This window comes from Moschus berezovskii, chromosome 3, assembly GCF_049115385.1.
Source record: "Moschus berezovskii isolate FMDL1 chromosome 3, NW_MosBer_1.0, whole genome shotgun sequence".
Taxonomy (NCBI): Eukaryota; Metazoa; Chordata; class Mammalia; order Artiodactyla; family Moschidae; genus Moschus; species Moschus berezovskii.
Genome location: NC_142462.1, coordinates 64,065,191 through 64,174,442, shown reverse-complemented (window position 1 = coordinate 64,174,442; position 109,252 = coordinate 64,065,191). Strand labels below are relative to the sequence as shown.

General features: G+C 37.9%; 1 protein-coding gene and 1 pseudogene across 1 annotated transcript; both read right to left on the bottom strand.

Annotated features, from left to right (window-relative positions):
- Positions 1-10,463: 10,463 nt before the first annotated feature.
- SAMTOR (S-adenosylmethionine sensor upstream of mTORC1) lies at positions 10,464-91,943 on the bottom strand. The gene is made up of 5 exons (XM_055420845.2): positions 91,642-91,943; positions 73,157-73,298; positions 56,816-56,986; positions 22,097-22,211; positions 10,464-13,699 (listed from the first exon to the last, which is right to left on the bottom strand). The coding sequence occupies exons 1-5, from the start codon at positions 91,799-91,801 to the stop codon at positions 13,070-13,072; spliced, it is 1,218 nt and encodes a 405-aa protein (XP_055276820.1). The 5' UTR covers positions 91,802-91,943; the 3' UTR covers positions 10,464-13,069.
- On the bottom strand, positions 83,685-91,617 carry LOC148778341 (large ribosomal subunit protein uL30 pseudogene; annotated as a pseudogene).
- Positions 91,944-109,252: the final 17,309 nt, after the last annotated feature.

Sequence of the window (109,252 nt, the reverse complement as noted above, 5' to 3'; positions counted from 1 at the left end):
GGTCCTTCTGAGTGCAGGGTTGATTCTCTTTTGTATCTGAACTCGCTGAATAAACGTAAGGGGATAGTACTCAGAGGCAGAGCTTCACAACAGCTGTGGAGCTGATGATTTGCACTCTGGTTTCTCCTATTCATATGTGCGACCTCGGTTTCTCCATCTAAAATATATTGTGAATATTCAAGGAAACTTTTTTTTCCCCCTGGAATCATAAGGTCCTCTAAATGTATGAATTCCCCCCTCCCTCTCCAAGAAGCACTTCCTGTTTGCCAGTCTTCTGTCCCTACCATTATTTTCTACTGTTTATAGCCCTTGGCGGTGGGGCGGTTTAGTCCTTAAGTTCGTGTCCGACTCTTGCGACACCACGGACTGTAGCCTGCCAGGCTCCTCTGTTCACGGGCTTCTCCAGGGAATGGGTAGCTATTTAACTTTAATCAGCACACTCCAGGGTGGGTAATTAGCATTTGAAAGATTAATCAGAACTCTTCAAAGTTGGATGCATACGTGCCTACAATGCTGCTGCTGCTGCTAAGTCGCTTCAGTCGTGTCCGACTCTGTGGGACCCCACAGACGGCAGCCCACCGGGCTTCCCCGTCCCTGGGATTCTCCAGGCAAGAATACTGGAGTAGGTTGCCATTTCCTTCTCCAATGTGTGAAAGTGAAAAGTGAAAGTGAAGTCGCTCAGTCGTGTCCGACTCTTAGCAACCCCCATGGACTGCAGCCTACCAGGCTCCTCCATCCATGGGATTTTCCAGGCAAGAGTACTGGAGTGGGTTGTCATTACCTTCTCCGAGTGCCTACAATATCAGTAAGTAAATCTTCACTAGAGGTATGTTAATGAGGATAAAAGATTAGAATGTTTCATTGTGAAAATAACGTGGTCAGGATATGTGGCTGGTTAGACTACTGTACAGGCACTTCTGTCTTTGCATAAATGTGTTATGTCTGTTGAGTCTAGCGGAGGGACACCCATCAGAGTGGCTCCTTTGGAGTCTAGACTTCTGTTTTGTACTTTGTCACAAAATATTGTCTGTGTGCTGTTATTTTGTGTGCCTGCTTGTTGGTAAATATATGTGTAGTACTAACCAGTCCTTTCTTTTGGGCTCCAAAATCACTGCGGATGCTGATTGCAGCCATGAAATTAAAAGATGCTTATGTCTTGAAAGTTATGACCAAACTAGATAGTGTATTAAAAAGCAGAGACATTACTTTGCCAACAAAGGTCCGTCTAGTCAAGGCTATGGTTTTTCCAGTGGTCATGTATGGATGTGAGAGTTGGACTGTGAAGAAAGCTGATCGCCGAAGAATTGATGCTTTTGAACTATGGTGCTGGAGAAGACTCTTGAGAGCCTTCTGCAAGGAGGCTGTACTGCAAGGAGATCCAACCAGTCCATTCTAGGGAAGATCAATCCTGGGTGTTCATTGGAAGGGCTGATGATAAAGCTGAAACTGCAATACTTTGGCCACCTCATGTGATGAGTTGACTCACTGGAAAAGACTCTGATGCTGGGAGGGATTGGGGGCAGGAGGAGAAGGGGACGACAGAAAATGAGATGGCTGGATGGCATCGCTGACTTGATGGACATGAGTTTGAGTGAACTCCGGGAGTTGGTGATGGACAGGGAGGCCTGGTGTGCTGTGATTCATGGGGTCGCAAAGAGTCGGACACGACTTAGCGATGGAACTGAACTGATTCTGAGACTTGCTTTCATTGTAGGACACTATCTAGGGCCAAGGGAGGAGATGAGTACCTCTCACCCATCTTCAGTTGTTGAAATCTGCCAGCATTTACTAAAAGGACCCGACGATTGTGAAGGCCAAGTGCTGCTTATATTCATTCACCATATTTCTTGCATTTATCATTTCCTATCAACTTGCACTGCCACTATCTAAGCTGAGGTGTTGACCCTGAATTACTTTAGTGACTTCTATGCTGGTCACGTCTCTGTCAGCCTCACCACAGCCTAACCCACCACACGGGGCCCCTGACAGATATACTCTGCAGACACTCTGTGTCACTTCTTGGGTTAAAATCAATGAGTTATATAAACTAGAAAAGTCCAAACTTCCTAATCTGGCACCTGAGGCCCTGAGGGGTATGTTCTAAGCTCCAACCCCTTGCCTGTTGCCATTTATTTTGAAACTAGAAGTATTAGGGTCAGTTCTTGGACATCAGCCACGGGGATAGCCAAACACCTGAATATGAAACAGCCACCTGGGAACTATTTCAGTGACAGAATTCAAGCTGCAGTTATTGATGACAGTGTAGTGATCCTAACTGGGACATCCATTCTTCCAATACTTGCTTCTCTGCAGGCAAGATCTGTGTGCTCCACGCCAGGAATTTCACCAGAGGAGTTACTTCAGATTAAGAACACCTGTTGAAAATAGAATCATAATTTATTAAAAAAAAAAAAAAGAGGAGGGGGCAGCACTCATGGCAGAGGAAATGGATGATCTTACCATTTCAGTCCTGTGTATAAAGGAGGTCACAGATGGCTCCTACATTATTTCTAAGTTCTCTCTTATTTTTCTCCTACTTCTTTCAACTCTTCAATCCTGTTCTAGGGCTAAATCAACTCAAGTTTTCCATAAGCAATCTTCTTGGCCTGATTCCTTTTCATTTCTATGTAATACTTTGAGATTACAGTTATTTCACGTCAAACAGATAATCAGATCTTTACATAAACACAATGATGTAAATATTTTCATCACCATTTTACAGATAAAGTATCCAAGGTCCAGAGAAACTACACTGTCCCAGTGCAGGGACTTAAACCTTGGTCTTTGGGCTTGAAGTCCTAGGCTATCAACTCCAACTTTCTACCATTCCCCTCTACAGGAAACACAGTCTCATCGTGCTGTTCAGAGTAAGCAGGGAAAGGATTACAGTGTTTAGTCCTGGTACACTTACTATAATCATCTGGAAGATCTTTAGCCTACACACCCGTACAATCCAGATCAATTAGAGTCTCCTCTGCAGTGAGTCCCAGGTAGATTGTGTGCATTTTAAAAGACCTCCCTTTCACCTCCCCTGTGATTCTAACGTGAAGCAAGGGTTGAGAACCACTGAGTTATTAGTTCCGTTAGTGTAGTGATTCTCCAAGTGTTAGAAATGCACATTTTGTCTTTGAAAGATTTTTTTTTTTTTTGCTAATTTTCCTTTGACATTTAAAAAAAGTTATTTTTGGCTGTGCTGGGTCTTCATTGCTGCATGGGCTTTCTCTCTAATTTCAACAAGCAGGGGCTACTCTCTAGTTTTGGTGCGTGAGCTTCTCATTGCCCTGGCTTCTCTTGCTGCAGAGCACAGGCTATAGGGATTGCAGGCTTCAGTAGTTGTGGCGAATAGTCTTAGTTGCTCTGCGACATGTGGGATTTTCCTGGACCAGGGATCAAAACTTTGTCTCCTGCATTTGCAGATAAATTCTTTATCACTGAGCCACAAGGGAAGCCACTTCTTTGACATTTTGGAAATAATGCAGGGACGGGCATCACTTACATTTGGTATTTCCATGATGAGAGATACCCATATTTAGGTAAATTGCATCTAAACTGGTTATGAACAGTGTGCCACAATATCATGAACAGATTTCAATGATATGTACCACTAGATGCAACAGTGCCAGGATGTGCTATTCTTCGATTCTGAAATTTTTCTTTAAAGTTTTTCTTGCTTTATATTAATAATGAATTTCTTTTCTTCAGTTACATTGTCAGTCCTAAAGAGCACAGATATTTATTCCTTACAGTACCTAGTCTAGTGTAATAGTGTAGTAATGAAGCTTCAATGGATGAATCAAGCAAGGCTAAGGAGATGGCTTGACACTCTAACTCCTAGTCTGTAGCTCATTCCAGTTGGCACCATTCTCCAGGTCACTGGGGTACCTCCTACCTTTATTTCTACTTACACAAGCTTCAGGTCTTTTCCTCTCCATCAAAATATTATCTTCTTAACTTTCAAATTCCTGACTTCCTACTTTCCAAGTAACCTGCCTTCTGGTACTTTGATTTATACTCATATTTCAATGAAACGAAAAAACATCTAAGTTCCTTTTTACAGTCAAGCCATTAGACCCTCTGGCTCAAGTCTGTTTCCTAAGCATCTTTCTACTTATAGGCAGGCTCCAGGGATTTAGCCTGCTTACTTCTCTTCTTTCCAGCAATCATGAATTTTTACTTCTAGGCCTGCTTTGGGAAACATGTTATCTCCTAGATTCCTAGTGAAAAGGCCTGGGGTGATTTAAAAACTATAATTGTTTCTGAATTACTTCATCTTTCCTATATGTTTTAGCATGTCTGGGCAAACTCACATACAAACAGGGGATAGGAGTTTGAGGGAGAACTAAATAATGGCCATGGCCATGTTTGTATTCTTTTTCCTTGGAAGAAGAGAATGGGAATAGCTGAAGTGGCATTAGTTAACTGTAAGAAAGATTTGTAGGTCTAGGGTATAAATGTAAATAACTTAAATGGAGATCTATAATAGCCTCAAGTGGAATGTATCTCTGTGACAAGTCATTCTCCTCAATATCTGATTCTCCCCACGCCAGCTCAACGGTATATGGAAAAAATGTCATAAGGAGACTATACTGATTTACTTGGTTGTGACTGCCCCTTCAACAAGTTAGATATACATGCAATTCAAAGATGTATGTGTATTATCCTGGTTCTTTGTGAAGAGTTGTAAATAGGCCCACAGCCAAGAGACACTTTCAGGCATTGTTTTGTCTTTTGAGTAATGTTTCCTACTACTAGTATGGTTTACATGGGCATTCGAATCCAACAATAAAAACAAATTTATGTTTTACAGTCTTCTAATTATTAATGACAAATTAAAGAGATGGTTCTGCAAGTCATCTGTTATTGTTCAGTGGCTCAGTCATGTCTGACTCTTTGCGATCCCACGGACTGTAGCACGCCAGGCTTCCCTGTCCATCATCTCCCAGAGTTTGCTCGAACTTATGTCCATTGAGTCAGTGATGCCATCCAACCATCTCATCCTTTGTTGTCTCCTTCTCCTGCCTTCAATCTTTCTCAGCATCAGGGTCTTTCCAGCAAGTTGGCTCTTTGCATCAGGTGGCCAAAGTATTGGAGTTGCGCTTCAGCATCAGTACTTCCAATATTCAGGGTTGATTTCCTTTAGGATTGACTGGTTTGTTCTCCATGCAGTCCAAGGGACTTCTAAGAGTCTTCTCCAGCACCATAGTTTGAAGGCATCAGTTCTTCGGTGCTTAGCCTTTTTTATTGTCCATCTCTCACATTTGTACATAACTACTGGAAAAACCATACCTTTGACTATGGACCTTTGTAGGCCAAGTAACATCTCTGCTTTTTAATATGCCGTCTAGGTTTGTCATTGCTTTTCTTCCAAGGAGCAAGCATCTTTTAATTTCATGGCTTCAGTTACAATCTGCAGTGATTTTGGAGCCCAAGAAAATAAAGTGTCACTGTTTCCATTGTTATTTCATCTATTTGCCATGATCTTAGTTTTTTTGAGTGTTCGGTTTTAAGCCAGCTTTTTCAATCTTCTCTTTCACCTTTATCCAGCGGCTCTTAAGTTCCTCTTCACTTTCTGCTATAAGGGTGGTGTCATCTGCATATGAGGTTATTGATATTTCTCCCTGCAATCTTGATTCTAGCTTGTGCTTCATCCAGACTGGCATTTCACATGATGTACTCTGCATATAAGCTTATGGCCTAATTCTTCATATTTTCTTTTAACTTCAAAAACAGGTTTCATTTTTGGTACTGATGACAGGCCAATCTTTAAAAAATTGTTAAAATATAATGCTTCCCTGGTAGCTCAGATAGTAGAGTCTGCCTGCAATCCAGGAGACCCAGGTTCAATCCCTGGGTTGGGAAAATCTCCTGGAGAAGGGAATGGCAAAACACTCCAGTATTCTTGTCTGGACAATTCTATGGACAAAGGAGCCTGGTGGGCTAGACCCTAGGGTTATATATAGTCAGACACTACTGAGTGACTCACACACACATACACGATGGAAAACAGTTACCAATATATTCAATTATTAAAGACAATCAGTGACATTAATAATAAATGTTTTATATTATTGCAAAAAGTGGAATAGCTTTCTATTAATGAGCAAAGGTGTTATTAATTCACAGTTGAACACTACTTATATAGACTCAAAATTACTACTCAGTAGTGCCATGTGTAACAAAATTCTTATTTGAAAAATACATACTAAACTACCAAGCTCATTCTGAAACAAATCTGGGATGAAACACACATTTAAATCTGACTTTAAAATAAATTGGCTCCAATTGTTATGGTTTGAATTTCTCTAAGACAAAATAATTCAAGGAATTAGATCTGGTAGACAGAGTGCTTGAAGAACTATGGACTGAGGTTTGTGACATTGTACAGAAGGCAGGGATCAAGACCACCCCCCAAGAAAAAGAAATGCAAAAAGGCAAAATGGTTGTCTGAGGAGGCGTTACAAATAGCTGTGAAAAGAAGAGAAGTAAAAAGCAAAGAAGAAAAAGAAAGATAAGCATCTGAATGCAGAGTTCCAAAAAATAGCAAGGAGAGGTAAGAAAGCCTTCCTCAGCAATCAGTGCAAAGAAATAGAAGAATGTTTTTCACCTTTCAGTTCAGTTCAGTCGCTCAGTCATGTCCAACTCTCTGCGACCCCATGAATCACAGCACACCAGGCCTCCCTGTCTATCACCAACTCCCGGGGTTCACTCAAACTCATGTCCATCAAGTCGGTGATGCCATCCAGCCATCTCATTTTCTGTTGTCCCCTTCTCCTTCTGCCCCCAATCCCTCCCAGCATCAGAGTCTTTTCCATTGAGTCAACTCTTCCCATGAGGTGGACAAAGTATTGGAGTTTCAGCTATATCATCAGTCCTTCCATTGAACACCCAGGACTGATCTCCTTTACAATGGAATGGCTGGATCTCCTTGCAGTCCAAGGGACTCTCAAGAGTCTTCTCCAGCACCACAGTTCAAAAGCATCAATTGTTCGGTGATCAGCTTTCTTCACAGTCCAACTCTCACATCCATACATGACTACTGGAAAAACCATAGCCTTGACTAGACGGAACTTTGTTGGCAAAGTAATGTCTCTGCTTTTTAATATGTTATCTAGGTTGGTCATAATTTTCCTTCCAAGGAGTAAGCATCTTTTAATTTCATGGCTGCAATCAGCTATATGCTCAGTCATGTCCAACTCTCTGCGACCCATGGACTATAGCCACCAGGCTCCTTTGTCCATAGAATTCTCCAGGCAAGAATACTAGAATGAGTTGCCATTCCCCTCTCCAAGGGGTCTTCCCAACCCAGGGATCAAACCAGGTCTCCTGCATTGCAGGCAGAGTCTTTACCATCTGAGTCATTTGCTAATAATTTCCAAAACCAAGAAGGACCCAAATCTTAAGTCTATATTTCTCTTCAGTTCAGTTCAGTCACTCAGTCGTGTCCAACTCTTTGTGACCCCATGAACCACAGCACGCCAGACCTCCCTGTCCATCACCAACTCCCAGAGTTCACTCAAACTCATGTCCATCGAATCAGTGATGCCATCCAGCCATCTCATTCTCTGTCGTCCCCGTCTCCTCCTACCCCAAATCCCTCCTAGCATCAGACTCTTTTCCAGTGAGTCAACTCATCGCATGAGGTGGCCAAAGTATTGGAGTTTCAGCTTTAGCATCAGTCCTTCCAATGAACACCCAGGATTGATCTCCTTTAGAATGGACTGGTTGGATCTCCTTGCAGTCCAAGGGACTCTCAAGAGTCTTCTCCAACACCACAGTTCAAAAGCATCAATTCTTCGGCAATCAGCTTTCTTCACAGTCCAACTCTCACATCCATACATAACCACAGGAAAAACCAGAGCCTTGACTAGACGGACCTTGGTTGGCAAAGTAATGTCTCTGCTTTTTAATATGCTATCTAGGCTGGTCATAACTTTCCTTCCAAGGAGTAAGCATCTTTTAATTTCATGGCTGCAATCAGCATCCGCAGTGATTTTGGAGCCCCCAAAAAATAAAGTCTGACACTGTTTCCACTGTTTCCCCATCTATTTCCCATGAAGTGATGGGACCAGATGCCATGATCTTCATTTTCTGAATGTTGAGCTTCAAGCCAACCTTCTCACTCTCCTCTTTCACTTTCATCAAGAGGCCTTTGAATTCCTCTTCACTTTCTGCCATAAGGGTGGTGTCATCTGCATATCTGAGGTTATTGATATTTCTCCTGGCAATCTTGATTCCAGCTTGTGCTTCTTCCAGCCCAGTGTTCCTCATGATGTACTCTGCATAGAAGTTAAATAAGCAGGGTGACAATATACAACCTTGACGTACTCCTTTTCCTATTTGGAACCAGTCTGTTGTTCTGTGTCCAGTTCTAACTGTTGCTTCCTGACCTGCATACAGGTTTCTCAACAGGCAGGTCAGGTGGTCTGGTATTCCCATCTCTTTCAGAATTTTCCACAGTTACTTGGAGAAGGCAATGGCAAGCCACTCCAGTACTCTTGCCTAGAAAATCGCATGGACAGAGGAGCCTGGTAGGCTGCAGTCCATGGGGTCGCTACTGAGCGACTTCACTTTCACTTTTCACTTTCACACATTGGAGAAGGAAATGGCAACCCACACCAGTGTTCTTGCCTGGAGAATCCCAGGGACGGCAGAGCCTGGTCGGCTGCCATCTATGGGATCGCAGAGTCAGACATGACTGAAGCGACTTAACAGCAGCAGCAGTATGTAAACTCTTGAAGAAGAAAACCATTGCAGCCCTGTGCTCAGAAAGTGTGGGAAAATGGAGCAAAAGCTCAGTTCTATTTTTTTCTTGCCTTTTACAATCAGAATTTAGTTTGCACTCTTCAAGAAAGCTGATCGCTAAAGAATTGATGCTTTTGAACTGTGGTGTTGGAGAAGACTGTTGAGAGTCCCTTGTACCGCAAGGAGATCCAACCAGTCCATTCTAAGGGAGATTGATCCTGGGTGTTCATTGGAAGGACTGATGCTAAAGCTGAAACTGCAATACTTTGGCCACCTCATGCGACGTATTGACTCACTGGAAAAGACTCTGATGCTGGGAAAGGTTGGGGGAGGGAGGAGAAGGGGACGACCGAGAATGAGATGGCTGGATGGCATCACCGACTCAGTGGACATGAATTTGAGTGAACTCCAGGAGTTGGTGATAGACAGGGAGGCCTGGCGTGCTGTGATTCATGGGGTCGCGGAGAGTCAGACACGACTGAGCGACTGAACTGAGAGGGATGAACAATATATCCCTCTTATCTACAATATGTTTGTGATTTGCTAAAAAGTTTTCGTCTTCTTTTACAACTTTTTTTTAACCTATTCAATTTTTATGAAACAAATTAATGTAGTTAAGCAGGGGCAAAGTATAGGAGGAGGAGGTACGGAGAAGGCAATGGCAAGCCACTCCACTACTCTTGCCTAGAAAATCCCATGGATGGAGGAGCCTGGTAGGCTGCAGTCCGTGGGGTCGCTAAGGGTCGGACACGACTGAGCGACTTTACCTTCACTTTTCACTTTCACACATTGGAGAAGGAAATGGCAGCCCGCTCCAGTGTTCTTGCCTGGAGAATCCCAGGGACAGGGGAGCCTGGTGGGCTTCCGTCTATGGGGTCACACAGAGTCGGACACGACTGAAGTGACTTAGCAGCAGCAGGCAGTCATTCCTAGATACTGATATTAACTCCATGTAGAATGCTTGTCATCTTCATTAGATCATGTTCCATGAAAGCAGGGGGCTGTGAACATACCAAGCCATGCTGTTTCCCCAGCATATTGTACATGCTGCTGCTGCTGCGTCACTTCAGTCGTGTTCGACTCTGTGTGACCCCATAGACAGAAGCCCACCAGGCTCCCCCATCCCTGGAATTCTCGAGGCAAGAACACTGGAGTGGGTTGCCATTTCCTTCTCCAATGTGTGAAAGTGAAAAGTGAAAGTGAAGTCGCTCAGTCGTGTCCGACCCTTAGCGACCCCACGGACTGCAGCCTACCAGGCTCCTCCATCCATGGGATTTTCTAGGCAAGAGTACTGGAGTGGCTTGCCATTGCCTTCTCCGATATTGTACATGGTAGAATTTAAATGTTTCTTCCGTGAATAAAGAATTCCTTCACATTGTGAGAAACCCATCTGCTGCCCTAAAATAACTGATATACTTAGGTAATTCATCTTGGATGTAATTTTCAAGGAAAGTAGGATATGATATAGTTGACAAATAATGAACAAGAATTTAAGTTGGTTGTTGTCCTCGCTAGTTGGTAAATAGTATGACAATAGGGAGGTCACTTGAGCTCTCTGAATCTCAGTGAATGAATTTATGAAATTAAGGGACTGGACTAGATGAAACCAGCTAGAAAATTCTAAGTCATTTAAGTTTCAAATTGCTCCCTAATTCTGAAATCACTTAGTGAGATTAGGTCACGACCACAAAACTTTCAATTTGTAAATAATAGACAATGAATATTAGAAAATTTAAAATTTTTAATAAATGTGCTGTGTTCACAAAATGTGAAAAAATACAACAAACACAAACATACATTTTCAGGTAAGCCACCTCCCACCACTTGGCAACTACCATATAAACCACTTGATCTAGTCATAATCCTGAAGAAACCAAGCAAATGATCATTTGTTTTTGAAACATCAAATTGTTTGGAGAATACTGTTGTGAATGTGACAGGAGGCCCCTTAACTTTATATCCAAATGAAATCATTTTCAAGAGTACCCATACAGTATTAGAAGGCTCTATGGACTTCTCTTGTCATTATGTAAAGAATCTGGCTCCAAGCCACAGGAATGCTTACATTTTAACATTTATATGTTAAATTGGCTTTGATGGATATTAATACATATTAGTTTAAATTCTGCGCCAACCTAATTTTGAAGATGAATTTACAGTAACAAATGATATTTATATATCCAAACAAACTTATACTAAATCAGAGTATAGGTTTTTATAAAGAGATATTTCTTTAAAGTACTATTTAAAATACACCATGCACACTTTGGAGCATAAGCAGAATCAACGTCTGTAAACAATCAGAAGATTTTATAGCACCAACATTTTAGCTGTAACACAAAGGCTAAATCCAAGGTCAAATACTTATACCAGCCTCTCAAAAGTATGGTTTTCATTTACTTTCAAAGCACTTTTGTTTCGTATGTTGTTTTCTTTGCCCTTAAGATGGCATTTAGCCCAATCACAGAAATGACTCTATACTAAAGGGGGTACTACCAAGACACATTTCTATGTTACCCTGAACACAGTACTTTTTTTTTTTTCCTCCTCCTTTTGGGTGAGCTACAAGATTTGACCTGTAGTGCTTAACTGGAAAGAAAGTCCTAATTTTTCTTTATAATTAAGTAATCTTAGTTACTGAAAGTAAATGCAAAACTTCAAGTTACTTCTGGCACATTTGAGCAACCAATATTTATTGCATTTACTCAACTGACTTTTAGGTTAATTACAATCTTGTTGCTTTCATTAATTTAGAATTTGAAATTTAATTTGAAATATTGGGTACACACACTCAGCCATTTATATCTTACAGGGTAAATTTTGTATTTCTAAATAACATTTGACATTCAGAGTTAACTACAGCAATTCACAATAAGCACAACAACACTTTTACCAGAGTAAAGAAGTGCAGTTTATGAATTTAGGATCAACTATTGAAAATGCAGGTTTCCTTTAAAAATACACACACACAACATTAACCATGAAATCTGAAACTGTGATATTTCAGTGCAAAAACCTCAGTATGAGGTAATTTTAATGTAATAACCACTTGAAAAAAAAATCCACACAGTGGCACTCTTAAAAATGATAGTTTACATGACAATTGCTGGCTGACAAGACAATGTGGACTAAATGTTCTTAGCCATTTAAACATTTAAACTGATCTTGTCTTGTTGGACATATATTTCTCCTTAATCATTTGCTTCTGATTCAGAAACACAGAAAGGCATTTATCAATGTGGAAAGGGAAAATTCCCACAGCCAACTAATGTTTATATATTCAAAGACAAATTTCTGCTAGGGCTTTAGATAGAAACTAGAATACCGAAAGGTCAAAACCATTTTATGAGATTACCAGCAGAGGGTTAATTTAAAATTTTTCTTTATAGTTTCCAGACTTGTAGTGCAGCACCCCCTTAACGGAAAGGTGAGGACCCTATTAAGGTTGGTCTAGGTAGAACATAAGCTCTCTTACAAGTGCAAACCCTTTCACAAAGGTGTGTTAGGTCAGTATCGAGTATTATATTGTTCCTTGCTTAAATAGAAAATTTTGTAATGAAACCTAAATTTAAAAAAGTAAAAGTGAATTCTCACAGTTAAATATACTCACCACCAATGCCCAAATCAACAAGAAGGATATGGAAACTCTATTTTGGCAATGGTGTTTACTGTACTGTGCTAATCAAATTAGAATATGTACGTTGGGGGAAATAGATCCCCAATGTCTGATGTTGCCAAATGAGCAAGAAAGAAAAAGAATCATCATCAATTCCAAAAGGTCTAGGGAATGTTGAATCATCAGACAAAACTGAGCCAAAATGGCTTTCTATAACAGGTAACAATTTAGTTAGAAAAAAAGATTAAGATAAGTGCATCACAAAACTACTAAACCAATCTATCTCTGTCACATTTAACTTGTGAGTCATCAAAGTGCAATCTACAGCTTTCTACATACATGTTTTAGTTTCTCATTGCAATGGTTTAAAGTCAACACTGAGAAGATGAAAATAAAAATACATAGCAAATTATGCTTCATTTTTCACAATAGCACTAAAGAGAAAAAGGTACCTTTCTATAATATCTTAGTGCTAAATGCTAAGTAACAGTGGTTTCTGCTAGGACAGGAGTCACTCTGCATGAAACATTAAGCTTTCTCTATAAGAATAAATTTTAAAATCCAGAAGTAGAAAAAAATAGCAAACTCTGTAAACCTTTGCATTTCTTCTATGCAAACCAGGTTTTAAGTACTGAGTTCATGTTAGTATTTCTGATTAGTGTAAGCAATTACGTTTAGGAATCTGGATTGAAAGGGTCTTTTGCTTTTATATTAACTTAAAAGTAATATGGGGTCTTCTAGCTCATAGAAAGGAATAGAGCTGGCTTGACTTTCTCCAGAATCTGAGTCATATGGAGCATCAGGGAGCTCTGTGAAACCATATGCTAGTTGTTCATCTTCTATATCTGATCGAACGTAGCAGGAAGGGTTAGAATATTCCTCATCTTCTATACTGTTGAAATCTTGAGGAATATATAACATCCCTGGGTAGTTCCTACTAACCAAGTCACTTGTGGTTTTTAGGGAGGTTTTTCTAAATGCCATCAGATGCATATGTGAAAATTTTGAATACTTGAAACGTTTAAAGCCCAGGGACTCTATAGCAATCTTCCAGCTTTTCATCATCATAGCATGACGGTTCTGATGGGAGGAATCAGGTGTGATGATAAGCAATAAACCATTTAACACTAACAGTTCATGGGCTTTCTTGCAGCAAATCCATCGCTGGTAAGGTGATGGAAAATAAGAAAGAAGAAGAGAGAAAACAACCACATGGAAAAGTTCTCCAGGAAGAGAATCAATAGGGTTTTTCAGCTGTTTCAAAAAGGCATCTATAGCATCTTGTGCAAGCTGGAGTGGTTGCTGAAGCTGCAAGTTCAAGAAGTCACATTTATATACACTCTGCAAAAAGGAAAAAACAAGGCATACTGAGAATTTTAAGATTACTTCCATCGAACTACACAAATTTTAAACCAAACTATTTCACAGCATTTCTACATAATTCAAGCTTTATGTATGTACCTTTCACTTCTAAATTATTCCACTTACACAGACTTATTCAACCAAAACTTTTACTCAGAAATATCTCAGGGTAATTAAGCCTAGAGAATTTCTGCTGCTGCTGTTGCTGCTGCTAAGTCACTTCAGTCGTGTCCAACTCTGTGTGACCCCACTGACGGCAGCCCACCAGGCTCCCCCGTCCCTGGGATTCTCCAGGCAAGAACACTGGAGTGGGTTGCCATTTCCTTCTTCTAGTCATCATTTAAAAAAATATATTTCTGAGAAACAGTTAAAAATACTTTTAAAATATATATATTTTAAAATATTAAGGCTTTGTTTGAAATTTAACTTGGGTAAGAACTTACAGGGATGATTTATTTCTACACTTAGTCATACTTATATTCACTTAAACATTTATAGATACCTAAAACAGGCTAGTATAAAAATAACTTTAAACAAGAAATACTATGAAATGAAGATGAACCAAAGAAGTCAGAGGACAATGAAAGTGGATTTATAAATTCGTAAAAAAGCAAAATACCAAATCTTTTTAAAGACTGTAAAGCATCTTTTCAATCCTTAACTTGAACCATCTCAAAAGTAGTTTTAATAATATATCTATTGAAATAAACTACATAATAAATTTAATTAACTGAGTCAAGTGACCATGAGGTACACTACAAGTAAAGAAACAGCACTGCATCATTTGCTGAATATTAAAATTGTATGAAAATAATCCAGAATAAGAAAGCAGCTTTAAAATTAGATAAAAGTAGCTATCCTTATATAAAACAATAATTATCAAAGATATGAGCTAATACCTTAGTCCCTCATTAGTGTGTAGACAAGCTGGTCACATTAGCATCTGGACTATCAAGAAAAGCAATACATAAAGTTCTGTTATATGGAAAAGAATTGTTTCTTCTATTCCTTTTGGAGGGGAGACAGGGATAGCTTTATTGAAGTATAATTGACGTACAACCTAAAGTAATAAATGACACACACTTAAAGTGTACGTTTTTAATAAGTTTTAATATTCTTGCCTGGAGAATCCCATGGACGGAGAAGCCTGGTAGGCTACAGTCCACGGGGTCGCAAAGAGTCGGACACGACTGAGCGACTGAACGGAACGGAACGGAATGTTTATACACTTTTGAAACCATTACTGTAATTAAATTAAGAACAGATCCAACATTCCCTAAAGTTTTCTTGTGCCCCTTTCATAGCCTTTCCTTTTATCCTCCCTGTTCTTTCCCGTCACTAGGCAATCACTCATGTGATTTCTATCACTATAGATCAAGTGCGTATTTTCTAGAATTTAACATAAATGGAATAATATAGAATAATGTACTCTTATTTTGCCTGGCTTCCTTCATACAGCACAATTATTTTGAGATTCATTCTGGTTTTTTTTGCATGTATTGATAGTTTATTCCTTTTTAATAGCTGAGGTATGATACTATATAAAAGATATACCATGGTTTGTTTTTCCATATACCTTTCATAGATAACTTGGGTGTTTCTAATTTTTGGCAGTAACAACTAGAGCTGCTATGAGCATTCCTGTCTTTGAACAGACATGTTTTGTCTTTGAATGGACATGTTTCAATTGTCCTGGCAAATATCGAGCAAAGTGGTGGCTGGATCATATAGCATGTGCATGTTTAACTTTTAAAGAAACTCCAAAACTATTTTCAAAAGTGCTTACACTGAATTTTACATTTCTACCAGGAGTTTATGGGAGTTCCAGTTTCTCCACCTCCTCCTCAACACTTGGAATGGCCAGCCTTTTAAATTTTAATCATAGTCATAGGTGTGTAGTAGTATACTGAGGTTTCAATTTGGCTTTTCCTAATAAGTAGTGATGTTTACCTGGGTATCTTCTTTGGTGAAGTATCTGTTCAACTTTTTGCATGTTGAAAAACAACTGGGTTGTTAAAAACCTATTTTCTTATTGAATTTTGAGAGTTCTTTATTATAGATCCAAGTTCTTAATCAGATATATTGCTTGAAAATATTTCTCTCAGATTACGTCTTTTCATTCTCTTAATGATGTCTTTTTCTTTTTTTATTGTTGATTTACAATATTTTATTATTAATAGTTTCAGGTGTTTAGCATAGTGATTCAATATTTTTATAGATTATAACCCATTAAAAGTTATTACAAAATAATAGTTATATTCCAGAATGTTGTATAATATAGTCTTGTTGCTTATCAATTTTATATATAGTAGTTTATATTTCTTCATCATATACTCCTATCTTGCCCTTGTTCCCTTCCCTCTTCCCCACTGGTAACCACAAATGTGTTTTCTATATCTGTGAGTTTGTCTGTTTTACCGTATACATTCATTTATCTTTTAGATTCTATATATAAGTGATAACATAATATTTGTCTTTCTCTGTCTCACTGCTTCACTTAATCTGATAATATCTAGGTCCATCCATGTTGCTACAAATGGCATTATTTCATTCTTTGTTATGGCTAAGAAATATTCCCATTGTGCATATATACCACATCTTCTTTATCCATTCATCTTGATAATGGACACTTAGATTGCTTCCATATCTTTGCAATTGTAAATAATACTGTTATGAACATTGGGGTGGATGTATGTTTTCTAATTGGAGTTTTCTCCAAATACATGCCCAAGAGTGGGATTGCAGGATCATATGGTAACTCTAGTCTTAATTTTTTAAGGAACCTCCAACAGAGTAGGTGGGTTTCCTTTCATTCACACCCTCTCCAGCATGTATTTCTTGTAGATTTTTTAATAATGGCCATTCTGACTGGTGGGAGGTGATACCTCATTGTAGTTTTGATTTGCATTTCTCTAATAATTAGTGATACTGAGCATCTTTTCATGTGCCTGTTGGCCATCAGTATGTCTTCTTTGGAACAATGTCTATTTAAGTCTTCTGCTTATTTTCTGATTGGGTTTTAAAATATATATATAAAGTTGCATGAACTGTTTGTGTATTCTGGAAATTAATCCCTTAACAGTAGAATTGTTTCCAAACATTTTCTCCCAGTCAGTAGGTTCTCTTTTGTTTCATTTATGGTTTCCTTCGCTGTGCAGAAGCTTTTAAGCTTAATTAGCTCCCATTTGTTTACTTTTGTTTCTATTTCCATTATTCTAGGAGATGGATTAAAAAAATATTGTTGTGATTTATGTCACAGAATGTGCTGCCTATGTTTTTCTCTAGGAGTTTTATAATACCTGGTCTTATATTTAGGTCTTTAATCCATTTTAAGTAGATTTTGTATAGATTAACGTTAGAGATTTTTTAAACATTAAACCAGTCTTACACGTGTGGAATATGTCTAACTTTGCCATAATGTATTATCCTTTTTGAAATATTGTTGGGTTCAATATGCTAAAATTTTGTGGAGAACTTTTGTGTTTATGTTCATGATGGATATGACCTATAGGTTTTTGTTGTTCTGTAATGTCTCTGGTTTTGGTATTGGGGTAATGGCCTCATACAATACGTTGGGAAGTGAAGTCATTTGAGCCTGGAATCTTCTTTATGGGGAAGTTTTTAACTGCCAATTAAAATTTATTTAATACATTGTGAACTATTAAGGTTATCTATTTCTTCATGAGTAAGCTCCGGTAGTATATGTCTTCCAATGAATTTGTCCATTTAATTGTGGAATTTATTGGCATAATTTTTTTTTGCAGTATTTATTATCCTTTCTTTTAATATTAGTAAAATATGTAAGATGCCACATGTTTCTCTTTATTTCCTAATTGGTACACTTAGTGATTTAATCAATTTTATTGTTCTTCTCAAGTAGCATTTGCTTTCAATTTTTTCCCTACTATATTTCTGAAAGTTTTTTATTTCATTGATTTCTGCTATAATCTTATTATTTTCTTTCTTCTATTTTGGATTTAGTATGGGCTTTTTTGTTTTTTCTAGTTGAAAACTGATCTCATTGAGACCTTTCTTATTTTATAATAAAGGTGTTTAGTATTATATAATTTCCTTTAAGTACAGTATTACTTTATTTTTAAATTTATTTTTTGGCTGTACCACATGGCACGTGGGGTCAGTTCTCTGACCAGGGATTGAACCCACTCACCCTGGACTGGAATCATGGAGTCTTATCTGCTGGACTGCCAGGGGAGTCTAAGTACACTATGCATACCTATGTTTCTGATAGCTTATGTTTTTATTTATCTTCATTCCAAAATATCTAATTTTATTGGTGAGTTCTTCTTTCACTGATATTCTAATTATTCCATCAGTTATTGAGAGAAAGTTGATTAAATCTTCAACTATAATTTTATAAATGTCTGTAATTGCTATTTTATCAGATTTTGGCTTACATATTTTGAAGCTTTAATTAGATGCATAAATGTTGAACATTGTTTTGTACTCTTGATGAACTGATCTTTTTATCATGATGAAATAAGCATCTTTATTGCTAGTGATATATTTTACTCTAACATCTACTTTGTCTGATTTTAATAGTGCCATTCTAAGTATTTTGGCCATCCTACTTGTGTGTATATAATTGAAGTGAATTTCCTATAGGCAACATATATTTGAGTCCTGTTTTTTTATCCAGTCTGACAATTTCTACCTTTTAATTGGGTATTTAAACCATGTCTATTTAATGTGATTACTGGTAAACTTTAAGTTTAAAGGTATAATCTTGCTATTTATTTTCTATGTTTCCCGTCTGTTCATTGTTTCCTTTCTTCTCTATATGCCATCTTTTGGATTAAAGAAATTTCTTTATGATCCTATTTTATCTCCTTTGCTAATTTATTAGCTGTAACTCTTTATTTTACTAGTTGCTTTAGAATTTATAGTCTACATCTTTTACCTATCACAATATCTTACATCTTTTACCTTCACATAATATCTTACCACTTAGTATGTAGTATAAAAACCTATTACTATACATATAGTATATCTTCCTTTTTTCCCTCTTGTGCTATTGTTATCATACATTTTTATATAAACTCCATTTTACAGTTGACTCTTGAACAAACACCATGAGTTTTCACTGCACAGGTCCAATTGCTGCTGCTGCTGCATCACTTCAGTCGTGTCCGACTCTGTGTGACCCCACAGACAGAAGCCCACCAGGGTCCCCCGTCCCTGGGATTATCCAGGCAAGAATACTGGAGTGGCCTGCCATTGCCTTCTCCGACAGGTCCAATTAGACATGGGTTTATTTTTTAAGAAATATACAGCCAGTTCTCTGTATCTGTGGACATAGAACCCAGGGATATGAAGACTTGACTCTAAGGGCTTGAGCATCCAGATTTTGACATCTGTGGTGGTGGTGGCGTGTACCAGAACCATTCCCCTGGGATGCTCAAGGCCAGCTCTACTATTAGCTTTTATCAGATTTGGAAGAATTCTGACCATTATTTTATTTGTTTTATTCTCTTCTCCCCCTTTTTGAGGGAACTCCAATTGTGCTTATATTTGGCCACTTGAAATTGACTCACTGTTTGCTGATGCTCTTCCATTAAAAAAAAAAAAAGTCTGTTTAATTTTGGGTAGTTTCAATTGTTAGGTCCTCAGTTTAACTTCTGTAATATCTAATGTACTATTAATCCCATTTAGTACATGTTTCATATCATACACCATAGTATACATCTTCAGAAGTTATATTTGGCTATTTTTAATTATCTCTCATGGCTCTACTTTTTAAACATATAGAATATAGTTGTAACGTTCCCATCTTAATGTCATTGTTTCCTAATTTTAACATTTGTGGCAGTTCACAGTTGTTTCTGTTGGAAGACTGATCTCATTGTGGGTCCTACGTTCTTGCTTCTTTACTTGGCTGATTGCTTTTTTATTGGATGTCAGGTATGGTGAATTTTACTTTGCTGTGTACTGGATTACTCTGTACTGCTGTAAATATTCTAACTTTGTTCTGGGATGTATTAATATTAAATTATCTGGAGACAGTTTGACTTTTTTGGTTCTTGTTTCCAGATTTTTTTCGTGGGACTAGAGTAGTCTTCAGTCGAAGGTTAATTATTCTTCACTACCGAGGCAATTATCAATTATTCTCCACTACTAGGCTTTCCTTGTAGCTCAGTTGGTAAAGAATCTGCCTGCAATGCAGGAGACCTGGGTTCGATTCCTGGGTCAGGAAGACCCCCTGGAGAAGGAAATGGCAACCCACTCCAGTATTCTTGCCTGGAGAATCCCATGGACAGGGATTCCATGGGATCACAAGAGTCGGACACAACTTAGCAACTAAACCACCACCACCACTGAGGTAAGGCGGTTTTGTCTACTCTACCCAATGCACTGTGATTCTTGAGGTTTTCAGTGTGGCTAGTGGGAACAGGTACTACTTTCCAGCTTGTGTGAGTGCACCAGACAATATAACCCTTAGACCTTTGAAGTGGTACTCCCTCCAGGTTCACATAGTTTTCTCACAGAAATGTACTGGTAAGTACTCAGTTGAGTACTCAAGAAGGATTCTTTGCAGACCTCTGGAATTTTCTCTTTGTGCAGCTCTCACATCTTTGGTATTTTGTCCATGAACCCTAGCTGTCTTGATATCCCAGGCCTTTCACCTCTGCCTCCATAATTCAGAGTTATCAGCTGTGCTCTGCTTGGGATCCCCTGTTTGTGCCACATACTGGAAACTCTCTGAAGGCTATCTGCTGGTAAAACTGTATGCCTCATTTGTTTTTCCATCTCTTAGGGATCACTGTCCTTCATTACCTGATGTATAGTCTCTTATATATTATTCTGAATATTTTGTCAACATTTTAGTTGCTGCAGGCAGGAGGAAAGAGGATCAGACTTGTACCTGTCACTGCATCTTGCTTGGAAGTATAAGTTTCTTCCTTTTGTTTTAAAATTAGTTCTGGAACTATAAAAGTCTGATTCTACTACTAAACTTATGTTCTTCTGTCTTCCTTAATAGCTTTACAGTTCAAAATTTATAGCCCTACCTATAAACAATTTAATATTTTAAGAATAATATTTAAGCTTGAGGTTTAGATTAAATGGTCATCATGTCTTAGCAGTCACTGAAGGATATCTCTAATGTGTATCTCGAGGAAGGAAGGGGAGAGAATCCATGTGTAAATCCATCTGTACTTTAAACTACAGCTCTGGGACTTCCTCTGTGGTCCAGTGGCCAAGATTCTGTGCTCCCAATACAGGGGCCCCAGGGAACTAGATCTTGTGTGCCACAACTAAGACCTGGCATAGCCAAATAAATAAGTAAATATTTAAAAGAAAATAAGACTATAGCTTCTGATGGCATAGGAATTCTCTGCAAAGTATTTGTCTACCTTTAGAAAGTAGAGATGATAGTAAAGGTTTTTAGCATTTTCTTATTTGTCAATGTTAGTCATAAAGATGTCAAGCTCATTAAAATTAAAGAATGAATTTATTTAAAAGTTGATGCTTCAGGCAGGAATTTTTCAATTATAACAGCAAAAATTTCTTTAGCACTTACTATATAACAGGCCCTTTGCTAGGTGCTTTAAGTACTTTTTCTCAAGTAAACGTGACAATCTTATAGGTATGGTCCATTACAAATCTCACTGAACAGATGAGAGAACTGAGGCTCAGACAGTCAAAGTGAGGTTGAAAGTAATATTTCTTTCTCTTATTAGAGTACTTATTGAGTACTTAATAAGCCAGGCACTCTTCTAGATCCTGGGAGCATAACGGTGGGGATTAAAAAATCTCTGACCCTAGGAGTTTATACTGTTAACACATAATCTCTTCATAGCAATAAAAATTAGTAAAAAAAAATTTTTGTGCCTGGTGCCATATCAAAAGTTAAAACTGCAGAAGTTATGAATTTATGTCTCTGAGGGAAATAAATCTAATTTTAAAAGCAGAGGAAACATTCTTTGTAAAGTTAAAGTAGTTTTATCTACTAAGTACAAATTTGGCAGTCTCCAAGACCCTGCTCTTTACTATTCCATAATAGCTCTACATCACAGTACATTTCAGAAAAGAGATGCATTAAAAAATCAAAATAAAAAATAAAAAGCTGAAACATTACAACTATCTGGGAACTTTGCAACCTACTACAATTTGTTGACTCCAATGACAGATGATAAACAAGAAACAAAATGACAAATATGGTATTGGTCAAATTAATATTAAAGAAATGCTCAAATTTTCATAGACTGTACATTTAGTTTTGAATAGAAAGAATTTCTTATTAACTTGTACACAGGAAATATATTTGCTATTTCAGGAATGTAAAGATAGTGCTTTCCTTTGTATATATACATGTAAAACATTCAAGTCTCAGAACAAAACAAACAGAACTATGCATACCTCTACAGCAGGTACAATGTCTATGCCAACAGTAAGAAATTCTTCAAACTTCAGAAATGGGTTAAAGCAGCTGCCAACGTCAAGTAATCTGATCTTTCCTGAGGTTTGTAGCAACCTAAAAATAGATTATTTTCAGTATGCCTTTTATAATATGAAATAAAATATAAGAAAAATTCAAACGTTTGAGAATAAAAAAGATATATAGACTATTGATTTTTGGTCTCAGGATCCCTTTACATGTTTAAAAATTACTGAGGGCCTTGAAGAACTCTTTCATTTATCCAAGTTATATCTACCAATAATACCATGTTTGAAACTAAAACTCAGTGGTTTAAAAACATTAATTCATAATGAAAATCTAAATTAGAAAGGTAGTAAAAGTGAGTTATTGTTTTACATTTTTTCAAGTCTCTTTAATGTCTGGCTTAATAGAAGACGAATGGATTCTCTTTATCTGCTTTTCATTCAAGCTGTTGTAATATTACATGCCATGAAATTTCTAGAAAACTCAACCCTATATTCAAGAGAGACTGAAAGTAGAAAAGGCAAATGACATTTTAGTATTATTATGAAAATAATTTCCTCCCCAAAGAGACCCTGGAAGGCTCTCAGATTCCTAGATCGCATTTTGAAAACTATAGATGAAAGAATCCATTCACAAATTAATTCTCAGTTGCCAATATAATGATGTCAATGACTTAAGGACCAAAGAGAAAAGCTGTTATAGAATAGTATTTAAGTAATGAAAAAATTTTATTTTGTGCAGGAGCATGCCTCATTTACAAAAGTAGTAGGAAAGAAGAAGGTAACCAAACTATACATGATCATTAAAGTTAGTCAAATGCAGCTAATATGGATCTGGATGCAGCTAATATGGATCTGAAGAAGTGAAGTGAAGTTAAAGTCGCTCAGTCGTGTCCAGCTCTTTATGACCCCATGGGCAGTCCATGGAATTCTCTAGGCCAGAATACTGGAGTGGATAGCCTTTTGCTTTTCCAGGGGATCTTCCCAACCCAGGGATAGAACCCAGGTCTCCCACATTGCAAGGTGGATTCTTTACCAGCTGAGCCACAAGGCAAGCCCAATATGGATCTACATAGCAGCAAATAAGGATGAAAGAAAACAGTGGAGTTTTGTTCATCTGAAGCCCAGAGTTCTAGTTTTCAAATGGTAAAGTGATAATAAAAACCAACTTCAGACATATGCATTTTCACTGATATTTAGAATTTTTTTCTAAAAAAATTATGAGTAGATACTGGAAACATAAAGGAAAGAAATACAGTGAAATAACTGAGTAAATAAATGGAATTTTGGGTTCTTTAAAGTCTATAGGGCACAAAAAAATCTGCCCCGCTTCTGTTCCTTATATCTTGGCTAGTATACTGCCATAGGATCCATTAGAGAGGTGTTAAACTATACTAAGTTAAGCTCCTAGAAAAGGGACTGTAAGTCAAAATAATATAAAGATTTTTTTTTCATAAAGGAATGCAATAAATGTGAGTATGTTTTTAACCAAGAGCCTGATGTCCTAACATTTTATAGAAATGACCATAATCACCATCTGATCATAAATAAACTATATACAGGATCAGTCTGGTACAGGACACGGCAGGTTATAGTACTGTAAAAACAATATGAACAAATTAAAATATTTTTGTCAGTAAAATATTTTATTTAAAAACTCATCTAAAGAGGGGGTTATGAGGGTATAAAGAAATAAAAGAATTAGCACTCTTAGCAAAAAGAGCTGCTCCTTGGGCTCAAGAGGTAATTTTCTGTACTACAGCAAAATCAAGACGTCGATTACTGTGTAGTCCAAGTGACATGTATAACAATCATCTGTAAAGCTGAATTAAATTTAGTGATACTTGAAATATTACAATACCCTAGCTCCAAGGAAGAAGGCGACAAGCGAACTTCTGTGGTATCGGTTGCAAGCTGTCAAATGGAGCAAAAGACTGAGTAGATAGAAATCATAGAAATGCCTGGCATATAGTTGACATTTACTGCTGAATTAACAAATATGGATACTCAAATCATAACCAGTTAGACTAAATGAGAACCTGTAACAATCAGTTCAGTTCAGTTTAGTCGCTCAGTAGTGTCCGACTCCTTGCGACCCCATGAATCACAGCATGCCAGGCCTCCCTGTACATCACCAACTCCCGGAGTTCACTCAAACTCATGTCCATCGAGTCGGTGATGCCATCCAGCCATCTCATTCTCTGTCGTCCCCATCTCCTCCCACCCCCAATCCCTCCTAGCATCAGACTCTTTTCCAGTGAGTCAACTTGTCGCATGAGGTGGCCAAAGTATTGCAGTTTCAGCTTCAGCATCAGTCCTTCCAATGAACACCCAGGATTGATCTCCTTTAGAATGGACTGGTTGGACCTCCTTGCAGTCCAAGGGACTCTCAAGAGTCTTCTCCAGCACACAGTTCAAAAGCATCAATTCTTCGGCGATCAGCTTTCTTCACAGTCTAACTCTCACATCCATACATGACCACGGGAAAAACCATAGCCTTGACTAGACAGACCTTGGTTGGCAAAGTAATGTCTCTGTTTTTTATATGCTATCTCGGTTGGTCATAACTTTCCTTCCAAGGAGTAAACATCTTTTAATTTCATGGCTGCAATCAGCATCTGCAGTGATTTTGAAGCCTAAAAAAATAAAGTCTGACACTGTTTCCACTGTTTCCCCATCTATTTCCCATGAAGTGATGGGACCAGATGCCATGATCTTCGTTTTCTGAATGTTGAGCTTCAAGCCAACCTTTTCACTCTCCTCTTTCACTTTCATCAAGAGGTTTTTTAGTTCCTCTTCACCTTCTGCCATAAGGGTGGTGTCATCTGCATATGTGAGGTTATTGATATTTCTCCTGGCAATCTTGATTCCAGCCTGTGCTTCTTCCAGCCCAGCGTTCCTCATTATGAACTCTGCATATAAGTAATACTAAATACATCACTAGATTGCCATTCTAATCCTTACATGGGGCTGTGGTTAAGAACAGGAGTTCTGGAATCAGAGAGATACGTGAATCAAGTTTTAAGTCTCTCTGATTCCAGAACTCCTGTTCTTAACCATGGCACAATGATAGTCACACTTAAGAGTTGTTTCCAGGATTAAATGAGATAATGCATTTATAATGTTTGACCTAGTATGTGGTACATGGTAAATGCTCAAAAAAGTGGTAGATATTGTTCGCTATTAATATCCTGTTACATTATAAAATCCTATGTGGTTTGTCCACTAATGACCTTCCTAAACAGTAAAAACAGAATTTGCCTCACACTATTCTGATAAATCTAGTAAATTTGGTAGAAAAAAAATTTCTAGTAGTCTTTTAAAAGGTACTTCTTATAAACTTTCTACCTGAATAGAGTATCCTGAATGATTTAAGTTGATTCAACATTAAATATGAAAGTGAAAGTCACTCAGTTGTGTCCAACTCTTTGCAACCCCATGGACTATACAGTCCATGGAATTCTTGAGGCCAGAATATTGGAGTGGGTAGACTTTCCTTCTTCAGGGGATCTTCCCAACCAGGGATCAAATCCAGGTCTCATGCATTGCAGGCAGTTTCTTTACCAGCTGAGCCACCAGAGGGGTTTCCCTGGTGGCTCCCAGTAGTGGTCAGTGCCCCTGACACTGCGATAGGCCACGGTCAACCCATGTCTCTGCCAGAGACTCCTGGATACTCACAGGCAAGTCTGGATCAGTCTCTTGTGGGGTTACTGCTCCTTTCTCCTGGGTCCTGGTGCACACAAGGTTTTGTTCGTGCCCTCCAAGGGTCTCTGTTTCCCCAGTCCTGTGGAAGTTCTGTAATCAAATCCCACTGGCCTTCAAAGTCAAATTCCTTGGGGATTCTCAGTCTTTTTGCCAAATCCCCAGGTTGGGAAGTCTGTTGTGGAGCCTAGAACTTTCACAGCAATGCAAGAACTTCTTTGGTATAATTGTTCTTCAGTCTGTCTCTTGCCCACACAGCGGCTCTTCCCAGATAGAAGGTGCTAGTGGTAAAGGACCTGCCTGCCGATACAGGAGACGTGAGTTCAATACCTAGATTTGATCCCTGGATGGGGAAGATCCCCAGGAGAAGGAAATGGCAACCCAATCCAGAATTCTTGCCTGAAAAATTCCATGGACAAGAGTAGACTGGGGGGCTACAATCCATGGAGCTGCAAAGAGACACTTTTTAATATAATTTAATAAAATGGAATAACTTAATAACATTGTTGTTCAGTTGTTAAGTCATGTCTAACTCTTTGCAGTCCCATGGACTGCAGCATGCCAGGCTTCCCTGTCCTTCACTATCTCCTAGAATTTGCTCAAATTCATGTCCGTTGAGTTGGCGATGCTATATAACCATCTCATCCTTTACTGCCCTTTTCTCCTTTTGCTTTCAATCTTACCCACCATCAGTGTCTTTTCCAATGAGTTGTCTCTTCACATCAGGTGGCCCAAGTATTGGAGCTTCAGCTTCAGCATCAGTCCTTCCAGTGAATATTCAGGGTTGATTTCCTTTAGCACTGACTGGTTTGAACTCCATGCTGTCCAAGGGACTCTCAAGAGTCTTCTCCAACACCACAATTTGAAAGCATCAGTTCTTCAGTGCTCAGTCTTTTTTATGGTCCAACTCTCAAATCTGTACCTGACTACTGGAAAAAACCATAGCTTTGACTGTACAGATCTTTGTTGGCAAAGTGATGTCTTTGCTTTTTAATATGTTGTCTAGGTTTATCAAAGCTTTCCTTCCAAAGAGCAAGTGTCTTTTAATTTCATGGCTACAGTCATCTTTTGCAGTGATTTTGGAGCCGAAGGAAAAAAAAAAAGCTGTCACTGCTTCTATTTTTTCCTCTTCTATTTGCCATGCAGTAATGGGACCAGATGTCATGTTCTTAAGTTTTTTGAATGTTGAGTTTTAAGCCAGCTTTTTCACTCTCCTCTTTCACCCTATCTAGAGGCTCTTTAGTGGCTCTTCACTTCCTGCCATTAGCATGGTATCAACTGCATATCTGAGGTTGTTGCTCTCAGTAATACACTTAATCCATTTCAAATTTCTTTGGTTTAGCTCTGCAATTTTTTTTTACATCAAACATATATTTACAGTTTAAACACTAATCACACAGTGAACAGAACATCCAAATAAATACTACCCAGGTCAAGAAATAACACTCTGCATCCTAGAAACACAATCCTACCTGACAACATCCCCTACCCATTCTGTAAAGGCAGCCACTGTCCTGATTTTAGTGATAAACATTCCCTTGGTTTCTTTTTATAGTCTTCCCACCATGAATGTTTTCTGAGTAATACAGTTTCACACTACACATTTGCTTTTGTGACTTTCTTCTTTCACTTAATATAAATTTGTGAAGGTCATCTGTGTTTCTGTAATTTAATTCAGATTCATTGCTGTGTTGTAGTACCTTTTACACAACACATCCCATTGTGATTTTGATGAGAATGGCACTGATCTAAAGATCATTTGGGAAGAATTAACATCTTTACAATATCAAGTCTTCTAATGCATGGACATGCTATTATTCTCCATCTACTTAGGTTTCTTTCATTTTCTCCAAATAGCTTTAACAATTCCTCTTAAAGATCCCATGTATATTTTATTGGATTTATATTTCTTGTTGTTTGGAGAAGGAAATGGCAACCCACTCCAGTGTTCTTGCCTGGAGAATCCCAGGGACGGGGGAGCCTGGTGGGCTTCCGTCTGTGGGATCACACAGAGTCGGACACGACTGAAGTGACTTAGCAGCAGCAGCAGCAGCAGCATATTTCTTGTTAGCTCAAGAAATTTCTTGTTAGCATCATTTTTTGATGCTATTACTGCTTTCCCCCTATGGATAAACCTTATTTTTAAAAAATTTAATTTTTCATTGTTGGTTACAGAAATGCAACTCATTGTGTATAATGATTTGTATCCATCATCTTGACTAAGTTTCTGTTATCTCAACTGCTAATCTGTATATTATTTTGAGTATTCTAGTCTAGGTACATAGTCATATGAAACCTGTGAAAAACATTTCTTATTTCTTGTCTATCTATCCACCCATCCATCCATCTATTTTTTGCCTCACTGCTTTTCCCAGGACTTCTGTTGTTGTTCAGCTGCTAAGTCATGTCTGACTCTTTGCGACCCCATGGACTAGAGTACTCCAGGCTTCCCCATCCTTCACTATCTCCCAGAGTTTGCTCAAACTTCAGGCTTCTAATACAGTACTAAACAGGACTAATATAAGCAGTTACTATTTTGTTTTCAGTCTCAGGAGAGACATTAAGTGTAATGTTCCCCATTAATATATAATTCACTATTAAACACAATGACTGCTGCAGGTTTTATATAGAAACCTAGATAGCATATTAAAAAGCAGAGACATTACTTTGCCAACAAAGGGCTGTCTAGTCAAGGCTATGGTTTTTCCAGTGGTCATGTATGGATGTGAGAGCTGGACTATGAAGAAAGCTGATCACCGAAGAATGGATGCTTTTGAACTGTGGTGTTGGAGAAGACTCCTGAGAGTCTCTTGGACTGCAAGGAGATCCAACCAGTCCATTCTAAAGGAGATCAGTCCTGGATGTTCATTGGAAGGACTGATGCTAAAGCTGAAACTCCAATACTTTGGCCACCTCATGTGACGAGTTGACTCACTGGAAAAGACTCTGATGCTGGGAGGGATTGGGGGCAGGAGGAGAAGGGGACAACAGAGAATGAGATGGATGGATGGCATCACCGACTCGATGGACATGAGTTTTGGTGAACTCCAGGAGTTGGTGATGGACAGGGAGGCCTGGCGTGCTGTGATTCATGGGGTCGCAAAGAGTCGGACACGACTGAGCGACTGAACTGAACTGATAACGCTGAAGCAGCTCCTCTTATACTTTGCTAGTTCCTTTTGTAAAAAAAATTTTCACAGAAATCTATGTTGGATTTTATGGAATGCACTTTACTCAGCTACTGAGTTATGACTTTAATTTGTTTATGTGATACAGTACACTCAATTCTGTAGTGTTAAATCAAGCCTGCATTATTGGGAATAATCTGATTTGGTTTTGATAAATTATTCTTTTTATACATTAAAGGATTTGTTTTATATAGGTATACATAGCTGGTTCTATCTGTGGTGGTTCTGGTCTATAAAGTCATCACAATCACTGAACCATGCTCCTAAAGGAAACAGAAAATTAGGCCTCTGATTCCGTCTGTTCTGTTCCGTCGCTCAGTCGTGTCCGACTCTTTGCAACCCCGTGGACTGTAGCCTACCAGGCTTCTCCGTCCATGGGATTCTCCAGGCAAGAATACTGGAGTGGGTTACCGTTTCTTTCTCCAGGGGATCTTTCCGACCCAGGGATCGAACCCAGGTCTCCCGCATTGGAGGCAGACACTTTAACCTCTGAGCCACCAGGGAAGCCCAGGCCTCTGATTACAATACTTTAATTATCAGATCAACATATAACTTGGATTTATGTGTATTTCTATTTAAAAGTACCTTATTTAATATATATTACAATGCATGAACACTGAACTCACAACCAACACCATTATAACTCACACCTAAAGGAGGAATATCTAATATAGTACTTTCTCTGTAAGGCATAATACAGCCTTCTTGTTTTTAGATACACTTGATAGAACTTAAACATTATGCTTAGTGGTCATTTAAAAAGTAAAATCAATAAAAAGCGCAAAAAAATGTACTCTAAATAGACTGAAAAAGAGACATTTTTATACTTGAGAACTAAACAATAAGGAAGAGCTTGCCTTGCTCAACTTCGGCTAGGAAGGTGTATGTCAGATGACTTAAATTTTTCGCCACGCTGAGCATGTCCACAAATGAGACTGAAAATACCAAGGGTACTGATCTTGGAATTAAATTTTACTGATTAGGTGAATGTGCAGATATGGAATTTTTGAATAATGAAGATAAACAGTGTGTACCCACACATACACATATATATTTATATCTACATTCAAAAGTGAGACCAGACTATAATTTTCCACTCTTGTACTGTCCACAGAGTTTTCATGTCAAGGTTATGCTAGTCTCTTAAGGTGAGTGCAGGAGAATTCTTCTCATTCTATTTTTAAGAGTATGTGGAAGAACAGACTTCATTTTCCCTTTAATGCTTATTAGAACTTGCTGGTAAAGCCATTTAGGCCTAGAGTCTTATTTATGAAAAGATTTTTAACCACTAACTTAATTTCTTTAAATTATTAACATCCACAAAGTTATTCAGTATCCTTCTACTATCTTTTAAATGTCTTCAGCATATATTGCTATAGTCACCCTTTTTAATATTGAAACTGGTTATCTGTGACTTCTGTTTTTTGGGACGTACCTCACCCAGAGATTTCCAATTTTAATGGTCATTATAAAACTCCAGCTTTTATATTTGTTGACTTTTTCTACCTTCCTGCTGTTTACTTTTTTCACTTTTTTGGTGGGGAAAGAGCTTATTTGCTGAGTTATCTTTGACTTTTTCAACTCTTTAAAAATAATTTCATTTATTTATTCACTTTTGGCTGTGCTGGATCTTCACTGCTTTGCAGGTTTTTCTCTAGTTGCAGTGAACAAGGGCTCCTCTCTAGTTGTAGCGTGCAGGATTCTCACTGTGGTGGTTTCTCCTGCTGCAGAGTGTGGACTCTAGGTTGTGCGCGCGTGAGTAGTTGTAGCTCTTGGGGTATAGAGCACAGGCTCAATAGTTGTGGCTCATGAGTTTAGTTACTCTGTGGCATGTGGGATCTTCCCAGACCAGGGATCGGACCCGTGTCTCCTGCACTGGCAGGAGGATTCTTTACCACTGAGCCACCAGGGAAGCCCATCTTTAACTTCTTGAGATAGACTCTTAATTCATTTGTTTTCAATTTTTCTTTATACTATATGCATTTAAGCTATAAATTTTTCTTTAAGTAATGCTATAGCTATACCCAAAAGTTTTAATAAAAAGCATTTTTGTGACATTTTTTGACAAAAAATTCTTCACAAAAAATATTATTTAGTTGAAACTATTTTCTACTTTTTATTATAATTTTTCAGCTCATGGGTTTTTTGGGGAAGGTTATTTACTAATTTCTAAACCTTTAGGTACTTTCTAATTCCCATTTGGTACCAATTTCTTGCTTAATAGCACTGTCTTTATAATTCAACCCTTTGAGTCTTTGACATTTGCCTTCAACCCTTGACATTTGCCTTATAAATTTTTATAAATTAATAACATTTAAAATATTTACTATAATTTTTAAATAACATTTTTGGTAAATGTTACCTGTACAGTATAGTTGTAATGAATTATTTTGTAGTTTTGGGGTACACTATTCTACATATGGCTGTTAGGTTGTTAACCATGTTGTTCAAATATTCTACTGTGAATGCTTGCTCTCTGTTATTGAGAAGGTGTGTTAAAAATCTTAGATTTTTTTAAAGAAGCAGAAAAATATCTCTATAAATTGATAAAATAGCACCACCTTCATAGTGTTGTATAAAGATTAAATGAGTTAACTACACACTATACACGAGGACAAGGAGTAAAAAAGGAATAATTACCAAAAGTTTGGTACAGTTTAAAAAAAAAGGCTCTGGAGAGAGATAATCAATAGAACTCTATTTTTACTGGTGCTTTACTACCAAGTGACCTTAGAAATTTTACTTACCCATTTTGTGTCTGTTTCCTCATATGTAAAATGAAAGGCCATTCTAAAATTCTAGATCAGTTCTTGATAGAATATTACCCTCCTACTTATTTGAAATGTGTCTATATCAATATCCTGAAAATAATCAAATAAACAAAAACTAAGACTTAATTACTACCGAGTGAATTCTCCCGAGGTCTAAAATAGATTTCATGAAAATCTATTCTGTCACATTGTTAATGGACATCTAACAGCAGCAAAGCTCTAAGGGGCACTTATACAATTCTAATGAACCAAAGTCTTTCACTGGAGGTAGAATGGAAAGGGACCCTTGTCACTTAGGAACCTCTGCTTGAGACTCTCTACCAGTCGTTCTTAATTTTTTGGGTAATATACTTCTTTGAGTATCTGATGAAATTTATAGCCATTTCCCCCTAGAAAAAAATACATATATGATACACAAGTCACACTTTGTTATTATTCAGGGTGGTTCACAGACTCTGCTTGGATTATCTGAGTTTTCATGTATAGGTAGTGATGATGAAGACAAGGTTTTATAGAATCACTGTCTTGGTCTGGTATAGTTTAGTGGCAAGGAACAGAACACCACTTAAACTATCTTAAGTAAAAGGCAAATTTATCTTAAATATGAAAAGATACCTCACAGAATTCAACTTTAAGAAGCACAGTTGGTCTTCATGGGAACAGAAAAGGTATCAAGGAGATACTTTTCTGACTCCTCTTTCTTTCCAGAAAACTGCCTCAGTTGCCTACAAAAAATTTCTGGACACTGATGATTAAAATAGACATGGTTCTGTTAGGTAGTTAGAATAGGAAACAGGAATCCAGATGTGGTGGCTAAAAGACAATGAAGGGAAAAACCCGGGAAAATAGAACAAAGGAAGGTCTGACAACTGGAGTGAGGACCTCAGGTAGAACAAACAGCACTCCTGGCTAGACCAATTTACATAGGGCAGGCCCAGGGGGAGGAAAAAACATATAAAAAAAGGAGCCAAAGGGCCAGGGCTCCCTCCTTTCTTCTCTTCATGTCTTTGGGTTGGCATGCCCTCACGCCTCAAGGATGTATTTTCCTGCTATTTTCTGAATAAAATTGAGCTGTAACATGGAGCTGTAACACTGATCTGTCTAAGAGCTCTAACATGGTCTGTCCAAGACCTGAGCGCTGTAACACGGTCTGTCTGAGAGCTATTACATGCCGAGGGCTCTAACGTCCGTTGCTTCAAATTTTTGCTGAGATGAGACAGAACCAAGGAGAATATACTCGCCTGACAGTTCTATACCCCTGAACTATACTATTAAAGTATAACTATTTTTCATTTCAGTTTAGAGTACTTAGTATTTATATACACAGTCAGGATATGGGTTAGATTAGTAAATAGCATCTGTGAATGCCTCTCTGAGTTAATGTTTAGCATTCTTTGTTAGGATGTGCTCTTTAAATTCCCTTCCAAGACACCTATGACTCTCAGATAGCCTTTCTCAGGTTATACTTTTCATGCGTTCTCTCTCTTTCCATTGCAACCTAGGACTTATTACAGCTATAGCACTTTCTACTGAAACATCTCTCTGAAAATAAACATCAAACTCAACCACAATATACAATTTGCCACCATTAAGAACGTTGAAAAGAAATGTGATGTAGGCTCTGTAACTTCATTAAACAGTTGTAATCAATTTTGTGGTCTACGGCAGCACTGCTGGAACGTGTTAGTGTTCTCTGGGGAGTACTCTGAGGCATTTGAACACATTTTTCTAAATGTGCGCTAGGCTGTAAGAAAGCAAGCCTTTTTTAGACACACCAAATGTGATTCCAAAGAGACTGAGGAAAAACAAAGTCATTATGCCTTATGAGAAAAAAAACAGAAAGAAATGGCTGAATTTACTAATGTTGGTAAGGTAAATATTTAGAAGATATTAGTTTTTCTAACCAGGAAAATCTATAGAACAGATCAATAGTCAAATCAGTCAGGAAACAACTGGTTTTCTACAGGACAGCTAATTCAAATAGTTAGACTGGTTCCTAATTTCAATATATAGGAACCATCTTCATTTACATTCTGTAAAGTGATAAAACATACTGATTAAAAGACAAAGTTTGGTTAGAAAGTTTGTTATGATTTCTTTACATTTTCTCGCCTCTTTCAAATGTTCATTTACATTCCTCAGTAAATTTTCACTTTGCTTTAGATAGATTTATGCAGAGAACCTTAAAACTGTGTTATTTGGAAACATTTTAAAATTTAAGAATTCAGTCTTCAATTACAGTTTCTCAAAAGTGTTAAGTAAAAATCTTGCATATAAAAATGTATAGGCTATTCATATGATAACTTTCTATTTAAATTTCTTTCCTATGCTGATTTTTATTCAATACTGCCTTTGTTCTCTTTTCTAAACCAGTTATAGTAAAAGACTGTATTTCTTTACTCCTGTCTGTCTAGGCTGTTCAAATGATAACTTTCTATTTAAATTTCCTATGTTGGGTTTTACTTAATATTGCCTTTGTTCTCTTTTTCAGAACAGTTATAGTAAAAGATCATATTTCTTTACTCCCTCCCCCTCAATTCCCATCTTGTTGGTTAAGGAACTTAATAAGGAAATACTGGATTTTATTTCCTACAAAATTTTCTGTCTGGCATGCTGCCAGTGTCAACAACAGAATCTTGAACGCCTCAAGACATTTTAAGAGGGAGCTATAAACGCTAAGTAAAATGTTTTGCTTGTTACATAAGAAAACCTGGCAATATTTACCCAAGTAGACAGTTTAAAGCACGTTTTCAAAGTGCTCTCTTCAAAGCTATAGGTATTTTCCAGAGTCCATTCAAGGGCCAACAAAGGCAGACGTGGGAGATATTGGGTGGTGACAACTTCTATACCCTTTGCCTGTACCACAAAATGTTTCCTCTGAAGAAAATATTCTATGGCTAAAATGTTGAAATCAATAATCCAGGCCTTACTTATTACCCTACTGGTTTAATATAGGGGAATGGAAAATTAGATTTCCACATACTATCTTCTTCAGGAGAAAGAAAAGAAGAAAATGCACTATTGAGAGTTATTAGTATGTAAAACAGCACTGTCCCTCTGAACTCATGACAGTCATAAATGTGAGAAATTTTTTTACAATCCAACTTTTAGGGGTGATAGATAACAAATAAGTGGGTAAAATTTATTACTAGATACCTTGGATCACAGTAAAAATCATTTAGTTCCACCCATCTTCCTGTCTTAATTATTTCTTCAAGGAATAGCAGAAAAAACAGTTAGAACAGAAAGCTTATGATTCTGATTGATGGTGTGGTTTATTATCATTTATTAATATTTAGAGAATACCCAAACCCAGGATTGAACCTGGGTCTCCCATATTCCAGACAGATTCTTTACAATCTAAGCTACCAGGGAAGTGCAGCATTTAGCAACTTGTTCTTAGCATTTCATATAGTCTGTTTCATTTCTATATGTATCATAAATCCTTGAAATGATTCTTAAACATTACTGATTTTGATGGCAATATGTAAAACCAGACAATAGCTTCTCCACATTTTGGTAGTAAAGAACAAAAAAAAATATACTAGAAGGAGATAAAGTATGTGAGTAAAGGTTGTTTATAGGCTAAACAATCTGCAGTATGAAGTCAGGCTTTAATAAAGAAAAGTGTTAGCTCAGGGAGTTAATGATTTATATCTGAAGGGATACTTTTTCCAAAAGTGCATTTCACAAAATAGTCTTAGAAGATGCTTCTTTGTCGATAGGTCAAATGAAAATATAGTCTCTTTTTTGAAGAGCTACAGGCATGTAACCATATAATAGCTAATTAAAAAACTCAAATTTAATGTCCAAATTTATTTTGCTGACAAACCAATTTTTAAAATTATGTCTTACTCATTTTACAGAATTTTTTGGGAAAACAAAATTTTGAGAATGGAGATAAGGAATTCATGAAAAAGGCATGGACATCTAATTTTTAAGCAATACATGAAAAAAACTGAAGGGATAACCCAGAAAATCCATATACAGAGATCACAGCAGGCTTATGAAGAAGTAAGTGAAAAGATCTCAGCCATGGCTTCACATGAATGCCCGGACTGCTGCCCTTATTGACAACATTTTTTGTGTTGCCATCATGGTGATCACTGTCATCATATAACAATGCCACTATATCAGCAATGTAAAATTCTTATGAGTAGGTACTATTACTCTCATTTTACAGATAAGGGGAATGAGGCTTAGAGAAGTTAAATACATATTGAAGGTCATTTGCTAGTTAAGTGATTTCAGATGGAATTAAAATCTGACTGGTAGTCTAAGCTTTTAACAATTATGCTCACTATGTCTCCCACAGAAGGAAGTACCTGTGTGTATACAACTTAACAGTTGTCCATGCATAAAATAAACATACTATGGAAATATTTACTATAAATGTAGGTCTGCATTCTAAAAACAAGCTAATCATATGTATTAGTTTTCTATTATTATGTAATAAACTACCACAAAGTTAATTTAAAAATACAACCTAATTTTGTAGAAGTTCAGGCATACTTGGCTGGTATTCTGCTCTGGGTGTGTTAAAGCTGAAATCAAGGTTTCAGCAGAACTAGGCTCTTATTTAAGAGTTTTGTGAGGGGAAGAATCCACTTCTAGGCTTATTCAGGTTGTTGGCAGAAACCAGTTCCATGTGGATGCAGGACTGTTTTTTGCTGACTGCTCAGCTTCTAGAGGCTACCTGTACACCATGGCTCATGGCCCACCCCATTTTCAATGCCAACAATAGCACATTTATTCTTCTTATGCTTCAAATCCTCCTGAGACCCTCTGTCCCACTTCTCACCTCATGCGACGAGTTGACTCACTGGAAAAGACTCTGATGCTGGGAAAGGTTGCGGGCGGGAGGAGAAGGGGACCACCGAGAATGAGATGGCTGGGTGGCATCACCGACTCCGTGGACATGAGTTTGAGTGAACTCCGGGAGTTGGTGATGGACAGGGAGGCCTGGCGTGCTGTGATTCATGGGGTCGCGGAGAGTCAGACACGACTGAGCGACTGAACTGAACTGAACTGAAGGGTCACGTAATTAGATTAGACCCACCCAGATAATCTTCCTGTCTTGGTCAACTGATAATATTACCAGAAAAAGACTGAGATCGCTGGAGGGAGAGGGATTTTTGCCTCCTTCAGACTACTTTTAGACTCAAGGTGCAACATCTTGCAGATTTTAGACCTGCCAACCCCTACAATCACGTGAGTCAGTTCCTTAAAATACATCTGTCTGTCTCTCTATATACACTCCCACACAGTATATTAGTTCTATTCCTCTGGAGAACACTAATACACACTTCCCAACAGAATCCCATGTATCTGGTGATCAAGATTCCTATTTTCATGTAGGGCTACCTGAGAGATGAGAGGGAGTTTCAAAACACAAAGGAATACCAGTGGCATATCTCTACTAACTGTTCCCTAACAGCATACCACAACATACTGAGTTTCCTTGCTCCCAGGTAAGTCAGTTCAGTTCAGTTCCAGTCGCTCAGTCGTGTCCGACTCTTCGCGACCCCATGAATCACAGCATGCCAGGCCTCCCTGTCCATCACCAACTCCCGGAGTTCACTCAAACTCATGTCCACAGAGTCGGTGATGCTATCCAGCCATCTCATTCTCTGTCGTCCCCTTCTCCTCCCGCCCCCAACCTTTCCCAGCATCAGAGTCTTTTCCAGTGAATCAACTCGTCGCATGAGGTGGCCAAAGTATTGCAGTTCAATAGATAGACTGAATTATTGGTCTTAATCAAACTAAACCTCATGAAAGAGTAGCTTATCAAGATTCCTGGGAAAGAAACTTAAAGGTTTAAGATACTCTAAAAATGTGAATGCAAGGGAATCAGAAACAACACAACACAACAGATCTGACACTTCTATTTCTAGTAAAAACATTTTCAGCTAGATTGAAGCAAAAAAAAAAATTACTAAATCAGATCTGGCAAGAAATTAGAAAAACTCAAAATTATAAATAAAATTAATAGAAATGCAGGTTTATATTCACTCATGACCTTGTCCGAAGTGATTAACCTACATTTCAGCATTTTTTAACAACTCAAAATTTTATGACAGGGCATGATTCTTTAAAGGTGAGGGTCTAGTGCTTGAGTGAGAATATATTTTATATGTAATGGGAATCTTTTAAGAGTTACTATACTCTTACCTGTCTTCTTAAAAATGACTTAATACCTTTTCTTGACATGAGAGATATTTATCATGACTGTTCATCATTTTTATAGATATATAGGACTTTATTCCTACAAAATAAATTGCCTGTTTCTAGAATTGTTAGTTTTCCTCTAAGATGGTTGTCTTTTCTCTCAGTGTCACATTTTGTTATTATGTAACAGACTCTTCTGTTTTGTTCAGTTCAGTTCAGTCAGTTCAGTCGCTCAGTCTTGTCCGACTCTCCGCGACCCCATGAATTAAGGTTTCTAAATACATTATGCCTTGAAAAATTCTCCCCTTTATTTCCTCTTTTTCATTTTTCTGTATGAAGGCCTCCTTCCTTGGCAATTACTTGAACTGATCTCATCTTTGTTCAGAGTGGTTAAACTCAAGTGGGTTAAAACTAGATACATTGTCTTTTATTAACCAGGGTAAGAAGCCCAAGAGTAGATACAGATTTTAGATTACTGTTTTCTCAGGATCTAAAGTGTCACACACAACCCCTCCAACCACCTGAGCCCCCCTTTTTAAAGTCTTTGCTTAGTCCGCTTCTAACATTTTAATCCTTTGTTTTTCTCCTTGGGATCACCCATAATGCTGTATTTATCCTACTCTAGATACTTTGGGCCAACATCAAAGTACTCAATGGTACACAGAACTGAAAAGATATTGTAGGGATAAAAAGATTCTAACCTCATTTAAGTTTTCTTGGTTCTAAAGTCACACTTAATCATGAGATTGGCACTATCTGGGGTTTAAATTCATTTTATGGTCTCTTTTAAGAGAATTCATTCATTTACTGTGTTCGCAACTCACTCCAGTACTCTTGCCTGGAAAATCCCATGGACAGAGGAGACTGGTAGGCTGCAGTCCATGGGGTTGGAAAGAGTCAGACACAACTGAGTGACTTCACTTTTCACTTTCACTTTCTGTGAGTTGGGAAGATGCCCTGGAAAAAGAAATGGCAACCCACTCCAGTATTCTTGCCTGGGAAATCCTATGGAAAAAGCAGCCTGGCAGACCACAGTCCCTGGGGTTGCAAATAGTCGGATACGACTGAGCAACTAGCACTTTCTTTTCACTTTATGTGCAAGGTTAAGCTGAGCACCAAAGAATTGATACTTTTGCACTGTGGTGTTGGAGAAGACTCTTGAGAGTCCCTTGGACTACAGGGAGATCCAACCAGTCCATCCTAAAGGAGATCAGTCCTGGGTGTTCATTGGAAGGACTGATGCTAAAGCTGAAGCTCCAATACTTTGGCCACCTCATGCGAAGAGCTGACTCACTGGAAAAGACCCTTATGCTGGGAGGGACTGGGGGCAGGAGAAGAAGGGGACGACAGAGGATGAGATGGCTGGATGGCATCACTGACTCGATGCACATGAGTTTGAGTGAACTCCAGGAGTTGGTGATGGACAGGGAGGCCTGGCGTGCTGCGATTCATGGGGTCGCAAAGAGTCGGACAAGACTGAGCGACTGAACTGAACTGAACTGTGTTAAGACCCCGAGTTAAAGTAGAGAATAACAGAATTTGAACATTTGTCCTCCTGAAGTACTCACTAGTACATGGTTTGGAAAATTATAATGGTTAGGAAGATTATTATAATGACCCTTGGGCAAGTTACTAAAGTGATTAACTTAATTCTTTTATAATTCTCTAATCCTTTCTTAAAGTTCTCAACTATTATTAAAGCCTAAAGAAAACTTGGCTTTTAGACACAGACACAAGTTCTCTTCTGATTTTATGACAGAGAGTAGATTAATTTACTGTGAATTCTGTCAAATATACAGACTTTCTTGGGTTTTCAAAACTATTTCTACCTTTGGGAATATGTATTAAATCTAGAGTTAATGCATAAAAGTATCCAGATCCTGGGAAGAACAGGTTTTTCCTCTTAGCAGTCCTTAATGCAAATAAACATTGCCTAAAGGCTTAGACGCTAGTAAACTCATGCTCAAAATTCTCCAAGCCAGGCTTCAGCAATAAGTGAACCGTGAACTTCCAGATGTTCAAGCTCGTTTTAGAAAAGGCAGAGGAACCAGAGATCAAATTGCCAACATCCGCTGGATCATGGAAAAAGCAAGAGAGTTCCAGAAAAACATCTATTTCTGCTTTATTTACTATGCCAAAGCCTTTGACTGTGGATTGACTGTGGATCACAATAAACTGTGGAACATTCTGAAAGAGATGGGAATATCAGACCACCTGACCTACCTCTTGAGAAACTTATATGCAGGTCAGGAAGCAACAGTTAGAACTGGACATGGAACAACAGACTGGTTCCAAATAGGAAAATGAGTACGTCAAGGCTGTATGCAGAGTACATCATGAGGAACTCCGGGTTGGAAGAAGCACAAGCTGGAATCAAGATTGATGGGAGAAATATCAATAACCTCAGATATGCAGATGACACTACCCTTATGGCAGAAAGTGAAGAGGAACTAAAAAGCCTCTTGATTAAAGTGAAAGAGGAGAGTGAACAAGTTGGCTTGAAAACTAAGATCATGGCATCTGGTTCCATCACTTTATGGGAAACAGATGGGGAAACAGTGGAAACAGTGTCAGACTTTATTTTTTTGGGTTGCAAAATCACTGCGGATGCTGATTGCAGCCATGAAATTAAAAGATGCTTACTCCTTGGAAGGAAAATTATGACCAACCTAGATAGCATATTAAAAAGCAGAGACGTTATTTTGCCAACAAAGGTCCGTCTAGTCAAGGCTATGGTTTTTCCAGTGGTCATGTACGGATGTGAGCATTGGACTGTGAAGAAAGCTGATCGCCGAAGAATTGATGCCTTTGAACTGTGGTGCTGGAGAAGACTCTTGAGAGTCCCTTGGACTGCAAGGAGATCCAACCAGTCCACTCTAAAGGAGATCAGTCCTGGGTGTCCATTGGAAGGACTGCTGCTAAAGCTGAAACTCCAATACTTTGGCCACCTCATGCGAAGAGTTGACTCACTGGAAAAGACTCTGATGCTGGGAGGGATTGGGGGCAGGAGAAGGGGAAGACAGAGAATGAAATGGCTGGATGGCATCACCGACTTGATGGACATGAGTTTGAGTGAACTCCGGGAGTTGGTGATGGACAGGGAGGCCTGGCGTGCTGTGATTCATGGGGTCACAAAGAGTCGGACACGACTGAGCAACTGAACTGAACGGCTTAGAGATTGTGTGAGGCAGACAATATCATTCTGAAATACCTTATTACTCTACACTCATATTTATAGTTTAAAAGCTCTATGCTGTGACCTCTACTGCTACTGGTTTAGATTAAAGTTAACATAGGTAATGTTTCTTTGAAGGCTAAAAACCACTGCATTGGCAAACTGAGGTAGAAAAGAATCCAGCTGGCTAAGCTTCTTCAACAACCTACATATTTCAAAGAAGGCGTCCATTGGAGGTTCATATTACATCTGTGGTCATGTTCTTAAGGCCACATCTCCAGAAGTAAAGCAATTACTCTCATACTTTCTATATCATATTACTCAATTGTTTCCATATTTTTCTTTCACTTATTCAAATATATACTGAGTAATTACTGTATGCCCAGAGAAGGCAATGGCAAGCCACTCCAGTGCTATTGCCTAGAAAATCCCATGGATGGAGGAGCCTGGTGGGCTGCAGTCCGTGGGGTCGCTAGGGGTCGGGCACGACTGAGCGACTTCACTTTCACTTTTCACTTTCACACATTGGAGAAGGAAATGGCAACCCACTCCAGTGTTCTTGCCTGGAGAATCCCAGGGACGGGGGAGCCTGGTGGGCCTCCGTCTATGGGGTCACACAGAGTCGGGCACGACTGAAGTGACTTAGCAGTAGCAATTACTGTATGCCAGGTACATCATAGGTACTGATGATATAGTTATAAGGCAAAGTTACTGACCTTAAATTTACACAGCAGGAATATAATTTAGCTGACTGCTCTATGAATAAAATATCACAAATTATTTTCATATGCCTTTCTATAAGTAAAGCTGAACTGAGAATGGGAAATACACACAATATAATAAATATATAGCACTACATGAGGACTACACTTCAAAAAATATCATAAATAATGTATGATTTGGGAACTGAGGTTATCTGTTCACTCTTACATATACTGTTCTCAGTATGACTAATTTGACTATTATCAGTATAGTAAGAACAAGCATAGTAACAATATGTGATTAAATTTGGTGCAGGGAAAACATTCAGAACTCTGTGCAACACTGGGACTAATCTAAAGATTCCAGCTCTGTCTACGGCAGATCCATGGGTACGCAGTTTCCATGGGCCAAGTGAAGCAAGGAAATGGGTGAGAATCAGGGGAAAGCCATGCCCTCCAGTGACCAGCAGCCTGTAGCTACAATAGCTACTGCCTGGTGAAACAGAAGTGGTCAGGCAGGAGTGGGCTGAAACTCAAGAAGGAAGTTGCTTAATTGATTACAGGGCTTCAGCTCCTATTTTATCTCTTTTAAACAACAGCTTCCCCATAAGCTTCATGGTAGAAGGTTTAGAAAGTCAAAGACTAACCCTCTTCTTCACCATAAATCCTGTCTAGGCGTAAGTACTAGATCTCAGAAGAATTTTATATTTCCTTTGTTTCACTTAATTAACAGCAATCTTCCAATTTACCCATACTTTTGTTTCCCCCTCTTAAATATGCTTTCAAACAATATTACAGCTGTACTTTCTCAAAAGAATGAGGGTTAGCAAAGTAGTCAAACTGTTAAATAACACAAGATGAAGGTATTTCAAAACTGGAATTCATGTTTTCCCCTGCACATGCCATTATCAGTTATACTACTTATTGCACTACTGTCTTCATGAAAATAACTGAAAAATTAAAATAAACTGTGATAAGGAGCTTAGTTATCAGTCTTAGTACAATGGGGACAAAGATAAAATTCATTAAACCTGCTTAAAGCCATGAATTTTCAACTTCCCAGTTTCATACTTACAGGGCATGCAACAGAAAAGCTAAAATTAAACTGCGTACTCAATTTTATAATTATTAAAGAACATGTAAAACATACTGGAAATATATTATCACCAATGCTGATTAAAACGAGGTATAATTATATTATTTTTTAAGGGAATGGGAATGAAAGATCTCTTACAAATTTCCAGCTTTCTTATATGAATCCACTTGACTCTTTTGAAAAGGAATTACCTGCCCACAAAGAGTTTATGTGTCTAAGGTCCAATGCCATTGAGCACACTGAGAGTCTAAATGAAATTAAATTGGTCCCACCTCTTTTCCCTTGCTCCTGTGTATTATTTTGATGTACCAAAACTTTGAAAAAAAAAATTAACACTCCTTTTTGGATAAATCATAAAACAGGGTATACTGATTCTGAAAAGCACAATATCTGTTTTTCTTATACTCAGCAAAAAAGAACTGAATTTAAATTAAAATGCAAATAAGCCAACTACTTTGGTGACTTCAGTTCAGTTCAGTTGCTCAGTCGTGTCCGACTCCCCGCGACCCCATGAATCACAGTACGCCAGGCCTCCCTGTCCATCACCAACTCCTGGAGTTCATTCAAACTCATGTCCATCGAGTCGGTGATGCCATCCAGCCATCTCATTCTCTGTTGTCCCCTTCTCCTCCCGTCCCCAATCCCTCCCAGCATCAGAGTCTTTTCCAGTGAGTCAACTCTTCGCATGAGGTGGCCAAAGTATTGGAGTTTCAGCTTTAGCATCAGTCCTTCCAATGAACACCCAAGATTGATCTCCTTCAGAATGGACTGGTTGGATCTCCCTGCAGTCCAAGGGACTCTCAAGAGTCTTCTCCAACACCACAGTTCAAAAGCATCAATTCTTTGGCAATCAGCTTTCTTCACAGTCCAATTCTCACATCCATACATGACCACTGGAAAAACTATGGCCTTGACTAGACAGACCTTGGTTGGCAAAGTAATGTCTCTGCTTTTTAATATACTATCAAGGTTGGTCATAACTTTCCTTCCAAGGAGTAAGCATCTTTTAATTTCATGGCTGCAATCAGCATCTGCAGTGATTTTGGAGCCCCCAAAAATAAAGTCTGACACTGTTTCCACTGTTTCCCCATCTATTTCCCATGAAGTGATGGGACCAGATGCCATGATCTTTGTTTTCTGAATGTTGAGCTTCAAGCCAACCTTTTCACTCTCACTTTCCTCAAGAGGCTTTTTAGTTCCTCTTCACTTTCTGCCATAAGGGTGGTGTCATCTGCATATCTGAGCTTATTGATATTTCTCCCAGCAATCTTGATTCCAGCTTGTGCTTCTTCCAGCATATTTAAAAATAAGACATGAAAAACAATGGCTTTGCTCTGGGAATACCCTATACTTTCTAACTACCAAGTAAACAACCAAGAGTAATAAATACAGAAATATGAAGTTGAAGAAGTAAACTAAGCCACCTACTACATTTACCTCCCTTGGTATTATGCTGTTTTTTAAAATCTTACTTGTCCATGTATCTAACATAGAGTTAGAAATACAGTAGCATTTAGTAAATATTACTTTTTTGAATGACTGAAAATATATCTGGTTAAATGTTCTGGTTGCTGGGGTTACTTTTACTTCACCCTACTGGTCACTAGTTTTGCCTTTCAAATACAGACTTTCAGACTGTGTGTAACAAGATAAAAATTACAGTGCAAATTGAAGGTTAAACATTCCACCAGTTAAAATTTTTCTCAACCTACTTTCCCTCTTGATAACTGGCTGCTGCTGCTGCTGCTGCTAAGTCACTTCAGTCGTGTCCGACTCTGTGTGACCCCATAGATGGCAGCCCACCAGGCTCCCCCGTCCCTGGGATTCTCCAGGCAAGAGCACTGGAGTGGGATGCCATTTCCTTCTTCAATGTGTGAAAGTGAAAAGTGAAAGTGAAGTCACTCAGTCATGTCTGACTCGTAGCGACCCCATGGACTGCAGCCTACCAGGCTCCACCATCCATGGGATTTTCTAGGCAAGAGCACTGGAGTGGCTTGCCATTGCCTTGATGCTTCTAAATAAGACAATGAAGAATCCAACTATGTTCAATATACCTTATCATGAAATGTACTTTATCTGAAATCTCTGAAAATCACTACTATATGTTTAAGAGTTAAAATCTGCAGAGTACTATCCTTAACCATGACTTACCACAGCAATATTTTGACACTTTCATGTCAAAATGCTATGACAATGAGTTACACTTATCAAAATGCAAGTGATTTAAAAATGGCAAAGAAAACATAAGTACCATCACCCTCCAACACTCCATATAAAATTATTAAATTAAAAAAAATTAGTAAATGTTTTCTAAGAATCAATACCAAAAGAGCAAGTTATTCTAGTTAACTAGAAAAGACAGCATTAACTAATGAAAAATGGATTCTCTGAGTGTAATGAGTGATTTTAAAAATTTTGGACCAGAAAGACTTATCTACAAAAGGAGAGGGGTTAAGAACAAAGCTTTCAAGTAAAGCATTTCTTCTGGAGAAGTACTATAGAGGGGATTTTTATTAAGCAAGTGATTCTCCTGGAGATAAGAAGGGGGTGATGATTTAAAACTGCAGCAAAAACAACACAATTTACTCAACCCACTCAATTATATATATATATATATATATATATATATATATATATATATATATGCCCTCTGTTCCTTAACTTTAGCCAATTGCCAGCATCTCTCCATTCTCTAATTTAGTTAATGCTGTTGTATTAGCATTAAAAATAAATTCAGTTAAATTCTATTTAGGTGATTCAAGATAATAAAAAAAATTTATAGACTTAACAAATACAAAATAATACATGTGTTGTAGTCATTTGGGGAAACTCCTGAATTTCCCGAAAGACATTATCCTATCTTAACCTTTTCACTTGCTGCCATGGTTCTCTTAAGAGAAGAATATTTTCTCAATCTGTGTCCAATTAATGATTATCTTTAATTGGATAATCCATACTGAACTATTATGTTCATTATAGTTTCCTTTTCATTCCTATTATACATAAGCACTACCTAAAGTTCCATAACTGAGGTTTCTCTCTTTCTTTCTCTCCTTCTACTCTACCATTTTTCTCCAGACTGTTCAGGTGATATTCTGTATATCCAGATGATGTCATGTACTTCCAACAATCAAAATAATCCCAGATGCAGATTATATTTCTATATCTATTTTCTGATTTTTAACACTTTTTCTTAGCCTGAAACTCACATTTCCAATAATATGCAAGATAATAATAATAAATATATGCTGTTGAATTCATTTATTTAACTTAACAAGTATCTACTGAGGACCTTGTATGTGTTGGCACTATGCTGGGAGCTGAGTTGCAAGGGTTTACCTTGCAAGCTGAGTTACCCTCACAGGGTTTACAAAGTGGTCTAAGAGGAAAGATAAACCATAAACGGAATAAGAAAAATACAATGCATTGGAGCGCTGGTCTCAGAATCCCTTTCCACTCTTAAGAGTTACTGAAGATCTCAAAGAACTTTTGTTCATACAGGTTATATCAATTGATATTTACTGTATAAAAACAAGGTGAGAAAATTTTTTTTAATTTAAAAAACAGCAAAAATAAAAATCATCATAGGTTAACACACACATACTATTTTTGAAAAAAAGTTCTACTTTCGAAGTAAAAATGTTAGTGAGAAAAGTGACATTGTTTAACACTTTTTGTTGTTGCTGCAAATCTGACTAAATAGATAATAGCTAATCATGCCATGATGTTTTAGTTTGCCTTTTGTGTACTTCCCATTTCATCATATGACATAATAGAAAGATAATTACTCAAGAGTTAAGTTGAATACAATTTATAATTTTTATTGTCTCATCACCAACAATCTTAAATTGAAACTGGCCTTTTAAAAAAAATTGTGGGTTCATGATGAAGAATACAATGACTATTAATATAACTTGGTTTCACTGCCTTGATCATACTTCAGTTCAGTTCAGTTCAGTCACTCAGTCGTGTCCGACTCCTTGTGACCCCATGAATCACAGCATGCCAGGCCTCCCTGTCCATCACCAACTCCCGGAGTTCACTCAAACACATGTCCATGTCCATTGAGTCAGTGATGCCATCCAGCCATCTCATTCTCTGTCGTCCCCGTCTCCTCCCACCCCCAATCCCTCCCAGCATCAGACTCTTTTCCAGTGAGTCAACTCGTCGCATGATCGTACTTGCTGCTGCTGCTAAGTCACTTCAGTCGTGTCCGACTGTGTGTGACCCCATAGACGGAAGCCCACCAGGCTTCCCCATCCCTGGGATTCTCCAGGCAAGAACACTGGAGTGGGTTGCCATTTCCTTCTCCATGATCGTACTTAGATGCCAGCAATTTTATCTATCACTGCTTCTGAACTATCAGTACAAATAGCAACATAGTAAAAAAGGTAAATACTATTTTAATATTAACATGAAATACTTTGAACTCACAGACCTCCCTAAAAGGGCCTCAGAGACTCCTAGAGATCCATGGATCATACTTTGAGCTCTGCTGTTAGTTAGAGAAGTATGTAGTTTTGTTGATGATACTGAACCTAGGAGTAAAGAAAGTTCTTCCTCAGAGTGTTGAATGTTTAAGACTATGTAAGTCTGATGCTGGGAAGGATTGGGGGTGGGAGGAGTCGGGCACGACAGAGAATGAGATGGCTGGATGGCATCACCGACTCGATGGACATGAGTTTGAGTGTACTCCAGGAGTTGGTGATGGACAGGGAGGCCTGGCGTGCTGTGATTCATGGGGTCGCAGAGAGTCGGACATGACTGAGCAACTGAACTGAACTGAACTGAAGGATTAAAAGGAAATTATGCAGGTGAAGGGGTTAAATGCTGGCCTGTGAGAGGGATGTTCTAGGCAGAAGGAAAAACACCAGGCAAAAGCTATAATTTTATATGAATAAAAGGAAGATCAGTATTATTGAGTCATATAGTTAAAAAGAAAAGGTAATAAGGATATGAGGGATGCAAAGGTCAATAATGAAGGATTTTTTATGTTATGCTAAGGAACCTGCATTTTATCTCAGAGCAAAAGAAAATCCCTGAATGGTTAGGAGAGTTTGCCAAGTGAGCATCAGGTTTATGTTTCAGATAAAATTCTCAGGTTGAACTGTGGAGAATGAATTGCAGTAAAACTGGAAATAGGAGTCTATTATAATTGCCCTGGTGGAAGAAGAGGACACAGAGGGGTAGACAGACTGAAATGATGTTGATAACTTGGAAATGATAATAGGACTTGGTGATAAACTAGATGTGGGAAGTGAGAAAGGGAAGGAGTCAAGAATAAATCCTTAAGTTTCGAGCTTTGGCATACAGATGCATTTAATGAAAAAGGGAAAACTGGAAGAGGAATAAATTTGGGTTATTCAGTAGTAAAGGGGAAAATATTAGCTAGCTCATGATACAAAGGTATCTCACAGGCTTTGTCACAACAATAGGTAAATAACTCCATTGAAGTAACTCATTGATACAGAGAGCTGTTGTTAAACTGGACTGTGCTGTGCTTAGTCGCTCAGTCATGTACAACTCTTTGTGACCCCATGGATTGCAGCCCACCAGGCTCCTCTGTCCATGCTGATTCTCCAAGCAAGAATACCAGAGTGGTTTGCCCTGCCCTCCTCCAGGGGATTTTCCCCACCCAGGAATCGAACCAGAGTCTCCTGAATTGCAGGCAGAATCTTTACCAGCTGAGCTACTAGGGAAGCCTTGAGATAGCGAAGGAGTCAAGAAAAAAATCTTTAAGTTTCTAACTTAGGCATACAAACACATTTAATGAACCAGGAAATACTGGAAGAGGAACAAATTTGGGTGATTCAGTAGAAAAGGGGAGAATATTAGCTTGCTCATGATATAAAGGTATCTCACAGGCAAAAACACAACCAGAGAAGTTTAGCAGACACCTAGATATGTGAAGATCAGATCAGAGCTCTGAACTGGAAATACAGATTTGGTATTATCAGTATATACATGGTAATCAAAATCATTGAAGTAAATTAAGCTGCCAGGGGATGATATGAAAATGAAGAGTAGAGAACACAGGAATCACATTTAAAAGGGAAAAAAGGGGAAGTACTGCTATTAGGTTGGTGAAAAAGTAATTGTGCTTTTGGACTGTGAATTTTAGATCATTATAACTAGGCTCAAACACATCTTTATTAATCAAAATAGAAACAATTACAGTCAACTAATTTTTGCCAATGAGAAATAAGTTTATTCCTACAGCATAAAAATCTGTCCTCTGGGATTCAATGAACTCTTGGAAAGCATTCTGCTGGTTCTGGAAGCATGTTCCCTGCAAAAAGTTGTCGAGATGGTTGAAAAAGTGGTAGTCAGCTGACGAGAGGTCAGGTGAATATGGAGGATGAGGCAAAACTTCATAGCCTGATTTGTTCAACTTTTGAAGCACTGGTTGTTGTCAGGTGGTTGGGCATGGTCATGGAGAAGAATGGGGCCCTTTTTGTTGCCCAAGGTTGGCTGTAAGCTTTGCAGTTTTCGGTGCATCTCATTGATTTGCTGAACACACTTCTCAGATGTAATTGTTTCGCTGGGATTCAGAAAGATGTAGTGAGTCACATAGGCAGGAGACCACTACACAGTGACCCTGATTTTTTTTTTTTTTTGGTGCAAATTTAGCTTTGGGAAGGGATTTGGAGCTTCTTTTCGGTCTGAGGACTGAGCTGGTTGTTGCTGGTTGTATAAAAACCACTTTTCACTGCATGTCACAATCTGATCATTGTTGATGCACAGAATAAGAGAAGATGACACTTCAAAATGACAACTTTTTTGATTTGCAGTCAGCTCATGAGGCACCCACTTGTCAAGCTTTTTCACATTTCCAATTTGCTTCAAATGAGGAATGACTGTAGAAAGGTTGATGCTGAGTTCTTCGGCAACTTCTCATGTAGTTGTAAGATCAGCTTCGATGATCCTCTCAACTGGTTGTTGTCAATTTCCAATAGATGACCACTTCGCTTCTCATATTCAAGGCTGTCATCGCCTTTGCAAAACTTCTTGAACCTCCACTGCACTGTTTGTTTGTTAGCAGTTCCTGGGCCAAATGTGCTGTTGATGTTGCAAGTTGTCTCCACTGCTTTACAACCCATTGTGAACTCTAATAAGAAAATCACTGGAATTTGCTTTTTGTCTAACATCATTTCCCTAGTCTAAAATAAATATAAAATAAACAGCAAGTAATAAGTTATTAGCAAAAAAACATAGAGAAATGTGAATTAAAACGACATATAACATAACCACATTTATTTAAGAATGTATTCCAATATCACACAGTAAAGTTCAACAGTGCAAAACCACAATTACTTTTGCACCAATCTAATATTAAGAATGGACAAGAAATGGACTGATAAAAGGACATGTCCTTATATAGTACATGTATTAAGATGAAGACATTTTTAAAAAGATAAAGAGAAAAATGGAAGAAGTTGATTGTTAATAACCACTAAATTATCATTAAGAATTATAAAACAGGTAATAGAACATGCCTCTGCCACCCCATAAAATGAATAACATTCACTGATATTTTAGGATGAGTTTTACTACACTTTAGGTAACTCACTGCTGCTGCGACTGCTAAGTCACTTCAGTCGTGTCCGACTCTGTGCGACCCCTTAGACGGAAGCCCACCAGGCTCCCCCGTTCCTGGGATTCTCCAGACAAGAACACTGGAGTGGGTTGCCATTTCCTTCTCCAATGGGTGAAAGTGAAAAGTGAAATTGAAGTCACTCAGTCGTGTCTGACTCGTAGCGACCCCACGGACTGCAGCCTACCAGGCTCCTCCATCCATGGGATTTTCTAGGCAAGAGTACTGGAGTGGCTTGTCATTGCCTCTAGAAAATGGTAAATTGTTAGTTAAAACACCAAAGACCCTATTTTCTAAATTGCTTTTCTGTAATTCTACATAACTCTAACCAGCTTTATATTTTTATTAGATCAAATTAGATTCAATTCTAATTACTAAGATAATAAAGAAATTGTTTTAGATAGTAAATCTTTAATTTACTATCTATTGAGGGCATAACATACAGAACTATAATAAAAATCTTATAAACTGAGTTTAACAGAATTTGGGGGGAATGCTTTATATCTTACCAAGGAAGCACATTTAGTTTAAGAAGCCCTCCAAAAAGAATTTTTGGTCATCATTTTTATATATACAGTCATATCCATTTCATCTAAGTTATCAAATTTTGGGGCATAGTTATTTATAATATTCCTATATTATCCTTTTACTGTCCATGGTAGCAGTAGTGATTGCTTTCTTTCATTTCTAATATTAGTAATTTGTCTTTCTTTTCTTGGTTAGTTTGACCAGGGGTTTATCAGTTTTACTGCCCTTCAAAGAACCAGCTTTCAGTTCCACTGATTTTCTCTGGTTTCCCTGTTTTCAGATTTCATTAATTTCTGTTATAATTTTCATTATTTCTTTTCCTCTTACTTTAGATCTAATTTGGTCTTGTTTTCCTAGTTTCCTAAGGTAGAAGCTTATATTACTGATTTTACATCTTTCTTCTTTTCTAATATATGCATTCAATGTTAAAAATTTCCCTCTAAGCCTGCTTTCACTACAGCTCTTTAATTGTGATAAGATGCATTTTCATTTAGTCCAAAGTATCAATATTTAAAATTTTCTACTATGACTCTTTATTTGACACATATGCTAATTAGATAGTCTACAAACATTTTGGGCCTTTCTAGCTCTCATTGTTACTGATTTATAGTTTAATTCTACTGTGGTCTGAGAGAATACCTTCTGTAACTCAAATCTTTCTAAATTTTTTAAGGTGTGTTTTATAGCCCAGAATATGGTTTATTTGGTAAATGTTTTGAAAAAAAAAGTCAAACTTGTTAAAAGGCAGCAAAGTACTTATTTCACATAATTTACAAATATATAAGATGAAGGAGGGTTGGCACACGCTATCTTACTATTAGAAAGAAAGGCAGTAATTGGGGTTTGGGATAAAATTCAAAAAGTAACATCTAAATTCTGAGCTATAGATGCTATTTTAAAAGTGACTCTAGCAATAATAAATTTTTGGTCTTCATAAAATGTAAGTGAAAAAGACCAAAGGTATTTTTGCTATGTGAGAACTTATCTGAACCCAGAAATCAAAATGACTTTATTTTGGGATAAGACCAGGAAAAAGATAATCTTTGCTATCTATATTTGCAAGTAGCACAGTGATAAAGAATCCACCTACTAATGCAGGAGACACAAGGGATGCGGGTTCAATCCCTGGGTAGGGAAAATCCCTTGGAGGAGGAAATCCCAACCCATTCCAGTATTCTTGCCTGGAAAATTCCATGGACAGAGGAGCCTGGCTATAATCCATGAGGTCACAAAGAATCATACACGACTGAGCACATCTGCACTTGCTATGCAAAATCACAAGTCAAACAGATTCAGATAGCAGTAAACACATATCATCCTATAATAATATCTATAAATAGAGTAAACATCTGACCTTTGACTATTTCATCTACCTCTCTGAAAGTGTTATGTATAAGATAGCAGAGATTCTCTTTGGGAAAAATGAGTATTATTTTATACTGAGGATCACTTTATATTTAGAAGCATACAGTGGTAGATTATTTATGATAAAATATAATGCAGAATGATTGTTTCAACAGCATGGGAAGAGCAGTTTACATAAAAATTTTTATACTATATGGTCTCTATTGTGTAAGAAATGAGGCCTATTAAAAGAACTGGAAAGAAATACAACTAAATGTAACCAGAATTGAGTAATAATTTTTCCACATTTTCATACTGTTATTTAATTTGTAGTCAGAAAAATATACAATAATTACTTTAATACAACCTGAGAAGTACTGTAATAGAGCTATAAAAAGGGTTGTTATTGGTACCAGAGTATCAATTCTTTTGAGAAGTTCAAGTTAAATTCTGAAAAGGAAGATATTTCAAATATATCCTAATGTAATATAGCAATAATTGATCAGAAAAAGGATATACTGCACTTGCAACTGCCAGTGAGACCAAGCATATAGCACTAGGGAAATTTAAATAGTTCCATAATACTAGAATACAGGCTGCAGTAAGAGTAAGAGGAATAGGAAGAATAAGTATACTTGAATATACTGGGGCCAGATGCTGCATGAAATAGTTTCTAGAATGAAGAAAATCTAAACCTAGTCATCTTAGGCTACGATGTTTCAATGCTTAACTTCAGTATTAAACAATCAATAGTTAAACAATGACATTAATAGTTAAACAATGATATATAAACAACTATATTTCTTTTAAATACTTAAAACTACTCTTTTTCCTTTAAAATTAAACCAGAGACTGAAATTTGACTATAGCAAGGAAGAGGCTGGCAAATACACTCTTCAAGAAACAACTATAACAAAGAACATAATCATGAAAAACAACCATCTGAGGGCTCAAACATACACAAACATGTTGCTAAGTGTTAATTCATGAAAACTAGCTGAATCTCGGTTAACAACAGTGGGGATCTGTGGTGCCTTTGCCTGAAGCCACTCTCATTACCTTCACCCTTTGCTCAGTTGGTATGGAAATTCTTTGAGGATAGGGCTGGCTGTGAAAAAAAACTTCACTTCTGGAAGGGGTTAAAGGGATTTTGAGTAAAGAATGAAAAACACACAGAATTAAGTAACAAACTTGGTAAGGAACAATAGGGAATGTAAGCAGCTATCCTAGCTTCAGGTTGCAGTTTTGGTTGACCTGAACTGTAGACTGGAAGGCTGGTCAGAAATTTAGAAATTCCACAAAGATTCTGGAAATGAGAGACACAGAAGGGCTACAGAAACTCTTCACACAGCCTTGGCTGGTTGGGAGGCTAAATGAACATGTACAGGAAACCCATGAGGGTCTGATGGAAAGCAAAAGGTGAAGCAGACTTGAAAACTGCCTTAATTTTAAATGTACTCCCAAATCATAATTAGGTCCCATTTGTTTATTTTTGCTTTTATTTCCAATATTCTGGGAGGTGGGTCATGGAGGATCCTGCTGTGATTTATGTCGGAGAGTGTTTTGCCTACGTTCTCCTCTAGGAGTTTTATAGTTTCTGGTCTTACATTTAGCTCTCTAATCCATTTTGAGTTTATTTTGGTGTATGGTGTTAGGAAGTGTTCCAGATCAACACACATCCACTGGCAAAGGCTGGAGGCCTCACAGGTTAAGAGAGGTGTTTGAGCACAACTTCTGACTTATCATCGACCCCTAATCTGTCTAGACACAGTTGCAACCCTAGCAAAACAACCTAAAAAATTAAAAATAGTAATGTACAAACTACCAGGGAAACAGATCCCACAAACTAAGTGCAGGCAGACTACTAAAAAAACCATCACTACCCATCTTCCTTGAGGGAAAAATCCAAACAAGAGTTCCTTTAACAAATGATCAAAAATATATTGGACAGTTTTCAACAAAAAGTGATGAGACATGCAGGAAAAACAGGAAAGTGTAATCCAAATTCTAGAATAAAGGCAGTAAATAGAAAGATTCTGAGTGAGCCCAAATACTGTATTTAGCCAAGACCTCAAATCAGCTGTTATAGAAATGCTCAAAAAAATCAAAGAAACCATGTTTAAAGAATTAAAGGAAAATATGACAACACTGTTACAAACAGGGTTATCTCAACAATGAAACAGAGCCTGTAACACAGAACCATATAAAAATGCTAAGATTCATATTTTCCATATGGACCTAGTTTTTTGGTAGTCGTGTAACTATATAATTTCTCTCTCTCTTTTTTTTTTTTTTTTGCCACATCATGTGGAAAGTGGGATCTTAGTTTCCCAACCAGGGATTGAACCCATTTCCCTTGTGTTGGAAGCGCAAAGACTTAACCACTGGACCACAAGGGAAGTCCCTATAATTTCTTACACTGGTCAATATTTTTAAAATACTTAAGAATACCCGAGGTATAAGCTGTTTAGCAACTCATTATGCTTTGTAAGCTTTGTAGTAACCTTTGAATAAAGGTAAAGATCTTTTCCTACAGAATTAATCAACCATATGTTAATTTTTTAGTGAAATTGTTTATACCTAACTGGGCTTTCCTGGTGGCTCAGATGGTAAAGAATACACCTGCAGTGTGGGAGACCTGGTCCAATCCCTGAGTTGAGATCACCTGGAGGAGGGCACGGCAGCCTACTCCAGTATTCTTGTCTGGAGAATCCCCATGGACAGAGGAGCCTGGTGGGCTACAGTCCATGGGATCACAGAGAATCAGACACGACTGAGCGACTAAGCAAAAAAAAAAAAAAAACCCAACTAGATATTTCAACATGGTATAAAATCAAAATAACCAAAGGAAGTGTTATGTTGATAATCACAGGTGTGTAACTGTTTTAAGAGACTAATTTAATTTCTATGGTTAGCCTTCAGTGTCTGTCAGGAATGTTTCTCGAATTATTTTAAGGGAGTAATAAAATATTACTTGATTCCACAAACTTATTCTGATACTACAATATATAAATAATTTCAATACTATTAGTAACTAATTGCATTGAATACACAGTGAGATATTATTTAGTCATAAAAAAGGGGGAGATCTTGCCATTTTCAAGAATACAGATGGACCTTGGTCATTACACTAAGTGAAGTCAGACATGAAAAGACAAATACTATATGATCTTCTATGTAGAATCAAAGAAAATCAAACTCATAGGAACAGAAATCAGATTTGTAATTGTCAGAGCTAAGGATTTGAAGGTAGGAGATTGGGTGAAAGGTATTTCCAATTAAGTTCCGGAGATATAATGTCCAGCGTGGTGACTATAGTTAACAATACTATATTGAATATTTGATAACTGATATTAATAAAAGTTCTCATAAAGAAAAAAGGGTAATTAGGTGAGGTGAGGTATGGTTAACTAAACTCACTGTGATAATCTTTTTACATTATATACATATTAAATCATTTTGTTGTATGTCTTAAACAATGTCGTATGTCAGCTGGTGTTGGTGGTTTAGTCACTAAGTCATGTCTGACTCTTGCGACATCATAGACTGCAGCCTGCCAGGCTCCTCTGTCCGTGGGATTTCCCAGGCAAAAATACTGGAGTTGGTTGCTTTTTCCTTTTCCAGGGGATCTCCCAGACCCAGGGGTTGAACCCACATTTCTCTTGCATTGCAGGTGTATTCTTTACCATTGAGGCACCACGGAAGCCCCTATATGTCGATTATATCTCAATAAAACTGGGAAAATACTCATGTATTTATTAAATAAAATAAAATTTGTGCCTATATGCATATGTATTACCAGCAGGCAGGTTTTTATATTGACAATAAAATAATGGCAATTAATTCTATTAATAATCTATGTGTTAGTCACTCAATCATGTCCAACTCTTTGCAACTCCATGGACTGTGTCCTGTCAGGCTCTCCTGTCCATGGACTTCTCCAGGCAAGAATACTGGAGTGGGTAGACATTCCCTTCTCCAGGGCATCTTCCCAACTCAGGAATCGAACCTGAGTCTCCTGCATTGCAGGCAGATTCTTTACCAGCTGAACCACCATAGAAGCCCAATCATCGTCAATATCGTCATCATCATCATCATCATCTTCTATCAATTCTTTATTTGTGATTTCTTTGTTAGTGGACAGCCACTTTAAATTTAATTTAATTGGATTTTGCTGTTTTGATATTTTGTATTACCATAAAGATAATTATTATAACATTTAATGAATGATTCTTTCTCATTTTTAGTAAGAACAATTTATGCTATGGAACTATTAGTTTCCCAGATGTCCCTTAAAAGTTTATATGCTACTTTCCTATGTAATAGTATTACAAATTTACATTTCTCAAACTAACACTACCAGAGAAGAAAACTGCCCACTACCTGTTGTAAACCATTATTTTACATTATTAACACAGATATACTTACTCAGTTATAAATTCAGGGTTTGTAAAGCTGAGGTTGGTTAAATGACCTTCAAGTTTAGAAGATTCATGCATATTTAAGGCTGGAGTGGTCTTAGTGCCGAGTATAGCTCTTTTCTCATCTTTTTCAAGTGCTTTTCTCTTCCCACCATTTTGGAAATATTCTCTGCACACACTACAATGCAAAATAAAGTTATATTTTAAACAATAGGTATGGAGATAAAATAAAAAAAGGGCAAATATTATCCTTTATTAACAAAAATGGGAAATTTTCAAATTATAGTTCATATTTTTAAAATGTCACATAGAGGTTAAATTTGAGTACCTGTAGCACTTTCAAATTTTTTAAATTACCATACAACGAAGCATGATCATAGATTATGTTTAATAAATTACAGTGTTTTTTTCAGAAGCACAATACTTATGTTTTGCTGAACTTTATTCTTAGCTAAAACATACGTTCCTCCAGAAAAGCTTAGATAACTCTGCTATTCAGTGACACATTCAAAAAGAACAGTAGTCACAGTTAATTCTGAGCCAGCTCTGCTGGTAGCACAGCCATTTTTCAGATCCCTCCTAGTTTATAAAAACAAAGGCATAAAATCAGGTTGCCAACATAGAAAGAAGAGCATAAAAATCTAGTTCAGGTAAAAATAGTATCATATTATAAAGGTATATATGCAGAAAGAACAAAGGCTTGAATGTAACAGTGATTTTTATAATACCTGGAAATTATTCCTACCCATCAAGAGACCATTACTGTTTGTCCCAATTTTTATAATATAAATGAATATTAAAATGCAGATTTTTCAAGATATATTGGAAAATATAAGCCCAGGAATCTAATATATCAGGTTGTTATCTAGAATCAGACACTAATGACTGGTATTAACATTAAATATTAAACGACTTTCTTCATACCTAATACAATTTTGGAGAAGGAAATGGCAACCCACTCCAGTATTCTTGCTTGGAGAATCCCATGGACAGAGAAGCGTGGCGGGCTACTGTCCAAGGGGTCATAAAGAGTTGGACACAACTGAGTGACTAATACACAATACAATTTTAGGATGAATACAGTAGAGTACCATGCCTGGGTATGTAACAGAGCAATAAATATGAACCATAGAATCAACTCAAGACATTCACCAGCTATTAAAGACAAGAAACTTAAAGGAAAAAAGACTGCTGTGATCTGCCTCCGGCCCTTAAACTTATTATATGACAGGAGACGCACAATTAAACAATTAACTGATATACTTATCAAAGTTTAAAGTGAATGTGAATGGAAGCTAAACAAATCTTTCTTTACCGAGCCTTAAAGGTGACTCAGACTTGTAAAGTGTCTGCCTACAATGCCGGAGACCCGGGTTCAATCCCTGTGTTGGGAAGATCTCCTGGAGAAGAAAATGGCAACCCACTCCAGTATTCTTGCCCAGAAAATCCCATGGATGGAGCAGCCTGTTAGGCTACAGTCCATGGCATTGCAAAGAGTCGGACATGACTGAGCGACTTCATTTCACTTCACTTCAAACCATTATTATTCCATATAGCTCATTCTCTGAACAAAGATGGACTATTTTCCTCCATAGACACTGCCTGGTACAGTTCCATAAACACATGGCTAGAGAAGAACTGAAAAAGTACTTTAAAACTAATTTTTGCAACTACAACTATGGTGTCTAAGGAAACAATGCCCATTTCTCCTCACACTTAAAAAATACTATTAGCTCAATTTCAGTTTGTCTAAATATCTATTAAAGATGTCTTTAACTGATCCTATGGAGATTTAAACTCAAATTATATACAAGAGTTGAAACTCATTTATCATTAATCAAACATTTATTAACTACCTATCATGTGCCAGGCACACGGGTGATGGGAAAGCAAATTGAAGACACTGCTGCTTTCAAGGAGCTCAAACTAGTGAAGAAGACAATTATATAATAAAGAAAATACAATTTATAAATATCTATCATCCAGTCTAAAATCAGTAATATAAAAGCTGATTTTAGAAATATAAGTAGGAATAAATCAGGCTAGGAAGAACATTAGTTAAGGAGGAAAGTCCTTTCCTGGTAGAGAACAGCATGAGCAAAATCAAGGAAGAGAAAAGCATCGTGGATCCTGCAGAGACAGACATCACTGCAAGGCATGGGAAATTTAAAGTGCCAGGCAGAAAACGCATTGATGGACTCATAAATGAAAAGGCCCTGAGGCCAAAGAGAGGAATGATAGCCAGGTGACACTTCATATCATGAAAGACTGTCAGGCCAATGTAGGAATGTGGCGTTTAGAAATCTAACCTAATGACAGAAGTGGTTTACTGGTTTCTTGGAGTGTGGGGTGAGGCTGACTACAAAGGTATACATTAGAGCTTTTTAGAGTGATGGAAAAGTTTTAATATCTTGATATGGTGGTGGTACATAAGTGTAAACAACTATCAGTACTCACTGAACTGTACACTAAAATGGGTGTATTTCATTGTATGTTAATTAAACCTCTGTAGGGTTAATTAAATACAGCCTTAAAACCTTGGAATTAATGCTAAAAATAATACCTTTATCATATACACAAGGGTAAAAAGATTGCTTACCTTTCTATTAGGTGGATCCATACAGAATTGCTGATATTCAATAGTTCTTGATCCACAAACACTGCAAAACTGAACCAAATTTATATGGCTCAATCTCATAATTACCTAGAGGCTGGACTGCAAAATACTTAAAGGGCTAGGATTCCAGATACTCAAAGGATAATAACCACTATCTAAATACCAATCTCCATACACAAGTTCCAAAAAATATACAAATCATTAGGATAAGAGCATACACAGCTCATACCTATGGCATAACTAGGAAACAGGAATAGTACCTAATTATACATGTAATTTGGAGAAAAAAATCTGAGGCCAACTGAGTTGGCTTTGGAATTATCCAAATGCAGAGTCAGATGAGGACTATGTAAAAGAAGAAGGTATGGTGGGGTCTCTGAGGTGGCAAAAAAAAAAAAAAGCAGATAATACCAGCTAAGGTTTACTACCAAGACAGTCCAACTCTGAGTGGAGAAACCTTAAGAATGCAGAATGCAGTGAAATAAAGCATTAGCCACAGGAAGGCCAAAAAGAAAAAGTTCGAAAGGTGTATGAGAAGGGCTGTCGCCAAAGATGAAAGCCTTGAGAAGGTATTATTTCTGAGGGAGAAAGGAAGCACCATGGAAAAAGGGGGTATCTCTGGAGGTGTGCTGATGAAGGGAAGGAATGAAGCAATGAAGAATAAAGAGCATACTGACATAAGTTACACCTATTAAAAAATTCATACATCAGCCAAAAGAGGACTGTATTTATTAAAGGAACTCCACTTATATATTTGTAGCAATCAAACAAGGCTCTATGGAATTAAGAAACGAAGTAAGTTACCCAAATCCCTACCTATACGTCTAGAGACACTCCAACATAATAGTCAAAACATTAAAAAAGTGTCCAATAAACCCAGCAACCATACAAGTTTCTATTAGAAGGAAAGACAAATCGAAACTTTTCAGTAGATGAAAATTCTTAAAAACATAAAAAATAAAAACAGCTATAAAAGAGAAGAAAATTGTAACAGTACTTCAATATTAATTATATATAAACAATTGCAGATATGAAAAAACATTTCAAATCAGAGATTAACTAAAAAGCTGAGGATAAAGAAGAACTAAATAAATAGCCAGATAGTCCATGAATATGAATAGGAAGACTCAATACTGTCACTATGTTAGTTCTTCTCAAATTTATACATTCAACACAATCCCAATGAGAAGCAGAGCAAAATACCCTATCGACAAAACAAATGGTTTCTAAAGTTTATATGGATTGGCAGATCCAGGATAGCCAACACAGTATCAAGGGAGAAGAACAAAGTTGGAGGACAGACACATTCTGATTTCAAGACATAATATAAAGCTATTCCGTTCCGTTCCATTCCGTTCAGTCACTCAGTCGTGTCCGACTCTTTGCGACCCCGTGGACTGTAGCCTACCAGGCTTCTCCGTCCATGGGATTCTCCAGACAAGAATACTACTATACTATTATTAGTAGTAATCAGGAACAGTATACTGTTGGCAAAACTAATAGACAATAGATCAATGGGAACAGAATAGAGAGCCCAGATATAGGTACACGTAAATACATTTAACTGATCTCTGACAAAGGCACAAAGGTAATACAGGGAAGTAAAGATAGTCTTTTAAACAAATAATGCTGAAACTGGATACTGAATACCAAAAATGAACCTAGACACAGAAAATACAACCTTCACAAAATTAACTCCAAATGGATTACAGACTTAAATGTAAAACACAAAACTATAAAACTCTTGAGAGAGTTTAATAAATTTCCAGAAGAAAATCTAGATGACTTTGGATGTTGTATCTAAAGTCATGGTCAAATGCAAGTCACAATCTATAAATGAAAAAACTGAGAAGCTAGACTTAACTAAAATAAAAAAACTTCTATGCAAAATGCAATGACAAGAGAATGAGAAGACAAGTTAGAGACCAGAAGAAAATATCTGCAAAAGATATATCTAATAAAGTATTGTTATCCAAAATGTACAAATAATTCTTGAAACTCAACATTAAGAATATTAACAACCTGATTAAAAAATGGGCAAAACACCTAAATGGACACCACAGTAAAGAAGGTATATATATTTCAAATAAGCTTAAGAAAAGATGCTCCATGTCATATATCATTGGAGAAATAAATGCAAATTAAAATATCAATGAGATACTACAATACATTATTATAATGACCAAAATCCAGAACACTGACAACACCAACGCTGGTGAAGATGTGAAACAAAACTCTTATTCACTGCTAGTGGGAATGCAAAATGATACAGTCACTTTGGAAGATAGTTGGTAGCTTCTTACAAAACTAAATATATTCTTCCCATATAATCCAGCAATCAAGTTTTGTGATATTTACCAAAAAAGAAACACTTATTTCCACACATCACCCTGTACATGAGTGTTTATAGCATTTATTCATAACTGCCAAAATATGCAAGCAAACAAGATATCCTTCAGTTGTTGAGGTTCAGTTCCTAAGTAATGTATGACTGCAACCCCACGGACTATAGCATGCCAGGCTCCTCTGTCCTCCACTACCTCGCAGAGTTTGTTCAAATTCATGTCCATTAAGTCAGTGATGCTATCTAACCATCTCATCTTCTATCACCCCCTTCTCCCTTTGCCGTCAATCTTTCCCAGTATCAGGGTCTTTTCCAATAAGTTGACTCTTTGCATCAGGTAGTCAAAGTATTGGAGCTTCAGCAACAGTCCTTCCAGTGAATATTCAGGACTGATTTTCTTTAGGATTCCCTGGTTTGATTGCCCTGCAATACAAGGGATTCAAGAATCTTCTCCAATGCCATAATTTGAAAGCAACAATTCTTTAGTGCTCAGCCTTCTTTATGGACCAACTCTCGTATCCATGTATGACTACTGGAAAAACCATAGCTTTCTCTATCCCAACCTGTGTCAGCAAAGTGATGTCTCTGCTTTTTAATACACTGTCTAGGTTTGTCATAGCTTTTCTTCCAAGGAATAAGCATCTTTTAATCTCATGGCTGCAGTCACTGTGTGTAGTGATCTTAGTTTTTTGAATGCTGAGTTTCAAGCCAGCTTTTTCACTCTCGTTCTTTACCCTCATTAAGAGATTCTTTAGTTCCTCTTCACTTTCTGCCATTAGAGTGGTACCATCTGTATATCTGAGGTTGCTGATACTTCTAGCAATCTTGATTTCAGCTTGTTCATTCTTTCAGCCCATACATCAGTACATCACATGATGTACTCTGCACAGGAGTTAAATAAGCAGAATGACAACTACAGCCTTGTGGTACTCCTTTTCCAATTTTAAACCAGGCCGTTGTTTCATGTCCGGTTCTCACTGTTGCTTCTTGACCTGCATACAGGTTTCTCAGAAGACAGGTAAGGTGGTCTGGTATTCCCATCTCTTTAAGAATTTTCCATAGTTTGCTGTGATCCATACAAGGGCTTTAGTATAGTCAGTGAAGTAGACGTAGATGTTTTTCTGGAACTCCCTTGCTTTCTCCATGATCACCAAATGTTGGCAATTGTTCTCTGGTTCCTCTGTCTCTTCGATATCCTTCAGTAGCTGAATGGATAAACAAGCTGTGGTTCACCTAGACAATGGAAATACTATTCACCACTAAAAAGAAATAAGCTATCAAGCCAACAAAGACACAATGGAATCATAAATGCTTATTATTAAATGAAAGATGTCAATATGAAAAGGTTAAATACTGTAATTCCAAATATATACACTGTAGAGAAGGCAGAACTATGGAGACAGTAAAAAAAAAAAAAAACTAAGTGGTTGTTCAGGGAGGAGGAGAATGGGAGTAGAATGAATAAAGAGCTGAAGCACAGAGGATTTTTAGGGTAATGAAAATATTCTGTATGATACTATAATGGTAGATACTTATATATTTTATGGGTTTTGACAAAAATGTAATGGCAACACCAAAAGTGAACCCTAATATAAACTATGAACTTTGGGTTACAATGATGTGTTAGTGTGAGTTCATCAACTGTAACAAAGGTGGACTGTTGATAGCAGTATGCCTGCCCATATGTGGGGGCAGGGTGTATATGGGAACTACCTGAATTTTCTGTTCAATTTTGCTGTGAACCTAAAACTGCTCGAAAACAAAATCAAGACTATTTGAAAGAGAAAAAAAAATGAACACAGAATAGATATCATTTGCCTCCTGATAGTACCCTGAGAAGGATACAATGTCACCTATGTGATATTCTTACTAAGATTAATTTGAACCTAATTACAAAGAAACAACCATACAACTCCAAACTAAGGGACAGTCTATAATTTGACTTTACAAAATGTCCATGTCATAAAACACCAAAAAAGAAAAAATCCCAAACAACCCAAAACCCTAGAAAATTTTACCTAAAGAAGACCACATGGGTAACAACTAAGTGTAATAATACACACTGAATTATTCAGGAACAAAAGTATTGTGATTTCTGCAATTGACTTGCAAATGGTTCAATACAGTAAAGGGGAAAGGAGAGGGAATAGTGGAAGTGGGGAGAAAAAGAGAAAAAAGATACAAAATGAGACTAAAATAGCCCAACATTTTTTTCAAAACAAAGTGAGTCAAAGGTTTTATATCTAGCCAAGCTATGCATCTGTAACAAAACTATAAAAAAAATAGCTTTTTGTATGTAATAACTCATTGAAGGCCACAATTCCCAATGAAGCAATGTGCTATGTATCATGCTGCTGCTGCTAAGTCACGTCAGTCATGTCCAACTCTGTGCAACCCCATAGACGGCAGCCCACCAGGCTCCTCCATCCCTGGGATTCTCCAGGTAAGAACACTGGAGTGGGCCGCCAGTGCCTTCTCCAATGCATGAAAGTGAAAAGTGAAAGGGAAGTCACTCAGTCGTGTCCGACTCTTAGGGACCACATGGACTGTTTCTGCTCTGTATCTGTATGATCCATAGCAGCCATCTTTACAAAGCAGAAGCTCCATGAAATGCATGGAGAAACAGACACAACTAAAACAGGGAACTTTAAACACACCACTGAGGTATTCTCATATTTGCTGGTGGAATTAAATGATATAACTTCTATGGAGGGTGATGTGGCAATATCCAACAAAATCACATATATATTTACTCTTTTACTCTGCAATTCCACACCTACAAAGATACAATGTCAAAAATACAAAATGAATATACACAAGGTTATTCATTACAGCACTATTTGTAACAGAAAAAGCTTGTAAGCATCATAAGATGAGTAAGATATCTATATACTAGTGACAGTCAATTTATGTGTCAGCTTGACTGGACTAAGAGGTGCCTAAATATCTGTCAAACATTCTGGGTGTTTCTGCAAGGATGTTTCTAGATAAGACTAACATTAAATAGGTAGACTGAGTAAAGCAGATTTTTTTCTTTTTAATGAGGTTAGCTATATCCAATCACTTAAAGGTCTGTATAAAGAAAAAACAGTGACGCTCCCCATAGTATGAGATTCTTCTTGCCAAACTGCCTTTGGGCTGGAACACTGAACTTTCCTGCCTTCAGACTCAAACTGAAACAGCAGCTCTTCCTGGGTCTCGAGCCTGCTGGCCTTAAAATTGGAATTATATCATTGGTTTGGTTCTCCTGGGTCTCTGGCCTGTCAACTCATCCTGCAAATCTTGGGACTTGTCAGCCTTCACAAACACTAGCCGATTCTCTGGAAAATCCTGAATACTGTTAGGAGCCCTAACATCTGAGTAGCCAGGATAGGCCTGAGACCTTGCTGAGGCCGAAGTTTCGATTTCCTGGAGACAGGGTGGAGGCTAAGTTCACAGAAACTCCTCCCTAAGAAGATCCCACAGGCGCCAAAAATGAGAAACTCCTCCCTAGAAAAGTCCCGCTAGCCCCAAAAATCAGGCCAATCAGAGGAAAAAGGGAAATCCCCCAGAAAAACCCAGAGAGAACGCATAAACTGGCCAATGAGCTTCTGCACACGCATGAACTGGCCAATGAGCTTCTGCCAGCTTAATCTTTTGAACAAAAATAAGTGCTTATGTAATCTGAGACTATAAAAACCGCTGTGACCTGGGCTCCGGTCTCTTGTCCGCACTCCACTGCGCTGGAGGAGGCATGAGCCCTAGCTCGAGCTAGAAATAAACCTCATTCTTGCTTTTGCATTGCTGCGAGTGTCTTATTCTACCAGTATGGGGGGACCAGACTCAGGGCATAACAATACAATATCAAATAGAGTGACCTCCATGACACACTATTAAGTAAAAACGAAAGGTACAAAAAAGAGTACGTGACATGTACCATTTGCAGAGATAAGACAGGGTGGATCCCTATATACACATTGTATGAATTTGCTAATTTATGCAAAAAGGAGAAAAAAGAAACAAAGAAAATGGAAGGGAGCCTCTTCTGAGAATACCTTTTTTTGTAAAGTTTTGACTTTTGAACCATGTAAATGCCTTATATTTCCCCAAGTTAAAAGAAAATAAGAAAAAACCCCATAAAACAAATTGAAACTAACTGCATAGTAAATTGGTAACATAACCATAAACAAGAACTGTTTAAAGTAACTTTCAAACACAGTATTCTGACTTTTAGTGAGCTATGTTCTAAAGACAAAAGAACTAACTGCAAAGAAATCTTAAACTTCACTCAGCTTATTGTTAGAAGTAAAACTGGTACTGTAATTTTGATACCATTTTATGTGAACTATAGAACAAAGCAAACATGTTAATGTTATTCAGAACTAAGTCCTTCAGTGTAACAGAAGAGATAAGATAAAACAGAAAACAAAGAAGTTAGGCAAAAAACCTATAATGTTACATTTGAATGGAAAATATCAGTTATGAATTTAAGACTATATATATAATTTTTAACTATGTTCACTGAAAAATTCTAGAAGAAAGGACACCCCAGTAGTACATCTAGTGCCCAGATCTTAATTTCTATTACTATTTTCCACTACAAGAAATTAAAGCTCCTTGATTCTAGGTCTTCACTGGGAAGGTAAAGATTTATCTTGTCACAGCTACCAAGATAGTGCTCAAAGGTAATGTCAGAACACAGAAGCCAGCTTTGAAGAGGCTCCCACTGGCAAAATATGGAATAATTTAAATATACACATTCACAGACAAATCAAAGACTGATGGAAAAAGCAAATAAATACCAATCCAGGAGGCTACAATAATATTCCAAAAACAAAATCCACCAAAAACCAAACCAAACAAAAAAGTCACAAAAAACTCACTTGTTACAATTGCAATCAACTATTATTGAAAACTGGTAATTAAACAGAAAAAAATACAAGTATATGTTTATTTTTACCTAGCCTTTCTATAATCATTCCCTGATCATAAAGGAAGGCTTTTTTATTTACAGAAGAATGACCGCTAATAAATGCAAGGAATGATATGATTAAAAAAAAATCATTTTGCAACCCCAAATGGAGTAATTATTTAATAAACAAAATAAACCTGTTACTTGAAAGACTGTTGAGAGACAGGATTGATCCACAGGCCAAAAATGCCAATCTACACATTACTTGCTAATTACAAAAGAAAAACATAAGTTTACAATGGAAGGATCTAGTAGTTACCACCTTAACCAAATGGCAAAATTTAGCATCTCTTAACAGTGGAATAACCTGGATAAGAACTTGCTATCATGAAGCAATATGAAGTATCAGTTCAGTTCAGTTCAGTTCAGTCACTCAGTCGTGTCTGACTCTCCGCGACCCCATGAACCACAGCACGCCAGGCCTCCCTGTCCATCACCAACTCCCGGAGTTCACTCAAACTCATGTCCACAGAGTCGGTGATGCCATCCAGCCATCTCATTCTCGGTCGTCCCCTTCTCCTCCCACCCCCAACCTTTCCCAGCATCAGAGTCTTTTCCAGTGAGTCAACTCGTCCCATGAGGTGGCCAAAGTATTGCAGTTTCAGCTTTAGCATCAGTCCTTCCAATGAACACCCAGGATCGATCTCCTTTAGAATGGACTGGTTGGATCTCCTTGCAGTACAAGGGACTCTCAAGAGTCTTCTCCAACACCACAATTCAAAAGCATCGATTCTTTGGCGATCGGCTTTCTTCACAGTCCAACTCTCACATCCATACATGACCATGGGAAAAACCATAGCCTTGACTAGATGGACCTTTGTTGGCAAAGTAATGTCTCTGCTTTTTAATATACTATCTAGGTTGGTCATAACTTTCCTTCCAAGGAGCAAGCGTCTTTTAAATTTATGGCTGCAATCAGCATCTGCAGTGATTTTGGAGCCCAAAAAAATTAAGTCTGACACTGTTTCCACTGTTTCCCCTTCTATTTCCCAGATGCCATGATCTTTGTTTTCTGAATGTTGAGCTTCAAGCCAACCTTTTCACTCTCCTCTTTCACTTTCATCAAGAGGCTTTTTAGTTCCTCTTCACTTTCTGCCATAAGGGTAGTGTCATCTACATATCTGAGGTTATTGATATTTCTCCTAGCAATCTTGATTCCAGCTTGTGCTTCTTCCAGCCCAGCGTTCCTCATGATGTACTCTGCATATAAGTTAAATAAGCAAGGTGACAATATACAGCCTTGACATACTCCTTTTCCTTTTTGGAACCAGTCTGTTGTTCCATGTACAGTTCTGACTGTTGCTTCCTGACCTGCATACAGGTTTCTCAAGAGGCAGGTCAGGTGGTCTGGGATTCCCATCTCTTTTCAGAATTTTCCACAGTTTATTGTGATCCACACAGTCAAAGGCTTTGGCATAGTCAATGAAGCAGAAATAGATGTTTTCTGGAACTCTCTTGCTTTCTCCATGATCCAGTGGATGTTGGCAATTTGATCTCTGGTTCCTCTGCCTTTTCTAAAACCTGCTTGAACATCTGGGAGTTCACGGTTCACATATTGCTGAAGCCTGGCTTGGAGAATTTTGAGCATGACTTTACTAGCGTGTGAGATGAGTGCAATTGTGAGGTAGTTTGAGCATTCTTTGGCATTGCCTTTCAGTCCACCTAATATATATTCTGGCAATAATCTGAGACCTGAATCAACATTTTGGACTCAACTTTCACTTTAAAAGAAATAAAGGAGATTGAGGAAATAGTTAAATGGCACCACGAGAAAATAATCAAATGAATTCATAACAAAGACACAAAACCAGTTTTGGGTTAGGATACAGACAATCACAAGAGGCCCCTGGTTGTACTATAACTAGGGGGGAAAAAGCAATACAATCTAAAAAATAATGTATCAAAAAGAAACCAAGAGAACTGAGGATGCAAAGAGATCTAATGGAACTAAATTTCAAAAGGTGACAAGCCCTCCTAGGTGAAGGGATCAGAGGCACTTTGTGCATTTGCAGAAAGGGTGGGCGAGTGGTAGAGGATCAAGCCTTCCAAACTAGAGGAATTTTGTTTGCTTAAAGGAAAAGCAGCCAAACTTTCAATGGCAGCTTAGAATGATGTGACAGATTGGAAACTTTAAGAAACTCAAATGCAGAGATTGTTCTCCCCATTCTCCTGCTTTCCCGTTTAGGTCTTTTTGCAAGTAAGAAAAAGGTGGGGAAGAGAGAGGACTCTGGAGACTTGGAGTGGGACTAAAACGGCAAAATTCTCTGCACTCTTCCATGGGCAAGACCCTGATAGCTCAGTTGGTAAAGAATCCGCCTACAATGCAGGAGACCCTGGTTCGATTCCTGGGTCAGGAAGAACCCCTGGAGAAGAGATAGGCTACCCACTCCAGTATTCTTGGGCTTCCCTTGTGGCTCAGCTGGTAAAGAATCTGCCTGTAATGAGGGAGACCTGGGTTCAATCCCTGGGTTGGGAAGATCCCCTGGAGAAGGGAAAGGCTACCCACTCCAGTATCCTGGCCTGGAGAATTCCATGGACTATATAGTCTATGGGGTTGCAAAGAATCAGACATGACAGAGCGACTTTCACTTCACTTCATTTCCATGGGTATACGTCCCAGAGTCCTGCTAGATGGTGGCACCTCGAATATACACACAACAGGACTCACTCTCATGGCATTTAAAGCCAGAAATGAACTGAAACTATCTAAAGAGGTAATCCAGTTTCAACCGAGCTTAACTCCTGATGAGTTCAAAGTGTTCAATCTCTCATCTCAGCTGCCTATCAGAAAAAAGCAAGCCCTCTCTGGGTAAATAATATTTAAATATTTACCCCAGTTTCTTCTAAATACTAGGCTAGTATATATATTTTTATGATTACCAGACATACAGTGAAGCAGGAAAAAACGATCCCTGACCAAAAGAAAAAACGGGCAAAAGAAACAGACCCACAGATTAATTTTATGTTGGAATAATCAGACCAGGACTTAAAATAACTATTATATAGGAAGAAAATATTAACTGATGAGATGAAAACATGGAGAACTTTAATAGAAAAATGAAATATTTAAAGAATAGCCAAATTATTATAGAAGAATCAAGAGAAGTCTTGAAAACATCTCTCTCGGTAATAATAAAATAGAATAAAAAGCCAAAAAGAAAAATTGGTAAGGATATGTAGAATATTTGAAAAATGCCAGTAATCACTTTGAACCAACAATAAAAAATACAGAATGTGGTATATTTTACAAATCAACTGACATTTCTTTAAAAACTCAATGTTAGGGCAAACAAAAACAAGAACCTAAAAAATCTAACAACCAATACATGAGCCTTGATTTAGGGAAAATATTATAAAGAATGTTTTGGGGATAATACCAAAAATCTGAATTTATGAACTAGATATTTTAGGAAATTAGGAAATCACTGCTGATTGTCTTAATGTATTTACAGTATTATGGTTATGTAGAAAATGGAGATGAAATAGCATGTTATCTGCAATTTACTTTCAAATGGTTCAGGAAATGGTGTGTTTATAGTTTCCTCTGTGTGGAGAGTTAGAAAAGGGAAATTCTTTTATTAGACATACAATTATAGCTTTATATCATGCTTTGTTTCCAACTTAAATACTTCATATTACAAATAAAATTTTACTCATTTTTAGAAGGAGATCTTTTGTATAAATTTCTTCAAGCTAAACAGTCAATAAAAATCTCAGCAGGGTAATGTCAGTAAGTCTTATTTCACATATCAAATTCCTCTTAAGTTTTAAGTATATATACTGGAAGCAAACGTTTATCAAACCCCTCTTAAAGTTCATCTTAGCTTTCAGATAGACACCGCCCTCTTAGAATCGTCAATAGGATAAGGAATCGTCAATAGGGAAAGGAAATACATATAACCCCAGTTAGAATTACAGATAACTCATTTCAAAATTCTATATTGTTCGAAGTCTTTTTTCACTCCCAAGTTTTAAGTTTAAGGTAAAGCCACTATAACCTCTCTTGTGTTTACTTCCCATAGAAAAATCTTTTTAGTATATTTTGCCACTGTTCTTTCTTGGCAGTTTGATCTAAATTCTTATTAATGTTTGTTTTAGCAGTTTGACCTAAAAATGACCTCTTTCAGAACACATGGAGATACAGTAACTATTGATAAAAACACAAATCTGAGGAAAAAGAAAGAAGAGTGAAGCGTGAGGCAAATTCATTATTCAAGTGGAAGGTACAAGTAAATGCTCCTGTGAGAATACCACATATCAAAGTGGTATCTGAAATAAAGTCTAAAAGCTTGCCTGAAGTACTGGAATACTAATTTAAAAACAGTGCTGCCAAGAGCAAAGAATGATGGTCTTCAGTAGTGATAGTACTGATTGCCTGATTGGATTACATTATTACTTTGTGTCACAAGGGAAATGACATGTCTCAAATTGCGCTTCTTAGCTTGAAGGAGAAAATGTATAGTCTGTAGAACAGTCAGATTTATAACCAATTTCTGCTCTAGAAGAGGCAAAAAAAGAAAAATCCAAACATTTTAATTCCAAGCATCTCATTTCTTATGATTCTGGCTCCTTCCTTTAGTTCCCCAACTTCCTAATTCTTTGGCTCCACAATCCATTGACAATACCAATCTTTTCACTGTTCCTCACCTACCTCGTATTTCCAGCTCCTTTCTTACACATCATCATGATCACCACAATGTATACATCAGCATCATCCCTGATCCTCTCTTAAGTCATTACACTCGTGTGAACCTTAATCCTACTACACCATCTGTCCTCTCTCCCTCTCTAAGAAAACTGTTTCACTACAACTCTGTGCCTTGATTATTGTAGTAGCTTCCTAACTGGTTTCCTTACTAACATCCTTGCCTTTTCTATAGTCTATCTTAACACTACAATTAATTCTTAAAAAATTCTTGACACATTTCTAAATGTTAATAAGAGCCTGTTCAGTTCAGTTCAGTTCAGTCACTCAGTCATGTCCGACTCTCCGCGACCCCATGAATCACAGCACGCCAGGCCTCCCTGTCCATCACCAACTCCCGGAGTTCACTCAAACTCATGTCCACAGAGTCGGTGATGCATCCAGCCATCTCATTCTCGGTCGTCCCCTTCTCCTCCCGCCCCCAGTCTTTCCCACTTCTCCTTAAATTTAATGATTTTGATCTCATGCAGCATAAAGGTCACTGACTTTACAATGGTCCACAAGATCCTACAAAATCTAGCTATTTGTTATCTTATGTTCTACCACTCTCCCCTTTTCATTCTGCTGTAGCCACCCTGGTCTCCTTGCTGTTTCTGAAACATGCCAGCGAGCTCCTGTCTCAAGGCCTCTGGACTTGTTCAGGCTTGCTCTCTCACTTCCTTCATGTCTTTTACACATCACTTCAGTGAGGCCTTCTTTTCTATTTACTTTATTTTATTTACTTATTTTGTTTTTGCTTTACTTTTCTCATAGCACTTACCACTATCTGCCCTGTATATATTTAGTTTATAAATTGTTTCTTGCTTCTAATTCCCACTAGCATTTAAGTTCCATGAGAGCTTTTTCTCTGTTTGGTTGACTGTTGTACTTACAATGCCTCTGATGTGACTGATACACAATGGACAAACATTTAAATTATTTATTAAATGAATAAATAAAAGAAATAAGCAAAATACATATTTTTATCTGGGCTATCTGTTGAATGGATGAAACAGGAATTATTATGTAATTTTTAAATGATATTAAAACAAAAACTTTGAATAAAAAATAATTGGATTGAAATATAAACCTAAAGTTGCCATAAACTTATTGTTCAAGCAGAAAGATAATGTTTTGCTTTTGAGAATTCATAATTCAGTCAACATACAATCTGTTCTCATAATTTTACCCCTTGAGAGAAATGATCAGCAGTTGTTCCATTTTCTGGTGTTTTTAACATTAGAAGCTTTGCTATGAGAAAATAAACATTATCCAAAGTCAGTATAAAAGTTGGAATACCCTGAATCACATATAAAAATCCAGAAATTGGAAACTTTTACAGATGTTTTCAGCTTTAAAGAATGGAAAATATTAATTTTTACTTGAATTCAAATATAATTATCTAAAGAAACTTCTATGCTATAACTTATGATTGATGACTCAAGTGCTAATTAAATCTCATATTTTAAATGTACCAATGCTTAAATATATTAAATGTACTTAAAGGTATACTTCTAAAAAGTTGAAACAAAAAAATGTTAAGTTATATCAAAGAAAAACAATTTGATTAAAAAAGATGAATGAAATAAACCAATAAACCTAGAAAAAGACAAGGGGGAGAAACTATTTAAAAGACATCATCTGTTCTAAAAATTTCTATTTTGGTACAATGAACATATACAGCATTACTTAGACTTAAGAATTTAAATAAGACATCAGAAACCAAAAATGTTAGTTCATAAAAACACTCACCTACAACACCATTCAATACGACCTTCGCCCTCACAAGTTTTTGCCCAATGATTATCTGCCAAATTTTTCATTGCAACAGCATATTCACAAAGAGTTTCCTCATCCTCACAATGTTCTCTCCAGATCTTATCAAAATCTCCCACTAAAAACAAGGGAAAAAAAAGTTTACTTAAAATATGTCAAGCTCTTAAGTTTCAGCATAATCTAAAATTATTATTTAAAAATGAATGTAAGCAAAGTTATGAACCAAAATTTCATGAAGTTTAAACTTTATAAATTTTGAAGCTCTTTTATGCAAATAGATTCACCATTTTAACCATGATGATTTGATAAGCAAATAAAATTTACCATTTTAAACAGATTTGTGACGTTAGATCTCTACATATTTACCAGTGTCCTATATTAAAAAGGGTTGATAGGTGAGATGGCAACATACATTAGCATGCAAGTTAAACATTTGCATTGATATACTTGGATTTGCTCTAGGAATACTACACTTTAAAAAATTATAATCCTAGGGCAAAATGTTGCTAGAGAAATTACCCTGGAAACCTCTCCAAAGTTTTGAGTCTATTCAGTTCAGTTCAGTCGCTCAGTCGTGTCCGACTCTTTGCGACCCCATGAATCACAGCACGCCAGGCCTCCCTGTCCATCACCAACTCCCAGAGTTCACTCAAACTCATGTCCATCGAGTCGGTGATGCCATCCAGCCATCTCATTCTCTGTCGTCCCCGTCTCCTCCCACCCCCAATCCCTCCTAGCATCAGACTCTTTTCCAGTGAGTCAACTCGTTGCATGAGGTGGCCGAAGTATTGGAGCTTCAACTTTAGCATCAGTCCTTCCAATGAACACCCAGGATTGATCTCCTTTAGAATGGACTGGTTGGATCTCCTTGCAGTCCAAGGGACTCTCAAGAGTCTTCTATACAAGATGAATAAAAATTGTAAGGTGACTACATTATCTGGCCACAGCATTACTTCCATCACATTTACCATGAAATTTGAAAAATCAATGTGAGTTCTAACAAAAATATGAAAATGCCACAGCCAAATAAATAACATTAAAACAATTACAAAGGTAAAAAAGTAAACAAAAATTATCAATGTGGCTTCAATCAATGCTCTTAGACATAATTTAGGTTCTCTTGCCATGTGTTCAAGTACAGGCAATTGTTTAGTGACAAAATAAATTTAGAAACATAAATATGACAACCAAATTTGGGGGGTGATAATTATATTAAGTTCTTCCCCCAGGTGAGACAATTAGTTTCAGTAAGACTTGGGTTTTTTAAAATAGAAAAGGAATTATAACAGCTCAAATTTAACACTACTTATCTATTCAAAATTTCTTTATTGATTAAGCACCCAGTTCAGCAAGTACAGAGTTGAAAACCAAATAGCCTTCTAGTTTGACCAATACAAGAAAAAGCAATTAAGGGTACAAACATGCCCTCACACACACACTGCTCAGTTAAGATGAATGTGTATCAAACTTGGTCTGAATACTCATTTTAAACCCACAAAGGATGAAAAGCTCTCTCTTTTCTGTGTGTGATTATGTTCTTATACAGTAATATTTTCGTTAATCACTAATACTTGTGTAGTAACAGGGCTCTCATTTGTTATATAGCAGACTGGCAATAACTGGCCATTAGAAACAATACTTGTGCAGTAACAGGGCCCTCAATTTATTATATAGCAAACTGGTCAAAACTGGCCATTAAAAACAAGCAGGCAAACAAGTTTTTCTAAATTCTCAAAGAAAAACTCTCCAGTTTTAGTAACATCTTTCAGATGTACTTATTTATTAAGTCTCTAAGTAGGACTACAGGAAGTAAAGTCTTTGAAACAAATATACTGATTAATGATTCTTCAATATATCTATTATGTTCATAAAACTATTCCTGACTTTACTCATCAGATTTAATGCCAAATGGTTCACTAAGGTACAGAGTCATTTTCAAGGTGCTTTATCTTTATTTGAAATGGATATTGTCAATTCTTTTTCAACAACACAAGAGACGACTCTACATGTGGACATCACCAAATGGACAATACAGAAACTAGACTGATTACATTCTTTGCAGCCGAAGATGTAGAAGCTCTGTACAGTCAGCAAAAAAAGACCTGGAGCTGACTGTGGCTCAGATAATGAGCTCCTTATAGCAGAATTCAGGCTTAAACTAAAGAAAGTGGGGAAAACCATCAGGCCATTCAGATATGGCCTAAATCAAATCCCTTATGATTATACAGTGGAGGTGACAAATAGATTCAAGGGATTAGATCTGGCTGACAGAGTGCCTGAAGAACTATGGACTGCTGCTGCTGCTGCTAAGTCACATCAGTCGTAACCGACTCTGTGTGACCCCATAGACGGAAGCCCACCAGGCTCCCCCATCCCTGGGATTCTCCAGGCAAGAACACTGGAGTGGGTTGCCATTTCCTTCTCCAATGTGTGAAAGTGAAAAGTGAAAGTGAAGTCGCTCAGTCGTGTCCGACCCTTAGCGACCCCACGGACTGCAGCCTACCAGGCTCCTCCATCCATGGGATTTTCCAGGCAAGAGTACTGGAGTGGCTTGCCATTGCCTTCTCCGGCAACAGAGGTTCATAATACTGTACAGGCGACAGTGACCAAAACCATACCAAAGAAAAAGAAATGCTAGAGGGCAAAGTGTTTGTCTGAGGCAGCCTTACAAATAGCTGAAGAGAAAGAGAAGCAAAAAGCAAGAGAGAAAGGGAAAGATATATCCAACTGAATGCAGAGTTCCACAGAACAGCAAGAAGAGATAGTAAAGCCTTCTTCAATGAAAAATGCAAAGAAATAGAGGAAAACAACAGAATGGGAAAGACAAGAGATCTTTTCAAGAAAACTGGAGGTATCAAAGGAACAGTTTATGCAAGGATGGGCATGATAAAGGAAAGAAACAGTAAGGATTTAACAGATGCAGGAGCGATTAAGAAGAGGTGGCAAGAATACACAGAAGAACTGTACAAAAAAGGTCGTAGTGACCCGGATAACCACGATGGTGTGGTCAACTCACCTAGAGCCAGACATCCTGGAGTGTAGAGTCAAGTAGGCCTTAGGAACATTACTATGAACAAAGTTAGTGGAGGTGATGAAATTCCAACTGAGTTAGTTCAAATCCTAAAAGATGACGCTGTTAGAGTATTGCACTCAATGTCAGCAAATTCGGAAAACCCAGCAGTGGCCATAGGACTGGAAAAGGTCAGTTTTCACTCCAATCCCAAAGAAGGGTAGTGCTAAAGAATGTACCAACCACTGGACAATTGTATTCACTTCTCATGCTAGTAAGGTTATGTTCAAAATCCTTCACGTTAGGCTTTAGCAGTACTTGAACCGAGAACTTTCAAATGTAAAAGCTGGATTTAGAAAACGCAGAGGTTCAGTTCAGTTCAGTCACTCAGTCATGTCCGACTCTTTGCGACCCCATGAATCATCAGAGGTCAAATTGCCAACATTCACTGGATCATATAGAAAGCAAGGGAATTCCAGAAAAATCTACTTCTGCTTCATGGACTGTGTGAAAGCCTTTGACTGTGTGGATCACAACAAACTGTGGAAAATTCTTCAAGAGATGGGAATACCAGACCAGTTTACCTGTCTTCTGAGGAATCTGTATGTGGGTCAAGAAGCAACACTTAGAACTGAACATGGAACAACTGACTGGTTTAAAACTGGGAAAAGAGTACAGCAAGGCTGTATATTCTCACCCTGTTTATTTAACTTACATGCAGAGTACATCACGTGAAATGCTGGGCTGGACAAGTTACAAGCTGGAATCAAGACTCCCGGGAGAAATGTCAACCACCTCAGATATGCAGATGATACCACTCTAATAGCAGAAAATGAAGAGGAACAAAAGAGCCTCTTGATAAGGGTGAAAGAGGAGAATGAAAAAGCTGACTTAAAACTCAACATTCAAAAAACTAAGATCACGGCATCTGGTCCCATCACGGCAAAAAGAAGGGGAAAAAGTGGACGCAGTGACAGATTTTCTTTTCTTGGGCTCCAAAATCACTGCAGATAGTGACTGTAGCCATGAAATTAGAAGATGCTTGCTTCTTGGAAGGAAAGCTATGACAACGCCAGATAGCATATTTAAAAGTAAAGACATAGCTTTGCCGACAAAGGTCCATATAGTCAATGCTATGGTTTTTCCAGTAGTCATGTATGGATGTGAAAGCTGGACCATAAAGAAGGCTTAGCACTGAAGAATTGATGCTTTTGAACCTTGGTCCTGGAGAAGACTCGAGAGTTCCTTGGACTGCAAGGAGATCCAACCAGTCCATCCTAAAGAAGATCAACCCTGAATACTCATTGAAAAGACTTATGCTGAAGTTGAAGCTCCAATACTTTGGCCACCTGATGCGATGAGCCAATTCATTGGAAAAGCTTCTGATGCTCGGAAAGATTGAAGGCAAAAGGAGAAGGGAGCAGCAGAGGATTAGATGGTTAGATAGCATCATTGACTCAACGGATATAAGTTTGAGCAAACTCAGGAGATGGTGAAGAATAGGGAAGTCTGGCATGCTGCCATGGGTTCCAAAGAGTCAGACTTGACTTATCAACTAAACAATAATTATCAATTCTAAAAGACCCTTTTAACATGTAAGTTTCACTGTCCTATGTAATGTACATATTACAAGTAAATACATAAACTTACTACATTTTCTGGCAATAGAAGTCATTCAAACAAAGGTTCTATGATCATATATGTTTGGGAAAACCTATGTTTAACTTAAAAAGATTTCCTTTTTTCAAGACTTAGTTTAGATTCTACAAAAGGTACAACTAAGGGAGCCCTAGGAAACAGGAGTGAGGGAGTTGGGGAGAACAAGTTAAGGGAGGAGAAAATGCTAATAAAAGGGTGCATTGTTGAGGCTGCTGCTGTGGACAACACGGAAGCATAGAGGAATTGTGCACCCAAAGAATGGGAGGCTAGAGCATTTATTTTACAGTTACTATCCCCCATTAATTAAGAGTTGCTAACAATCTGTACTTCTACTCTATACTAAGGCACTGAAAAAGGGGATGCTCTCAGTGGGCACTGGCATCAAACAAAAGGGAGAAGACATGTAATAAAATGTGGTATCTGTTCTCATAGAGATATAAACCTGATATATTCCCTATGGTTCACAGAAGCCATTCCAGACCCAGAAGTTTTAAATCATGTATTTATTCAAGTTACCAAACCCCAACTACTAGGTATAACACTATGTTGCATGTCCGGTGGTTACAAAGTTGAACAAAAAACATAGTTAGCCTTCAGTTCAGTTCAGTTCAGTCGCTCAGTTGCTCAGTCGTGTCTGACTCTTTGCAACCCCATGAATCACAGCACGCCAGGCCTCCCTGTCCATCACCAACTCCCGGAGTTCGTTCAAACCCACCTCCATCAAGTCGGTGATGCCATCCAGACATCTCATTCTCTGTTGTCCCCTTCTCCTCCTGCCCCCAGTCCCTCCCAGCATCAGAGTCTTTTCCAGTGAGTCAACTCTTTGCATGAGGTGGTCAAAGTTAGCCTTCAGTTACTAGAAAATTCCACTTTCCAGAATACCCATGAAAACTTATTTTTAAAATAAATTAATTTATTAAAAACAGAATGGGACAATCCCATGTTTTTCACAACAGCCCATTGTTTGTTTTTACACCATTCAAAATGATGCTATTTACCTTTTAAGCAGTATATTTTCAAAATAATTTATGATTTGTGTTCTAAAAGTCAAAAAAAGTTAAGGTTGACCTGTGAGCTGCATATGCAGAAAAGTATGCTGAAACTCAGTTCCGAGCATTTTTTGTTGTTATTGCTACCTTTTAGTTAATATGTCAACTGTTACTTAAAAGATGATCTTATTTAAAAGGATAATATTTCTTTATCACAAGGTAAATCAAGAATGAAGAACTTCCTGAGGTCTGCATCAAAAATCTACTTGACAAGAAATGCTTAAGTATTTAAGTTCAATCAATCAGTGCTTTCGATTAATTAATAATTAGCCTTATAATGATTTTTATATACTGGCACTTGTGACAACTCAAAATTATTGTGATTAATAACCTATTTTCTTATTTCTTACAGGCATCTATACAAATCTTAGTTAAAATGAGAGAGAGAGAGAAGGGGGAGGGGAGGGAAGGGAAGAAAAGGGAAGAATTGCACAGAGAAATCTGAGCAATTCAAAAATTATATTTAGATGTTCTGCAGCCTAGCCTGAAATTAATCGTTAATAAGCATTTTCTAGTCAGACTAAAATAATAAATGTAGAGAAGACATCAGTATTCATTTGTTCAAATACATCATTTTAAGATCAAGTTAAAGCTCTGCCAAATCTTTAAAGTCCCGTGATTGTCTCATAAAATTCTAAAATAAAGTTTGCATTAACAGGACTATTTATTATATTCTTTCTTTACATTTAAACTTTTAAAAACACTAATTTAAAAACTAACTAATAATTTAAAACACAAGTGATGCCAACTTAAAGTTGTGAAACTAAACTCAGCATGAAAATCAATGAATCAAATTATTCTGAAACTTGGTCCTACTCTCAGGATTAAACTGTAATTATTGACTAAACTCACCTTCATAAACCTATGCCACAACTAAAGAATATTCAATATAAGTTACTTCCAATGAAAAGACAGTAACTAGGAAAAAATAGTACATTCATTAATGGATTAAAAGACAAAGTTCCACGGAATATAAGAAGGAAAAAAAAAAAAATCAAGCTTGTAGATGCAGAGAACTGACTGGTAGTTCCCAAGGGCAGGGGGTTGGGGAGTGGGCAAAATAGGTGAAGAAGGGCAAAAGGTTCAACCTTTCAGTTATTAAATAAATATGTCATAGGGATATTAAAAAAAAAAGAATTCCATTTTTAGTAATCTTGAAGATATTATTACTTTTATCGCAATGATCTTTGTAAGAACCAAATATAAGAAGCTAAGAAGTTATTTATTTTTGCTCTTACTCAATAACCTCAAGAACAGCTAGATTATAGGTCCAAACTCGAGTGAACCAATGGAATCTCTACACTGTCTCTTTAGAATGGATACTATCCTTCTTTCTGAATTAACTTCTCTCACGCCATCTAGAATAGAAAATTTCTTTCTTTCAAAACATAAAAGAATTCCCATACTCTTCAAGAGGGTTTACCTCCCTCCCACTGGATCTTCCCTGATGGCTCAGATAGTAAAGAATCTGCCTGCAATGCGGGAGACCTGGGTTCAATCCCCAGGTTGGGAAGATCCCCCGGAGAAGGGAATGGCTACGCACTCCGGTGTTCTTGTCTGGAGAATTCCATGGACAGAGGAGCCAGTCTACAGTTCATGGGGTCGCAAAGAGTAGGTCATGACTGACCGTTAACAGAGTAAATGAAGTAAGCCGAAAAACTCACAACTAGGTGGAAACAAGTTCAGCAGCCACTCCAAGACATTAAAATAAAGTGATCAGGATTAGATTATCTACAACACAGTTAAACCACACACAGCTTTCTCAGTATTCTTGAGCATTTGATATAGTAGCAAACCTAAAGATGGCACAAAAACATCTAAGATGTTTGATGTTGAAGCGTTCCTGAGAATCAAACAAAGGAACCACCTGAAAAACTTGCATATTACACCTACTAGTCATTTCGCTGATAAGGGTAAAAATCCAATATTCTAATATGCTAAAAAGGTTATATACAATGTTATTAACAGAAATATAAGAAACAAAGGGGGAAAAAAAGATAAAGAACAAAAGCTTCAGCAATCCTAATCCTGAAGAAGAAAGACACTATAGAACAGTCTAGATAGAAATTCCAGGAACCATTCAATCCTCAGTACCCTTAAATGCATCCAGGTGGTAGTTACAATTACACCTTTTATTTATTTATTTATTTTTACATTTTTTATTGGAGGCTAATTATTTTTAAAAGTATGTATTTAACACAAATAATGCTTTCTATATGCCAGATAAGATTTGTAAGTACCTTACAAATATTAACGCATTTAATTCTAATACCAACCCATTTTGTCAGATATTTCACTTTACAGATAAGAAAACTGAAGTACTTCTCAAAGGTACACATCAAACCTGGCAGTCAAGTGCCAAAGTCCATGCTCCTCACCACTGTACCACCTTGCTTCTCATAACGAGTTTCTAATTTATGAACTTTCATGGGTATGAACAAAGCTTTGCACTAAAGCAAAGTACATGGACTCTCCCAGCCACAAACAAATGGTCCTTTGTCAGTCAAATGCAGTCACTTGGTCTCTGGGTAGTGGTGATTTAGCCTCTGCAACAGCATTATTTGTTAGATTCCTGGCAGCGATTTCAACTCTGGCTGCACAATGGTTTCACCTAGACATTTCATTTAATTGGTCTGAAGTGGGAACTGGTCGTTTATTTTATAGCTCCCCAGATGAATCCACTGTGTAGTCATGGCTTAAAACCATGGGTTTATGGCAAGACTTTAAACTCAAAAGCCTGGTGAAATAATATATAGAGCAACTGAGGCTTGGGGCAAACTGAAGAGCCAAATTTAATTCAAAAACAAAACACTGCATGGATAAAAGTTCACATTGATAAATACAATTTGACCCATGTGCATTTTCTGTTTGTGGAGCACTCTATTACAAACATATTTATGATGAAAAGTTAATTCAAACTGTAAAACTCTGAATACACCCTATACAAGAGATGGAAAGAATCAAAAAAGTTAGAATCAGTACCTGCTATTCCCCTGTGAAGCAACTTTACCTAAATGCATATCACCACACAGATCGCTTGCTTAGTGTAAACAAAGGACTTATGGAGAATCTTCTGGGACTTAATTTTTATGTAACTGGGAATAGGAATTTCCATATACATAGAGGAATTTCTGTATAAATGAGAATAAGTAATACTCAGATGTCCCTCTAAAGGAATGGGGTTCTAAAATAACCTGTGCAATAAGCATCAGTGATTCTACACGTAAAGCACAATAAATCAGTACAGTTTACATCAGTGTTTCTCAGATGTTTAGATTTTAAAACCAGCACAAACTTCACCTCAAAAATTTAGGAAATGAATATTACGGTTGAAAAATTTTGTGTGTAGAGTATATAAATAAATACAAAGACATATACAGAATTATTATCATACCAACACACACAGAGACACTTACACCACACACAACATCCTTATTAGTTCACATATTTTGAAAAAAAAAATTTTTATATATACTCACTACTGACAGTTTTCATTTAAAAAATGGACTGATGTTCATAATGATAATATGGACCATTTCAAAAGGTTAAATTAATCTAATATACTCACTTAAGATATGACCATAAATTCATTACAAAAAATTTGTACTGAAAATTAAAATTTTAAAATTATGAATATAAAAAGATTAGATCAAACCACATGGACATATTCTATATCAGCTTCCTTCTTTTGTGTGTGTGCCTTAAATCTACAAGGCAGGGTGCTAGATACTTGGGACACAAAGATAAAAAGGCAGAGTCCTACTCAAGGAACTAAATTTAGTGGGAAAGACAGATAACTGAACTGGTAAGTGATAACTATTGGCTTCCCAAGGGGTTCAGTGGTAAAGAATCCACCTGCCAATGCAAGGAGATGCAGGAGACCTGTGTTTGACCCCTGGGTAGGGAAGATTCCCCTGGAGGAGGAAATGGCAACCTGCTCCAGTATTCTTACCCAGGAAATCCCATGGACAGAGGAGCCTGGTAGGCTACAGTCCATGGGGTAGCAAAAGAGCTGGACACAACTGAGCAGGCACGCAAGTGATAACTACAATAAAGGAAAGGTAATGGTATCTTTCCACAGTTCATTGTGACCCACACAGTCAAAGGCTTTGGCATAGTCAATGAAGCAGAAATAGATGTGTTTCTGGAACTCTCTTGCTTTCTCCATGATCAAGCGGATGTTGGCAATGTGATCTCTGGTGCCTCTACCTTTTCTAAAACCTGCTTGAACATCTGAAAGTTCACGGTTCACATATTGCTGAAGCCTGGCTTGGAGAATTTTGAGCATGACTTTACTAAGCGTGTGAGATGAGAGCAATTGTGTGGTAGTTGGAACATTCTTTGCCATTGCCTTTCTTAGGGATTGGAATGAAGACTGACCTTTTCCAGTCCTGTGGCCACTGCTGAGTTTTCCAAATTTGCTGGCATATTGAGTGCAGCACTTTCACAGCATCATCTTTCAGGATTTGAAATAGCTCAATTGGAATTCCATCACCTCCACTAGCTTTGTTCGTAGTGATGCTCTCTAAGGCCCACTTGACTTCACATTCCAAGATGTCTGGCTCCAGGTGAGTGATCACACCATCGTCATTATCTTGGTCGTGAAGATCTTTTTTGTACAGTTCTTCTGTGTATTCTTGCCACCTCTTCTTAATATCTTCTGCTTCTGTTAGGTCCATACCATTTCTGTCCTTTTTCGAGCCCATCTTTGCATGAAATGTTCCCTTGATATCTCTAATTTTCTTGAAGAGATCTTTTGTTTTTCCTGTTTTGTTGTTTTCCTCTATTTCTTTTTTTTTTCAATTTGTTTCAGTTGTTTATTAATTGACCAGATTACAAAAATAATCCTGGTAGATACCTTAGTTCATCCTTCTAATAAGCCTGTTGATCTGGTCTTCCCTGTTGCCAGCATCTCCACCTTCTACAAAATGGGTGGTCTTTTTCTTCATTCCACCTCGTGGAGAAGACAATTAAAAGGGCCATAGGAAGTTGTTTGCTTCTTTGAAACGTTTTCCAATGGTATAGATCTCATGAATCAGATCCTCCATGCACATGATTCAGTCTTTCCCAAGAGACTGAGCAATCAATGCGTTGTCTGTCAGGGCAATTCGCTTTTTGTTGATTTTGCCATAACCACGCTTGTAGATCAATTCATTTACAGACTTCAGATTTGGGTACCCCCATGCAATGTATGGCTCCACAATTCTCAGCATGTTAATAGATGCCTTGTTGAGCTTCACAAAGGTACCATTGAAGATCTGCCGGAGGCGAAGGAGCTGCAGCACCTTTCGAACCTTTGGGCTCACACCTTGATACCTCTGATCCTGATGACAAATGCCAATTTGGGTTCCGTGGGTACATAGAAGTTGCCGGCTTTTCGTGCCATCCTAGCCATTCGAATTTCAGTTCTGTACATCTGCCTGTATTCCTTGTGGTAATGCTTGGCTGTTTCATAGATAAGCTTCTCCTTGCCTTTCGAAGCATCTTTTAGGCAAACTTCTTTCTCAAGCACTTGATCTTAAGCTCTGCAAAATTCTTTCGCTTTTTCTTAAGGGTTTCTGGCACAGCAGGAACCTTCTTTTTCTCTCTTCTGCACCCTCCATGGTTCCAGACGGGAAAGAGTGTTTTCCTCTATTTCTTTGCATTGATTGCTGAGGAAGGCTTTCTTATCTCTACTTGCTATTCTTAGGAACTCTGCATTCAGATGCTTATATCTTTCCTTTTCTCCTTTGCTTTTCGCCTCTCTCCTTTTCACAGCTATTTGTAAGGCCTCCTCCGACAGCCATTTTGCTTTTTTGCATTTCTTTTCCACGGGGACGGTCTTGGTCCCTGTCTCCTGTACAATGTCACGAACCTCCGTCCATAGTTCATCAGGCACTCGATCTATCAGATCTAGTCCCTTAAATCTATTTCTTACTTCCACTGTATAATAATAAGGGATTTGATTTAGGTCATAGCTGAAAAGTCTAGTGGTTCTCCCTACTTTCTTCAATTTAAGTCTGAATTTGGCAATAAGGAGTTCATGATCTGAGCCACAGTCATCTCCTGAAAGAGATGGGAATACCAGACCACCTGACCTGCCTCTTGAGAAACCTGTATGCAGGTCAGGAAGCAACAATTAGAACTGGTCATGGAACAACAGACTGGTTCCAAATAGGAAAAGGAGTACGTCAAGGCTGTATATTGTCGCCCTGCTTACTTAACTTCTATGCAGAGTACATCATGAGGAATGCCGGGCTGGAAGAAGCACAAGCTGGAATCAAGATTGCTGGGAGAAATATCAATAACCTCAGATATGCAGATGACACCACCCTTATAGGAGAAAGTGAAGAGGAACTCAAAAGTCTCTTGATGAAAGTGAAAGAGGAGAGTGAAAAGGTTGGCTTGAAGCTCAACATTCAGAAAACAAAGATCATGGTATCTGGTCCCATCACTTCCTGGGAAATAGATGGGAAAACAGTGGAAACAGTGTCAGACTTTGGTTTTTGGGCTCCAAAATCACTGCAGATGCTGATTGCAGCCAGGAAATTAAAAGACACTTACTCCTTGGAAGGAAAGTTATGACCAACCTGGATAGTATATTAAAAAGCAGAGACAATCCTTTGCCAACAAAGGTCCGTCTAGTCAAGGCTATGGTTTTTCCAGTGGTCATGTATGGATGTGAGAGTTGGACTGTGAAGAAATTGATCGCCGAAGAGTTGATGCTTTTGAACTGTGGTGTTGGAGAAGACTCTTGAGAGTCCCTTGGACTGCAAGGAGATCCAACCAGTCCATTCTAAAGGAGATCAATCCTGGGTGTTCATTGGAAGGACTGATGCTAAAGCTGAAACTGCAATACTTTGGCCACCTCATGCGACGAGTTGACTCACTGGAAAAGACTCTGATGATGGGAGGGATTGGGGGCGAGAGGAGACGGGGTTGACAGAGAATGAGATGGCTGGATGGCATCACCGACTTGATGGACATGAGTTTGAGTGAACTCTGGGAGTTGGTGATGGACAGGGAGGCCTGGTGTGCTGTGATTCATGGGGTCGCAAAGAGTCGGACATGACTGAGCGACTGAACTGAACTGAACTGAACTGAATGGTATCTTGGGAGCATAAAGGAGAAGCAGACTGACTTACTTATGTAAAACCAGTAAGATACTACTGGCATCTTCCAAGAGTCTGTCCTCCTTTATGCATTATCATCACTCCTTTGGGCTGTTCATCTGCCCTCCAAACTGTAACAGAGGGCTTCCAATCCTTTACTACCAACGGATAATCCGAATTAAATCATTACCATTACCCTATGACAAGCCAACGTGCCTATCTACACTTTTCTCCATGCCCACATTTCTAAACTGGCTGGAAACAGCTATTTAAATTTTTCCAGGCAAGAAATCTTGGCATCATCATTGACTCTTCTCTTTACTTTCACTAAAAACTGTTCACTCTGACTTTCAGAAAGTATTTGACTTATCTTTCTCTATTTTCATGAACACTACTTTTACTTATACTATCATTAACCTTTAAAAAATAGTTTGGTGTAAGAGTCTCCTAGCTGATTTACTTTCATCTAGATTCCTTCCTACTTCAATCTACTGCACTTTAGCTAGGTGTTCTTCAACTCCTTTGCCCATTGTATAACCTACAGAGTTTTAAAATAATACAGATGCCTGTGCTCCACAAAGTTCCACAGACAATACTAACGTGGAATCAAGGTTGATATCCACTGCATTTACTGTTACATTTTTTTCCCAAAAAATCAAAGGATCTATATTAATACTGTTGATTTTTACTCTCTCTTTTAAAATGTAAAAGTTTCCTAAAAAGATACCTTACTACAAGGTGACTAAAAATAACAAAATCAAATAGTTACTATGTGTCCCTCACTGAGTTTATCCATGTTCCCTTTATCTTCCAGTGTTACTGATTATTACTTTTTCAATTTTATTTCCCTGGAAGATATGCAGTTCAAACTCTCCTAGCGCAACTAGGAGACTCTCCTTTCTGTGGACAGTTTTCAACTTACTCATTTGGTGATTGAGCAAAGATTCCATCACTAAAAAACAGTGCTTTCAGATTCTGTATCAGAATCAGAAAACAACATGTAAAGAAAAAAAGAGTTAAACGTCACTTGATTAAAAAAAAAGTAAAACAAAGGGAATCTGTTAAAGTATCTTGGGGTCAAAGAGTTGGTCTGTAATTTAAAGCAGTATTGAAAGCCCCCAAAGGAGAAAAAAATTAGGAAATTTCAACTAAAAACACACAGTCTGTTATTCTAATTTTAAAAGTAATTTCAAAACTTTGTTTCATGAAAAAACACTAACATTTATTCTTTCACTTTTAGACCTTTTGATTTTAGTTTAAAATTATTTCTAATTCAAAGGTTTTTCCCTTCCCCCTACAATTCTCTTGTTTTAGCTGTATGCTAAGGAAAAATCAATCACAAATGAGCAGCTAATCCTAAACTGCTGTTGCAGTACCCTTTGTATTAAACAAGGAGAATAATTTGAATAATCAATAAGAATTAAACATCTAAACTAGGCTATTTAGTAGCTGACTCTTAAAATGCTGCTCACAGCTGTTAACCTTTGTAACAATTTTTTTCCTGACTTAGTCTACAAAATCAACCTATTCTGTGTTCTTCTTTTCTGTTTCAGTATCAGTAACCTATTTATTCTAACTACTTTTAAAATATTATCACTGCTACTAGTAACACTGATTTTTTTAAATGTATAAGAGTATAATAAAGATCACCCATTAACCCATTAACCTATGCTTTCAGAATATCATTGTTAACAGGTTAACATGCATTTTGATTTTTTTCTGATTGATAACCTGCACCGGTCTAGTGACAAACTGTTTTAACCTGTTTTGGCATGCAGAAAAAGTAAATTCAGAGACAATTAAATTGATGAAAACTGCTAAAGACATTCACAAAATAGGTTAAAAAAATAAAAGTTTCCATTTATATAAACTCAATCCTTTATCTATAAATAAAGACTGACACTAGAAACACTCCTTCTCACCTCCATTGCTAAACATTTCCTGACCATTTCCTTTTGGAAACTACTTCAGATATCATCACTGCCTGGAACACTGACCTTTATCTCCAACTCTCACTTTACTCTTATACAAATAGGCAAAGGATCTCTAAGTGCTGACAGAAGACAGGCAGTAAAATGGAGCAGAGAGAGGAAAAGTGTTAAAAGAGTGTATTAAAGTTAACTGCTAGTCTTCACAATCTTATCCACTACCCCCTACCCCAGGCCTGCTCATTGCCACAACAAGCATCAGTTTGGACAAATGCACTGGGACAGGTGGAGAGAAACTTTTTTCTACCAACCTTATTTTCAATCTTATTCCTGCTTCATTTTTAATTCCACTATCAAAGATAAGGAAAGGGAAAACTGTATTATCCAACACTACACTCATTATCCAGGTCTCACTCCTGTCTTTTACTATCTAGTGAATGTTTTGCCTCTTCCTTCATTCTACTCCAATTTATTTTCTTCTCTGCTGTCACTCCAGAAGAAACCCACTGCTAACTCAGCAAATCATACCTATTACTCCATGGACTACCCCATTCTCATCAATTTACATCCTTTTACCCAACACAAATTCTAGGGCTACTTCCTGCTTCTCATTTTCCCTCCCACTCCAAGAACATTTGGAGACACCATTAGGCTTTGAACTGGGGAAAGAAAAAAAAAAAACAAAAAAACACATTAATCTCACAAAATCTGTTAAAAATCTCATAAAATCTGTTTGGTGATAATGATGAACTATCCAAACTTGAAGCAAGTTATTTTACTATTTTAGGACTCAGCTAATTCATGTGTAAAAACAAAGGAAGTCATTCAGATTATCACTTGAAAATCTGGCTGACAAATTTCCAAGCACCATTGACAGGAGTTCTGAAACTGTACATCTGAGGTGGAATGGAGTAATTTTCTAAAAGGCACCCATATGAGTCTACTGTTTATTCATGTTTGGGAATCACTAAAGTTCCTTCTCGAAGAGTTGACTTATTGGAAAAGACCCTGATGCTGGGAGGGATTGGGGGCAGGAGGAGAAGGGGACGACAGAGGATGAGATGGCTGGATGGCATCACCGACTTGATGGACATGAGTTTGGGTAAACTCCCGGAGTTGGTGATGGACAGGGAGGCGTGGCTTGCTGCGATTCATGGGGTCACAAAGAGTCGGACAAGACTGAGCGACTGAACTGAACTGAAAGTTCCTTCTAGTTTAACATTCAAAGATTCTATGCTGGAATTTTCACTGTGTTTTCTGATAGGAATATTGTTATAAAAGGAGTACAGTTTCCATAATTATTGGTATTACAGTACAGGCATGTTACTGATTAAATAGGCCTTTGTATGGAGAAGGAAATGGCAACCCACTCCAGTGTTCTTGCCTGGAGAATCCCAGGGATGGGGGAGCCTGATGGGCTGCCGTCTATGGGGTCACACAGAGTCGGACACGACTGAAGTGACTTAGCAGCAGCAGCAACCTGACCCAGAAGCATTTGTATTATTATTTCATAACCAGAGAAGACCTGTAAATGACACTATAATGACAGTAAGACCTCAAAGTAAAGCACTAAATTAGTAAAGCACTAATTCTTTGGTATTATTATGTGAAAAATCAGACTTTTTCAGGAGGCGTTTTCACAGATTTTTGTCAAATCACAAGTCTTGACCTACATGTCAGAAATAAAGACAGAAAGGGCATGCTTTTTAGGATCTTTTACTTTGCTAGTTCACTGATGGGGTTTTGTATATCATTAAAACCCAGAGAAGTCTAGATCATTGGTGGAACTCAGGGCATTAAAACACCTAAAGAACAGTCTCATTCATATGCTTACGGACCACCAGGACTTTACCGGCCCTAAAGCAAACCGTATCATTCACTTATGAACTACATGTATCTATCCTAGCTCTGGTAACTTCCAAATACTAATTCTCGTTATAAACAAGTGTTCCCTTGGTTAATAGGCTTAAACACATGCTTTTACATGTGGGAACTAAGAGAGAATAAATAGCACTTGAAGACATGATGACACAATAGTAGTATATTAAGTAGAACCTAATTTTTGAATGAATTAATAATGAATAATCAAATTATTTTACAAAGGTAAGAATGGAAATTGAATTATATGCTATCCATTTTTTTCTTCAAAAAGAGGTACTTGCTTAAGTTTGTACAAATACACGATAAAGTGTGTCCATTTATTTCCTCATTTTTCCAAACAACACAAGAACCTACTGAATACCATTATGTAAGTGCATTCTCTGAATATCAAGAATGATGCAATCGTTGCTATGGTAACTACTCATTTTATTGAATAAACTGTGGGTTGGGGTTAAAGCATTCTTTTAAAAAACAAATTTCAATGTCTCAATATGCCTGATAAATCTCTATTGCTAACTGTTAAACAATAACTATAGGTTATTTTTTAGGATTACTATTTAATCAGCTATTAGAAAATCAAGCCTTGAGTTGTCAAGGGGAAAAAAACTTTAAAGTTTGAAAAATGAAACACATCACCTACATTCAAAAGAACAAAAGATACTTAGTTTTACTCTTCCAGAGTAACTGAAAAGTGTTTGTAACTCAAAAGTAACATTATCTTAGCTATCTGTTCCTTCCCACTGTCATAATTTTGCTTCTAATCCAAGCTTAACCAAGTATAAGGCAACCACTAGAAGACTGCTGACTTCTCAATGTGTACTTAAGCTAAAGCCAGAAGAAAGCAAGAAGAAAATTATCCCTCGTTTTGATCTTTAGAAGAAATGTCTCCTGAGCACATGAAAAAACTGGGAATTTTCACTGTCAGTTTTCTATTAAATAGTTCTGTAAAAAAGCCTGTATTTTAAAACACCAAGTATAACTGTAGATCCCAACTATAAACACTTCTCAGGCCCAAGCAAAAGCTACTATGGCTTCTCCTTTGCTCAAGATCTTCCATAAGAGGGGTTCCCAGCGATGGCCTGTTTCGCGGGGTACCCTTAGGAAGCTTAGTAGTTACATACTATTCATATCTAAAGAATATTTTGAGAATCTGCCCCAGATCTCTTTCTCCCCCGCCTAAATAAACACTAAGATCCAGCATTTAAAGAACGGGATGGGGGGGCGGGGGGTGGCAAGGATGGAGCCCCTCCCCCTTAGGTGAAGTCCAGTCAGCTAAAAGGCCTGCTGACTTCGCAGCCCTGGAAGCCAACGCGAGGAAGCTCCGGCCCGGGCTAAACCCACAGGAATGAGATAGTAAGAAGCGGGTCAAACGCCGCAACAAATCAAACAGGCTGATCAAAGCTCAGGGTGGTCAACTCACGCTTCTTCCAGTCCATCTTTCTCGAATGGATTTCTACCTGACTTCGTGTTTGAGCTTCTAGTCTCTCGTAACGATCGACCTTCACCTTCTGTGTGAGGGTCTGGGTGCTTGTGTGTGTGGTGACAACAATCTCAGCACCCAGGCTGGGGACAGGGGATGGGGGAGGAGGGGGCTCGGCTCCTCCACAGGCCTGGAACTCTCCTGAAGGGCCCTCGAAGAAAAGGGGGCGGGAGGAGGGCGCCTGAAGCCGCACCGAGGACTCGACCGAGAAGGGGGCGTCCTGGCCTGGGAGAGCGGCCCTGGCAGGGGCTGACGTGCAGCTCCTTCAGGTTGTAATGGTGGCCCCTTGGGGGAGGGGAGAGGTTGACAAGCGGCCGGGGGCGACGAGGCCTCCCCTTCCCCCCCGCTCCGTTCGCTGTTTACCTTCCCGGTACTTCTTGCGGAGCCGCCGGTGGACGCTCTTTACCACCCCGGAGAGCTTCTCCTGCTCCAGCTTCCGCTCCTGCTCCCTAGGCGGCGGAGGGCTCGTGGGTCCGGCCCTGTGCCCGGGAGCATTGCTTCGGCCGCCGGGCCCCGGCTCCATATCGCTGCTGCCGCCGCCGCCGCCGCCCCTCGGGCCCCCGCAGACGCCCGCCTGACGGAGGAGGTGGGGAAGGAGGAGGCAGCAGCGGAGGCAGCAGCGGGAGGAGGCAGAGGAGTCAGAGCGGCGAGGTGACCACTTACTCAGACGCACAAGCTGATTGGTGGACTCTGGAGGGATGGGCGGAAACGGAAAAGGCCAAAGGCCAATAGACGGAGAGCGCTAGGCCGCACCCGCTTGTTTGGGAAGGCGAGCAGCTGAAGGAGGCGGGGCTTGCAGGCTGAGGTTGCTGAGGCAGTGGGAGCTCTAGGCCCGACAGCTCCTCTCCCTTCCCCGCCGCTCCAGGGATCCTGTGCGCAGGCGCTGTGATGAGGCCACGGGAGACGCGCTGCAAGCCATGCGCTTGCGCGACTGAGTTTGCTTAGGTTGGGCATCTTTCTACCGCTCAGCTTTCTCACGTCTTCTAGCCGTTTCCCCTCCTGAGAGTACATTCTGGTGTGATGCAGTCAGGGTCCTCTATCTGAGCCTCAACTTCACCTTGTCAGTTGTAGGTTCCCTTTAGCTGCGTGGCCCTGAGAAGTGCTTAGGAGATGACTTGGGAGCACAAGGATTTTACATTTTAAGGAACCCAGGCATGGGTGCTTTGGTGGGCACAAGAAGAGGTCTGGCTACCAAGTGCGTGCGTCCTGAGTTGTGCCCGGCTCCTTGAAACCTTATGGACTGTAGCCCGTCAGGCTCCTCTGTCCATGGAATTTACCAGGCAAGAATGCTGGAGTGGGTTGCCGTTTCCTACCTCAGGGGATCTTCCCGACCCAGGGATCGAACCTAAGTCTTCGGTATTGGCAGGCGTATTCTTTACCACTGTGCCACCTGGGAAGCCCAAGCACTGTTTAATTCAAGAGCCAACGGTGAATGATGCCTCTAGTGCTAGGCTTGGGCAGAAAAACATGGGAACTGGGAAAAGGAGATGGGCAATAAAAAGCAATATAAGATGGAAGAGGGGAAAGGAAAGCTAGAGAATCCATAACAGATGCCCTTGAGAACGTCTGTGGTGGCCCGGGTGTCAGAGAGAGCCTGCCTTGGTCTAATTCGCATCAGAGCCCTGAGCACTTTTAATGTTGGCCATGGGTAACTTGCAGCCTTTTAAATGGTTAGGTTAATCTAGGCAGGGTGCCTAAGTGGATTTGGCAACCTGTTCTACCTCCCTCCTCTTCTCTCTTCTCATGGGAAGCTTATGGGAAATATGGTTACTGACTTCTGTCCCAGAAAGGTGGAATACTGCTTGAGAGAGAGAGAAAACATTAGCTTTCAAGTGGTACTGAGGCTGCTGGAGTTTCAGAGATTCAACCAGCTGAGTGCCCTTAATGAATTGTGTTAGGCTGTAGTGTTCCCACCCCACCCACCGCACTGCAGTTGTTTGTTACATGATGTTTGGAAATTGTTGCAATAACAATCTGATCAGTAATTTTATAAATATACATGAGGCCTGCATTGTGTAACCATTTTGTATGCCACCTTCTGAATAGTGAAGATCTTGAAAAAGGTAGCATTATACAGTCTCCAGAACACAGGAGGAGCGAGACTGTGGAAGTGAAGGGAGAAGATTGGTGAAATTTAAGATGAAAGACATGTCCCTACCCTCAGTGAAGAAGCAGATCAAACACAGATAAAGTTCCTTTATCTTCACAACAACTAATTGTAGTTATGAGGAGAAATTACACAGACATGCCTGATAAAATGAGAATGCGTGCATGCTAAGTTGATTCAGTCGTGTCAGAGTCTTTGATTTGAGAACCCGAGGACCATAGCCCACCAGGCTTCTCTGTCCATGGGATTCTCCAGGCAAGAATAGTGAAGTGGGTTGTCATGACCTTCTCCAAATAAAATGAGAATATGGGATCTTATTTGGGGCGGGGGTAGATTTCATTTGGGAAAAAGAGGCACTTGAAAAGACAACATTGTTTCGCTCATTCCATATTTTAATATTTACTGAAGGCAGAAAGAGGTGCAAATATTTGAAAGTTATAATCATAGTAAAGAGAACATTAAATTTCATTTGTACAGAATTGGTTTCCCTGGTGGCTCAGACCACAAAAAGTCTTCCTGCAATGCAGGAAGATTCAACCCAGGTTCAATCCCTGGGTTGAAAACGGAATGGCAGCCCACTCCAGTATTCTTGCCTGGAAAATTCCATGGACAGAGGAGCCTGGTGGGCTACAATTCATGGGGTCGCCAAGAGTCGGACACGAGTGAGCGACTGACACACACACAATCATAAAGAGTATTAAATTTCATTTGTACTGAAAATACAGTTAAAAGATTTTTTCCCTCCATGTTACTCCTAGCACATGAATTTTTGTGTGTGTATGTGCACTCAGTTGTGTCTGACTCTTTACGACCTCATGGACGGTGGAGAGTCAGACACGACTGAGTGACTGAATTGAACTGAGAACAGGAAAATATCCTTGGCAAGAAAAATAACTTGTCTTCTTTGTTCAGTTTAGTTCAGTTGCTCAGTCATGTCCGACTCTTTGTGAACCCATGGACTGCAGCCTACCTGTCTATCACCAACTCCTGGAGTTTACTGAAACTCATGTCCATTGAGTTGGTGATGCCATCCAACCATCTCATCCTCTGTCGTTCCCTTCACCTCCTGCCTTCAACCTATCCCAGCATCAGGGTCTGTTCAAATGAATCAGTTCTTCACATCAGGTGGCTAAAGTATTGGAGTTTCAGCTTCAACATCAGTCCTTCCAATGAACACCCAGGACTGATCTCCTTTAGGATGGACTGGTTGGATTTCCTTGCAGTCCAAGGGACTCTCAAGAGTCTTCTCCAACACCACAGTTCAAAAGCATCGATTCTTCGGCACTCAGCTTTCTTTACAATCCAACTCTCACATCCATACATGACCACTGGAAAAACCATAGCCTTGACTAACAGACTTTGTTGGCAAAGTAATGTCTCTGCTTTTTAATATACTATCTAGGTTGGTCGTAACTTTCCTTCCAAGGAGTGAGCGTCTTTTAATTTCATGGCTGCAATCAGCATCCGCAGTGATTTTGGAGCCCCCAAAAATAAAGTCTGACACTGTTTCCACTGTTTCCCCATCTATTTCCCAAGAAGTGATGGGACCAGATGCCATGATCTTTGTTTTCTGAATGTTGAGCTTCAAGCCAACCTTTTCACTCTCCTCTTTCACTTTCATTAAGAGGCTTTTGAGTTCCTCTTCACTTTCTACCATAAGGGTGGTACATTCTGCATATCTGAGGTTATTGATATTTCTCCCAGCGATTCCAGCTTGTGCTTCTTCCAACCCAGCGTTCCTCATGATGTACTCTGCATATAAGTTAAATGAGCAGGGTGACAATATACAACCTTGACGTACTCCTTTTCCTATTTGGAACCAGTCTGTTGTTCCATGTCCTGTTCTAACTGTTGCTTCCTGACCTGCATACAGGTTTCTCAAGAGGCAGGTCAGGTGGTCTGGGATTTCCATCTCTTTCAGAATTTCCCACAGTTTATTGTGATCCCCACAGTCAAAGGCTTTGGCATAGTCAATGAAGCAGAAATAGATGTTTTTCTGGAACTCTCTTGCTTTCTCCATGATCCAGTGGATGTTGGCAATGTGATCTCTGGTGCCTCTGCCTTTTCTAAAACCTGCTTGAACATCTAAGAGTTCACGGTTCACGTATTGCTGAAGCCTGGCTTGGAGAATTTTGAGCATGACTTTACTAGCGCGTGAGATGAGTGCAATTGTGCGGTAGTTTGAGCATTCTTTGGCATTGCCTTTCTTTGGGATTGGAATGAAGACTGACCTTTTCCAGTCTTGTGGCCACTACTGAGTTTTTCAAATTTGCTGGCATAATGAGTGCAGCACTTTCACAGCATCATCTTTCAGGATTGGAAATAGCTCAACTGGAATTCCATCACCTCCACTAGCTTTGTTCGTAGTGATGCTTTCTAAGGCCCACTTGACTTCACATTCCAAGATGTCTGGCTCTAGGTCAGTGATCACACTATCATGATTATCTTCGTCGTGAAGATCTTTTTTGTACAGTTCTGTGTATTCTTGCCACCTCTTCTTAATATCTTCTGCTTCTGTTAGGTCCATACCATTTCTGTCCTTTATTGAGCCCATCTTTGCATGAAATGTTCCCTTGAAATCTCTAATTTTCTTGAAGAGATCTCTTGTTTATCCTATTCTGTTGTTTTTCTCTATTTCTTTGCATTGATGGCTGAGGAAGGCTTTCTTACCTCTCCTTGCTATTCTTTGGAACTCTGCATTCAGATGCTCATATCTTTCCTTTTCTCCTTTGCTTTTTGCTTCTCTTCTTTTCACAGCTATTTGTAAGGCCTCCTCAGACAGCCATTTTGCTTTTTTGCATTTCTTTACAGTGGAAGTGAGAAATAGATTTAAGGTACTAGATATGATAAGAGTGCCTGATGAACTCTGAACGGAGGTTCGTGACATTGTACAGGAGACAGGGACACAATGGGGTACAATAGTGCAAAAGACATGTTATTATTGAAGAAAGAGATATTCCAAGCTGGGCAAATATTCAGCTCATGGCTATTTAGAAATAGAATTTTTAGCAATTCAGTTAAAATAATGACAAGAAAAATAAAAAGCTGTATTATTAAAAATATTAATATATTTTTATAGCTTTACCTATTCATGTAAAAATATCCATCAAGTTTAAGTACTTTTCTTCTAGTAATTCAAACTTTCAAAATGTAGATGTATCATTAATTTGGCACATTTAGAGAAACTGTTGAAAAGCTTTTGTTTTTCATAATACATTTAAAATTATAGAAACTTTTTTTTGAAAAATGTATTTAATGTTTTGATAGAAACAAACATAGCCGAGAACTGACAAGAAAAAAAAAAAAATCAGTGGTGTATTTTCCTTCAGCATGACAGATCATGACTTTAGATTTCTTTCTATTTATTGAAAATAAAATTATTTTCTTTAAATATTTGTTTATAGTTACTGGTACAATGTCTTCCCTGCAATTAACATATCTTCCAACTCAAAAATATTTAAAATAACACAGATTAACTCTCTTTCCAGAGTTAATATGTAGAATTTGTTGATTAATATTAATTACAGCAAGTGGTAACTATTAACTATTGCCTCATAAATGCAACTATAAAGTTGCAATATTTTTGTGAGATCCTAATTATAAAGTTCATTTAATTACCACAGCAAGGCTACTGTAGGAGGAGATTTACCTAGGAAATGGGAAGTATTCTTCCAGGTGATGGATGTTGTCCTTATAATAAGAGTAGGAGTGAGAGATTTTCTGAATCTTGATTCTATCTTTACGTTAACTACCAGAGCAAGGTGCTTGATTTTCTGAGCCTTATTTTTTCTCCTTTTAATGTTAATGAAGAGGTTGGATTAGACTAGTGTTTTTCAAGTTTTTATGGTCACCATGACTCATAGTAAAAAACGCATCTTACATTGGGGCTTGGGATATATGTATGAACATGTATCCTATTTATATATATATATATATATATACACATCCCAAGTCCTGATGTAAAATGTGTGTATATAAATATACACTGTATATACAAATATAAATATATATTATACATATGTATAAGTATATCTATATTGCACATATACATATATAGAAACACACATATATAATTAGGACAAATGTTTTATCACCAGACAATATTTATCTTCCCTAAGTGAAATCCATGGTGATATTTACAATTCTATTTTAATTTTTAAAACTTTGGAGCACACTCCATTGCTTTTTATGGTGTTTTAATGAGTCAAGGCTTAAAATTGGGAAAACACTGGATATTTAAAAGATCCCTTTCAACCCCAAACCACTGTAATTCTATGACTCACACTGATTTTAAGAATGCTTTGTGAGATGTACCTTGCCATGTTGAGGCTACTCAGTGCCTTTTAAACATCATTTTTATGTCTGGGGAATTTCCACTATTATGAATGCAGGCCCAAATAAATGACTAGACTCTGCTAATCATATTCTCTGGAATGAACTGTCTGTTCAGAAAAGAGCAGAACAATGAAGCAGAAGCTACAAGGAAACTTTTGATTTCTTGAGGCAGACTGTGCTGGTGTGGGTCTTTTAGGATAATAGCAACCTAAGTCCTATCTTCTACTGTCCAACATTTGCCCGTTAAGCCAAAAAACAGCGAGGTGAGAGCTAACACATTAGTAACTGACAGTGAGATCTGACTTAGCACATTAGTTGCTGGGTCTGACTTAGGTGTAGATCCAGGCTGGGTGGTCTGTAAGTCTTCCTCACTGGTCCTTCTGGAGATTGAGGGGACAACTGACATCCTTTAAGAAGTGCCATGTCTGTTTGAACAGCTGGAGTGAGCCCTGTTTTTTGGATAGAAATGTCTAGTGAAGAAACATCTCAGAAGAGAATTAGTTGATCTGAAGGTAGTTCTCACTAGCCTTCACTGTGACTTTTGGTGATCTGTTCTCTACTGGGTTCCTCACCTTCCTCTGCTGCCAAGGATGGTGACTGTTTCTTACTTCACAGTTGTCTGAATAAAAGAAAATCATGAACTGAAAACGTTTTGAATAGTTAAAAAATTACAAAAGCAAATAAATGTGATAGGTATCATTTGTTTTTAAGGGATTTGATAAAATTTTCCTGGATGCTGGAAGCTAGATTTAGATTTTCTTTTATTGATTGTGCATCAGTTTCCCTTTAGATTTTAATAGCTTGTCACTGAATCATCTTTTGTTTTTTTTCCCTAAAGGAAAGATCTTTAGAAAACACAGATCTCATCCATAGATCTTGTACACAGATCTCATACTAGATCTGAAATTACAAGATGTTATATGTCAAAGAAGGAAGCAACCACAATACATTTCCCAAAGTCAAATGTATTTCCCCATAATTTTAAAATTACAATTAGAATTTTTTTTGGAAAGCCAAATCAAAAGTTCCAGCTGTAACATTTTAATAAAAATGATATTTCTAATTTACCTAGAGTTCTGAAAATTCTTTATTCTAAAACTGAACTTCAACAATTCTTCTTTTATTCAGTAAAGATGTATTCAGCCATAGGTCAAAAGTCTCAGTATTGTTAGGATGTCAATTTACCCTAAATTGATGTAAAGATTCAAAGTAAACCCAATCAAAATCCAAGCCATTCTTTTGGTAGAAACTGACAAGATATTCTAAAGTTCATACGGGGGAAAAAAAAACAGCAAAAACCAGAAGATTCAAAACAACTTTGAAAATGGAGAACAAAGTTGGAGATCTCATGACTTAGTATATGGCCAAAATAATCAAGAGTGTGTATTGGCTTAAAGAGAAACAAACAGATCAATGAAACAGGAAAGAACATTCAGAAATAGACACATACATGTACAAATAACTGATTTTTCCACAAAGTTGCAAAGCTCACTTGGTGGAGAAAGGATAGTGTTTTTGACAAATGTTACTGGAAAAATTGGACATCCATATGCAAAACAGTGTCCTTTAATCCCTACCTCACACCATTTATACAAATTAACTCAAAATAGAACACAGACCTAGATATAAAACCTAACACCAAAACTTTTAGATATAAATCTTTATGACTTTGAATTGGGCTAATAATTGGCAAAATGTGCATAGAAAAGTGCTCAATATCATTGGTCATTCAGTTCAGTTTAGTCACTCAGTCATGTCCGACTCTTTGCAACCCTGTGGACTGCAGCACGCCCGGCCTCCCTGTCCATCACCAACTCCGGGAGTCTACCCAAACTCATGTCCATTGAGTCGGTGATGCCATCCAACCATCTCAGTCTCTTGTCATCCCCTCCTCCACCTGTGCTCAATCTTTCTCAGCATCAGCATCTTTTCAAATGAGTCAGCTCTTTGCATCAGTTCAGTTCAGTCGCTCAGTCATGTCCAGCTCTTTGTGACCCCATGAATCGTGGCACACCAGGCCTCCCTGTCCATCACAAACTCCCGGAGTTCACCCAAACTCATATGCATCGAGTCGGTGATGCCATCCAGCCATCTCATCCTCTGTCATCCCCTTTTCCTCCTGTCCCAAAACCCTCCCAGCATCAGGGTCTTTTCCAATGAGTCAACACTTCACATGAGGTGGCCAAAGTATTGGAGTTTCAGCTTTAGCATTAGTCCTTCCAATGAACACCCAGAACTGGTCTCCTTTAGGATGGACTGGTTGGATCTCCTTGCAGTCCAATGGACTTTCAAAAATCTTCTCCAACACCACAGTTCAAAAGCATCAATTCTTCAGAGCTCAGCTTTCTTCACAGTCCAACTCTCACATCCATTAATGGTCACTGGAAAAACCATAGCCTTGATAGATGGACCTTTGTTGGCAAAGTAATGTCTCTGCTTTTTAATATGCTATCTAGGTTGGTCATAACTTTCCTTCCAAGCTTCTTTTAATTTCATGGCTGCAACCATCATCTGCAGTGACTTTGGAGCCCAAAAAAATAAAGTCTGACACTGTTTCCACTGTTTCCCCTTCTATTTCCCATGAAATGATGGGACTGGATGCCATCATCTTAGTTTTCTGAATGTTGAACTTTAAGCCAACTTTTTCACTCTCCTCTTTCCCTTTCATCAAGAGGCTTTTGAGTTCCTCTTCACTTTCTGCCATAAGCGTGGTGTCACCTGCATATCTGAAGTTATTGATATTTCTCCCAGCAATCTTGATTTAGCTTGTGCTTCTTCCAGACCAGCATTCCTCATGATGTACTCTGCATATAAGTTAAATAAGCAGGGTGACAATATACAACCTTGACGTACTCCTTTTCCTATTTGGAACCAGTCTGTTGTTCCATGTCCAGTTCTAACTGTTGCTTCCTGACCTGCGTATAGGTTTCTCAAGAGTCAGGTCAGGTGGTCTAGTATTGCCATCTCTTTCAGAATTTTCCACAGTTTATTGTGATCCACACAGTCAAAGACTTTGGCATAGTCAATGAAGCAGAAATAGATGTTTTCCTGGCACTCTCTTGCTTTTTAGATGATCCAGCGGATGTTGGCAATTTGATCTGTGGTTCCTCTGCCTTTCCTAAAACCAGCTTGAACATCTGGAATTTCACAGTTCATGTATTTCTGAAGCCCGGCATGGAGAATTTTGAGCATTTCTTTACTAGCATGTGAGAAGAATGCAACTGTGCAGTAGTTTGAGCATTCTTTGGCATTGCTTTTCTTTGGGATTGGAGTGAAAACTGACCTTTTCCAGTCCTATGGCCACTGCTGAGTTTTCCTTGTTGGTTTTCCTTTTTGGGCTTCCCTTGTGGCTCAGTGTGGTAAAAAATCCACCTGCAATGCAGAAGACCTGGGTTCGATCCCTAGGTTGGGAAGATCCACTGTAGAAGGGAAAGGCTACCCACTCCAGTATTCTGGCCTAGAGAATTCCATACAGTCCATGGGATTGCAAAGAGTTGGACACGACTGAGCAACTTTCACTTTCACTTTGCATCAGGTGGCCAAAATATTGGAGTTTCACCTTCAATATCAGTCCTTCCAATGAACAACCAGGACTGATCTCCTTTAGAATGGACTGCTTGGAGCTCCTTGCAGTCCAATGGACTCTCAAGAGTCTTCTCCAACACCACAGTTCAAAAGCATCAATTCTTCACAGCTCAGCTTTCTTAATAGTCCACTTCTCACATCCATACATGACCACTGGAAAAACCATAGCCTTGATCGATGGACCTTTGTTGGCAAAGTAATGTCTCTGCTTTTTAATACGCTGTCTAGTTTGGTCATAATTTTCCTTCCAAGGAGTAAGCGTCTTTTAATTTCATGGCTGCAATCAGCATCTGCAGTGATTTCGGAGCCCAAAAATATAAAGTCAGCCCCTATTTCCACTGTTTCCCCATCAATTTCCCATGAAGTGATGGGATCAGATGCCATGATCTTAGTTTTCTGAATGTTGAGCTTTAAGCCAACTTTTTCACTCTCCTCTTTCACTTTCATCAAGAGGCTCTTTAATTCTTCTTCACTTTCTGCCGTAAGGGTGGCGTCATCTGCATATCTGAGGTTATTGATATTTCTCCCAGCAATCTTGATTGGTCATTAGGGGAAAGCAATTAAAATCACAGAGCTACCACTACACATCAATGTTAATGACTAAATTTTAAAAGTTTGCCCATACCAAGTATCGGCTTGAACATAGAGGAAGGAGAATTCTCATACAATGCAGGTGAAAATGTTAAATGATTTGATTATTTTGGGAAATGGTTTGACACTCTCTTAAAAAACTATACATACACCTACCATATGATCCAGCCATACCACTCCTAAGTATTTACCCAAGAGAAATGAAAGCATATATCTTTATAAAGACATACATGAATGTTCACAGAAGCTTTATGTTCAAGAGTCCCAAATGAAACAAATTAAATGTCTCTCAACAGATGAATGGATAAACAAGCTGTGATTTAGCCATGCAATAGAATACTAGTCAGCAGTAAAAAGAAATAACTATTGATTCACTCAGCACAAATTAATCTCAAAATAATTAAGCTGAGTGTAAAGCTAGAGAGAAAATAAAACATACTATATGGTTTCACTTACATAGGAATCTAGAAAATGCAAACTAATCCATAGTGACAGAAAGTGGATCAGCAGTCATGATAGGAGGGATTAAAAGTGAGCATAAAGAAACCTTTGAGGGCAATGGATATGTTTATTATCCTGATTTTGGTGATAGTTTTATGAGTCTATACAGATGTAAACATTTATCACTGCTGCTGCTGCTGCTAAGTCACTTCAGTCGTGTCCGACTCTGTGTGACCCCATAGACGGAAGCCCACCAGGCTCCCCCGTCCCTGGGATTCTCCAGGCAAGAACACTGGAGTGGGTTGCCATTTCCTTCTCCAAACATTTATCACACTACACTTTAAATACATGTTCTCTATTGTATATTCTGTTAATATATTTGGCACCTATTATATGCCATAGATTCTGCTAGGTATTGTGTCTTCAGTTGCAAAAAAAGAGAGAGATTGCATTTTCACAAAGTTTGCAGTTACTAGTTAAAGGATGCAAACCAGTGGAATTCTTATTTATGTACTATTTATAAATTGAAGCAAGTGGAAATTTGAGACAAACTAGTTATTTATGTTGCTACCTAGATAAATTTAGTGTAAAACTAGAAGGGGCTTAGCATATCCATTAAATGAGAAGATATATAAAAGTGAAAAGAGATATCAAATAATGCTTATAAATAAATCAAATAATATGTCTCTTAACAGTGCCCATGACTTTAAGATAGAAAATGACAGGCAGAATTTTAAATTCATGATTTTGATTAATTCCTAGGAGTCAATAGTGATAGAGACTGGATTTTTGTGTTGAATTAAAATATGTGCTAGTTAATTTTAGGACAATATGTTTTCCTAAAGGGAAACAGAAAATTCCCATTAAAGTATCAGTGTAGTTAAAGATAACTAGTAGCAGACTAGTTGAAGAGAAGTATGATACATTTTTGTTTTACCCTTTCGTTCACTTTACATGTTTTAGGAAAAGCATTAGATGGGGGAAATATTTTGTTTGTTAATTATTTTAAAATATTTATCTAAGTTGATTTTAGCCTATAAAAAATTGGCATTTGATGTTTATAAAACAGTCATAGTTAGTAATTAACCTTGCTCAATTGAAAAAAACTTACAGTCAGTGACATAGTACTTTGAAGTAGAGAAATTAAGCAAAGAAAAATTGTAAACTAGATAATCTAAAGTGATATAGTTTAAATTGAATGTTTGGGGCTTTTATATGGTGATTTTATACTTTTCCTTTTCTTTCTTTTTTATTACATTCCCACTCTACATTCTTCCCAGCCTTTGCATCTTAAGATATTCCTATCTTCCTTTATTAAAAGATAAATACCATTAGAAGGAACACTTTGACCTTTTTAAAAAATAAATTAACCAGTCATCATATGATTTGGATTTTGAGGATAAAGACTAAATGCTATGTGATGGAGAAGACAAAGGTGGGAAAGTAAATAATAGTGAAGCCATTTTGCTTGTTATAATTTAACCCATAACAAGAAAAGAGGCAGTGGTTCATTCCAAAATTTAACGATTTAAAATAGTATTAATAAATTTTTGCTCAAAATTCCAAAATTTAGGCAGGGCTGAGGGATGGTATCAAGCAACAACTTGGTATCTCGACAACTGGGAGAAAACCCACTTCCAAGATGACCTCACACGTGTTCCTGGCAAATTGGTGCTGTTTCACCTGGGGCTTCTCACAGCACCATAGGTTCAGGGTGCAAACGTCTCTGCCAAGTTGCTTCAGTCCTATTTGTGACCCTATGGGCTATAGCTTGCCAGGCTTCTGTGTCTATGGGATTTTCCAGGCAAGAATACTGGAGTGGGTTGCATTCCCTCCTCCAGGGGATCTTTCTAACCTAGGGATAGACCTGTGTCTCTTATGTCTCCTGCATTGGCAGGTGGGTTCTTTACCACTAGCCCCAGTGGGAAGCCCCAGGCTCAGGGTAGTTAGACTTTATTCTTGGTTGCTACTTCCTCTAGAGCATAAAAAACACTTCCAGGCCTTCTTCAGGGTTGATGGTCTAATATAACCTTGAGTAGTTTTACATCTCCTCTGGATCATTGTTTAAGCTATCTTCTCTGCCTATAAGGCCTTCCTCATGCCTTTTTGCTAACCTATATCTTATATTTCCTCCCATATCTTACACAAGAAGCACTCTCCTTTGTGACACTTTTTCTAATTATTTCATATTGATATGGTAAACCTTTCCTTTTGAAACCTGGTAGCTCTTATAATCTGTAATATTCATTTGTCATTGAAAATATACTGTCATATTATTATTTACTTTCCTACGGATAGCATATTCTTTCTCCTCAACACAAACCAAGGTCCATATCTCTATATCACAATGCCCACCATATGATATATACTAAATAAAGATTTGATAGCAAGGGCAGCTGAATACTGGGGCATTTTAGTTCTTAGTTCTTTCTAGGAGATATTATTCTGCTCAAAGTGATGTAGTCTTGAACTTACATAGATGCTGTGTAAAAAATTCTATTTGATGAGATGTTTACTTGTACTACTAAAGGATATTTTTAATTACTTATTAGATATAACCAGTTTGGATCATTTATTTTATTACATTTTTTTTCAATCTTTCTTTTTTAACTTCATGTCTCTTGGTCTTTCTCACTGATCCAAAGAAGCAATGGTTATTAGGATGTTCAGCATCAGTGAGGTAAGCCTAGAAAATGCAAATATAAAACTAGTTAGCCTGCAAATAATGAAGAGAAATGTTTATTAACCCAGTTGTCTTCAACCAGACAGAGGAATTTTAATAGGATACCTTTTTCTGAACCACAGGCAAAGGTACACTCAGGCAGAGCTGTACTGACTTTGTCCTCTACTAGTAGTAGTGAAGTCGCTCATTCGTGTCTGACTCTTTGAGACCCCATGGACTGTAGCCTGTAGGCTGTAATCAGGCTCCTCCATCCATGGGATTTTCCAGGCAAGAATACTGGAGTGGGTTGCCATTTCCTTCTCCAGGAGATCTTCCTGACCCAGGGATCAAACCCGGGTCTCCTGCATTGTAGGCAGACGCTTTACCGTCTGTTCTCTACTACTCCATATGTTTGTAACTGTTATGACTTGGAGAGTAAAAAATGTACCGTTACATTTTTTAACGTACATTTTTTTCCTTCCTTTGAGGAAGGAAAACCAGTGAATATAAGAACTTGACAAGGAATAAGTTGGATCTATAAAACAATGAATTCAGTCCAAAAAAATGTCTTGGCTTATAGATGTGTCAGAATCTTCAAAAGTAGTTTCTTTTCAGGACACTACAGTGATTTCAGTTTGAAGAAGTTTTTGAACCTTTAACTCAAGGTAATGAGCCAGTTAATAGGAGACTGGGTTTTGTGTAGGAAGCAATTACCCCGATTGATAGGAAGCTTGAGAAAATGAGCACAAGCTTTAATGAGATCGACAAAAAGGTCATGTGTCTGAGAGCTGAGATGGAGTAAAAAGGAATGATGATGGGAGAAATCATTAAAGAGGATGGCATGAAAACCAGTAAAAATAAAGATGAGATATAATATCATTGGATCTACCGCTCTAAAAGGCCACAGAATTAATTTATTTAAAGATGAAGTGATCTCTAGATATTTGGGAGGAAGGAGTTCATGGTTCAATTGTACCTTTGTCAATTATTTAGTTTTCATTCAACCCAGTATAGTGATAAAATAAGTATTAGTAGAATAAATCATTCTATACTGATATATATTTTAGTTTATAGATGACTTTTGGAAAGAGCAGGTCATAAGCACTGCTTCCACTTCCTCTTCTCTCAGTCACTTCTCAACCCACTGCAATCTGGATTCCACCCCCACCAGTCTACTGAAATTGCTCTGAGAGAGGTTAGCAATCATGTGATCACCAAATACATTAGTCTCTTTTCAGCTCTCAGCCTATTTCTCCTTCCAGCAGAATTTGACGTTGTTGATCATTTTTCTTTCCTGTAAAGCTCTTTCTTGACTTCTCAGACACAGTTATGTCTTATTTTTCCATTATGTTTCTGCCTCCTCTTTATTCTTCTCCTTGTTTCATCTCTTCTGCTGGAGTTTTCCAAAGGAACCGCTATCTTTTCTCAATTTACATGATCTTCCTGAGTGATATCATGCAGTTCTGATGTTTCAAATACTGTCTTTGTGTCTCTCAAATACTGATTTTTCAACCCTTTCTTGAATTTTGGATGTATCATTGGATTAACTATAACTCTTCAGGTTTCATATCGCCCTTTCAAAATCTGTTTTTTGTTGTTGTTATTGTTAGACTTTTTTTTTTGTCTCAGTTATCAGCAATCATATTTACTCTATTGCCCAAGCTAGAAATCTTGGAGTAATCTTCTGTTTTTCACCTTCTGTTTAGCTTTATCATACTGCAATGTCCTACTCTCCTCACTCCCTTCCTTGTCCAACTTAGATTCCACAGGCCATCATTCTCTCAAGGACTTCCTCAGTTACCAGGCTCCCTTCTCAGACTTCCCCTTTAATACTCACTCTTTCTCTGAACTGTCAATCTCTTCGTCTGAACTAGGATATCCCCATCACTGTTCAAATATGCTCTCATATCTCCTCTTATTCAATAGTTTCCTCCAACGAAAGTTGGAAAGTTCATTCCATTTTTCTGCTTCCCTTCAAAACTAAACTTCTTGAAAATGTTATTGACTCCTGCTTCTTTTATTGCCTTAGCTAGTTAGTGTTAGTCACTCTGTCATGTCTAATTCCTTGGGACCCTGTGGACTGTAACCCACTGGACTCCTCTCTCTATGGGATTTCCCAGGCAAGAATACCAGAGTGGTCAGCCATTCCCTTCTCCAGGGGATCTTCCCAACCCAGATATTGAACCCGGGTCTCCAGCATTGCAGGCAGATTCTTTACCATCTGAGCCAGGGGAAGCCCGTTGGGTGACCAGGGAAGCCCCTTCATTGCCTTACTTCCTATTTACTCTTCAGGGCTTTCCTGGTGGCACAGTGATAAGGAATCCACCTGCCAAGGCAGGAGACACAGAGATGCAGGTTTGATCCCTGGGTTGGGAAGATCCCCTGGAATAGGAAATGGCAACCCACTCCAGTCTTCTTGCCTGGAAAATTCAATGGACAGAGGAACCTAGTGGGCAACAGTCCATGTGGTCGCACACAACTGAGCACAACAGCTTTTTCATCTGAATTTTGTTTCAATAATTCTACTGAAATTGCTTTAGTCAAGATCACCAACAACTTTTGTTTTATAATATCCAGTGGCTACTTCTCTGCTCTTAGCCCCATTGAACACACGTAATCACTTCTCTCTTGAAATACACTCTTCTTTTAGGGAGACTTTTAGATTCTGAGATACCTCATGCTGTAGAACTCTCTGTTCCCTCTCCAGTTACTCCTCATTCCCCCTTGGTTCCTTTCTACCTAAGCTTTAAATGTTGGAGTTGATCTATTCTTCCCCATTTATATAGTTATTTCCTCAATCCTCCCATTCTTGTAAATCTGAAACCTTTGGTCATTATTGATTCTTCCCTTTTGCTTGCTCACATTTTAATTTCTCACCAGTTCCTGTCAAACTTCTCTTCAGATATATTCAGAGAAGCTCACTTTTATCCATCTGCCCTGGAACCTCTCTAATTCACTGCCTTTATAATTTCTCACTTGGACTTCTGTAAAAAGTTCCTAACTAATCTTCAAGAAGCCTCTATTTTTGTCTACCTTCCAATCTATTTTACATTTGGAAAAAGAAATTCTTTTAATCTTTTAAACATGTAAGTTGTATCATGCCATTTATTGTTTAAAACCATTTTATAGATTCCTATTGCCCTTAGAATAAAATTCAAACTTTCTACCATGACCTACCAGGCTGTGAATTTAATAACTACATCTATTATTTCACTTTTGACTTGTTCTACTTTCCATTTATGCTCTAGCCATTGGATTCTTTCAGGCCCTCGAACATGTCAAACTGTTTCCAACCTCAAGTATTTTGAACATATTTCCTCTGCTAGAAATTCTCTATGCATTTTGAATTTTTGGCTTCTCATCATTAAAGCTTCTCCCTAGAAAAGTATTTCCTGACCATCAAGTACAAAACAGTGCCTTTTACCTGACCAAATTCCCTATTGCAGTATTATTATCATTTTCTTCATGATATTTATCACCAAGTATGTGTTTCCCCCTGTTTATTATCTTTCTCTTTCAGTAAGTGGGAAGAGAATTATCATATTTGCCTTGTTTGCCACAGCATATCCTGGCACATATATCCATGACACATAGTAAGTGCTTAACCAGTGTATTGAATTAATGAATAAATGGATGAACATTATTGTGCTAGACTTTCTCTTTACCACTAATCCCAAAAGACTGGGAATTTCTCAAATGCAGGACTATGCCTTATTCACATTTGTATACCTTACTCTAAGCATAATTCCTGACACATAGGAAATGCTCAGTAAATGCTTAGTAATTTTTAGCTAAAATGAGTACAAATCACCAGATATTTTTAAATAAAATAACTGCTTTACATTTATGTGTGCTATATCATCTAGAAGAATCCTGCCATTATGAACAATACCAAGATTGTCCTTAGTTTATAATAACTAGTGTATCCATACATCAAATATTGAGAGCATAATAGTACCAGGCACTGTTCTAAGCTCTGGGGATATAAGAATGAAAAGAAAAAAAGAAAAAGAAAACAAGAAAAAACAACTTTTCCCTCATGAAGTTTTTATTTCAGTGAGACTAATAACTCAAGGATTCTGCCTCAATCAATGAGTCTTAAGCCTTGGTATTTAGTATTTTAAATTAGTATTATAATGTACAGCAGGAATTAAGAACCATTGCTTTAGGATGAATATTCCTTATTGCTTTTTTTTTTTTTTCCCGACGATATACCTCTAGTGGCATTTTTTTTCTATCAGAGTGTGAGTTTG

Bases quoted from the DNA above. Each gene is read 5' to 3' on its own strand.
- SAMTOR (XM_055420845.2), bottom strand. From the start codon at position 91,801: ATGGAGCCGGGGCCCGGCGGCCGAAGCAATGCTCCCGGGCACAGGGCC. The intron at 56,987-73,156 runs GTGAGTGTTTTT...TTTGCATTGTAG, and splicing joins CGTATTGAATGGTGTTGTAG to TGTGTGCAGAGAATATTTCC. The intron at 13,700-22,096 runs GTATGCATAGTT...TCCTTTTTGCAG, and splicing joins ACATTGTACCTGCTGTAGAG to AGTGTATATAAATGTGACTT.